Source organism: Castor canadensis, chromosome 11 (genome assembly GCF_047511655.1).
Source record: "Castor canadensis chromosome 11, mCasCan1.hap1v2, whole genome shotgun sequence".
Classification (NCBI taxonomy): domain Eukaryota; kingdom Metazoa; phylum Chordata; class Mammalia; order Rodentia; family Castoridae; genus Castor; species Castor canadensis.
Window position 1 is genome coordinate 56,319,194 of NC_133396.1, and position 121,896 is coordinate 56,441,089.

The following is a 121,896-nucleotide window of genomic DNA, read 5'->3' on the forward strand; positions in this document are numbered from 1 at the left end:
TGAGTGGGTAGATGAGTGGATGGCTGGCTGGCTGGATAGATGGATAGATGGATAGATGGATAGATGGATAGATGGAGCATCTCCTTTCTTTACCAATTTTGCATTCTACCAAACCACGTCTTTTTTTGTCACGTAAGCATTTTAAAATTATCTCTACCAAACCACCAAATTTGATTTCTCTATCACATTTGTCTTTTTCTTTGAGGGTAAATATTAATTGCAATACCTGAAATTGATAGATATTTAGATTTTAAAATAAACAAACTTAATTTTGTTTATTTTGTGGTACATCTACTTCTGTTTTGTCTGTGCAGACTCTGGAGTGGCAAAAGTAGAAAAATGTTCATTCTGTACGTGGGCCTGGTTCAGCTCCTGGGAGTCCCTTTGATGGCAGCTGTTTCATGCTTGGCACGTCCATAGGAAAAAAACAATGGCAAGTCTTATGCACCACTTTTCACAAGTTGCTTTTTGCTGGTAGCTACTTTATGTGGCTCTCTATCGATTGTCTATCTCCATCCTCAACAGTAATGAGATTTGAAAAACAGTCCATTTGGTTCCTCTCAGGACTTTACTAAGTTTTAACTGTGCCGTGCTGACTTGCGTGTTTTAAGTTTACATAGCTCTACGTGGTCTCTCCAGAGCTTGTGTGCCTTCTCCTCCACGTTGGGGGAAGGACAGGGGGAGGAAAGAGTTACTGTCTCACAGTCTGCGAGTTTGTGACGTTTTGGATGAGGCTCATTATTTGTGGAAATGGTGTGTTCCGTAGGCAAAAATAACTTTTTAAAAAAAGGAACATTTCTGTACCCTCCTAAAGTCATCTCAAAACAAATACAAGATTTCTCAGGAAACAGAAAAACCTTTATAATGGCCTGAACAGTTCCTTGTGTACCAGGCCATCCCACACTAAGTCTAATCTGGGTAATGTTAGGGCCCAGGAAAAGCTAATAGGGGCTTAATGATGAGGTAAGAAGAACAGAGGTCAAGGGTAGGAAACAGGTTTTCTATTTGGAGTCATGCAGTCATGGGAAAAATCTCACTTGAGGAATATAAACAAGCAAAGAGAAACAATTCAAAGAGAAGATTATAGGACTCTTCCCTGACCTGATTAGAAATTAAACACAATGGACTCTACACTTTAAATTATAAATGAAGACATATATGTCAGCTTTATATGAGACTCCATTAAGCAAATGATAACAAGAAACAAAGAGGGAAAACTATAAAGGGAAGAGATAAACAGGGAGGAGGGCAGGAAAGGAGAGCAGAGGCTCCATCTAGAAGAAACAACCAGCATTTTCTTTGTGCCTGGCACTGCTCTGTGCACTTCCCACATAGCAATCTTTTAATCACTGTAACAATACACAAAGCCTGTATCATTACCTTCTCTGAAGAAATGATGCACCGAGAGGTTAAACAACTCACCCAGGCTCTAAAAGTCTGTACCCTCAAGGACAGGTTGACTGTAGGTTTGGAAAAGCAGTGGGTTTGGGAAAGTGGACTTCTCCTTTCCACAGAACCATCCCAAATCCCATTCCAAGTCCAGCCTCTTGCCTCAGATCCACCCCAATCACATCCCTGTTCTGTATTGTTCATCCCTTGCTTCTGCTGGTGGGCACTTGATGGCACATTTGTGAATGATCAGCTCAGGCAGTCACCCCTCACTCAAATAGGACCCCTACCTAAATATCGTGATCAACAGGCTCTTGTGGAACATCAATCCCTTAGGACTGATGATGCAGTCTCCTGTAGTCCAACCACAGAGTCCTCATTTCACAGGCCATGCCACCTGTTGAGAACACTGGGGCCTGTATCTGACCAGTTAATCTCCACAGTTTTGTTCTCACCTGAGCAGTCCCAGGCAAGATGCAGCAAGAGGAGTATGTCTGGACTTTGGATGTTAGCATCCAGGAGCTCGGCAGAAACCTACTATGAGAGGTCATGGAGAAAATGCTGTGAATTTGAGTTGGTTACCAGTGGGGATATGTGTGGCGGCTGATGCTGACTGGATTCAGACACTTTTGATCTCATCGCTGTTGAAAACTGGAAGTTTCAGCCTAAGCCAGGAAACTCTCTAGGGCTTAAGCTCCAGCCTTATTAGTGGTGACCTTTGCAGAAGGAAAAAACAGCCTATAGTAACTTCTTAAATCCATGCATGAATATTTCCAACACTCAACATCTTCCTTTGCAGAATCAGATGATATTGGGAATTTGTGTTTTGTAGACCAGACACTCCACACAGATTTCGTTCCATAGGAGTTCTGATCTAATAAGACAAGTGTGCCTCTGGTTCATAGGAGAGTATGGGAGGCAATGCCCTGGATTTGAGGTTTGTCTGTTGGGGAATGTCCTGGATATAGTGTTACAACACCCAAGACCCCAGCTGCTGCAAGTGTTGGGGGCTCCTGGCTCTGAGCTCAGTCTCATCCAGGGATTTGCTTTTAGCTACAGAATTAGTCATCCAAGCTTGCATTCCTTCCCCAGGGACCTGTATAGCCAGTGTCTTGGGGAGCAGGAAATAAAAAGGGCCAGCCTCACTGCCTCAAGGCAGAACAACTCTTAAGCTCCCTCCCAGCTCCAAAGCTCCCTGGTGTTTGGCATCAAGACTGGGGGAGGCCAGCAAAACATGTGCTTAGGTGCAAAATTTAAGTGGGCACTGAGAATCTCAATCAATAAAATCATTAAATTTCAATGCAAAAATTTAAAAACATTAATGCAAAAACTCCATAATGAAATATCAAAATGTTATATAAAGACAGCCCCAGACAGGTCCAGGATTAGAGTGAGGTGAGTGAGTTGTACAAATATAGCAGTGGGTTTAGTTTTACATGTTTACACGTTTACATTTGGTATTTTGTTTAGCATGGATTCTTTTTACATCAGTTTACATTTTTAAGTGTTACATTAAAGTATGTATTTTGATTGCGGAGTTTTATGGCATCCCTTAAATTCTGCCCCACAGCAAGTGCCTCCCACTGCTGTCTTTTGTCTACCTGAGATCTGCAAGGCCTCTACTGGGATCACACCACAGATGAATTCCCCCAATTCAATCCTGTTTTTCTCACCCCCTTCTAGGAATTACCCCAGCTATTCCCGGTAAGCCTCTTATACCCCAACCCAACATCAGAGACTTTCTTTGTGATACCAACCAAAAATAGGGAGACAATGGGGTGATTACAAAGCTTATGTAATAGGCAAACCTGAGAGTGACGCTCAGCCCCACAACTTATCTGAAAGGATGATTCTGAGCAAGACACGTAGCTTCTAAGTTTCTGTGTCATTCCCTGATGTAAAACAACAACAGCACTGCTCTCTCATTTCATCCTGGGTTGATGTGAAGAACAAATGAGCTAATGGGACAAGCTTTGCCCATGGTTCAGGGAAGGATATGGGAGGCAAAGTCCTGGACTTCAGTCAGTCTGTTGGGAGTACTGTAGGTAAAGAGCTCATTTTCATGGTCAGTAGGCAGCAGGTATTCAATAAATGTTCTAATTCTTCCCTCTGTCTCAGCCTTTCCTTGGTTCTCCTTGGTTTCACTGAATCAGTGAAGGTCCATCTCTTTCAGCTAAATCAACACTCTTTATCCTTCAGCTGGTGATAATCCAACTAACCACTTCCTGGAAAGATCTGTAACATGTGAGGTCTTCTTTCTTCGTTGTGCTAAACATCTGTGATTAGGGACAATTAGGGACAGGGTGCCTGCCATTCTTCTCCTTTCAGCTAAGGAGGAAGTCCTGAGGTACTGTTATCAAGAGCCAGACATCATCTGTCATCCGTAGTTGCAGGACTCCCCAGTTCACTCAGACTCAACACCAATCTCATTACCTTTATCTGTGGTCCCCAAATGCCTCTGACTGTGTGAGTCCCACTGATAGGAAGAATCTGGCATCTCATTTTCTCAATGTACAGACAAGGATTCCTAAATAGTAAGGAACTAAGATAGGCATTATGGAATGTGGGGAAATCAGGAAAACCAAATAAAAGTTTCAAGCCCCTCCTTTGTGAAGTTTCCAACATTCCAATAGGAAAGAGAATAAACGTACATGTAAGGGACAAGAAAACCCACAACCATAACTTATGATGTGATGTACCCATCTCTCCTGTCACCACCTGTCAAATCCCAGAAAGGGTTCAGATGACACCTTTGCCATTAATCTTCGTGTCCCTGGTACAAGCTCCTGCCCACCCCAGTCAGAAGCAACTCCTTTACTCTATATTTCCAATGCCAGAAATGCTATTCCACTTCCTGGATGCTTTAAATTTGGATACATGCTTCTGAACTATTATATTTTTCCATTTCTGCCTCTCCTACAGTGTTTTGTGCAAAATAGGTGCTTTACAAATGTTTACGTGCAAGGAAAGACCAGATGCTATGAGCAAAGAAAAAAGGACAGATCTCCAACAGAGGAGATTAAAAAAAAAAAAAAAGAAAAAACAGCTTTTCAAAGAACTAAGAAACAGGATCCTCTGAAACAGGCATTCCAGGGGCTGCATGCTGCCTTTCCATACACATTTGCTAGGCTGGTGTTTTGAAATTTTTAAAACACAGAGTGCCTATGTCTACCATATGCCTTCTGCACTAAGCTGCATTTCCATTACTTCTTGGCTGCTCTCTACAACTGTGGTACACATGTACTAAAACTGGAATGACACAGAGAAGATTAGCGTGGCCCCTGCACAAGGATGACACACAAGTTTGTGAAACATTCCATATTTTTCACATATACAGCTATGGTACAGCTCTGCAACTGTCCATAGCTACTTTCTTCTCTGGAGTTAGTTGTCTCTGAACAAAACATGTTGAGGATTGAGATGAATATGTGTTTTCCTCCATTCTCTAGTCACCTCCCCAAAAATAAACTAAGTACTTTGTCTTTCGGGGCCAAAAATGGGTCTGGAAAAAGAAGGGACACAGCCATATTGAATGTCCTCCAATTAACAAGGATTTATCCTATTTAGTACTAACAACCACCTTAAAATTGTTACTTACCTCAATTATTTCATAAAAGCAACCTGAGGCTTACTGAAGTTAAATAACTTACCCAATGCTATAGAGCTGGTAAACATGAGAGCCAGAATTCAGATCTAGATCTGAGTGAGTCCCCCAGTCTTAATCTTTTCATAATCTGGGTTTGCCAGGGAAGAGCAGATATACAGAATTCTGGGGTGAGACGTGACCTGTGTTCTGAGCAGCACATGGGTGTGCACACAAGTAATTCCTATTTATCCACAGTAAGGCAGGCAAGTCATATGCAGATAATCCAAAAATAGTTTCTAATTTTTCTTAGGATAAATATAAATTTTTGGCAACAGGCACCCCTTTCAAAGTGTGTTTGGATTAGAGTTACACGGAAAGGCGTTTTTATTCTCTGAGGATTTGCCAACTAATAGGCAAAAGGGAACTAAGAAGAGTGCCAGCCTAACTCCTCTCCTCCCCCGCAACAAAAAGACAGTGTCAATCTTCAGAGCTGCCAATGAGAGCATGCTGGGTGCCGTGGCATGCTTGGGCTCCTCTGAGTCTCTGCCCCTCCTGAATGTGGAGCCTACTTAACCCTCCTCACTTCACAGAGAAGGAAACTAAGAGAAGGTTGGGAAGCCTTTTGGCCAAGGTCACAAGGCAAGTTAGTAGAGAATTGGAATAGGAATCTAGATCCCTAAATCTCATCTTTTTCTAATATCAACCGTCCTCTCTGATTCTGACAGACTGCTCCAGAGACAAAGAGATGTTGACATTTGATTCTAAGTACGGACCCAAAGTCTCAGGGACAGAAGACAGTAGGTGGGAAAAACTCAATTCTAGGTCCAGAAACTGGGCTTCCTAATGAGGAACCCAGAGACATTAGTGAGGCAACATAAGCAGAATGAGCAGAACTGAACTGTATGGTTTGGGATCCATTATTTCACCGCTCTTGGCTTTTCTTCAACTGCAAAATTCAGTTACTGTGAGAACTCATGGGGTTTCTCACAGAAGCGTCTGGCATACACAAAAGCCAAGGCTTGTGTATGGTCTTGTGGAGGCAAACAGGACCCTCCTGCTCCAATCTCCATGGGCTAATCTGTTCTCTTGAGGGACTCATTGATTAAATTTATTTGATGATTTTCAAGGTGGGTCTATGTATTAGTGAGCTTCCTGTTACTATAATGAAATATGTCTGGGATAACTTACAAAGAAGAAGTTTTATTTTAGCTCGTGGTTTTGGAGGTTCCAGTCCATGGTCAAGTGACCTCTGGTTTTGGGTATCTGATAAGGCAGCAAAGGATAGTGGGAGAGTATGATAGAGCAAAACCTCTTACCTCATGACCAGGAAGCAAAAGGAAGAAGGATAGATTCCACAATCCCCTTCAAGGGCATGCCCCTCAATGACCTAATGACCTCCCCCAAGAACCAACCTCTCAAAAGTTCCACCACCTCCCTTTACTATGTGAACCTTTGGAGACATTCAACATTCAAACTATAGCAATTTCTGCAATGTCTTTATTCCAAACATCTGCAGTAAATGAAATGTCTAATAAATTCATGTACAAAGACAAACAAGATCTATTCTCCCTGCCTCTAAGACTCAATTACATGTAGAAGGCAGAAGTTGTGATACATCTGGGAAGAAAGGTAGAGAAGGGAAGAAACTGAAAATGAAACATTCCTAGGGTTTCATCTTCTGGGCACTGTGTTAAGACAGACCAAAGCTGACCCAAGTTGCTCAGTGCAAAGGGAAGAGTCATTCTGGCTGGACGAGCCAAACCAAGAGACACCCATGTTTCTGTCTTTAAGATGAGACCTGCACATGTTTTCTCTTATATGTGAAAGTTAGACCTGTATGTTAAATGTATATATAGAAACATATGATCTCATATATATATATGTATATATATAGTGACAGAGAACAAAATTGTATTAGTGAGTCTGTCTGAGGGGGATATGGGAGGAAGAAATTCATCTACATATGAATATAATAAAATGTACTGTACAGTTAACTGTTGAATATTAGGGGAGAATGGTGATAGAGAGTAAGTAAGTAATGGAGGGGAGGGGTAATTTGATAAAAGTACAATATATACTGACCTGAAGTACCAAGGCAAACCACTCTTGGACTATCAATGTACACTTAATTTTTAAAAAATGAAGGGCAGAAGGAAAAAGTAGATCTATTCTGGGGGTGGGTACCAGAGGCAGGGGGTGGGCACAAGGAAAGGGGGAATGAGGGTGTATATGGTGAATGTGTTTATAGAAGAATGAAAACTGTTGAAATTGTTCCCAAAAGGGGGGGAAGAGGGAAGAAGAGAGAGAATGATGGAAGGGATAAATCTAACTAAGATATACTGTAAGCACATATGTAAATATCACAATGTATCCCTCTGTACAACTAATATATGATAATAATAAAAAAAATTGAAAGAAGGGGGGAAAAGGTGAGACCTGACAGAGCTTTACCACTAGCATGCTCTTTAACTTTCATTTACTTGATCTTAGCTGAGACTTAGCAATGGTCTGTGAGGGATTACTAATCCTGTTTCATAGATAAGGAGACTGAGGCTCAGGAAAGTAAAAGAACTTCTCCCAGCATACATAGCAGGTCATGGCAGAGCTGTTATTAGGACCATCTTATTGTAAGGCCTGTTGATGGATGTGCCTTGTAACTACTTGAGGACAGAGGTGTGTCTCATTCATCTTTGCATCCCCAATGCCTAGCTGACACAGTACAGCTTCAGTAAGCATCTATTGAAGGAATATTTGATGCTACCATGCATGGATGTGAATAAGCCCAGTATTATGAATCACCTTCTTATCTCACACAGCATGACCTCAGAAAATCTCTGTGATCACAAACTGAGCCAAGCATAGTTAGTGAGACAAATATTTATTTAGCCATATTAAAGACTGTCTTTTTGTACAAATGTTCTTGCATAACTATAATTCATCAACCACTTAGAAATCAATTGTTTGCCCAATTTTAAACATAATCAAGAGGCCTGCTTGAATTATAATTTGTCTTGGGAAATTGAAGTAACACTACCCAGTGACTTTTTTTGTTTAGTGAGATAAGGTTGCTGTAACTAGGTGGGAACAGAATGAGAAGTGGAACAAACTGGGGATATCTTTGGAATTAAAGATGCTACTTGCAGAATTGCATCTGTGAACAGTCCATCATTTCATACTTGATTAGGGTCTTGATAAAATTATCTTAATCACCACCTTTTAATCTAATCGCTTTTTAATCACCTATTGCACCCAACAATCACATTCTGAGGTACTGGAACACCTCATATGAAGCTGGGAGGACACAGTTATGTCCACAACAAGGCAGAATTGTACAAAACACCAAAATCAGACTTTATCTTTATCAAAAATTTTTTCAGAACAAGTTTGACATTGACCTCAGGAACATGGACAGCCAAGAAGTTTGTCTAAGGGCAGTCATAAATGTTTAATGACCATGAGGCAATAGGGGAAAAGCCATAACTTACAGTGCTTGCCTATTTCTATGGTACAACTGTTCCTACTCCTCTATTTCAATATATTTCAATACAGCAATGTGGTGTCACTAAATGCAGGGTTGGAAAGACATTCACATGCCTTCAAGTCGGCACACATGGCAATAAATAAAAAGTGTAGTGATGCTGTAGTATCCTAGACAGCCCCTTCCCCCACCGTAGTTGCCTGTAGTTTGAAGATTCTCTCTGGAAGCTACTGGATCTCTAATATGGCAAATTAAATTTCCACAAATCTCTATATTCCCCTTTTTCTTTTATTGGGATCTGAGTAGTAAGTACAATACTCAAAACTCCTCAAAGAACTTGCTATGGTTTTGATATGGATTTGTTCCCAAAGGTTCATGTTTGAAGGCTTGGTCCTCAGTTTGGTGGCAAAGAGCTGGTGGGGAACCTTTGAGAGGCAGGGTCTAAGGAGAGGCCATTTGTCAATTGTGGGTACTACCCTTGGAAGGGCTTATGGGACCCCAGTCTCTCTCTGGCTTCTTTGGGCAATGTGATCTCTCCTTCTTGCATGTGCTCCTGTCATCTTCCATGAGGTCCTCACCTGAGCCGAAGTAATGCTCTTGAATCTTCAGAACTGTGAGCTAAATAAATCTCTTTTCTTAATAATGTTAGTCTGTCTCAGATATTTCATTACAGTAATGAAAAATGGACTAACTAAGAACCCATCTCATCTCTTAGTCCTAGACAATAATTATCTATAAGAATGATAATGGATGAAGCAGTAAATGTATGAAAATATTCACTCATTTTCATCAGTTCACTTGATTGAACTGATATATTCAATCAAAGGAAATGCCCCATTTCAACAATATTTATCGTGGCAATCACAGGCAACATTTATAAAACCGATCCTATAAAGGACCCACTGTGAATTAAGAAGACATTGATTAGCAACTAAAAATAACAAATGCCTTTTAACATGCATTGAATGTAGTACAGAGCAAATGGATTCTATATTAAAATGGAATCATTTAATTACAGTATAAGTTCAAGGAGCTTTCCCATAACTTGGAGTATAAGAGACAAATATGACAAGGTTTAAAAAGATGAGAACACAGATTGATCCAGAAGATGAAACAATTGTGTGCAACAAGAATATTCAAGAGAACAATACCCAAAGAAATAGAAGAAAACCATTCCTGAAATTAAAAAAGACTTGAGTCTTTGGTTTGAAAGCACACACCAAATGCTATATACTGCCTAAACTGAGACCATCAAGACATTTCTTGTTTGCTATTTAAAATTCAACTTTTAGGGGGTGGAAATTCCGTGAGCATCAGGTATTTTCGAATTTTATCTGCAAAAGAAAAAGCCAATTTCACATCAAATTTCTCTTCTACAACACTGAAAGTCCAGAAATCCTACAAATTTTAGATAAAAATACAGTGACAAAGGAAGATGTTTTAGACATGCCAAGACTAAGTCTGCTCCAGTACAGCTGCTAGATAGACCAGAGGGAAAGCTTTAACAAAACAAATAAGTGAATAAAATCTGAAAAGACAATGCAAGCTTGAAGAAGAAAAAGCCTAAACAAAGGGTGGTAAGCTGTAAGAAAGTGATACTTAGACTAAAGTGAAGTTTCACATTTCCAAAAAAAATTTTTGAAAACAAATGCAAATGTAAGAACAATTCTTGACAAAAAAAAAAAAAAAAACAAGCCCCTTATAATGGAAAAATTAACTTTAAGCCTAACTATTTTCTTCTGGATTTAATACTCCTGATTATTTCAACAAAATCTTAAGGGACATCATTAAACAATTCCTCCAAAATTTCTCTCATATCTCACTTTCCTCTATACTCCCCTTTCTACCACCCAGGTTTAGTCCCTCGTTATGCTTCTGCTAGATTACAAATAAAACTTCCTGACTGCTCTCCCTGCTCCATTTTTATACACTTCAATCTTCTCTGCACCGATGAATCTCAGAGCACTATTTTTAGCATGTCATCCGTTGGTAGTGTGTATATACAAGCTGAAATCCAAACCTGCCAGCTTGTTATTCCAAACTTTCTGAAATCTGCCTTGATCCTACCTTTATTTATAGGCTTATAGTGTGCTGCTCCTCAAAATGAACTCTTCATTCTGATATCATCTACCTTTTCACCAGTCTTGAAACATATTTTAATCATTTCTGCCTCTGTCTTTCTCTGTTCACACTTGAAACCCCCTTCCACCTATTTCCATCCTTTCTTCCCAGGCCTGCTCCAATGACCAGTTCCAACAACACATTGCTTTTGCCTCTTAAATGTAGTCTAGTTAGTCCACAAAGAAACTTTCTCATCTAAATGTCCAAGGGATCGGTGCTGTATACCAAAACTTAATAAATAAATCTTACCTTGAATTACTTACCATGTAGCATCCAATTCAACACTATTGATTATAACATAAACCATTGTTTTATGTACTGCTAAGAAAGAAAAAACTTCACCAATTACAATTTGGCATGCCATTGATTTTAGGAGGCATTACTTCTCCAGTAATAGTAAAAGATGAGAAAACACAAGTCAGGCTTCTTAGATACAGTTAGTGTCACATCCATCCAAGCACTCACTCATTCATTAATTTGGTGCTTCCTTATTACCTCCCAAATGCTCAGCAATGTGCAGACTATACTAGTGGATGAGAGCAGAGCTCAAGTTTGTGCTCTGCTGCACACACTTTAAGGTCTTCAAGAACCTTTCTCTCCTACAGTATTTCTCCTGCAGCATTTCTCCATTTTGCATGTAGTAGGCTCTCTAAATATTTAGGGAGTGAGGCAATGAATGGAAAATGTGTGCACATGATATAGTGTACTCAGTTCTAAATTCAGGCACAAGAGAATTTACAATCTATTAAAATTAATTAGATTAGCAACCTCTCACGATCATGAATGCTTTTATGCTGCTTCATAAAACAGGAAGAAAGAAAAAGATTTGAATGGTAGGAGATAACCAATTCCGTTGTGTAGGTAGGACTGAGGGCTGCCTGAAGTGGTCTCTGAGTGAAGCAAGTAGACACAGAGGATTAGAATTAATGCATTATTCACACTGTTCTATGAAATGACTTTCTTCCTGATTAAAGTAGCAACTCAGCAAGTCCTCATCATTGGTTAATTTAAAATTTGGGGGTTTTGCCATTTCTGAGTCCAGAGTTCATGATGGCTAGAAATGTGACTTTTTCCTGGAAATTCTATTACCTGGGAGGTTGACCTGTAAAAGATGAACCACCAAGCCAGGAGGGATCACCTAACAGTACCACTTCAATAGTCTCCTCTTTGCAATATTCAGGAACTGGGAGATTCTTGAACCCCCAGCATACATACACCCTCAAGGAAAAGAAGTTAATAAAATAAGAAATAAGGATCCATTGTAAATTCAATCAGATGAGACTCTTCACTATGGAAGCTCATCCCTTTGACTGAGTATGATCCTTAGAGACTGCAGAAAGGAGAGACTCTTAGGTTGCCTTGGAGGCTCATTCATTCAGTTGAGAAACTTAAAAGAGACTTAAAATGTGCTGGGTTGCTTAAAATGTGCTAGATATCTGAGCATGTTCAAAAAGATATGAAGTCTTTGCAGTGTTCCCTTAAATTAGGACTTCTGTCCTTTTAATTGTCCTACCTGATTTTCCATTTTGATCTCTATGACCACCCAGGGTGATAGCTAGGGCAAATCTTTGTGTGGATGTATATATTTTTAACTTGCCATTTTTAAAGTTCACAAGAATTTACACATTATTTCCACATTATGCACCTTTTTCTTTTTTGTGGTCCTAGAATTTGAACTCAGGGCCTTATGCTTGCAAGGCAGACCCTTCACCACTTGAGCCACTCCTCCAGCCCATCTTTTCTTAATGGAATTCTAATCGATGCAATAAAAAAAGAAAGATTGTATTTGCCTTATTTCTTCCTGTTATTTAAAAGGAGTCATCCCACGTGATGCTGTCAGGTCAGTTTTCACCTTCACACATCTTTGCAGATGTTATTCTAGTCGAGACCATCAAAGGCTGCAGGCATCTGTACTTTACCATTCTCATCAGAAAAACCTGCCACACCACAGAGGTCCGAAAGCCATCTTTCCAAGGGTCTCACACATTGATATCTAGGCTGCTGAATGTGACTAGTGTGGAAACTGCCCTAAGGGGTCAGCCGTGTGTGACATGTGTTACAAATGTCCTCATCTTTCACCTCACCACAATCACTTCTGGAGACTGGGAGGTACAACATCGAGGCACCAGCAGAGTTTGTGTTGGGTGAGCATTTCTTCCTCACAGATGGCACTCTCCCATGTGTCTTCACGTGGCCAAAGGTTACGGAGCATTTTATTATGTTAGTTTCATTTTACAGATGATAAAATTGAGGCCCAAAGTAATGAGGAGAAATTCCCAAATTCAAATAGGAAAAAAAAAAAAAAAAAGCTCAAGCTTCTTGAATGTATATTCAGTCTTTTCTTTGCCAGATCAAACGTGAAAGGGAAGGGGTACAGTGGGCGAGATGGAATCCACAGATGTCCTGCATGGTGTTCTAGAAACACCACGCATACCCTCCACTCCAAATACAAAAATCAAGGAATCATGTCAAAAAATACTAAGGGATTCAAGCACCAGAAGGTTCAAACTTACAGGACACATGGAACCTTTTGTGCAAATCAAACAAACAAGGGAAACTGACAAGGAAAATTGCTATGTCCCCAAGAATTCCATTGAACCCTCTACTCTCGTCTGTGGCTAGATTCTGACCAAAGAGCTCCAGATGGGATGGATGAGGTGTCTGGGGTTGGCCGTGGCAGTTGTGTTGTGATAGGAAGCTGGCCTTCTGCCAAGTTGGGCCTTCCCTCTGTCCTCCTGCATGACCTCAGCCCACTTCTGCTGGCTGAGTTATTTAAATGTTGTACATTACTAGTTAATAGACACAACACATTGAAAGTTTTACAATCAAATATTTATGCTGCTAGAAAACATTTTATATTATCTTTAAACAGCCATGTCATCTATTTATTTTTATTCTCTGATCTTACTGTTTTGTATCAGAATTGGAGAATTCAGCCTATTTACCCAGAAGTAAATATTATGATGAAAACATTGGGCAGCTCAAAAGTAGACTTAGGAAAATGCAGAAGTATTTTTTGTTAGTGTCAACTGCACAACAACCCCTGTGTGGTAATATTTCTTTGGGATGCTTGCAGTATGGAGAGTAAACCCTTCATAGCTAGACACTATCTCTACCTGCCTGGCATCCTGATAGGGCAGCCAGACACTTTTTCTGAGTTCTTTCCTACAATGGAGATAAATGCCCATGACAAAGATGTGGCCTGTGCAGGTGACAGCAGTCAGGGAAATACATTTAGTACTAACCCCTAGGCTTCAGGTAAAGTTAGCATTTGATAATTTAAAGTATCCTGGATGGCAGTGAATGGTCACCAAACCATCAGTGTGGCTTCTTCCTTTTATGCCAAACATTCCTGCCTTCTGAATGCTTCTCCAGAAGTCTGTCCTGTGTCACTGATTTATTGGTCTGTGCATCAGGACAAGTTATCTCTGCTCCACAGAGGGTCCAGTCAATCTCTATCACTGAGTCAAGGAGAAAGATCCTCTTTGCTTATCAAGTGTTTTTCTCTAAATCATTTCTGATGAAGACTCAAAGACACAGAGAAGGGAGCCAGAAAATATAATCTTTGGGGTGAACTTTGGCCCCAATCTCTGACTTAAGGTGCTTGGTATGGCTTGGATATTGTTTGTCCCCAAAGTAATAGAAGCTTGGTGTTCAAGTGTGGTGATGGGGAGATGATAGAGGTCTATACAGAGGGCCTGGTGTCCTCTGAAGGCATTGTGGCACTCCAGTCTCTCTCTAGCTTCCTATTTGGCAATGTGATCACTTGTCCCATACAGATTCCCACCACTGCCATCTACCATGAGGTCCTTCTCAGAGCTGACCCAATATTGGTGCCATGTCCTTGAATCTCCAGCATGGTGAACTAAATAAACTTTTTTCTTTATAAAGTTAGCCTGCCTCTGGTACTTCATTGTAATAATGAAGAGCTGACTAATTCAGAACACAAGACCTAGTTTCTGCCCCTAAGCCTTAAATTGGTTCTTTTATGGTCTCTATTTCATAGGCTCCTTTCCCCCACCCATATGCAATTTTCCAAACCCCAGATGGACAACTAATTGATCTGTTTTTTGTTTCACCCCTCACTTTGAAGGCTGGATAACTTGCAGATCCAAGTGTTTACTCACCAGAGGCTCCAACAGATTTGAGAAAAGAGGTGGGTGAGTTTATGGTGACACCTATGTTGGAATCTATGCCACCTTCTCAGTGGCTTTAGGTAATCTCCTATCTTCTGTGAATGTCAGCTCTTTCCTCTACAATAGGAGGATGACCTCATAAGGTTGCTGAGAGGAATATACCAGAATTACTCACTAATCAAGTAGTGTTAGCCATTATCATTGCTATTCCTGGGACAGATGCCTTGACTTTCTTGAACCCTTTCCCCACCTCCCGCACCCAGAGTGATTTCCTTCATTTCTTTCAATCAGTGAACACTTGCTCTTAGTCAGTGGCTTATAACTATGAGAAGACATGGGAGATGGATGTATGAAAGAAAAAACAGAGAAGATAAAGAGAGATCAGGGGAGATGCAGGTTAGAAAACCTATGCTATAGCTGATATTATTCATTATAATAAGATACATACTCAGTAATAGAAAATAAAGAAGAGAGGGCCAGGGATGGTGGTGCATACCAACAATCACAGAATTCAGGAGGTAGAGATTAGGAGGATCAAGGTTAAAAAGCCAGCATGGGCAAAAGTTAGAGGCTCCAATATCAACAAACAGGCCAGGCACACCTGTGATTCCAGCTATGCAAGAGGCATAGGTAGGTGGAGTGCAGTCCAAGGAGGGCCTGGGCAAAAATTGAGAGACCTTATCTGAAAAATAACTAAGAAATAAAGGACTGGAGGTGTGTCTCAAGTGGTAAATCACCTGCCTAGCAAGCACAAGGCCCTGAGTGCAAACTCCAATAATGACAAAAAAAAAGTAGAGAGATTTCTTTCTATAGAAAAGACACAAATGAGACAGGAACTTGCAAATTAGGAAGCACTGGTTGCAGTGCCCATGAGAACACCTGGGAAAATCAATCCAGTTTTATAGATCTCAGGTTCCCTACCTGAGATGAAATAGTCCAACCAGATTTACTCAACACACACTTAGCAACCTTTTATTGAGTACCTGCTATGTGCAAAGCACAGTTCTAAGCACCAAGGTTACAAAGGCATATAAGAAAAACAAGGTTTTTCTCACAGTCCAGCTGTGGAGCCAGAAAAACAAAACTCAAGTAGATAACTAAAGAAGATAGTTAATGATAACAGGCTGGAAGGAAACCAAACAGAGATGCAATGGAAAGTGTTGGGGAGGGGTAAGTGAGCCACCTAAGATAGGAAGGTCAAAGAAGGCCTTTCTGCCAAGCTGATACTTAGATGAATGGAGACCAGGCCTGGGGAGGCTCTGCCACCAGTGAGGACAGTAAGTGGTCACAGGTATGTGTGACAGAAGAAGAGGCCACAATGACTGGAGGACAATAGATAATGCAAGCTTATGGTGAGGTAGACAGATGCCATGTCGGGGGCACTTTAAGGTCAGCAAGGAGCAGAGGTCATGTGAAAATTGGGCAAATGGAGGTGATTTGGATAAAAGGAATATTTACAAAGATGTGGGTGGGGTAGGGACCCCACAAAGCACAGTATAGTACTAGCAGGACTAGGACACTGACCACTCCTAGTATGGGAGGAAGAAGAGGTGTGGTCACCAGGCCCACAGGAAGATGAGAAAGGGACCAGGTTGGGGACACAATACTGGGAAGCAGTGCTCTGCCCTCACTGCCCACCTCCTTCCAATCCTGCCAGACCTCCCCAGGAGCTGGACACATCCAGAATTCAAAAGAAAAAGGAGCCTGCTAATGGGCTTACACTGGTCACCTTCCTCCAGCAGCATGGAGGAAGAGGAGAAAGAGCTGGAGGGGGCAAGAGAAACTGTCGGAAGGTGGCTGGATCAGCCATGATATGGTGCCTATTTTCATTCCAAGGACATCAGGAAGCCATAGGAGGATTCTAAGCAAGGAAGCACAACCTTTAATCTGAAAGGTCATTCTGGCTGCTGTGCAGAGAACAGAGGGCAAGGCCAGAAGTCGGGAGACCAGGAAGTGGCTACTCCAGCTGAGAAATGCATGTGGTCCAGCGTGGTGGCCAAAGAGAAAGAGAAATGAATGGATTTAGGATCTGCATCAGAAAAAAAAATTTTGAAAACCAAATTCTACTGTTCTATGAGAACCCTAATGAAAAGCAAGAAGGTACATGTACCGTCCATGCTGCAGACTCAGGAACCTCTGGGCCAAGGCCAAGTATGGCAGACTTTACAGTGCAAAGTGTATTCAGATACATTTATCAGCTTTATGCTATTTTTATTTATAAGAAGGAGACAGAAAATAAAAGAATTTTCCAAGCCTGGCATGGAGAAAAATGATTTCTCCAGTTGACTCAATAAATAACCAAGAGTAAAGTCTTGTAGTTTTATTGTTGGCGTTATCATAAAGAACATGCTGTGCCTATTATCTGGTTAGAGGACTTTCATTTTGTGTGATGATGAAGTGAGTTATGATCTTTCATAAACAAATAACATCAGTACTTTTTAATTCCATAGTCATGAATGTTTGTAGAATTCTGTCTCTGTCTCTCTCCTCTCTGTCTCTCTCTTCTCTCTGTCTCTATCTCTCTGTCTCTGTCTCTCTGTCTCTCTCTCTCTCTCTCTCTCTCTCTGCTTTTGTCAGACTCAGCAATGCCTCTGCTATGTCCCCAGATGTAATGTCATTTCTAACTAAAGACTTGTGAGGCTATTTCTAAATTCCGTCAACGTCTCTTTAAGGATCAGGTTAATGGCTGGTGTCATAACACCAATCCTGAGTTATTCATTTGCTCCTGGGAAGGTCCAATGACCCATAAATAAACCTGTGTAGATTTCTTTTGTTTTGTTTTTTTTAAAACAGTATTTGGGATTGAATTTAGGACCTCATACTTGGTAAGCAAGTGCTGTACACTTGAGCCCTTTTGTTTTTAGTTTGTTTCTCAGATAGGGTCTCACATTTTTGCCTGGGCTGACCTTGGACTATAATTCTTCTACCTCTGTCTCCCAAATAACTGAGATTACAGTAATGTACCACCATGCCTGGCCAAATGTTTGTAGACTACTGGAACACAGACACAAACCACAGAAAATTATGAAAGGACTGTTTGGTGACCTTGCACATAACAGACTTAATAAGTATTATTGAGGGGATGGATCATTTTTGCAAGATTTACATATAAAGACCACAACTCATAGTATCTTTAGAAATGGAGAAAAAAAATGGGCCTAGGCGTGGTTGACCACACTTATAATTCCATCTATTTGGGAGGTGGAGATAGGAGGATCAAAGTTCAAGACCAGCCCAGGTCAAAAGTTAGGCAGACCCTATCTCAAAAACAAGCCAGACATGCTAGTTCATGCTTGTAATTCCAGCCACAAAGGAGACATAGGTAGAAGGATCACAGTCCAAGGTCAGCCTGGACAAAAAGAATGAGACCCTATATGAAAAATAACTAAAGAAAAAGAGCCTAGAAAGTGTGAGGCTCCAAGCCCAAGCCAGGGAAAACGGAAAAGAATATATGTGAGCATAAGGCCAAATGGCAGCCCTGTCACTTACCAGCTGGATGACCATGCTCAGATCTGTTCATCTCTCCAAGCAGGGCTACCCCTAGAAGGTACAAGGGCTTTGGATAAGTCATTTCTGTAATGCTCCTGACTAAATGAACAGTTAAGAGTCACTGAACCTTGTGACAACCCGCAAAATAAATAACACACCAGCCAGAGGAAGTTATCGGCAAATAGTCCACCTTCCTGAAACCAAGCCTGGTCATGGAGCCCTAGGACAACTCATTAGGCTCAAATTCTGGAGCTCCTTAGGGGATTTGGTTGATCCCACTACAGGCAAGAAGAGTGGCGAGCACCCCAATGGTGAAAGACAGAAACCAAAGAACAGAGCCCATCCTATTCAACTGGACTCAGAGCCCTGTACCAAACACCACTTCTGTCCTCACAGATCCAAGGCACCACAAGAAAGTTTCAGGAAGGCACCTCCAAAGTACAGGGGTGTCCCTGAGATGTGGCATCTGGGGTCAAGGTTCAGCTTGCCTTTGTCTAAGGTCTAGGATGGTTTCTGTCAGATAAGAGTAAAAATTGTACTTACTTCTTGGGTTGTGAGTATGAAATGATATACTATAACTATTTGGCTCCCTAGCATACAGTAAGCATCCACTTAATGTCAGCTAATGCTTGCTGCACACACAGTTGTCTACATGAATATGTAGACACATGTAGACCAGATTCAGAAAACCTGTTGAGGAAAGCTGCATCTATCAGCATTTAACATGTGGTATGATGATATTACTAGGAAGCCCAAACAGAAAAAAAAGACAGAGAGAAAACACAAAACCTTTAGAATTACTAATTCTAGCTTCACAAAGTTCTACCCCAGCAAATATCCAAAGTCTAAATGCCTCATTGCCTCAATTGTTATACTTAATGTAAGCATAGCTCGCCACACATTTATATTTCCACTGGGATCTTCAGAAAAGTCTCAGATGTCAGCTGAGGTGCACCTGTCACTCAGGAAGCCTGGGTACAGCAATGGGCGCAATGCCCCCAACCCTGCAGTAGCCATGAGGTGGCCTGATGTCACACAAGGCTGCTTAAAGTCTTATGACTCTTCCACTGGTCTGAAATTGTACTGGTTATTTTACCACTGAAAGTAGTTATTTCCCAAAGGATCACCATTCACAGACTTTAATCTATAATATTTGGAGAGCATGTTACCATGGGTGGGCTGCTTCTCTGCACACAGCTTCACCTGTCAATGAGTTGGTCAACAAAGATGAATTCTGGAATTATATATCATTGCCATCATATTTACGGCTCTCATTTGAGGGAATTTATCACGTGCCGGCCTCCACACTGAGTCCCTTCTATATGTTTACCCAGTGAATTCTCCCATAACCTATGAGCTACACATATCCATGTCTTACAGGTGAGGAAACAAAGGCACAAAGAACAGAGAGGTTGAGAGAGTTGTTCAAGCTCACACAAGTAACAGAAAATGGAGCCAGGAATTGCATTCATGCCTCCTGGCTCCAGTATGTACCAGATGAAGAGCTCCACCACCAAAGGCTCCATTTCTCAATCACACTCCTTCCTAGCCCAGCCCGACTGCAGTCATGTAAATTTTATTGAACCTTCTAGCATTCCCCTTTGGTCATTTTAAACAAGTTCTCTGTCAAACACACTGGAAGATATCCTAGCCTCCTGTCTTGAAAGCCTTAGACACACACTTACTGTTCTTTAGTTTTAAATGATAATGTAACAAAATCTTGGTCTTTTCATTGAATAGGTCAGTACCAAGGTCAGTTCATAATAAAGAATTTTCAAAGAAAAAAAAAAAGAGCAGGAATTGGCAATGAAGTCTAAGAAAGGCTCCTTGAGCCAGGAAACAACTTAGAATTGTTTAATTTTTCCTGACATGAATGCTGACCACACAGGAGAATAAATAGAACACCTGTCTGGAGGCAGTGATTCCTCAGGCATGTGGATAACCCAAAGAGGGATACCTGAGGGGGTGTCTCAGTCACCTGCCAAACTAGAGGCCACATGACCCGGTGGCAAGAACAGTCACACAACAGGCCTCCAACGAGAAGAGACACTTTTGGTGTCAATTTCTTCAGTGGTCAAAATCACCTTAAATTCCTCACAAGACAACAGTGAGAATCACAAAGGAAACTATACATAAAGGACTTGTACCATAATGAAAAATAGTAATTAATTAAATTAGTAATTAATTAAAAACAAACAAGTTTTTTTTTAAAGGTCAGGCATGATAGAGCTTGCCTGTAATCCCAGCTACACAGGAGCCAGAGGTAGAAGGATCTTGGCCCCAAAATGGCCTGGGGAAAAGCTCTGAGACCTAATCTGAAAAACAAACTGAAAGTAAAAGGACTAGGGGTTTGGCTCTAGTGGTAGAGCAAATGGGAAAATCTCAGTTCAGTCCCTACTACTGCACTTCCAAAAAGTGACAAGTATATATGATGTGGAAAGGAATCCTGAAAATAATGTAATTCTAAGACACAGAGAAAGGCAGATGGCCACAGAGAGTCGCCAGGCTACCTGAGCACCATGCAGGATTCAGTGTGAGGGAGACCTGGGTTCATTTCTATCAACCTAGCGAATCTGCTCAAATCACATTCTTAACACGCCAAATTGCTGCAGAAGCATGCAGCCCAACCCAACACCCCTCTGCTGTTTACTGAATTAAATGACTTTTTTTAAAAGTTTCCTTCAACTGAACAACAGGTTCCTGTGACCAGCTTTTTGGGGTAACATGGTAAACAAGTCTGCCACCATGAATTTTCTTTACTGTTTTCATAGCAGGTTTTAAGAGCTCTTGGAATTTTTCCTTTGCAGCCAGTCTCACTTGGAATGTACCAATTTTCAATAGTCAGATGTAGGTTTTAGCTCTTCAGTTTTAACTCCCTGAGTGGGCCATGTTGTTTTCAGGGAGAGACAAGTACCCTTCCCAGACAGGGTCCCCTGGAACTAAAGGCTGGCCTCCTTGACTCCCATGCCTGGAAGTGGAGGGGCTAGCCTATAAAAGGGTCTTGAGTGCTTGCGACCCACTGGACAGTCCTGCAGGCCTCCCCGCCTCCCCTCAGTTCCCGCTGCACTCTGGGCGTTGCTTCGCCATTCCTTAGCCATAATAGGCATCCCGGATTAATGAGATGAGGCTTGATGATTTGTAAGGTCACCTGAAGCAGGTCAGGGATTTATGGGCCTCCATTCTGTTTTCTGGGGAGCGGGGGAGATGGCAGGCAAACTGAGCGAAGGGAGGAGTCAGGAGACAGAATGTGACCGGTTACACACACACACACACACACACACACACACACACACACACACGAAGTTTAAAAGAGAAAGCAAACTCCCAGGTCACACTTAATGAACCAGAGTGGTTTCATCATTTGTGGAAAACTTAGAGTACTGTAGCAGGCCCAAACGGAGTGCATCGCAACAAAATAGTCCCTGCTGCCAGCATCAGCCCACAGCATCCTGTGGACCACTGCTCTTCCAAAACAAGCCACCACCTGAGATGACTGGGTAGATTCAAAGAATAGTAGTGGCAGCCTTCAGAAGCCTCAATTTTAGAAATCTATTTGCAGGGGGAAAAGATAAAAGCCAAGAAACACTATTCTACTGTACATATCATAATTAAAATCCAAATCTGTCAGAGCACAGTTTATTATGAGTAATACAGAAAATTAAAACAAAACAAGATTAAAGGGAAAAATAGATGAGTTACAGTCATAAGTGTAAATAATATTCCTATCCCCCTGTAGTCCATAAAAACATGGTGAAATTTTCATGCTGAAAAGTAATTAATGTAGCTGGGTGTAGCTGTGCATGTCTGGGAGGCTGAGGCAGGAGGTTTGCTGGTTTGAGACCACCCTGAGCTATATAGTAAGACCTTGACTCAAAAAAAAATCCTAAATAATTGATAATACTATTTGACAGATGCAATAATACCAATTCATACAAGATAATAAAGAAGTAGCAAAGCAAGGAGAGTCTAATTAACTCTGCCTGGCCTGTCAGGGTAGGATACCTGACCAAGATAAATCCTGAGATGTTTTTTGAAGCCTATGTGGAATGACTCCAGACAGGGCAAGAAAGACATTTCAGGCAAACAAAATACCTTAATGAAAGAAGAAATAGAAAGAAAAACCCCAGTAGCATTTTTTAAAACTATTCGTTATTGATACTATGTAAAACAAGAGGTTGGGAAGAAAAGGAAGGAGATAAAGTAGAGATTGACAGGGGCTAAATTATAGGTGGCTTTGTCTGTCACACTCAGTATATTTATTATCCATTGGCACTAGGAAACCAAAGAAAGGGATAGGCAGGAAGCCAGGTGATGTGGCTTAGGATTTAGAAGTATGGCTTTGGTGAAAACATGGAAGATGGATTGGGGCTGAGAAGGACTAGGAGGATGCACAGCACAGAGACCCTTGTACATCAAGAAAAAGCCAATAAAGATTTGAGGTATAAAAAAAGCATCGAGAGTAAATAAAAGGTGGTTTATTGAAGAGGTATTTGGGGAAGAGAATTAATATGGCATTGTAATGTATTAGTGATGGAGAGAATTAGGACTGGGGACTGAGGATCGTCTCATAAAACAGAAATTATGCAGATACTTTTTCCATCCATGGGAAAGGGCAGGAAGTGGGAAGGGAGGAAAGTCAGGAAAAGAGTTTGGAGGAAAACTTAGTGATAAATTTGGTTTTGTACCTGTGGTCTCCAAAGAGTACTTGGGAAGTTCAAGTGGGAAAGGCATTTTAATGTATGCATCTAGAGTACACATAAAAATTTTCAGGTGGACATAGATCTTTGGATGGAGTTTTGAGAGGAAGAAAGCAATCAACAATACTCACTCCCCAAGAGAATCTAGGAAAAAATGGACACTCATAAGTGTCCACTGGACAACAGGCAATCTTTAGTTATGTTGGTACTCTCAAAGTACAGGGAAAAAAAAACAGAGTTGAAACTTTTGTGCAATGCAAATCATACCTACCCAATATTAAATGGCAGCTGTAGTTCATCTCTGCAATTCACTTTTTCATCTTCTATATCCTCTGGAGCAAGTGAGCCACAGCAATGGCAGTTCTACTGGATATACCTTGTATCTCAACGACACTCTCGGTACATGAATCCAGTACACACTGGCTTGGCCAATATCTCTATGCCTTGTCATCTAAAAGTAAGAATGGGGCTGGAAGCCAGGTACAGTTCTCTGATAATCCTAGCTTCTTAGGAAGCAGAGACCAGTAAGATCATGGTTCAAAGCCAGCCTGGGCAAAATGTTAGTGAGATCCCATCTCAACCAATAAAAGTTGGATGTGGTGGTATACACCTGTCATTCCAGGGGAAATGTAAATGTCTCAAGTGGTAGAGTACCTATCTAGTAAGTGCAAGGCCCTGAGTTCAAGCCCCAGTACTGTCAAAAAAAAAAAAAAAGATGGAGCTGGAATAATTGTTGGGATTGATTGATAGGCTGCCAGAAAAATCTTCTGGCTTCTGCTCTATGCCCTTCTCTAACCTCATTTTGTTATTGCCTTTGCTGGCATTTTTGTTTGTTTGATGCGACAGGGCTTTGAACTTGCAAACAACCATACCTCCAGTCCCTCTCTCACCTCTTAAATTGATAGCAGAAAGGACACAGAAAGACAGAGAAGGCAACATACAAGAGTTTTCAACCTCATGACTTCCCTCCAAGTCAATGGCTTCAAATCTGAATTATTCAATTTCATTACCTTTTCTTGGTCAGGGCTAGGATGGAAAATCCTGAGGTGACAGAAAGGGTGAAAAGTGTTTCTAGCAAGCAGAGAAAGAAAGGTTTGTGACAGATATTTTCAACTGAAAGGTTTCTTTTTTTTTACATTTGTTTAAATTTAAGTCTTTGTTTAAATTAGGGAAAAGCCCTTTTATATTCACTTTCATGAAAGAAAGCAGGTTACATTAATAGTGTGACTGACATGACTTCCATATGAAATTTCATGACATTAGCCAGTAGTGTGTAAAGGTGACACCACATTTTGGTCTGTTGGAGTTTGTGATAACCCTCACTGTATGCTTAGCTCACAAAGGTCCCAGCCCGTATCTGCTGCATCTTTATACCATCTACAGTGTTCCAACACAGCCTGTGCTTCGTAAATATTTATGGAATTGAAATAATTTGATAACTGAAGCTGCGTTCTTTAAATAGGTAACTTGATACATAGTCCACCCTCCCTCCTACGGTCCAGGTTGAGCCTCTTGGAGATCAGAGGTAAAAGTTCTCAACAGAGACTACAAACCCTGCCAAGTGAGACTCACTCAACTTGAAGACGTAAAGAATGTGTCTCCATGTTCTATTGGTCCCAGAGATGGATTTGCCATGAATTTTGTGTCACTCAATCATCTAGACTCCTGGGAGTCATGGGAGCTTCAGAGAGTTCTCAACAGAAAAGAGAAGCCAGGATGCAAAAGGAATCCTACATTCCCATTTCTGCCCCACTGACTGAGGATCACAGGATAAAGGAACTGAATCTTCCATGCTGCAGTTGTCTTGCACTAAACACCATATTTATAATTTTGCATTCATTTCCCACCCCCAAGGTTGACCAATAGTGCTTTAAAACATTTTATTGCTGTTTCTGATAGTTTGTTTGCATTTTTTAAAACCAACCTGGATTTTTAAGTTCTTCAAGCAGTTGAACAAGTATGGAAACTGGATCTATATTTTCTCCCTCACGGCTACAGATACCTGGAGCCAGGCATGGCCATCCCATTTGGACAAGCAATCTGCTGTTCAATTTGTCATGTGCCACCCCTTACCCTACATTTTCTCTTATCTCTGCCCCACTCAACTCGTTTGGGTTTGCAAATCTGTCTCTGTACTCTGAGCCTAGAAGGATATTTACCAAAGTGAATTGTACTTGTTCCTAAATACATTTGCTTTTTATTTAGTCATTTATTTTGAGCTGTACTGGGGTTTGAACTCAGGGCCTCATACTCGCTAGGCAGGTGCTCTACCACTTGAGCCACTCCACCTGTTTTGTGTTGGGTCTCCTGAACTATTTTGCCCAGGCTGGTCTTGAGCCTCGATCCTCCTGATCGCTGGACTTCCTAAATGCATTTTCAATGAATGGATTGAAGAGGAACAAATACCTTCCCCTGAAGGTGCTTATCTATCAGAATTGTGAAAGGAAAGAGAAAGCTAGGGGGAGCTGATGCCAGGGATGGGCACTGGGATCAAGAAGGCCAGGAAACCTGTGAAGACAGTTTCATGGGCGTGATGAGGAGATTGTGCTAGTCAGGGGACTGTGCTCAGGGGCAAGCTGGAGGTCCTGAGGACAAACATAGGTGAGCTGGCCTTGTGCTCACCACCCTGTGCCTTGTCTGTGACCCAGCAGCTGACCTTATGCTATGCCTAAGAAAGGAGAATCATAAGGGGTCAGAGTTCAAGCTGACTTCCCTGAGTTGTGCCTTGGACTCAGGCCTACAGACATAATCACACCCATGTTGGCTGCAGGGTGAGAATACTAGCTATGGTAGTCAAATTCTAAGGTGACCCCAATGAATTATATATTCCTATGTATAATCCTCGTCCCTTCAGCATGGGAGGGACTGGTGAATGTAACAGATGGCACTGCTCCAGTTTGGTCCTGTTATTTGATGGAGATGATGGGTTTCACAGATGTAAAGTTGCTGGTAAATATGACTTCTAATTAAATCAAAAGGGATATCATGGCTGGGCAAAGTGACTCACACCTGTAATCCCAGCTACTGAGAAGAATATCTGTAATCCCAGCTATGCAAGAGGTGTAGGTAGAAGAACTGAGGTTTAGGAGAACTGAGGTTTGAGGGTGGCCCTGGGTAAAAAATGGTGAGACCCTACCTGAAAAATAGCCAAAGCAAAAATGTCTGGAGGCATGGCTCAAGTGGTAGAGGGCTTGCCCAGCAGGCAAAAAGACCTGAGTTCAAACCCCAATACTAACAACAACAACAAAAACATGTAAGTGTTCTTGGGTTGGCCTGACTTAGTGGGGTGAGCCCTTTATAGGAGGGCTTTGCTCTTCCCAGGAGAGAGCCACTGTTCTGCTGGCCTTGAAAAGGCAAGCCACTTAGAGTTATAGATTTGAGGAACTGAACACTATCGACAGAGTTTGGAAAAGGACACTGATCCTCTCATGAGACCCCAGCCCCAGCCAGCATTCTGACTGCAGTCCTGTGAGACCCTAAGCACATAATCCAGACCAGATATGCTAGGACTCCAGGGAAACCTGGGAGATAAGCACCCACGTCATATCATGTACATAGACAGATCTAGTTGGTGTAGGTCAGTCTCTCAACATGGCCTCTTCATGGAAGCAAGAGAAACAGAAAACGTGAGATGTATGAGGCCGCTGCTTGAGTTACGCCGCAAGCTATTTTACAGTAGATAAACCTTTTTGAAGAAGGGGCACACTCTAAAGTAATGATTAAAAGGATACTAAATAAATAAGCCAGTCATAGAGTCACTTATTGTTATTACCACACGTTCTGCAGTGGGCTTGTCTCCATCAGCATCACCACAAACACGTGACTAATGTGTGCTCTATAACCTAACGAGGGCCAACACATCAGTAAACAGCAGGAATAGTTCAGCTCCATTGTAATGGAGCTTAAGGGCCACTGTCTCATATGCCGTCCATTGGTCATTATGTGGTGTGTGACTGTCATCTGTTATACAGCCGTGGATGTCTAGGAGCAAAGTAAAACAAAACAAAACAAGCCATCACAAAGGGGAGGATAGAAGAGGTCGCATCACAGCAAGGCACAGGGAAAGCACTACCGACATGACATGGTCACTTGCAGGACAGAGGATGTGGTGGCTTCCTGTTGCTGCATTAGCCTGCAGCTCCCACAGCATAGATAGCATTTGAGAGCTCTGTTCTCCTGGGGAACATCCTCTCCAAATTCCAGCAAAAAATCATAAACCATGCTTGACTAGAGAGGGCAGAGGATGAGGCGTCTATATGAGCATACTTATATCCATAGATAGCACAAACCACAAGGAGTGAAAATCCCAGAAGACAGATGTCAGCCACTCACTCCACAGTATGATGGGAAACTTGCACAGGCTATGGTTACCATCATTTCCCAAACTCACTCACAAAAAAAGAAACTGTGCTCCCCTCCCCACACATACAGCTTTTCTAGGTCATGCAGACCCTTCCATGCAATGCCGGCTTCCACCGATTTCATCACAATTTTCACTGAAAAAAATAATTCTCTGGCATGTATCTCTTCTTAGCAGCAAATCCCTCAGGATAAAAATCTGTTTCTCTCTCTCTCTCTCTCTCTCTCTCTCTCTCTCTCTCTCTCTCTCTCTCTCTCTCTCTCTCCATCTCTTTCCTCTCTCACAAGGCTTATCAGAGTCCTTTCCAGTTCCTTGGCATCCCCACTCCCTCTTCTTTACCTTTTTTCAGAAGACCAGGAAGCTGAGGTTTGACTGAGGGCAAGGAGATGGTGGCAAGAAAGATGAGTGTGTCTGTGTGACACACAGAATTACACCTTGTAACCACATTCACATCCTAATTCCAGGCATCTGTGATCATGTCACATTACATGGTAGGGGAAAGGATCGAGGTAGCAGATGGAATTAAGGTTGATAATCACTGATCTGACTATGGTGTTTCCCCTTAAGATAAGGTTAACATGGACAGAGGTGCAGAAGGTAAGGAGAAGGTGTTGGAAAGATAAGTCATGAAAAGAACTAGACTCACAATTGCTGGCTCTGAAGAGGAAAGAAGGTGCCAGGAGCCCAAGAACATGTGTGGCCTCTGGTAAGTAGAAAGGAAAGGAAGTGGACCCTCCCAGAAAGGAACAAGGCCCTGGCCACACCTTGATTGTAACTCAATGAGCCCCATTTCTGACTTCTGCCCTCCAGAACTGTAAGATAATAACTTCGTGCTGTTCTAGGCACTAAATTGGTGGTGACTTGTTAGAAGAGGAGTAGGTAAGTCATACACTGTGTGTGGGAACGTTGCACAATCGCTGTGGTGCTTCTGCACACGCAGGCAGTCCATAAGTGGGCCTCCACCAGCCAGGACACTTCTCCAGAAGAGCCAGGATAGGATGGTTTCACCTCCCCTCGCCCCACGCACACACATCTGGAAGGAATTTGCCTGTCCTGGAAAGACATTTACACCAACAACCTGGGGAGACCCAAAGTGGACTGTTGAGAGAGACATACCAGTGTGTCTTCAATGTAGGAGCAAAAGCCCCAGTTCACTGCATAGGGATTGTCTCCAGGAGCTACTGTCACGGTATGCCTCCATCCGTCACACCCACCGACTGATGTGAGGCATACGCAGGCAGGTAGACCTGGGAGCCCAAGTGCGTGCAAAGTTGCAAATAAACTCAAATTATGTATGCATTCAGTTTGATTTGGAGTTTCTGTTCTACCGACTGCTAAGCCTGCTTCTGGAGACCAGAGCTTTATTTATTTTTTGGTGAGCGCATACCACCTGGACATTCTAGGTGCGCATGGTCTCGGTGCTGGACGCGCAACGGGTTTCCCTCTAAGGAGGGACTCATTCGCAAGAAAAGCCTGGGAGCCTTTCCAAGCTAAGCCCGGCCGAGCACTGACATGCCCCCAAGACCAGAGGCCGTCCCTCCTCCAGTCCCACCCTATTTACATTCAACGCTTCTATTCCCCATCCCGCAGATGGGGCAGCGAGCATTGTGTCCTGGCTGGATCTTCAGACACAGAATCTTATTTGTTCCCTAAAAACGCATAACCCAGAGAAACGAAAGTCTTTCTTATTGTCTCCATGGAAATGGATCCATAGAAGCTGCGAGGTCTCTCCCTGCGCACGGAGCCGCTGGATCGGAGCAGAGAGAATGCAGGCTCTCTGGTCCGCTGCGAGCTTTGCGTCTTTTCAAGGGATGCGGCTTATTCCCAAAGCTCCCCAAGTGCGAGTCCCGCGGGCACTCACATCCTTTCCCAGCCTTTTCAGCGGGCGGGCAGGAGATCCCCGCGGCGTCCCCGCAGGCAGAAGCCCGGCGCGGGAAGCGCGGGCTGCGCACACCCATCCCAAGTCCCCAGGTCCCCAAGCCAGGGGAGCTCCTGCCGCAGTAGCGCCGGGCACCACCTGCAGGCCCCGCGGCGTCGCAGGCCTCCTTTCCTTCCTGGGGGGGACTTCGCTCCTTGGCCCTGCCCGGGCTGGGATTCCCGATTCCCAGGGCCTGACTCCCGCCCTCTGCGCGCCGTGGCTGCTTAGGCCGCTGCAAAGAGTTAAGACCCGGCTGCCGCCGCTGCCCTGGCGGCTCCAGGTCCCCAGGCCCCGCTTGTCGCTCCTGATTGGCTGGGCGCCTGTCAGTAGTAAAGAGTATCAGATAGCAAACTTGGGCCCTTCATAAAGGCGTGGTAGTGATACTCCGCAATCGCGGGCAGCCTATGACATCAGCCAGGAACGCCCGGGATGCCGCTGCTCCTGGCCAACCTCAGAGGAGGAGGAGGGTCCTTGCCCGCTAAGAGTTAATTAGCCCCGCACAGCGAGGGGGGAGGCGCCAGTTTTCTGGGGACACTGGCTGCCACTGTGCGTACTCCTGCCCAGGGGAGCTCACAGAGACTTGGATGAGTTCTGGGTTGTTAGCTGCCGTCAGCTGGGCTCCTGGGAGCCTGTTCCTGGGGCGTCTGGCAAAGGGACCAGCGGCTTCCTGAGACTCAACATGACACTTCTGGGGTCTGAGCACTCTTTGTTGATTAGAAGCAAGTTCAGATCAGGTAGGGTAAGGCATTTAGCATTCTTTCTTAAACTTTCCTCTTCTGTCATTCTCAGTTCTACAACTGCTTTCCAATAAATGCCTCAAAGCCTGCCGTGGCTGCTTCAGCTCTGTTCCCCAAAAGCACACTGTGGAAGTGGAGAATTGGATTTGACTTTGGGGGCCGTTTAATGTCTTCTGTTCCCAATGCTCTGAGTTGTTGAGTGCGATTTTTGCTTATAAGTAGGCCAATCCTCTTATTTTACTATCTTTTGCCCTCTGTATCTGTGAATAGAAATTTTAGACGGGAACATCCAAAAGGAGCAAGTTTGAAAATGAACAAATTGGGGATCTGAAGTCTAGGAACTGCGTTATCAGTTGTAATTGCTGAGAAGGCGAACTGATACCATGTACTAGGTACAGGGGTCACTTAAAATGTAGCTAATCCAAACAAATATATTTCCCAAAAAAGTCACTTGGGGGAAGTAAAAATAGCAAATTTGGAGCACACCAAGAATTTAAAATGACATCACTGTAGGAAAAAAAAAAAAGCCCAGTGCCACAAATATTTTTCCCAAACCATCTGATATTTATAAATGGAGAATTTTCCCCAAAATTTGTGTGTTAGTGGCGCATAGAGAAGCTTCTCCAAAGGCCGAGTAGAGGTGAGTGGAAGGGAGAGAGGGGAACTCTAATGCTCCTTACGAAGAAAGGGTTTGTGCACAGGCCCTTCCAAGGTGTTTGCATATGTGGGTTCTCATGTTTAGACATGGCGATACTTGATTACTTAGGTTATTCTTCAGTAGCTCTGTGTATATTATTGGTTTTAGAACAGGGGTAACAACCCACTTGATGAAGGTAGAACACCTTCTTAGAAGACGGATTGCTTTTATGAGAGCTCTGATGAGAACACTGAATGTAACAGGTGTGGCTTGTGAACAGGTCATTTCCTTAGCCCTTCTAGGTGATTGGACAATTATTACACTTGGAACGAATGGTTCAGAAGGGAGAAAAGTGGGTGCTGGGAGATAGGACCATCTGTATCTTCCTTAGCTCCTCCTGGCTTCTAGATGCCTGTGGGAACAGCTGGGAATCTGTTCTGTTGAAGCAAGTTGCTTGCAGGCAGCCACAAGCCACAGTGCCCCTGAGCTCTGGGCAAGTCTCCCAGTCACTAGGGTCAGCAGTGGATTAAATCTTTACTTCCCTTTCCATGTTGAGGTAAGGCAGTTGGTTTGCTAATCAGAGTCCTCACCACTGCTTGGTAATTTGTACAAAACCGCAAGGCAACACTGCCACCTTTCTGAAGAAGAGAGGATGTGGATTTGTTTTGTAGGAAGCTGCATTCATTTCAAATTCTCCCTTGCCTGGCTAATGTGGGGGCAGGGAGGGGCTGGTTTGTCTCTAAAAGGATTTGGTGATGTTCTTGATAATAGACTTACAAAACAGACATAGCACAGGAACCCTGCTGCTGAAGGGCAGTGGAGAGGAAAGCCAAGTTTTGCATCATTTTCTGTCCCCATCTCAGTGGATTTGGGGAGGCCTGGGGTCTTCCACTGAGAGACCCTGTTCAGCCTGATTCCACTGGAGCTTTGGGAAATTCCATTCTCACTTTTTTTAAAGCTTGTTCAGGCCTTTGTGTCATAAGGAAGGATAGGTAGCCTTGGGAAAACATGTTCTAGAAGAAGCAGCTGTGCTTAATCCTCTGTCTTTGATGAACAGGAGTCTGGAAGTGGGCAGAGCGTCTTGATCATCTAAGATATGAGAGCTGATAATCTCATGAAGGATAGAGAAGAAAAATAAGCAACATATAAAACTTATAAAATGTAACATTGAGAATGGTGATTTTTCTTTCTGAATATAATTATAGCAATGGCTGTACCAGTCCTGGGGGTTGGCTGGCAGCACGCTATTATAAGACAGCCTCTGTCTAACAGAGCTTGGCTTATTTTGTGGCTAACAATGAAAGAAGAGGAGCTATTCCTTTTGGTTTCTCTCTGGGTCTTCCTCCTCCTGCTTCTTCTCTTCCTCCTCCTCTTCTCTCATGAGAAAACATAAACTCACAAAACTTGTTCTATCCAACTGAATATTTGCTTCAAGAGTAGATCCTGGTATTTTATATTTTATTGAAAACTTTTTCTAAAATGCAACTAAATTATTTTCTGATTATGGCAATGGATTCCTCTGATAGGGCTGGTTTACAAGTGAGCAGAAAATTCCTTTCACTCTGAAATTCATATGGATGGCAACAGCGTTCTACCAACTTTGCACGAGCTATATTCTAGTTACCTTGTGATTAAGTACAAAACCATGCTACAGAAGAATAGACTATGAAAGTTTACATTTACAAAGATGTTTAGTGACACAAACTCATCTTACTGAGAGGCAGCAAGGTGTCAGGGTTGAGTGTAAGGGTCTTGGGCCCAACTAGATAGGTTTTTAGCAGTCACCTCCACTTACTAGCTGTCTGACCTTGAATCTTAGGAAAGTGACACCAATTCCCTGTGCTTTAACTTGCCTTGTCTGAATAGTGAAGATGATTACATGACTGCTGTGAGAATGAAATGTGATAACATGAACAGAGCACTTAGAGCGATGCCCAGTGCTTACTAAATGCCAACAAAAAAGTATTCTGTTATTACTACTCACAGGCAGCCAGGTCCTCTGTGGGTCACTTCCTCTCTCTGGGTCTTGGTATCTTCATTTTGTAAAGGTCCAAGTTGGACTGGGTGATTTCTTAGACTCCTTATTACCATCGAATGGTTCCTTGAAGGCACATAAAGATTGCATGGGAACATGCAAAATTTCAAATGTGCTTGTGTCAAAGTTGGGCATAGGATCTGATAATGAGAGCTGTTTTCAACTGACCACATTTTACAGCTTTTAATCTTCTCCTTGCTATTAATTCAACATTTATAATCCAGGTCACTGTCAGCAGCTTTCCTTAATATCACTCTTTGTGTCCTACAAAACACAGGGCATATGCATATGTATAACACACACACAGATAAAAAGCAGGAATAGAGGTCCGGGATAGATTTTACTTTTAAAAACTGTTGCGTTCTTTTTCTGTTTTCCCATATATTTTCCTCTTGCCCATCTCAAAAGCCTAAATGAAGGCAAACTCCAGTACCTGTCATTCCCTCCCCCTCAACCCCTACAAAGGCAGGCTTGTCAGATTCAGCAAATAAAAATGAGGGATGTCCCTTTCAATATGAATTTTAGACAAATAATGACTAATTTTTAGTATCTATATCATCAGCCTGTTAAGATTCAGGTCCCTAAAATTACAAACTCATATTTTGTATGAGAAATGAGAAGGGGGGGTTACCACGAGAATGAACGTGGGTTCTCTGGAGTAGTACAGCACATGGAGTAAGGGAGAACAGGGGAGCAATGCTGGCTTCCTGGCAAGGGGGAGGATAAGGTCAGCAGGCAGCCAGTGCTCAGGTCGCAGGGGCTCCAGAGGTTGGAGCTATAGTTGAAAGAAGCCAGAGTACAGCCAAGGGGGCAATCAAAATGCAGTGGTGGAACTCAGCTGAATGTCAGGTAATGGGATATACCAGCGATCTGTTCTACCCCAGCATTGCCTGGGGTCAAGCCTCCAGTGTCTGCAAGTGGTTGTGTGTGCTAAAGAAAGCCAGGGACATCCATCAGGATCCTGAAGTCAGCCCTCTCTGTCCTTTCACGAATTCCTACTTTAAGCCAGTCTCTTTACATCTCTGGAACTGACTTTTCTGTCTCGAGAATTGAGGCTCTTAGGCCAAGAAGTTGGCTCCCTGATTTTTACCATATGGACATTATTAAAGAAATTTTCACCATAAACTAAAAGAAACCAGGCCTTGGTATTACCTTTACCATTAATTAGTTTTATAACATAGGACAAATAATTTAACCTAGAATAATGCCTTTTCCATAATTTGTAGTATGTATGTATATGTATCTATTTTAAGCAACCTCCTTTTTGGATTTCATTTTGTCATCTACAAAATAGAGGCTTTGACTGATTTATCTCTGAAGTTGCCCTAAGATTTCATATTTTTGTAAAGTTTTAAATACTATAACTTTGATAAAGCATTACCATATGAGAACACAATTAGTTAGAACTTTAAAAGATGAATTATATTTTAATTCCTAAATTGGAATTTTAAATCTTTTTTTAATGCAAAGAAACATTTAGAATCTGGCTCCTGTCACCTCCTTGGAACTATTGCTCTGTCCTTGAGTCTCACAGCACAAATTTACTCATAGACAATGCCCTCTTCCCTCACCATCTAAGTTACTGTGACAAGAGTTCTCTCCCTCCCTGCCCTATTTTTATCCATTGCACTTATCACTACTAGGTAGACTAAACATTTTACTTATTTATTGGTTTATTATTTGTCCATGAGTGCAGGAAGAAATTTTTACTTGTTTGTGTTTTCTTCACTGCTTTTATTCTCCAGCACCCAGAACAGGGCTTGGCATAAGAAGTCACACACTAAATATGTGTTAAGGTCTGGGGGTGTAGCTCAGTGGAACAGTGTGTGCTTAGCATGTGTGAGGGCCAGGGTTTGAACTCCAGCACTGCAAAAAAAAAAAGTTTAATAAATACCTCTTATTCATCTCCCCAAAAAACTATTCAAAAGCAATAAAAGTAAAGAGTGTGTGTGTGTGTGTGTGTGTGTGTGTGTGTGTTAAAACTAGAAAAAGGAGGGATAAGTGAATAGAATATTCAGGACAGTAGTTACCTCTTACCTTTGTGTGTAAGCAGCAATTCCATCTAAAACCTCAGAGCAGCAGCCAAGTGAGAGAGGCTAGATGAGAAGACTGGCATAGCCCAAAGGTGAGAAGAAGGTTCTGTTCTCAGGTTTGACCTAGCTGCATGCATATTTTTTTATTAAGCAAATTAATTAAACAGGGAAGGGGAGCCATTTTATGGCCCAATGATAATGGTATAACATCATGGACCAGAGACTATGATTAATCTAATTCTCTTACTTTAGTTCCTTTAAAAAAAAAAAAGCAGACGTTCTTTAAGATCAGAAAAAAATGGCATTCATTTTTTATCTACTGTGGTATGTGACAGAAACAGTCAGACAAGCCTTGTTAAAATGGATTGAGTCAGGTTGGATGATAGCTAATCTAATTGAGTTAAAGGAAAACAGAAATACATGGCAGAAGCAAAATGCTTAGCTCTAGAGTTAGAATTTTGCATGCCTCAGAGTAGTCCAACCTCACAGGAGTTGCTAGAGCACAACCAACAAGACTTCACTAGTCACATCCTGGATGGTGAACAGGTATCTTGCATCCAGATGGAGAAGAAAGAGCCACAGTTGCCTTGCACAAGTATTTTCCTTCTCAGTGCTATTCCTCCTATTTCCATGTGCAGAACCATGGTGGAAGCCATCACACCCTATCTGACCTTGTGATTTTGGGGAAGTCAGCACAGCTCACTAGGCCTTCATTTTCTATATGCAAAGTGATTCATGGTCTTTGCAGTCCAGGCTCTAAGAAAGAAAGAGCTCTGTAGAATTATAAGGGCTTCTTTTACTAAAAGAAACCCTATTCTATTCATGCTGTGGGAATATATCACTTGAGCTGGTATGCATGTAAATTGCACAACAGAGAAGCATAGAGTAGTTAAAAGATTTTGATGCACGTAAGTAGTATTAATAACAGTAATGACAACCATTAGCCAAACTGTTTTGCAACCTTTTGCTTTTAGTACTTGGACTTTCAATTTTATTAAGCAGCTAGTGCTTTTTTTTTCCCCTCCAAAAATGCTAGTAAATCAAGCTTTACTTATCCAGATTTGGATCACTACTCTTAAATAAAATAGAAAGAGGTCTCCATATTTTTTTGAAACAAGATGTATCATTCATTCCAGGTATTTACAATAAATAAGGCTGATTCCTGCCTTCTATTCTTTCAGAGAACAGCAAAGGAGAATAATATCTTTCTTTTATCCACTAGTGAGGGAAGATAAATTCTCTCATTCCCTTATTGGAGAACTTCTATTATCAGTGCAGTCACTATGATTGATGTTTGTCATATTCGGTCACCAAAGATCACTAGAGAAGAGATAGAATTTGAAGTGAATTAAGCCACTGTAATATAGTAAAATATATTTATTGTGTGATGTTATGTACAGGAACTTGCCTCTCAGTCTATGTATGTCAATTATGACTGGAAGAAAATTCCAAAACATTACTTTTTCTTCACCAGCACCTCTTGTCTGGTGCCCAATAAATTAACACTAAGTTTTCCACCCCCTAACCTATACCTCCTTCTCCTTGATCTTTTTAAGTGCTACAAAGGCATCAATTATTTCTCATAAAATATAGTCAAGTATAGCCTCGGGGAATAGCTCCATTTCATAGATGAAGTGAAAGGCCTAGAAAAATCCCCATAAACTTGTCTGCCTTTCCTATTTCCAGAAATGCCCTCTCTTAAGAAAGCTGGTCACCTTCGGCTGGTAGGGCTGGTTTTTTGATCTGAGGTTAAGTTTCACATGGAACATGTTGATTTTCAAGCTTCAAAAAGGGCACTAAAACTCCAAAAAAGATTAAATCCAGAAAATGCCGTTCAACATTAACTAGACAATCATGCCCTCAATGCTTTATATTTCTTTATTATTTGTGTTCTCTTCCTGTCCTTAACAAGATATGAAAAGGTTTTTGTGAAGTTATGGTCAGACTGTATGCAAAAGTTTATACATAGTCTTTTTATTATTCAGAATAATTTAAGTAATTTTTCCAGGATGCCCCAAAGCAGTGTAATTCTTGTTTTTTAAGACTGCTCATATTTCAACAAATGAATGTATTAGTAATTTACTAGACCTTTCATACTTGTATTCAAAATTTAAGCCAATTACAACTTTTAGAGTACAGGTAATACTGCTGTGAAAATATTATGCATAACTCTATGAAATCCTTTATGCAAAGGAAGAGATTGTCTTCCTTTGGATGGTCTGATAGATGCTCATCAGAGTAAATACCTAAGTGTAGGAACAATGGACTTGAATCTTAAAATTCATATGCTAGCTAGCAATTCTGGAAGAATTACACTGTACCAGGCATGCCTCCCTCTACCTAGACCTAACTCAGAGTTACCTTGTTTACTTTTCCAATTCTGACTGGCATCCATGAGCCTTTTGTATCTTCTCAGTGGAAAATGAACATCATGAACATCCATGTTATCTGCTATTTGGGGACCACCTATTAGCAAATGTGACCAATGCCTCATTAAAGGAGAAGATGACTAGAAATTATGGAACCGATTATCTGTGGGCTTTTCTCTTATGTCTCTTTTTGTTAATTTTAATATTTTGGTTTTTTGAAGTGAGGTCTCACTAAGTAGTCCAGGCTGGCCTGGAAATCACAATGTAGCAAAGCTGCCCTCAAACATAAGATTCTCCTGCCAAGTGTTGAAATTATAAGCATGTGCTCCACGCCCAGACTATTCGATCCTTACAAAAATGCTATGGGAGAGGAATGACTATCCCCATGATATAGATAAGAAACTGAGGCTCAAAGATGTCAAATGACTTGGAGACCAGACATGCACTTGTTTGTTCCACATAGAGGAAAACCATTTTATCATCTTGGAGTGGAATAAGTTTTCCTATGCATAAGGCCAGAGTAGACATAAAGATGGATAAGAATTTAAAACTTGGGGTGGGAGAAGAGGGGATGAAGGAGAACTACAGAGGAGATGAACCTAATTAAGATATACTATAAACACATCAGTAACTGTCACAATATATATTCCCCATGTTCAAATATTATATGTTAATTTTAAAAAAAAATTTAAAACTTTAAATGAAAGAAATAACCCAAAGAAACTTAAAAGTCAAATAGTAGATTGAAATAAAATTCTTGAAAGTGTCTGTGAGACACAATTACTTAAAGGTCTTCTATAAACAGTAAAATTAAAAGCAAACCTAAGAGAAAGACAATTCCAGGAGAGGAAATAGTCCAGAGCATATGAAATACTCTCAAGTTACTAACATACAAGAAAATGCAAATGGAAAGACCAAAATTTTTTTCACATGTCAGATGATCTAACTTAAAATACTGGTAACATCAAGTATTAAATTAATGTGGAGACATGGACACACATGTACTATGGTGAACAACATACCTGTAAAGTCTTAGGACACAATCTGGACATTTCAGCTGACTTTTACAAAAACCTCACCATCAACCAAGATACTTCAGGTATCTACAGAAGTGTGTATGTGTACAAGTGTCTTCACTGCACTATAGTTTACAATGGCTAAATTTAAAAAGATGGAACACCATAAATGTCTACCTAAAAAGACACATTAACTAATTTTGATACAGTCACACTAGGAAATGCAATAACGTGCAAGCAAGGCACAAAAGAAATGACAAGATACCGTATGGATTGACATGGAAAGTTCCCCAAGACACACAATGAACTTCTGAAAGCAGATTAGAAACAATTGGGCAACATATTTTCATCTACATTATTTTTAATTAATAAATTTTATAAAACAGAAAAATTGCCAAAGGATGTATGTTAAACTGTTCAGAATGATGCCCAGGGTAGATAGCCAGTACCTTCTCCTTTCCATTTGTCCTTTAAGATAAGACTGTATTTGCATTTGTGGGATTTTTTTGTTTGCTTGTTTGTTTGGTTTTGGTGGTGCTTGAACCATGTCCCCAGTCCTTTTCTTTTTGCTTTAGCTTGTTTTTCAGATAGTGTCTCATGATTTTGCTTGGACCAGCCATGGACTCATCTTGGATTGCAATCCTCATACTTCCTTCCACTTCCCAAGTAGCTAGGATTATAGGCATGTACCATCAGGCCTGGCTATATTTGTGTAATTTTTAAAAATTCCTGAAATATAAGGAGAAATTCCTATCACACTAGTGTTGGAAAGTAACATTTCTGTAAGTCTTTAATTGTGTAGATAAAATTTGTATGTGAATTTAAAGAACACAAATACTAAAGTTATTTTGACTATGTATTTTAAACTTCTGATCTAACACAGACTATTAGGTTACATAGATATTTGAATACAGGTTACACATTTAATACCTCCCCCTCAACACACACACACACACATACACATATACACATACACACACATTCTGTTAAATGACTCTTTCATTACCATCATAAATATTACTTGATCTCTGTGTGTTACTGTTTTAGTAGACTACTGAATTCCATCTGCTAATATTTAAGATTGGTTGATCACACATACACACACACAAATGCCAATAAATTCTAAACATCAGATTCCTTTCTTGACTATAAGGTATTAAAAGAGAAAAGAAAATTATCTTAAAGTTGAAATATTTAAAATCCAACAAACTGGAAATCAAAACACCCTGCAAACAAACATATCAACATAATTTTTAATGTTATTTTTGATTATTTATCTAGAGTCCCTGATATCTTCTGGAATATACAAGAATAAATAGAAATAAATCAATCAGCCATGAGTGCTATCTGTTGATTTATTTTTAGGTCCATGCAGGGGGTTGAGGAGGGAGAACAGATCATGTCCAAGAAGCAGCTGGATAAGGAATTGGCTGGGTGCTTGTGAGGTTCAAGTTGTTCAATCCTAGAGTATGTTCACCCTCACCCTACAACCAAGAAAGCCTCTCCTCAGACAGGAGACTGAAAACCCACAAGTAATTTGCAGTGCTCTCCCCTTACGTGAAGTCCCACTTTCTACAGCTTAAGTTGCCTGTGGTCAACCAGAGTTTGAAATACTAAATGGAAAACTCCAGAAATAAACAGCTCATATATTTTAAATAACTGTTATTAAAGTATATTGTTATGATTGTCCTATTTTACTATGAGTTGTTGTTAGTCTCTTACTGGACCTAGTTTATAAATTAAATTTTATATGTTTATATGGGAAAAAACAGTATATGCAAGGTTTAACGTGGTGCAAAGTTTCAGGAATGCACTTGGGGTCTTGGAAAGGATCATCCATAGATAAAGGGAGGCTACTGTATGTGGAAATTTTTTAATTTAAACTTTAAATGCGAATCAGCCTGGCAGTTTGGCTGACTTAGATTAGACTAGCTCACCTCTTCCTGCTTGTATGAACTTGGGCGTGTGTCTTAAGCTCTTGAACCTTTACATCTCCACTTGTAAATGTGGGTACACAAATGACCCCCTCATTGGGAATCTTGGGAGGTTTAGTTTCAAAAAAAAAACCATGTGAAAAGTGCTTGGCAGAGTGAGGAGTGTGCTTTCGTACTCCACCAATGGGAGCTCTTTCGTTCGCACATGAGTATCAATTATATATTATCTTGAGTTGTATCAATGTTTATATGACTATGCTATGGCATGTTAGCTTATCATACTTTAAAATTATTTATATGTCATTGTAAAGTATTATACTGATTCTAAATTAATAAGTGACCTCTGTGAACATCTCTCAAAATTTCTTTCCTCTCCATTCTCATTTCTTTTTACTCTATGTCATGTGTCAAAGTAATGAATATAATTATTATCATTGTAGGATTTATATTGTGTTTTACAAAGTGCTTCATGTACAGATCATTTCTTCATCTCTCCCTTCCAAAAAAAGTTTGAGGAAAGCATTATTGTTATTATTATTATTATTATTATTATTATTCTCATTCTCCAGGGAGAAGTGGTTTTTATGCTAGACCTAGTCTTCTTGCTTCTGAAGCAAGTGCCAGAGCTGGTTTGGGCTCCAGCAAGTTTACACTGGCTCTCAGGATTACCAAAGGCTGTTTTTCAGGCATTACTGAGAGTCAAAACCTCTTCTCTTATAATTGAAAATACTGTTCTGTCTGTAAATGATGCCACAGAGAAGAGCTCTTTCCCAAGAGAATCAAGTTTTGGGAATTGCCAGCTGAGAGCAGTCTGCTACATTGTCACACCTTGTATCTCTATGGTGCATTCACCAAAACTAAGTCAGGTCAGTTAATATGGTTTTATTAGCCTACCAACCCTGTGAGTTTACAAAGTTGGTTGTCCAGATGAAGAAACAGAAGTCCAGAGACCTGAAGACATTGATCCACCCAGTAGATTGAGAACTAGAACCGTATTCTCTGGACTTCCAGAGTCAAGTTTACCACGTGCTCTCCCAGAGAAATGGGCAACCCAGGTGAAACACAGACAGTGCCTTGAGTCAGGCAAATGCCTGTATTTCACCCACTTTCTATCCACAAAAATGGTCCCTTTGCTTAAAGCTTTCTTCTCACAGGGTGGACATCCACAATGACTTTGAGCTTGAAGAAAGTGGATTGAAAGGTGAGGTGGAGATTCTGTAATGACTGGAGAGGAGAACAGAATGAGGCATCAAGGTAGTGAAGGAACCCTTGGCTTAGTAAAATTGCCAGCCTTTGCAGAGATCCTGCCCTTAATACGTGAATTCGAACCTAACGCTACAGACTGTTCTAGAGACAGAAATTGTTCTGAAGTGTTTCGTTGCTTCAAAACCTTTCATGTTACTGTAGGGCTGAGATTATTTTCTTAACTAAAAACATTATTGTTATACATTATAATTTTCTATATTAAAATTTAATATGCCTATATCTATATGTGTGCATGCTTATGCATATATAACATGTATGTGATATGTGCATATTATAGCTATGTAACATGAAAGGGTTAAAGATTTATGTTTGAGAGTTATTGTTCTTTGCAATATCATATATGTTAAAGAAAAATTGAGAGGAAAATTTTGAGTTGTCTACCAAAAGGAAAAATGGTTAAATCCACAAAATGGGATATAATACACACATTAAATATGGTGTTTCGAAGAATAGTGAGATACAAAGATGTTTATCAAGCAAGATGAAGGTTTCAAAGTAGCATATGTAATGCAATCCCACTTCTTGAGAATTGTGAGAAATTGTGAGGTAGATCCTCTTTATATATGTGTGCCTGCGTGTGACCTGGAAGGAAGAAGGCAAAACATTACCTATCCATGCAGATGTGAATTACCATTTATTTTACTTTCCATCTTGAAAATTTTATACATTTTTCAAATTTTCCATAATGAACATGCCTTTGTTTTATAATCAGGAAAAACGAATATGTGCTCTAAGTGCTAGGACAGAATGTACCACAAGCATAAGTTACAATTTTAATTTTTTTTTTAATGACACTGGGCTTTGAACGCAGAGCTTCACACTTGCTAGGCAGTCACTCCACCACCCCTATAAAGTTAGGATTTTAAAAAAACTAACATTTATATTCAAAGACCACAGCCATGTGAAATAAAAAAATCTTTTAATTTGAGGAGAGTCTCTGGGGGCATGGCTCAAGTGATAGAGCACCTGCCTACCAAGTTTAAGGCCCAAGTTCAAACCCCAGGTCTATCCCCCCAAAAAAATTGTTGCCAATTTGAAGAGAATGTCTTTGTCCTCATATCCCCAACCTTTGATCCAAACTCTATTTCCTTTTTGTCATGAGTTTTCACTCAGTTATTCAGTTAGTACCCATGTTGACCTCATTAATATTTGTATAGTGACATATCAATGCTTACGATGTCTCTGATCATTGTTTTTATGTATAGGGTGAATATAATGATGTCTTCCTTTGAAAGATGAGAAGGGGAAGTCAGAAGGGTTAATGATCTGCCCAAATTCACACACTCAGAACATGGTGCAACAGGATTTGAACTCTTATTTCCTGGCACTGGATCTTGTTTCCTTCCCATGAACGAATGGGTACAATGGAGACACAAATCAGAGTCCCTTTTGCTTAAGGACTTCCCGCAGCAATATCCTTCAAGGAAAGCAAGTCAAATGGCAGGTCCTCCCCCGCCCCCAGTCCCTGCCTGCCATCCCTGTCCCTGGGCGCACGCATGCTGTCTGCTTAATTCACTCATGGCTCAACACCACAGAATACATAAACAAGTGGGGAAAGCCTCTGAGAGGAATCTTGCTGCCCAAATGGAGCAATTTATCTTCTGAAATTATTGTTTGAAATTGTTTATGTCAGTTGCCGAGTTTCTGTTCTGTACTTCGGGGACCTGTTTGGGATGGAAGAAAAAAATCCTCTGCAGCTGAACAGCTCTCCACACTGGACAGTCAGATGCTAGTGGTCCTGCTGCCTGCGTGTCCCCCACCCACACAGAGGGGCATTCAATGATGTTCTTTGCAGCCCCAATGGAGCACCCAAGATATCTCTGGTGGGCACTGCCCTAAATCTTCAACACATGCTAACTAATGAATCCTCACAGCAATCCTGTCAGCAGCTACTGACATTACACCCCCTAGCCATAGGGGAAACTGAGTGCCAAGCAGTTAAGGGGTCAGAACGACATCCCTTGACCAGTAGATGGAAAGGCTGAGGCTTGAACCTGCACGTTCTCAGCTTCAGAACCCATTCTTGCCACTACTGTCTTGGGTGGCTTCCCCTCAGGCCTCTAAACTGGCTAGAGCTGGCTGAAGCCATCTGACTTTGCCCTCCATCCTTGCAGAGAACATGTAAATGGTGGATTCTGCCCTCTTAGTGACATGGGAGCCCCACTACATCTCCACTGAGGTTCTCCTTCCTCCTCCCTCTAGTGTCTTGAGATATTTTAACATGAAAGCCTTAAGCTCACAAACCTGGCAGCTTTGTGAGTGAGAGAGAATTCCTTTTGAGGCATGAATTAGTCTTCTTCAAATGTTTTGACAAACTGAGAGTGTGGTGCTTAGGGAAAGAATAGCTTCACAGTGTTTGTGTGAACAGACATCTTTCTAAAACAGCTTGAGCTGGTGGTGAAGCGAGACCATTGAAGTAACCATGTGGTAATTCTGAGTTCCAACTCTTTTAGTGTTTGCCACGCTTTGGCCTTCCAAATGCCCAATGCTACACGCTGGCTTAAATTAGTATCGCCTGATCTCTGTAAAGGAAGCAGAGTCAGAACTCCCTAACATGAAGAAAGATCATTGTGAATCTGGTCTCTTGCTCTCTGCATATGGGCTTGTCTGTGTGGGTCACTCAGGCCAACCCAGCACTCTCTGGCTCTCCTTTGTCCTTGAAACTACCGAGGGCTATATCGGTGACCTGATCATCTTTTTCTCCTCCTTCTCTGTGAGCACTCCCAGTGATAAACAGGTGGACAGTCAGACCTGGGTCATTCCTGGTCAGTGAGACAGCTGGGCCAAACAATAGCAGGCAAGACAGCATTTGGCAGGGAGCAGTAATTATTGGTAACTAGAGTCAGAAAGCAAGGAGTAGAGTATGCTCTTGGGTAGTCCATCCTTGATATCTCTAGTGTTTTGTGCTCTATACAAAAACAATCTCTTGCTCTCAGCTGCAGGAATGGCCCAGGTAGCCTGGCCCATCATTCTATCTTATTTCAGCTTGATATCAGCCACCCTATTAGAATGTCTCTGCACTCCAAGGAAGAACATGTGAGACTCACAACTGACATAGTAGCTTTGTCCTAGAGTGAGATAATACTGGGCAAAGGGAAATACTTGGTTGGGTGAGTGGCGTGAGAAGAGGAAAGCATGTTCCACATATCTGCTTTCAGCTCTGGAAGGGACCTGAAACCTCCAATGGTGATCATGCTTCTTCCCTTCCAGGGACTCATCCATCCATCAGCTTTCCCAAAGGTCTGAGCCTGACACTGCCTGGGATGGCCAAATGTCAAGGTCAGAAGTTGTATATGAAGGTGCCTCCAGTGGAACCCAGGGTAGGATTAGCAAACTGGGGAAGGTCAAGGACTGAATTACAGACAGGTACTGCTGTTCTTTACAAGGAGAGTCTTCAGTGGGCCAATGCTGTATTATGTTCCAGATTTGTGATCTTTCTCTGGCACAGAACACAGAGGATGCACCATAAATAGCCATCCAGGCTGACTTCCGTGACTCACCTAATCCAAGTTCCTAATTGTGACAATGCTCTTTGTGTTGTTGCAGGAGGGCTGAGACAGAGACTGAGAGGGCACCAAAGCTTTCAGGAAGCAAGTTTATTAGGCAAGCCAGCAACAACTCAATGGACTCATGTCCAAAGGCTGAGCCCTGAGAACAAAGGGGGCTTTACTTACATACCACTGAGAGTAGGTTGCAGAAATGTTGGGTACAACTTGTCCCATACATAGTCACATGTTATTTCATTGACTGTTTTAACCTCTGGGGCGAGGTGACACTCCTCTGGTCTCCAGATAACATTCCCCAACTCTGGTTTTCCTTTGTTTCACTGTAGCACTCATTAATCTCCCTTCCCCCTCCACCCCATGCCTTTGGTCATCTTTACAAACTACACTCCCTCCGACACACTGCAGTCTTTGACTGGGGGAACAGAATTTAAAAGATCTCAGCCTGTATAATAATACATCCCTATAATACCAGCACTTGAGAGGTTGAAACAGGAGGATTTTTAGCTCAAGGCCAGCCTGGGCTAAGAAGCAAGACCTTGTAAAAAAAAACCAAAAAAATTGATTGATTAAATAAAAGTAGATCTCCAAGCTTTCCTTGGTTCTACAGATAGCTTTCTGCCACCACCGGATGCCTCTCTTCAACACTAATCCTAGAGATTCTCTTTGTTTGCAAACAATAAAAGAATCAAATAATAGAAATCTTGAACATGCTTAAGCAAAAGGAATGCATATTGTAAAGATAAAAAGAGAGTGTCTTGTAGAACCCAGCAACAGGGATGTGGCTGGGACTTGGACAAAAATAAGCTGGAAGTGGAGATTGAACACTCCCAGGACACTGTGTGACTCTCATCCATTCTGTGCTCCAGCTTCTCCCTCAACAGCTACCAGTTCAACCACTTCTCACTTCACGTGGTTGAATGGCTACCCCAACAGTTATCAAGAAGAGAATAATAATAGAGAGGTACCGTTACTGACTTCTTTTTCTTTCTCTTCTTCCTCTTTCTGCCCCTTAATTTTACTGTCATTCTCTCTCTCTCTCTTTCATTCTCTCCTTCTCTCTCTCTCTCTCACTCTCTCTCTCTCTCTCTCTCTCTGTCTCTCTCTCTCTCTCTCACACACACACACACACACATACACACAACACACACACACACACACACACACACACACACACATGCTGTTGTTAAGTGGAACTGGAAGAAAGCAAGTTGTGTGTTTTATTTGTTCATTTGTTTATTTGTTGAAATTCCCTGGAAGAAAAGGCCAGCCTTCCAGAGTCAAACATGGCATGGCGCTTGGCACTCCCATGCTTGTGAACTCTAATTTAGTGTTTCTCTCCCTCCCTAGACTGTAATGGTTATATAAGCAGAGCTTGTGGCATCTGTATGCACAACTGGATCCCTCAGTTCTAAAAGTACTTGGATGTGTAGTAGGAGGTCAGTAAACACTGAATGAATGAAGTGAACACACCAATGGTGGTGACATGTTCTCTTCATTGTCAAGTTCTCAGATAAAAGCATTACTTCAAAAGTATCTGGCTGCCTTACCAATTTTGCTACTAATAATCACAGTCATAGTGCTTTATTGTTTTCAAAATTCTAATCAAGGAGGCTCAGTTTTTCTCTCCTCCTCCTCCTCTTCTCCTCTCCTCTCCTCTTCTCTTTCCTTAACTTTTCATCAAGACATAGTAATACTTCTTTTCCTCTTTTTCTTCAAATCTGCCTCCTCTTTTCCATTCTCAAGTGGACTTTCTTGATTTACCTATAGATCATGATATCAGTCTCTACATCAGCCCCATCATATTAAGATCAGATAAGTCATTCTAAACTGTTAATATTACCATAGTATTCTGTGGAGCAAAAAATATTCATTCTGCCCTCTTTGTGCAGGATAAATTGCAAATACTCTGGTGTAGCATTCAAAGCCTTCTGGATCCAAATCCCCACCTCTTCCCCAGTACCATCTGTCACTACTACCTATAGAACTTTTTCCAGAAACAAGACACCTGGAGATGGGTTACATACTTTGTCATTATTTGCAAAATAACAATACAGGTTTGTTCAAAAATGTTAAGAATTTTAAGCAGGGTGCTGGTGGCTCATGCCTGTAATCCTAGCTACTCAGAAGGCAGAGATCAGGAGGTTCGAGGTTCAAAGCCAGCACAGGCAAATAGTTTGCGAGACACTATCTTGAAAATACCCAACACAAAAACAGGACTGGTGGAGTGGCTCAAGTTGGTAGAGCACCTGCCTAGAAAGTGTGAGGCCCTAAGTTCAAACCCCAGTATCATACAAAAAAAAAAGTTAAGAATTTTAAGATGCCCATAGCTCAGCATTAAAGTAAGCACTAGGCCCTTGTAAAAGATGGAGTACTGTGACAGCATGGGTCCCCTCTGGCCAGGATAGTCATGTTTATTCCAAATTTGAGGTTTTATGCATGTTATTCCACTGGTCAAGAATTCCCTTTATCATGATACCCATAAATTCTCTCTTGAAAGTTTTAAGGTCCTGTTCCCCTGTCCTTATAAGAGGTCCATGTATGTGACCTAATACTTTCTTGATATTATTGATTATCTATGTCTTCTGTTCCCCATTGGAGTATCCATGCCTTAAATCATTTTCCATCACTCTCAGCATCTAGAAATGCCTCTATGATAGCAAGGAAGTATTAAATACTCTTTTAGGAGCTGAACTGGTAGGGTAAGTACAGAAAGCCATATCACCAGGTTGGCCTGGTGATTCCCCAAAATTTCTGTGGCATCCATAAAAGTATGTGCTGTTCTATTTCATATTTTCCTCAGGAGGGTCACTTTGGAACCCTGCTTCTCATTCTTGACCCCTTGGTGGGGCACTGCATTACAACCTTGCAGCCCTTTCTTACACTTTGAAAATAATACTAAGAACTATTATAAAAATATTATAATCTCATGTGAGAAAATGCTGGAAATTAAGAGAAATCTCAGAACTCTGAATTTGGAGTCTCGTAAAGAAAGACCCTGGTCAAACATGAAGCCAAGTGTCATGAAATATTAGCCCTCTAAGGAGTCTTGGAGGTCACCAGATCATCCTACTTGTTCTATAGAGGAGGAAACTGAAGCTGGAGTGGGCCCAGGCACATTATGCTGATATATTGGGGAAGATAAAACTTTGGGAGTCTGATTACTGCTTATAGGTATTTTGCCTATGCACAAAGCAGAAATTCAAAGTGTATGCAGCTTATTTAAAAAAATATGTAACATTTGCTTTGATTTTTGACAAAAATCAGGAATTTGGCATTTAACTGTCCAACATACAAATTATAAAAAGAGTTTACACTTAGACATAAAACTTCTATGTGTAGAACATGGAAAAAGTAAAGAACATGATAGGTTTGATGGAGTGAGATTTATATGGTTGCCAAGGGGTGCTGGTTGCTAGGTAGGAAATGGAAGATTCTACCAGTAGCCAAGAGTACATTGTAAAAAGGTAGGGGAAGCCCACCTGCATCTGCTACTAAAAGTCATGGATTCTCCTGGGAGTAGAAGCTTTCCAGTGCTTTGGAGCTGTCACTGTCCTTCATGGAATGTTCAAGAGGCATGGTGGGGTTGGGGAAGAGGGTCATGCTGATGCAGTAATGATGTAGTGATCTACCCCCATTCTTTGCTCCCGGACAAAACCACTCAACTGTTCCTAAGCAGTATCTTATAAGAGGTTTGAGATGTTTAGAAGCAAATAATAAAATGTTGGAAGAGATTTAGGGGTCATTCAACCCAAAGGTTTTTAAACTCTGCTTCACACAGCCCTGACTTTTCATGAGAAGTTCTGCTATTGTCACTCACCTCTGTGCTATTTTTTTTTCCTTCCATGTAAGATTTCAATTAGAAAAACATTTTCAGGGCTGGGGTTTAGCCCAAATAATAGAGTGCCTACCTAGCAAATGCAAGGCTTTGAGTTCAAATCCCAGTACCACCACTAAAATATATTTGTATCTTCAGTGTTTTCACAAAAATGTCTGAAGGCCCCTAATTCTAACCTAATCATTCCCTTCATGTGGAAATATCTTTTATTATCAGGGAGGTAAATATCTTTTATTATTTTTTTTGAGGTTTTCAATTTTTTTATCTTTTCATCTCTTTTTTTATTATTGTTGTACTGGTGATACGTTGTGATAGTTACAAAAGCTCTTAAAATATATCATAGTTGAAATCACCCCCTCTGTCATTCTTCTGTATTATTATTTTAAAATATTGTTTGAAGAAGACATTCATTTGGGTTTATTCATTAAAATTTGGAGAGGTATTTTCACCTTGCCACATAGCTAAGGAAGAGCCATTCCTTGGTGTCCTAGAATTTGTGAAACATTTAGAAGAAAGACAGAAAAGTGGTTCTGTGGATGATGGGTGTATGATTGGTATACTAAGTTTATGTATTCTATTTATCAGTGACCTTGTTATTTTCTTTCCCTATGAGATGACTTACTAAGTAGATGATAAATATAAATTATTTTATGATCTTGGTAAAATTTAAACAAGTTAATTTACAAGTCAGAAAAAAATATCTTGTGAGACCATTCATTCTGGTGTTTCTTTAGAAAATCCAGCCATTTTGAGAGGCCTTAGTAGTTATGACAGTAGGTTGCAAGAAGCAGGCCAAGCAAGGCTAAGGAGAATTTATTACAGACATGTGGAGGAATTGGGGGAAGAAAAACAGCTGAGTGGAGAAAAGATGTAAAAAATCAATCAGATATGAAAAATGTGGTGGTGTTAAGAAAGCAGTGTATCCATGGCAACATGGAGAAAGATTGAGTAAGGATGATGTTCTTAGCAATAATGGGTATTTGGATGGATAAAACAGTAGCTTAACACACAGATTCCACCTAACCTTTGTGACTATTTGAATGATGAAATATTATGGGTCCATGTAGTACTAGAGGGAAAATGAACAACCATTAACAATTGTCACAGAACTGGGAATCATTGAGATACCTTGTTTTATTATTTGGGGAGCACAAGGCTGCTGAAAGCCATGGAAGGGCTCACAAGCACAGTGGAGGAAGGCAACTGCCTCTTCTTTGAATGACAACAGGGGAGACTTTCAGAACTGTTAGACCTCCTGACTTTATCAGTGCTGCCCACAGTAAGGCATGGATGGGTGATAACCCTGCCCTGACATGAATGACTGTGAGCCCAGTTTGCTGCCTGGATTGCCTAAACAGCTGAGCAAACAGCTAAATTCATTCTGAAATTCTTATAGCGAATTTTTCATGTAAAAGTAGACTTTTTGCTTCCTTTAGTTGAAAAGTTCCAACAAAGGAACTTCTCTCTGGGAATAAATAAAGAAGATGATTTCAATTTGGGACACACATGCACAGGCCCAGTTGGTCTCTGGAGTGGGTGGAGAGTAAAGGGGAGTTAGGGGTTACTAGCATAGAGAAATCTAGGCAGGTCATTTTGAATACAAGGTCACTGATACTTCTGTGCTTGGGGGAGCTGGCAAGCTCTGATTGGCCATCAGGGCAGTTACTATGTATCACTAATCATAAGATCACCTTGGCAATTCCATCATCAGTTGCTAAGTGAAAAAATAGTTATGTTGTGGGTATGTTGGGAATGATTCCATTTTGTATAATGAATTTTCATAGGTTCTTTCCCTCTCTCTTCTTTCCTTCCTTCCTCCCTCCCTTCCTCCTTCCCTTCTCCTCCCTCCCTCCCTCCTTCTCTCCCTCCTTCCCTTCTCCTCCCTCCCTCCCTCCTTCCCTTCTCCTCCCTCCCTCCCTCCTTCCCTTCTCCTCTCTCTCTCTCTCTCCTTCTCTCTTTAAGATCCAGGCATGGTGGCACACACCTGTAGTCCTAGGTACTGGAGAGGCGAGGTAGGAGGATTGCTTGAGTGCCAGGAATTCAGGGCAAGCCAGGCAACATAGTGAGAAAAAAAAAGCATGAGACTCAACTCTGCTGTTGGAGAGACAGTTCATGGTGTGAGTAAAAGTATTGCCTTACAAATCCAGAGTTCTGCCAGAACACTGGATCTATCTTTAATTTCCTTCCTGAGGTAGGACCTGGTGTGCCCCTAGCTTAACACACCATTTATTTTCTATTAAATACACATGAATTAAAGCCATTGCTGTAATGGATATACATACACACAAATACACACATACATATTGTTCCTATAATTTAAAAAATTAAATCTTTTCTTCATTCTCATTCTCTCTTACCTTTCCCCATCCTTGCCTTCTCTTATTTTGTCTGCTTCTTTTTTTTCTAGTATTCTCAGAACATTCATAACTAATTCATACAGATTTAACCAGAATAAGGTTCCCCTACCTGTCACAGGTAAACATTTACATGAATATATAACCCTATTGTCTTAATCAATCTTGCTACTGTTGCTAGTATGAAATAAGCCACTTTCTACTTTTTGGTCCCTGTTATTACTTGGAATCCATCTTGAAACCTTGGTTTTTGGATATCTAAAGTAGGATTGCGTAACTGGGGGCAGGCAATCCCAAATTAGACTGCCACACGCTGTGAAGCATATATTTAAGTCAGGTACAAGCCCAAACAAAGTATAAAGGTTAGAATGTAAGGAAAGAGTGGAAGCAAGTTCAGCACACAGAAGTATTATTAAATGATAAATATGACCTCTAAAATTCAGTTGATGGAGAAATAAATATAAAAACAGCAATTTGGAAAAATAACTAAAACTTCTTGTTTTGCTATATACAAAAATGAATTTCAAATGCACTGAAAGCCAAATGCAAAATATGAAATTGATAAAAATATAAGAACATTGAAACTAGATGCAGTGGCTCCAGCCTGTGACCCTAGCTGCTTAGGAGGAAAACATGAGGAAGATCATGGTTCAAGGCCATCCAGGGCAAAAACATTAGTAAGACTCAATGGCTTAACCAATGGCTAGATGCAGTTGCATGCATCTGTCACCCTAACTATGTGAGGAAGCAACAATAGGAGGATCATGTCCAGGCTGGTCCAGGCATAAATCAAGACCTTATCTCAAAATAACCAACACAAAAAGGGCTGGCAGAATGGCTCAAGTGGTAGAGGCCTGTCTAGTCAGTGCAAAGTCCTGAGTTCAAACCCCATAACCACCAAATAGATAGACAGATAAATAGATGTGTGCATGTATATATATATATATATATATATATATATATATGGATATTTAAGTGACATACGATCTGAAGGTTGAGATGATCTTTCTAAGTCTGCACCAAATATTGAAATCACAAAAAGATTTTTAAAGGATTGCATATAGAACTGTTAAATGCTCCAAATCATCACAAAATTGAAAAGCAAACTAAAAACCAGGGAAATTTAAAACATAGATGACTGTGCTTAATGTGCTTCAAATACAAATAGCTTTCCCAAATCTATAAGAAAAACATTCCCTAGGGAACATTTGCCAAAGAACATTACCAGTATATCAAATTCTTTGACAAGAATTTGCCAAAAAAAAGATACTCATGGCCATAAATCTGTGAAAACATGCTTGACTCATTAGAAAGCACTACAATGAGATGCCATTGTTGCTTATCAAATTAGCAAGGCATTTCTCTTCTTTAACAGAATCATCCTTAGTTAATAAGGGTATGGCATAATGGGGACAATCCTGTAGTTCCTAGTGTAAGTACAAAATGATGCTGGAGAAAAAAATTAAATCTGTAATAACAAGATGTTGACTAAATAGCTATTGGAATATAATTAAATATGAAGTAGTCATTAAAAATGACAGACCACACATAGTACAAACTCATGCAAGAAGTAACAATACATTGCAAGTGAAAAAGCGAAGCTAAAGAGTGAAAATAGTCTCAGAATGGAGACTCCATAGTAGAGTACTTGCCTAGCATATTGGAGGCCCTGGGTGTGACTCCTAGCACCAAAAAAAGAAAAAACAGTCCCAGTTTTGCACCTAACATATTATTTCTATTTCTAAATCTACCATTCTCTCAAAATTCCCTGAAATGTTTGTGCAAATGTATTCCCTCTCAACCCCAGCCCTACTACACAATAGTCTACACAAAGGAAACCAGGGAAATTGGTAGTTTTTAAATCAAACACCCAGGTGATTCTTTTATCAGGTAAACTGGGGAAAATCCTGGTCTGAACTAATCTAATTTCTCCCATACATATGTGTGTGTGTGTGTGTGTGTGTGTGTGTGTGTGTGTGTGTGTGTGTGTGTGTATATATATATAGAGAGAGAGAGAGAGCAGGAGAGGGAAGGAGAGAGAGAGAGAGAGAGAGATGCAGAGATCCAGCAAAGCAGGGACCTGTCTAATGTAACAGCAAGGAAGGCTTCCAGAATCGCCATGTGTCATATTCCAGATGAGCGATCCCTTTTGAGAGCACCAAGTTTATTCAGACTGGTATTCTTATTAAACTCCCAACAACCTTCACTTACTTCTGTCAGTCAGGTAACCCAGCTTCTCCTCAACTCCATTGTTTTGCATTCAGTAATGGTCTTTCTATGTTGATAGCAAATGGAAAGTTTTCCATTTCCATGGTTCCCTAGCAATGTGACATTTTCAAACAGTAGCACAAAACTCTTTAAATAGAAAAGATCCATTTCCACTCTATCGTGACTCAGTAACAGCCACAGGATTCTTCTCAAACTTTCCTAAAAATGTCATCTTTGGGCTGGACTCAAGAGGAACATTTCAGCCAGGGAGGCACATTTTCCACTCTGTCAGGAATGAGCGAGCATGGAGTTGGAACATAAAGTGTTTTGCAATCCTCAGAAAAGCAACACTTCTCACCAAAACCATAGCAACAACTCTGTGTGATGCTGTCAGAGCCTGGAATCATCCATCCAAGAGCCTTGTTCTTATCAGAGACTTGGCTGGGGCCATCACCTGTATTGGTCAGAGCAGTCACCCAGATGCCTGTTGGCTCCAGAAAGAGAATGGCACCCTCCATAAGTATTGCCATGGAAACCCTATGGGCAGTGATTCTGAGCTGAGTGCCCTTTGTGCTGAGTTACTTAGGGGACAGGTAACATGAGACACACCTCATGTTCTAGGTGCTCCTCAGTCTTCCTTTTAGAAAGAGTCCTTCCCCTGCATTGGAAGACGCATTAAGACACAGGTATAGCATAGTAAGCATTGTTGTTCTCTCAGTCGAATAATTCCGTTTGGAACTTGCACCTGTGGAGCAGAACTTTGGCGTCTTAAATTACAGACTGGAAATTTGCCAGCCTCTGTTGTCATTGTATGGCCTTGGCTGAGCTGTTTATGTTCTCTGCGCCTTAAGGACCGTAACATGGGGGAATAATACATATTCCTACATGACTGTTAAGAGCTTTCAATGGGATAATTTATATAAAAACTTAGATGCCCCAAAACTGGCACTATTCAATTCTCCTAATAATTAGTCCCAGTCAACTTCCTCATCAGAAATTATCAACAGCAGAAAGACAGGGAGAAGTGAAAGGGATGAGGAAGACAAAAGAACTGATCCGCAAGGAGTTAATGACTAAAATTCTTTGCCCCATTGTCTGCCCTTCTCACCTCACTCTGTGTGCCAGGTTACCCTGTACCTTCAGTCCCCTCTTCCTACAAATGGTGTAACCACCTCCCAGGAGCTAGCAAGACTTAAAACACCAGCAGTATTTAAGACAGCAGGATGTTTTCAAAGGTACATGTTACCGTTCTCAATGCATCCTGAAGGTTTCTCTTCTTCAGATTCTGTAACCAGAATGAACAGACAGGCTTTGCCACAAAGCCATACTAGTAACCAAAAACACCTTGTAGAGTTTAGAAAAAGGTAAGCCCATTAACTCAGTCCCAGTAATCCTATAAACTTGGTAATTAATATTTCTTATTGATATTATTGCTATAAACTGATAGACTCATAGACACAGTGATTTGCCTGAGGAAGTCAGCTTTGTGAAATCAAAGATGAATCTGTTTTCTGTTCCCATTGCCTTTGCTCCATCATGCTGCTTCTCCCTGGCATTAAGAAAGTCCTGACCACCAACCAGCACTGGGTGCATGGCAGAGGTGACTGTCTATGTGATAAGAAAAATGTCACAATGTCCATCAGTCCTGGTATTTCCCTCATCCTCAGCCTGAAACACTCAAAAGACTGCCTAGCTATATCTGGTCCTGTCTCTTCTGGGTGGCTCTGCTTCCTCTTCTGGGAACAGGCAAGTGACATCTCTATGAGTATAACTCCACTGGTGTGTAGAGATATTTTAGCTCTCATTCTTGAGTTGAGACCCAGTCCCCTCCCCCAGCTGCATGCAGGGGACCTAGTCAGGGTCCTCTACTATGCTTGACCTCCTCATTTCTATACATTTTTCAGTAACTATCCATCAGGAAGCTGCTTCTCTAACTGAATAGGATTTATACCATTTCCTCAATTATAGAATATTAGAGAAATATGGTCCTTCTTCTTGGGGGAGGTAGAACTTACTACTCTGTTCTGAAGGTCATTTTGGAGAAAAAAAGTACAAGGTAAAGTTTTTTTAAAAAACAAGTATTTTTTAAAATGAATTAATATAAAATTCACCCTATCAGACATGAAAATATATGCCATTAGTCTAGAATAAACAGTATAGCACCAAGACAAGAATGTCCAGACAAATGTGAAAATCAGATTGGAGAGCCCCAGAATATTGAGGAAAAAAGCAATTTGAACACACACACACACACACCCACACACACACACACGATTCCCAATTCTAATGACAGAATACAAAAATAGGTAAATGGCTTTAGTTCTGGTAGCTGAGATGGACCAACACCCAAATGTCAGTCCCACAGAAGACATCTCTGCTATTGATAAAGCATTGAGATGACACAGAATAAAAACAAGAACTAACTTCCTCTCATCTCCCAAAGATACCAATATGGTCTCAAAGGAGATGAGGAAAGAACTCCATGAACACCTATCATTTGCAGGTGGTTAGAACACGGAGTAGGGAGAAGGCCTGGGCCAAAAAATAACCCTCTGTTCAGAGTATTTTTAGCTACAGTGGATCAGTGGAGAATTGCCAGGAACTCTGGGGATGCAAATGACCACAGCAACTAAAGTGATGAGGGAACACAAAAAGGCATCCAGGAAGGGGACCAGCAATAGCTGTGCCCAGAAGGAAAGGCAACCTTATGTAGCACAAGGCTGGTGGTGGCAGAGTTTCTGTCTGAAGCATCAGGGTGTTCTATCTGCAGTGGGAAACAATCATGGAGAGGGATGTGGTCACTCAACCTGACCTCTAGACTCCCTCTTAGCTCTGGCAAACCTGGAGAAGCCATCCAGGGACAAACCACTGGTAAGCTCATCCTGGATGTAGATCTCTGGCTGCCCCCTTTAGACTTGGAGCACTGAGCCAGAAACCAAGTCGTCAGCTTCATCAGTAAAGTCGTCATCCAGTAAAGGATGACAGTGGCTCCTATGTGATAAGAGGAGCAAAGTTAAGGGAAATGCAACCTAGCCATATTTTGGAAGTAAAAGAAAAGCAGCACAACCTTTCAGGAGAGCTCCTGGATGACACTTCTCAAGAGCCTTTAGATATGTATCAAAAGCCTTAAAATTGTGTATTTCCTGTAACCAAATCAATTCACTTCTAGGCTTACTCCTAGAAGTATATTAAAATAATACCAAAAATCTGATCAGGGGCTGGGTCAGCAGTAGAGTGTTTGCCTAGCCTGTGCAAGCAGGCTAGCACCACAAAAATGAGAAAAAAAAGTGATCAATGTACAAGTCCCTGGGTTTAATACCTGGTACCAAAAAAAAAAAAAATGGCCAAAATTTAACTACAAAGAATGTCCATTGCTATTTTTTAATGATAAAAACTTGGAAACTAGCTAAATATTGAATAATGGCCATTTGGGTCAATGACTTAGGAAATAAACAGGAAGCAAGCAAACAAGAAGGATATTAAATGGCATTAAATAACATGGAATATATCTGTAATGTATTACTAATTAAAAAAACAATGGAGAAGAACTTATAATGTTTGCAAGGTTTATCTCATATAAGCTTATAGAAAAAGAACCTCAACTTCATGAATCAAATATCAACAAGAAATTCTAGTTCAGAAATAATGTCTTAGTCTATTTGGACTGTTATAATAAAGTGCTATAGGCTAGCTAACTTATAAACCACAAAAACTTACATCTCATAGCTCTGGAGTCTGGAAAGTCCAAGATCAATGTGCAACACACTTGGTCTGGTAAGGGCTCCTTTCCTAGTTAATAGATGACACCTTCTCTTTGCTTCCTCACAAGGTGGAAAGGACCTCTTAGACCTCTTTTATATGGGCACCAATCCCAGTCATGAGAGCACCACACTTCTGTTCTAATCAAAAGGCCCCACTTCCTAATACCATCACCTTACAGGTTAGGATTTCAATAGCAGTGGGGTGAAGGGGGCACATACCTTCAGCCCTTACTGGATACTTTCCTGCCTGGAAAGTTTTCCATAGTTTGCAGTGTTTCTGCATTGAGTGCTTTTCACCCCTGTATTCCTTTGTATTGCCTTCCAATAAAATAAATAGTTCAAGTCAATCTTCTAGCTTACTGATTCACTCTTAGCTATAGTCATTCTCATATTCAGTCAGCCAGTTGAATGGGTTTTAATGAACTGAAATTCATGTTTCAGTTTGAATTTTTTAATTTGAATTTTTAAAAATTGTGATTAAGCTATGCAAAACACAAAATTCACTGTTTTAACACTGAATTCACAGTTCAGTGGCAATGTTGAACAACAATCCATCTCTAGAACTCTTTTCATCCAGTAAAACTGAAACTCTATATCCTTAATAACTCCCCATGTCACCACCCCGGCAACCACCATTCTACTGTATGTAAAATTCTAATCATCTATAAGTGAAATTAGGAGTACAGGACAGCATAGGGGTTGACCTCCTACTTTAATATCCCAAGTAACAACCCTGTTAGATTGAGACATGGTCTGTCCTGCTCATTGTCCTTGAGGATTCATGGCATAGCTTTTAATTACCCATTTGAGTATGTTGGGATGTAGTTTTTAATCCAGTCCCATATTCTCTTTGTGTCTCACAGATTACTTACAGTTTCAATTCACTGAGGAGTTCCCTTCTTTTCCAGTGTAGATACAGATTTTTTTCTATTATTTCTGTTACTTATAGGAATCAAGTGTGTGCTCAGTTTACCATCTAGAAACAGAAAACAGTACTTTTGCTCTTTCAAAAAGAGAAAAGGATGAAAAGTAGAAATTAGCTCCACTTAGAATTATCACCTACAAAATGATCACAGCTATATTAGAACTTTATAAATGAAGATGGCATTACAAATCAGTGAGCAAAGAAAAATTCTTAATAAATGGCAAGTACACATTGGAATACATTAGAGTTATAGCCTCGAATAACATAGCAAATTCCACATTTGGGACTATCATAAAGACAAAGGAGATGAGCACATGAGATGGGTATTGGGCTCAGAAGGAGACAAACTGAAGTAGAGAGTTTGTGTGGCAAATTAAACTTGTATATAAAAAGACCTTGGGTGCCAGAAAAAGGAGCCATGAAAACAGGGCTTTAGGGACATCCACCTGACAGTGCTTTCCAAGGTACATTGCAAAGAGACCGCATGTTGGCAAACAACATAATCTAGATCTGAACTGATGATTCATAATTGTTATAGATCCCAAAGTCTCCCTAAAATTGAATGGAAGTCACAAATCAATTCACAGAAATACACATTTACACACATGCAAATATCATTGCCATTTCAGCAAATTAACAGAGCTCTTGAACACCAGAGCCTGTGGGGGGAAACTTATTTCAAAAGAAGGATGGTACTTAGAGAATATGAGAGAGAGTAGAAACAGAGGACTAGAGAGACTGTGCTTTCAGGGAAAATCTCAACTGATATATTCTGGCCATGAGAGTAGTAACTGTCCTGTTTACCACCGTGTGCCAGCAGCAAGCAACTTCATCACATCATCACATCGTAGGTAATCAGATATTCATTGAATGATTAAGTGGATGCCAGGAATTACTGCCTTCAGTCTTTATAACTAAAAAACATACAAATGATTAACCATAAAAGGAGGGGTTAGGAGGAGGATGAGAAGGAGGAGAGGGAAATGGAAATGAATGATGCCAAATAGTATAATTTCTTTACATTAGATGCCCAGAATAAATTTTACCCTCTACCAACTCTTCTTTAATATCCTTCTTCTTCTATAATGTAATTTTATCACTGTTTCCTATTTATCTTCCTTTAGGAATTCTGCTAAAAGGTTTTTTTCATAGCCACCTATTTAAAGATGATACCCCAAATCAATATTCTACTCTCAACCTCTGAACATTTCTCCAGCCCAATATCTCAATCACCTATAAAGCACATTACTTATCATTCACCAGGACCCCCAAAATTCAGATTGCCTAAAATTAATCTTATTGGCTTTTTAGACTCCTTTGTCAACTTCATTATAACTTAACTATAATGCATGTTCTCAGAACTATAAAATTTTCAAACTTCTGGATTAGTGGTGCTTTAGTCCTATAGCATATTCAAACATTCCACCCTTTTGACAGAGAACAATGTATGTTTCTTTCTTTCTCTCCTCCAGTTCTTTGTGTTCAAAATTTTTTCTCAGATTTTTCTCTTTTCTTTCCATTTCTACTGTTCTCATCCATCTCAATGTGAGTCAAACTAGTTTAATGCCCAAATAACCAAAACAGTCTTGATTAATTCTAAAAAGAGAGACCTATACAAGCATTTTGCTTTGTTGGATTAAGATACATGGTGTTGAAAGACAAAACAACTGAAGATTCTTATGTACAATTGTCAGTAATGTATAGAACGTGGGGGTTATTTGAAACTTGGAAAAGAACTTATTCTCATCCCAACATTTTGATAGAATTCACCAGTAAAACCACTGAGGCCTGGAACTTTTTGTCAGTTTATATTTGGAGGGGGAAGGGTTTGATATTCAATGCAATTTATTCAGTCAATATAATGCTATTCAGACTTTATGGTTCTTTTATCAATTTTGGACAACTCTTCAAAAAATTTTTCCACTTATCTAAGTTGTTAAATTTATTGGCACAAGCATTGTCAATGATATTCTTTTATTTTTTTCATAAAAGCTCTTGAGAGTGGCTAGGGTTACAGCTCTCAGGCCAGGGTGTCTGACTCTCTGGGCCCTTAAAACAAGACTTGGCAACATTCTGGAACTCTTCCAGAGACCAGGGCTGGCAGCTCCTCTTCTCTGGCTATTTACAGACTCCTACCTTTCTCCAGTCTCGGCTCTCTGTCCTCGCTCACCTTCTCTCTACTTCTGCCATCTCTCATTGTTTCTGCCACCTCTGCTTATTGTCATTCTTGCCCTGATCACTCTCTGGAACTCTTCAGTTACCTCTTTTGCTATGGCCTCTGTCACCACTGGAGCTGAGGCTGCTGCTGCTTCCACTACTGCTGGTGCCTCTGTCACTGCCTTCCCCGCTGCTACCACTCTGCTAACACTTCTGCTTTGCGCACTTCCTCTCTTCACGTTACCGGCTCAGCCTGTTCTACTGATAAAGATCAAAAGTAAGCAAGAAAAGACCACTGGAGAGAAGCCTTTTATTGGGCCTATTGTTGCAACACTAGGGGGCAACATTGTATCTCCTGAGTGACTCATAAAGTGAGCCAAACAGCCTGTTTTAAGAGCCACAAAGGGTTGTGGCAAGGCTGTCTGTATGAATCATTGCAAACTGTGTTTGTACCAATCGTGACACAGTCAATCCCTCATACAAATAAAAGGCTGTGTTTGCACGAATCACAGGCCTTCTGCTGGGCCACAAGGAGATGTGCTCCTCTTTTAGCCATGGTGAAAATGACTTCAGGGTCATCTAGAGTTCACTAAGGCATTCAGTGGCAAAGTCCAGCACAAGGTGTTTTGCAATAGTCGTGGCTGGAAGAGTGTCTTCTTGAATGGGGAGCTGTATTTCAGCAGCAAACAGCCATTGCTGCAGTGTAGCTTCCTCAAGGCATCTGTGTAGAGAGTTCAAAGTAGCTGGGGCTGGCCTGAGGGCAGTCCTGCTGACTGCTTAACTCATAGTCCTTTACTGGAGGTAACCAGAAAAAGGTTTAACGGTTGCCAAATAGAGAGTCAATCGCAGCTCCCAATATCTTAGCTTATTTAAAGGAAAAATAAACATTAAAAGGGCTGCTTACAATAAAGACTTTATCAGTGATTTAACAGTATTTTAAAGAGCTGTAACAATGTTTAATTCCTACCTCAGTCCCCCAGGAAGAGGTGGGTCCTTCTAACCTGTCTCAAAATTTGTAGACTTCATATACAAAGTTAGGGGACTCCTTTCTCTCCAGCTCTTTCCTTTGCTTGATTTTCCCATCACTCTCTGGCAGTCAGCAATGGTTATTTACCCACTTTTCCTTCACCCCTCTAGCCAGAAAGATTTGCACTTTTGTTTTGATTTTTGGAGGTTTAGTTTCCTGTGACCTGCCACTCCATGACTATAGGCCACCCTTAAAACAAAGCCCTTCCCAAATGGAAAATTATCCCACTCAATTCAATTCTCCAAGTTTTGGTTTCCCTCTACTCTGTCTGATTTTGTTTACGATTTGAAGTCCTGAGGTAGTTTCTTTAAATACTTTGTTCAAAGTTTACAGTTCTTATTGGTGGGAGAATTGGTTTAAAGAGGTGCATAAACAACAACATTCTCTTATCATTTTTATTTATCCACAAGCTAAAATAGTTCAGTTTTCTTTGTTGTCCTGTCTTAACATGAACAAAACACACAGCGATACTTTTAAATTGCCGTTCTTGCTGGGTACCAGTGGTTCACACCTATATTCTTAGCTACTTAGGAAGTTGAGATCAGGAGAATGATATCTGAGGTCAGTCCAGGCAAAAAGTTTGCAATACTCCATCTCAATGGATAAAAGCTGGGCATGGAGGGGCATACCTGTCATTGCAGCAGTGGTAGGAAGCTTAAAGTAGGAGGATCGGGTCCAGGCAGACCTGGGCAAAAAGCAAGAACAGATCTTCAAATAACCAGAACAAAAAGACAAGCATGAAACCCTTAGTTCAAACCTCAATACTGCCCCCAAAATTGTCTTTTCTCCATTTCCCAAACTTTCATTTTATCTTATGACTGCATTTGCTTTGAAGCCTCACTTTGAAATACTACATAAACTAGTAGGTAGCCCACACATCCTCCTCACCCTTTCCTCTTCTCTATTTCCAATTTTCCTTTTGTAAAAGTTGTTCTTGTTCTCCCTTCTCCTAGTAGGCTGATAAAACTAATTCACTTTGCAACCTTTTGCCATGGTTTGAATATGAACTTTTCCCCTCAGGTCCATGTGTTGAAACTTAGGTCCCCAGTTGGTGGTACTATTTTGGGAGGCACTGGAAATTTTCAGAAGGTGGTGCTTTGCTGGAGGAAGTACATCACTGAGGGTGTGTCCTTGGGGCTACATCCTACCCTGGCCCCTTCCTACCTATCTCCTTTCTTCTTCCTGTCTGCCATGAGATAAGCTGCTTTGCTCTACCACATACACCCCACTGTAATATTCAGCTTCCCCTCAGACCCACAGCAATGAAACCAGACAACCATGGACTGAAACCTCTGAAACTGAGTCAAAATAAATCTGTCCTTTTAAGTTGTTTCTGACAGGTAATTTGACATGGCAATGAAACGTCTGACTAAGACAGAAAATTGGTACCAGAAAAGTGGGGTCGTTGCTTCAACTACCTAACAATATGGTTTAGAAGCCTTTGGAACTGTTTTGTGGTAGGAATTTTTGGAGATGTGAGCTAGAGAAGCACTAAAATGGTATAAACAAAGCTTAATGGGTGATTCTGGTGGGAGCTCAGAAGACCAGATGCCAATAGGAATGCAGACAGTGAAGACTGTGCTCATGAAGTTTCAAATGGGAACAAGGACTCTGTTGAAAATTAGAATGGAAGTCATTCCTGTTACCTTCTGGCAAAAAACTTGTCTGTATTTTTGATTGTGCTCTGAGACTTTGTGGGCAGCTGGATTTAAAGGTGATGAACAAATTAATCTGGCTGAGAAAATTTCAAGATAGCACAGCATTTAGGCAGTAGTGTAAATAGTACTAACTGTTTTTAGCATGCTTATTGTGAAAACTGGGAGCAATAAGCATTGGAAATGTTTGAAAAAATATGCAGTTTGATCAGAAAAAGAATGTGTTTAAATTTGTAGGTGTGGACAAGGAAGGTGTTGTTGCTAAAGAGATTAGTTCCCTCAGAAAGAAGCCATGTACTTTGTACTAGGACAGTAAGAAAGATGCTTTGAAGGCACCTCAGGAACCATTGAGACTCCCATTGCAGGGCCAAGGGGTAAATGTGGAAATTCACTTGAAAGACTATTCCTTGAGAAAGAGTTCTGGGGCATCTAGCTCACACAGATCACCCAGGGACGTGTTTCCCTGCTTTCAGTCATCTAGAAATTCAGAGGCTGCTGCAGCATTAGCCCAAGGGGTGGGGGCTGGCTACTGCTCAAGCTGGAAGCAGACCTTGGTGTCATCTACATGGTACTGATTTTGCAGACATGCAGAATGCAAGAGTTACAGAATTGTGAAGGCTTCCACCCAGATTTCAAAGGAAGGGCTGGGAGATCAGAAAATGTGTGTCAGGGTCTGGATAGCATCTCCTGATAGGGCAATGCATGAAGCTACGAGGATAAAACCTAAGCTGTAATGGAGATCCCAGGAAGATTGAGATGCCAGGAATGTAGAATGTCTGCTAAGGAAAGCTTCAGGCAGTAGGCAGAGCCAGCCCAAGAGAGATGTGGGTTGCAATTGACGAGTGGGGCTGCCTGAGCCCATTTGAGCTCACATCACAGCACCACATTTCCTGGATACCTGACATAGAGCTACAAGATTTAGTGTTTGCCCTGCTGGGCTTCGGTCTTGCTTTGATCCCTCCAGCCCTCCTTTCTATGCCCCCATCCCTCCTCTTCAGAATGGGAATGTTCACTCTGAGCCAGGTATATGGAAAGTATGTAACGTGCTTTTCTATTTTTACAGGAGCTCATAAGTAAAAGTTTGCCTTGAGTATTAGAGGAAACTCTGGACTTGAACTTTTGAAAAATGGTGGAACTGTTTAGACTTTGGGGAGTCTTGCAAAGAGACTAAATGCATTAGGCATTATGAGATGGCTGTGAGACTTTGGAGGCCCAAGGTGGAATGTTATTATTTGAATATGAAATGTCCCCTTAGGCTCGTGTGTTGAAGCCTGGACCTCCAGGCTCTTTTAGGAGGTATTGTGAGAGGTATCGGAAACTTTAGGAGATGGGGGCCACCTGAGAAGTAGGTCACTGGGAGTTTTCTATTCTTCCTGACCTCTTCCTGCTGATCTCTTTGCTTCCCAGAGCTTTGATCTAACACATGCCTCCCACCATGATGTTCAATCTCATCTCAGACCCACGACAATGGAGCCAGCTGGCCATGGTATAAAATCTCTGAAACCACAAGCCAAAATTAATCCTTCCTCCCTTAAGTTGTTTCTGTCACATATTTTGCCATAGCCATGGAAACTGACTAACATACATCTTTACTCTCAGCACCTTAAACCCAGGAATCAAGATGGCAGTTAGAATTTCCCTGAGAAAATGGAATACCCATGAAGGGAAGGTTAAATGTCCAAGGACAGAATTCAGGATGGGTGGGGGGGGGAATGGATTTGGGGGAGAAAAGGAGGTGAAAATTGTAAATACCACACTCATAATTTAACAATTCAGTCCTACTTAATGCTGACTATTGAAGCATTTATGATGTATTACATACATATAACTGTGCATTGGAAATATGATGTACATGGAATATATAGAGACAGAGTTTGAATAATTTTATAATGTTTTACCTTTCTAAGCAAAGCATAGCTCCAATAAGTCTTCAAATTTCTAAAAGAGTTACAGATTCTCATAATTCTGGCATTTTGTTGACATTACAAGTACCTGCTAAACTATGCATAATTTGTTTTATCAAACTTTATAGAAGAACTGAAAGGTAGGCGTTGTTTCTGTTTACAAGTGAGGATACTGAGGATCAAAGAGATTAAGCCATGTGTCCAGGGTTATACACCTCTTGGAGGGTATAGACAAGATTTGAACCCAGATGGGAATTCAAGCCATTTTCTTCACTCTGTCTCCCCTTTTGAAATCACAGGCTGCCACCCAAGCAGGATTTGATAACATTAATTGCTCAATGTGATGGAGGAAGGGGGCCATACTGCTGTGAAAACAGCATTCTCTTTGAAAAGGAGATCAATATTCTCATCCCACTTGCTTACAAACTCTACAACACCTCAACTTCTCTCACACTATCTATAAGAGAAGTTCTGTGTGTATGACAGAAATGAAAATGTACTTCACTGCAATTTCCAGAGCTGTTCTGGTAATAACATAAGAGCTAGGAATGTACATCAAAAATGTAAGTGTTTACAGTCTTATTTAGCCTAACTCACAAAGTAACACTTCTTTTTCTAAGTTTTACAGTTACGACTTCAACAGAGAAGGACCCAGGAGCAGCTGGCTAACCAAGGCATAATACCACGTGAGTACCTGCAGCTCTTACGCACTACCATTGGGCTATGTTATTTGGGAGTTGGAAAGTGCATCAAACGTCACTCAGCCTAAACCAATGTGTTGATACCCCAAGAGCCTTATAGAATCTGTGTCAGCAGAACCCCAGACTTTGTATGTTTTGTCACAACTACCACAACATATAGGGTGAGCCTAAAGTTCCAATATGGTGGGTTTGTTCATACAGTATGCACAACCACTATGGGCACCCTTCATGTTTCTCCTACTTTTAAAATTGAATATCATCACTACTGTTTCCATAGGTTCCAATCACATAATCCTTTTTCTTACCTTCTTGATTTCAGAAACTTAGGCATTTGAGTCCACAATTAATTGAATATTGTTAAGTACTTCGTTTCTAGAAGAATGGATAAAAACCTTCTAGAAAATAAATAAATGCAAATATGCAAATGTTATAATATTGAATTACCAGCTGTAATCTGAGTCAAAGAAGGAGTATCATCATAGGTTTTAGAAGATATGTTTGAAATTTCCTTCCAACTTAGCAACTGAAACTAATTCTTGAGTTACCTATAGAAATAAGGGAAAGGGTGGCCCAGATGAAAGGACTCACAGTTGAAACTGCTCTAAGTCATACTAACATCCTCCTAATAAGATTTGAAAATGAAGATTTGTAATGACACTTGCAGAAACTCAGGTTCTTATAAGCACTGTCATGACTATTGCTTCAACATCTAATATGCAACATGCAGAAGTTTGCCCTTGACAGGTTGTCCTATGGTTAGTGGGAGCCCTGTGACCCACAGTCCACAAATTTTATGTTTATTCTATGTGTCAGAGGTAGAACACACCTAAAAATGCTTTAAGCCTTTTCTTTTATAATTCAAAAGTGTCTCTTTTTTTAACTTTTGAGGTGGATAATTTTTCCCATGTTTTTTACTAGCACACGTTAATTGTACGATGTATGGAGGGTTGTCCCAAAAGTAACTCTTTCTAAATGGCCTTGCCCTAGGAACATTAAAGGGTAGATGACTTAATAGCAGAACAATTTCTTTAGAGGTTTGCTAAGCACAAAAGAAACAGCTCCCTTACAAATTCAAGGTTATTTCAGTCACATTTATAACCATGATGAGGAAGCAAAGAGCAAATATATGTGTGTCTGTTTGAGTTTAGTCAGCCTCCTGGGGAAGGGCTAAAGACAGGGAAAACACAGGTCTGCAGACTTCAAGTAATCACACATAGCCACTATCTGCACCCTCACTGATATGACTTTCTCCTTAATTCTGAAAGGCAAATGGAGTCAATAGACCCAGAACATTTCAGTCAGGCAAGTTCATAACTGATTTAAAGTTCAATTCAAGTGTCTACATCCTCAGAGCCTGAGTTTGCAACTGGCATTTGAATGAGAATAAACTGTTTTGTATTTTCGGTATATGGGGTTAAATCTGAGAAACAATAAAAATAACCAATAAAGACAGGAATTAACTTTACATTTTTAAATAACACCACTCATGTCAGTTGTGTCAATCAAACATGCATTTGTACCAGGCTACTTGGGAGGCTGAGATCAGAAAAATTGTAGTTGGAGACCAGCCCAGGCAAATACATCAAAAGACACCCCCCATATCCAAAATAACCAAAGCAAAATAGACTGGAGACATGGTTTAAGTGGTTGTACAAAACCCTGAGTTCAAACTCCAGTCCCACTGGAAAAAAAAAATCCACTGGTGTAGTGTTCAATGGAAATAAAACATTTTGTTTTCCAGGATTTTCAGAATCAAATAGCAAAGATGTTAACAAAATACTGCTTAATACAAAACTTGCCTCCATGTTCCATTGTACCATTAAGATAACTTCTGGGGGGAAAAAGTCCTGAAAAATAATTAATTTCCCTGGGGACTGAACCCAGGGCCTATTAGGCAAGTGTGTTACTACTTGACCCACACCCCAGCTTTTTCGTCTGTATTTTGTTTTTGAGATAGCATCTCCCTGGCCTGGACTGGCCTCAAACTTGCAAACTGGCAAACTCCTATTGCCTCTACCTCTTGAGTAACTGAGATTACAGGCATGTGCCACCATGCCCAGCTATGAATTTAAAAAAAACAATCAGTGAATGATACTGGTTTTCCAGTTTTCAGCCACCTGCTCTCAAACAGGCTTTTTAAAGTGTAGAGTCTTCTGAAGAAAAGTACATAAGCATGTCTGGAGGATATTGCAAGCCCTGCCTGGACAGACCTATTCTACTTAGCTCTTCTCAGAAAGCTAGAGTCAGAAAATGTCCTCATCTGATTATGGTCAATATCTTAAATCCCATTTTGAGGCCAAGCATGCACTCTCCATGCAGTGTGGGGCAGGAAGCTTCCTTCAGCACTAAGCCTACTGGTACAAATGCAAATGCTTGGGGGAAGGAAAGAAGACCCAAGAGCCTCAGGGTCTTTTCAATTCAATCAAATTCAACACATTTTTAATAAACTGGACTGTGTGCAGGGCACTGAGTCAAGCACTAGAGGTACAACAATGATGAGCAAAGTGATCCTTTGGAAAGACCCAAAAATGTTAAGGGAAAGGTGATAAGAAACACAGCTAAGAATAATTCAGTGAGGAACTAATGTTCCACAAGAGGACCATTTTTTATTTTTTCATTCTATTAATTAAATTTTTAAAGCAGAAAGGAAGAAAAAAGGAGAAAGAAAAAGAAGAGACTAGAAGGAAGAAAAACTAATTGTCCCCAGAGGTCATCTATTTCTGTGACTTTCTAATTTCTTATTGAGAACGAAAATATATGTATATATACATTCTTATATACATTCATACGTAATGGCTGAGAAAGTATTGGTGGCCTCTGCTTTATTTCCTAGGCCTCTCTTTATCCCTTCCAGAAGTCCCCTGAAAGCCTTCATTACAGTGCTGCTTCTCTTCAGAATAGAGCTGAAAATCTCCTGACCTAGTCAAATCTTTATTTGTCTTTAATGTCCATAGAACTGAAATTGAGGAGGCCTTAGAAAGTTTTCAAATGTCCCTAGGCCAAGTCCAATGTGGTCTCGTTTTCCATCATTTTAGTTTATGAGAATTTAAATATATGCAAAATAAGATTGTTCATAAAATCTCAGTTAACCCAAGAAATTTGAAATACTAGCAATCTTCCTCCAAATTTTAAAACATGCCATAAGTTGCCTAAATTCAAAGCTGATGAAGTGAATTAATTATTCTTAGGTTATTGCCATATAGCAATGCTGTTTTCACTGCTCAACAGGAACACTTGCCACCCTTTGGCAGAATTAATCTTGCATTTTAGATTAGGTTAAGTCTTCAGAGCTTGTCCTTTGCAGAAAATGCCAGCCCCTCCTATTGTGACAGAGCGGAGGCCAGGATCTGAGTCTCCTGGTCCTCACAAAGGCCCATTTTCTCAAATGTTCAAAAGGAATCATTTGACATTTAAAAGCACTTACTTACATTTTTTGTGACCAAAAAAATTCAATTGGAAATTTAGACATAGAAAAAAGATGTGTGACAATATCAAGGATGAAACACTGGTTATAATGGCTTCAGGCTCCATCTCATAATCTATGTTTCACTATGACCAGCATCGAATGGAAAACCCTACAGACTTATCTCTGACAGATCTGCACTCCAAATTGATATTAAACTGTAAGGCTTCTCTGCCACTGACTCTAATGAGCCAAAACATGTGTTCTTCCCAGTTGACAAATGCAGCTAGTCCAATATGACTGAATTTTCTTCCTTCCCTCTTCGTGGGGATGCATCCTGCAAGCTTTGAGGTTGTTGCTGAGTAACAGTCCATAACCACCAGCAACAAATTCTTTTCTGCAATTCCCCCAGTCACTTTTCTAAAGCATTCACTTTGTTCTTATTTTATGTATCATGAGTTTTACGATTTTCTCTTTTCCCATGCTTTGAATGAATTTAAAGTTATCATTGTTTTTTTCAGTGCTAGGCATGAAAACAGGGTGTTGTAAAGCGAGTCAAACTATGTCCCCAGCCCTAAAGGCATCATCTCTTGACTGCAAGCCAAGAAAAACAGAGTTCTGATGTAGTTTAGAACCCCTAGAACGACTTGAAACAGTAAGAAAAGGGTTCTTGGGTCAAGAGGGGGAGCCAAAGCCGTACCTTAAGAGGCCTTCACTTTGATAATATTAGTCGTGAAATTCACACATTTTCAAAAGAGTTCTGAAATCTTGGTGAACTATCTATCTCCTCAAAGTTAATTTAAGAATATTACTTTTGGAATTTGTTGTTTGGACTTACCTCCTAAACCCCATGTCTGATTCTCAAACTGGAGATTTTTGAATTGCCTAGTTTGCCATTATAACTAGGATTTAAAGGAATGGCTTCACTGTCCCTTCCTTTCAGGTTCGAAGGTACAGAGGACATCAAAGCTATGTACTCTCATGGCTTTAGAACAGAGCCAACCTCCTCCTCCATAAATTTCTGGGGTTTGTCTGTTCATCATTTTTCATGCATATTTTCTTTTCTTCTATCCTTTTCCCTGGGCACCACTCTCCTAGGTAGAATCCTAAATGACATCATTTAATTCCAACCATTTCCAAATGTAGAAGTATAAAAAGAGGATCAGCTGTATGGCTTAGACTCAATAAAACAGCTATAAAGCAATTCAGTACGTATGTATTAACTGTCTTTGAGCAAGGCTCTAAGGAGCACACACAAGAATCAGACAGGATCTCTGTGTCAAAGGCCTTCTGGTCTAGAAGGGGCCCCAAAGCACCCCCATTTAACTGTTCCTATTAACAAGTTCGGACAACTTGAGGCCCCTACATGAGAGAGGGTGTTGGGAGGGTTGAGAGATTACTTTTTCTGTCCCTCTGTTACTAAAGAAAATCTAATGGGGTTGAGCCCAGGGGAGATGGGAAGGAAAGTTTTTCCTTTCTCCTGGAATACAGGAGAGGAAAGTAGAGAATGAAAATAGGTTTTAGAGGACCTGGGGCCCAGAGAGCCTGCTTCTTGTCCTCAGATTCTCAGAGAAAGCTGCCACAGGCCAGAATGGAATATCTGGGCAGCGTGAGTCTATGATCAATGTACATGAGTTCCAAGATACAATGAGCGGTCTATGAATGGTGCTGCCTTTATTTTTTTTGCAGACTAATCCAAGCTACAGCAGCCATATACTTACTGCCAAGCCTGGGTAAATCCCTGAACTCTGTGACACTTCTGAGTAGTGAGAAGAATGATCGGGCCATTCCCGCACCCACACCCCATGCAGCTTCACCATAGTCTTGAGAAGTTGACTGGACAAAAGTCTCTCTTCTTTTTTCTCAGTGCATTCATGTGACTTGGCTTCTCCCTACAGCACCCACCCTACCTCACACCATTGGCTGTCTGAGCAGAACACAGCACAGGAGGATTAATCCATCTGCCTCTTTCCTTCTTTCTAACCTCTCAACTTCAGAGATAGGAAAAGGTGTTCTGGATTTTTCAAAACAAGCCCACCTGAGTCAACAATGTAACTCCCCACCTTCCTCCCCTCTGTCCTTCAATTTTTCAGTTCCCTGTTCTTAGAAGCTAGAAAAACAGCCATTACAGACACACTTTGAATTTGTCTTTGTATCCTTTTTCGGAGAAATTCCAAAGTGTTCACGTATGTTGCATCAAATTCTACAAGTGTGCAAGCCAGATCTTAAATACTACAGGCTACATTGGGAAAATACACTGTTCTCAGATTCCTAAGACTGTAATTTGGATACTGAATAAGCAATTTATTACCAACCTAAGAAAGAGAATATAATTTCCAAAAGTGTCATCACTTATCCATAGCATGTATCCTAATTGTTCAAGGAAAAAGTCTATCTTTAAGAGAAAGGCAAAGACAGTTCACACATTAGTAAGCCTATTTATATATATAAGTGGGAAGCTGAGAGTATAGGAAAACTATCACACTACTTCAAGTTATTCCAAAAACAAGGACAGAGTTCAAGTAGATGATTCCTAAATTTTGAATCACTCAGCACTTTAATCTTGCCTATTACTACCATGGATCTTATGTCTGAAACAGTTTTGTCTTCTCAAAGGACCCTATATGCATTAATTATTAATCCATATATCTTTTTAATTAAACAATGGCATACAAATTTACCAGCCAATACTTTTAGTTTAGAACAAACATTTCTAAATGGCATCACTATAATTCTGGGCAACTGCAATGAAAAATGAGTTTCATTACAGCATCCTTTCTCTGGGCTGACAATCCCTTTTTCTCCAGCTTTTTTAAATACTGGAAATCACTCCTTACAATCCACTGCTCCACTCTAAACTCATAGATTCCCAAGGATTGCAGATCAGGAGCCCCCTGGCCTTATAAATGACGCAATGGTTCTTAAACTATGGTATCAAAATCACCTGGAGGGCTTGTTCAAACACAGATCTCAGGCTGACAGAGTGGCTCCAGTGGTCTGCCTAGCAAGCATGAGGGCCTGAGTTCAAACCCCGGTACCACCAAAAAACAAAAGAAATAAAATAAAAATGTTTAAAATCCCACAACTCCCCATGTCCCATCTCCAGAGCTTCTGACGCTACAGTTCTGGGGTGGGGCTCAGGAACTAGAATTTCTAAGAAGTTCTCAATTAATGATGAGGATGCCATACTTTGAGAACCATGGCTCTAGTTCCTGACTCAGGTTTCTGGCTCTTTGATTCTGCCTCTCAGTTCTTACCCAATCCTGTACCAATGGAGTTGGATTTTCTCTGAGCCTGGCAGTGAGGGATCGATCCCCTTGAGGGAGGTGGAGCCCTGCAACAACCCAGCATCCTAGCTTGCCCCCCGCCCCCCCGGAAGAGTCAGCCCTCTGCCTTAAATGAGTTCTCAGTGGTCTGTCCCAACAGCCCGTTTTCTCCATGGTTTGGGATCCCATTGGAGGCATTAGGTCAAAGTTGAGCAAAGACTGCAGGAGGGCTGGCCTTATCTTGGGATCTTTCTCTGAGCTCTAAGTAAGCAAATGTTTATACACACAGCTGACCCAAATTAGTGAGAGCTGTGGGGACAGAAATAGGAATAGCCCACAACTAAACTCCAAGGCGAGAACATGAATTCCCCTGCGAGGAGCGATTAATCTTCCTCCAGGGGGAACGAGTCAGATGTGTGGCTGACTGGATTTATAACCATATTTTAATTTGAAATCGCATGGACTTATTTTTTTAATTTAGAAATCCAAATTCCTTTTCAATCTTAAATGTCAGTGTCCTTTAAATACAAAATTTTGCCATTTGATACTCCCCAAGCTGGCAGCAGAAGTTGTCCTTTGTGTATTTTCCAAAAAAAAATCAACTGGGAGTGGGGGCCGTTATGATTTTTGCAGGCCTGCAGGGAAAATGGCTACAACCCATGTTCTCTAGAGTCACAGAGAAAGCAAACCTCAACCCTAGGGCCACTGCAGGGGAGTTTTCCACAGTATGAGCTCAACCCAGTGCCCCACATAACTCGCATAAGTCCTGAGAAGAACATGTGGTAAAAGCAGCATGGGGACCTCTGGTATTCTTCCCAAGACCTTGCAATATGGACATAGTGTCCCACCCTATGGTAGAAGGTTCTAGAAGACCTTTGTGCTCTTGTCATCAGAGAATTGGACCATGTGAATCATTTCACAGGGGAGTAATTAACACAAGAAACGATGAATTGTAGCTTTACAAAGCTAAGGCAGAGGAAATGCAGTGTTTCTTAGCATAATTAATGAACTCTGCTGATAGAAATTGAAGTGCCTCAGGGAGGAAAGGATCAGATAAATTCCTCTGAAGTCCCTAGCCCAATTCAAACCAATTGTGTTTGGAATGTAAGAGATGTCTCTAGATGTAGTCATACCATTCATTCCCTTTGAGAAACTTCCTGAGGAAAGAGATGAGTTATTCTCTTTAACCACTTAGTAAAGATCAATTTGAAAATCAGTTCCTTTTCTGGATGATGAAAGAGATTAAGCCACACCAATGTGTAATATTTCATTAAATGTCTCTCAAGTCACAAGACAGAGGTAAAGGCCTGTTGGTGCAGGATACACAGGTTCACATGGGGCCGCTGTACTTCAAGCAGACTTTGTGTGACCTGGGGAAGATGGAGTCTCTTCTCAGACACCCTCAATACAAATTCCAACTGTGATCAAACACAAGAAAAGGCAAGCTTCCTTACTAAGGCTGTCCAGACCCAAACCAAAGAAAATGAATGAGCCACACAGTAGAGCTACACATTTATTTCTCAAAGTCACTGAGTGGGAAGAAAAGGGGGCATCTGCAGTGGCAGATATAGCAGAGAAACCCATTTTAGAAGTGAAAACAGAACCAAAGAGCAGCTAGAAAATCAGTTTCCAGACTAGTGGGAAATGTGATATTTAAGTAAAATATTCATGTTTTTTCCTAAAAGAAGGAAGCCTCTTCACCTCTAGTCAAAAGGAGAAGTATGCCTGTCAACTACTTTAGGCATAAGGAAGCAGCTGGGACGATTTTGCATGTTTCTTTGGCCAACATTGTCAATGTTGGGGTGAGGTGAGGAGACTGATAGAGAGCATCCCTTATTAACATCCCCAGCAGGACCGCCATAGACGATAATGTGGTCAGCCACTGTTATGGTATCCACCATGACTACAACCACATCTGCTTGATGTCCAGCAAGCTGAGCTGAAAACCATACTCAGATCTGGTGTGGTCTTAAGGGGTGAATGAGGCACACACCACACATACACACACAACCTGAAGTGCTGATCTGGCCAGAAACCTAATTTTTATGCTGACTGAAATTTGGAAGAATACATCATAGCCTGCACTTGAGTGGACATCTGTTAGAGTAGTTGTACAACTCTGGATCGTGTGATTCACAAATTGGCCAGACTTAGAATTTTTTTTAAATGCTATTCTGTGACCTCTGATCTCACTACTTACAATGAAAAGTGATTGTTTGTGGCTCCTAATTGAGATTATTGTAAGATATCAGGGAAACTAATACAAAATGTGGAATCTATTGCAGGATGCTGTACATCTTTACTACATCAAGTTTAATGAATCATCATGCAGAGATGCTCTGAATGAGTGATGGGGGTACACAGAGGAAAGAGTAGAGGTGGCATCTGGCCCAGGTGGTCTGAAGCTACTCTGTGTTATATATGATGGCCTAGTGCCTGTGTCTACTAATTGTTAATAAAATCACACCTTGAAAGAGGTAAGGGTATCAGAGGACTTAGGCCCCATGCCTTAACTGTATAACCCTGGACAAGTCAATCCAATGATCTCCAGGGTAGGAGTTGGACTTCAGTGTCTCTAAGGTCCCTTCCAACCCTCAAAGTCTAATCTCTGCTTCTCCACACCTAGGCAACACATACATAACCAACCAATCATCACGTTCTTTATCTAAAGTACTGAGCCTTCTACCATATTCCCCACCCACTCCAGACCTTAACCATTCATCCAGCTTTTTTAAGCCAAGGGCAGAGCCTAATCAAAGAGGGTGTTAGTTACCCACATACCCTCACTTAAAACAGTATTACTTCTGGTCCCTCTGTTTCCTCAGAATCTTGGAATGCCCTGCCTCCACTATTTCTCTTCTGTCACGCATTCTGCCTCTGCTGCAACTCCTGGTTTAGGCCTGAATTTCACCTTCCTCTGCCTCCTATGGCTTCCAGGCAGCTGGCATCCTCCAGGCTGTTCCTCTTTCATTGCTTGTAAGGTGATCACTTACCGACTGTGCATAGCTCAGCAAGCACACAGCAAACCCTGCCAGACTGACCAATGCCCTGAGGCTACACTCTACTCATGTCTTTATCTTTCTGTTTCAGCACTGAAAAGTCCAACGGAATTCCATGAGCAAAGAAAAAATTTGGATAGTGACAAGGTAATTTTTGCAAACTGCCTTTCCCAAACTAGGACTATAGGTTATAGACCCCTGAATGCTAAACTTCAGCTGAAGTATGTAGAATTTCTACAACAAATTCCATCAATTAGCTAATTCCCTGTCCTCACACCACATGCAATCTTACTCCTGTGAATGAAAAACTGTGGAAGTAGGATCAACTATGCTAACTTTGAAATTGCTAAATTTTTTTAGTTTTTAAAAAAATATACTCAATCTTTCTGATTTTGGGGAGAGAGGGGACAATTGCAGCAAGGATGCACAAAAGTTCAAAAAGACTTTTTAAAAAGGAAAGTATCATTGATTTGCAAGCTGCTTTACTTTTTGTTACAGTCTTTTCTTAGCAACAAGCAGATTTTTCTTAAATGTAATTTAATGGTAAGTCTAGGTCTATGGATGCATAGCTTATTTGCAACTACATAAAGGCAAAGGAAATTACGTTTACTTTCTTTTCTGAGTTTGTGGGGATTGTTCAGGGATTGGGTTTTTGTTTGGTTTGTTTTTGCATTTAAAGGGGGAAATTGATATATTCTGCACCTTCAAAAAAATCACTGTAACCTGAATTTATCAATCATAAATATTATTTAGGAACCATCAGCACTTTGAGTGAGAAAGGAAGAGCAGGTGGGTGTCTATCTCCTGGGATTTCTTTGCCTAACAGTTCTAGCCTTGCAACTTATCTGCAGCTCAACAGGAAGAGCAGGGCTCTGCAATTCATCAAAGTTGTTTCTGAGTGGTTGTGATTCCTACCTGGAGAATAGAAAAAGACAGCAAACTATTTTTATCAGAACTGGAGAAACCCCCAGACCCTTCAAGGGCCCAATAGGCGATGGCACATAGTGAGATAAAAGCCTAGAAATAGAAACCAGGAGTCCGGAGGCCTGTTTTAGCCCAAGCCCAGCCTACATCATCCCTACAGATAGATAGCTCCACCATCAAGAAGAAGATGAGACTCAGTAAGCAATCAACCTCTAGATGCCTTGCAAAGTCTGAACGTGCAAGCTTTACATTTCCCATGTCCTAAGAGAGAAGTCAAATCACAAGAGAGGGCCACACGTTGTGATGTTATACCAAATGGATTTCCACAGTGTTTTATCTCTGACCTTTGTTCTTTTTGTGACTGTTTTAAAAAGGCAACAGAATAGGACTGATTAGAATACAAGCAGCTCAGTATCATAACTGTCATATTAATATTTTATTAACATGAGTCTGCCTGGTCCCAAAAGACCTTTACATTTGTAGCCCTGATGTGGACCCAGCTTTTTATCTGTTTATCATATTTTCCCATCCTAAAATTCCTGGAGGGGCCTTTGAGTGCTTCTTCACAGATATTTCCATTTTCCATCTGTCATACAAAGAATGCTTCTTCCCTTTGAGACAAACTGAGGTTTTCTTTTTTATCAAGTTAAAACTTGGTTTTTCACCTGTTTGTATTCTACAGACTGAAAATTCCCTGAAGCGCAAAGGTAGAAACAGGTCTGACCCGGCCCACTTGGTTAATATGCACATACTCCAAGGTAAGTCTTCTTGAAATCAAAACTCAGGGATGTCCATTGAATGGTGGGCCATTTTTCCAGAGTTGTTTGTCTAAATGCACTTGCTAAGCCCCTTAAAACGTCTGTCCTGACATTACATTGGTGGTTTTGAGCAGTCATCTGGCATTACCCTAAGTCCCATTGAAAACCAACTTGGAAAGTTTCAGGGTAGGGAAGAGAGAAGGAGGAGAATGCAGAACAAAGGCTATGTGGGTTGTAAGGCTATGACCTGGATAAGGCAGCAAAGGGCTCTCAGGCAGAGGTGACAAAATTCTTTCCTCCTTTGCAATGACACAATTGCAAAGAAAGACGCTTGAAGCAGCTGCTGTATGGGCACAAAATTACAGCTGCAAAAATAATCCAAGAAATACCATTTCAAATGAGATACAGACTTTTCAGCGATCAAGTTAGCAAAACATACATATTGTAAGCCAGGCACCAGGAGCTCATGCCTATAATCCTATCTACTTGGGAGGCTAAGATCAGGATGATCGCAGTTCAAGACCAGCCAAGACAAATAGCTCATGAGACCCCATCTCAACCAACAGCTAGTGTGGTGGAGCACACCTGTCATCCCAAGCTACACAAGAGGCTGAGATTAAGAGAATCACAGTTCTAGGCCAGGTCAGACAAAAAAAGTTTGTGTGACCCCATCTCAATGGAAAAAAGCTGGGTGTGATGGCACATGCTTGTCATCCAGCAACTGTGGGGAGCCTAAAATAGGATTGTGGTCCAGACCCACCTACACAAAAAGCAGGAGCCTATCTCCAAAATAACCAGAGCAAAAAAGCTTGGTTCAAGTGGTTGAGCAACTGTCAGCAAACTGAAAGCCTTGAGCTCAAGTCCCAGTACTGCCCCCCACCAAAAAACCCAGACCATAGCAAGACTTTAGGAAATACCTGCATTCTTACACACTACTGGTGGGAGTACAAGCTGTTCACAGTTTCTACAAGGCAATTTGGTAATGTGCATCAAACTCCTTGAACATTTTTCTATTTTCTATCCTTTAACTTTGTACTATAATTTCTAGTATTTTATTTAATAAAATAATCAGAAATGCAAAAATGTAGGTACAATGATACTTATCACACAATTACTTTAGATGGCAAAACACTGAAAGTGGTAAAACATCCAACAATAGAGGATAAACCAAGTATACTGCTAGTCATCCATAAGATTGAATACTACGTGCCCACTACAAACAAGGTTTTCAAGGAATTAGGACTTATTGAGAAAAGCAGAAAACAAAACTACATTTGTAGGCAAATTCCGGAAAGAAAAATATACACATAAACACAAATTTCATTTGCAGTCAGATTCCCAGAGGAAAACTTACAGACCTAACAGTAAACACAAATAACCCAAGAATTGAAAGTAGTTGACTGTACATGGGGCATTTTCTGAGGCTTTCATTTTCTTTTGCATACTTTTTTGGGCACTATTCACATTTCTGGTAATGAGTTAATGGTAATGCCATAATCCAAAAAAGCATAAGAGGTCTGGGGCTGTAGCTCAGCAGTAGAACACTTGCCTAAAATGGATGAAGCCCTGGGTTCCATTGCAGCACCACACACACACACACACACACACACACACAAAGAAAAGTTACTTCTTGCATTATTGTAGTCTGCAATTAAAATATCACACTGTGGACCACAACAGATGTGGTTCTTGCATGTCCCTGGTGGCTTTCATGGACTCCTTTATTCCCTCCAACATAAATTAGGAATTAGTTCCCTAGAGCACCAAAGACATGATAGATGCAAAATGACCCTGCCCTCCTGGTGTTTCTCATCTAAATTCAGAGCAGCAATGTGAGATAAAGAGCCAACTGCCAGAGACAGGCAAAGCACAAGGGATCTGTATATGTAGGTAGAATTAGGAAGGCTTTCCACTGGGACTAAGAAGTAGGATGCTCATGGTGGGAAGTAGGAGAGAAGTATTTCGGAGTGGGGAAACTAAGAAAAGTAGTACAAAGGTGCACTCAGTAAGACATGGGGGGAGGGTGCAGAGGGGAAAAGGCCAAGCTCCCTGGGGTTGTAGGTTGAGATGGAATGTCACCAATCTTGAAGGAAGGTGGATTTAGTTTGTAGCAAATCCAACTGAGAAGTGTATTGGGACAGGACCGTCTTGTAGGGGGGATGCAAGAAGATAGGACTTCCTGAAGATGGTGTGGGTTATGTGGGGGGTTGATCAGAAAACCCTGAGACTGGGAGTCTAGCAAGGAGCCTTTAAGTGGTTTGGGAGGATTTAGGCCTAGGTATCCCCATTCACACATCCCCCATTTCATGGGAAGTGCTTCACACATATAACTTATAGAAGAGCTGCTGCAGCTGAGTGGACATCCCCAGACCTCTCCCGCCTGGAGAATGCAAGCTCTGCCACCAGATGCTAGGCCAGGATTAGTCGCTTGGTAATGACAAACTGATGAGCTGGGAGATGTGTCCAGAAACACCACATCTTCTAAAATTGGAACACTGACTGCAAAGCTATGGACTCCTATCTTACATTGTCTATCAGAACAACAGCTTGGCTGGATTTTATTCCACTTCTCCACAGAAATGAGTCAGGACCCACCCTACAAAGGATGCTTGGTGTCAGTCATACAGCCATGAGGTTAAGGCTCTGAAGCTGATCCTTGTCAACCTCCAAATGATGAGAAACTACTTGTTAGAAAAATTCCATTCTTAAAACCCCCTCCATTTAACCCCCTGTTTCAGTGGAATTTTTTTCTTTTATAAATATGTCATGAACATCTGACTCTCAGTCAGTATCACAGCACTGACAAATCTAAAACCCTAAAAACATCATACTACTCATACTACTAATAATAATCATTACAACGAGGAGATCATATTTCCTGCAGGCTCAGCCAGTGCCAGTCCCTATCCAAGTCCTGGAGCTTAGGGTCAGGCAAGCAACATCAACCCCATGGACTGCTTGCTCACAAATTGCCAGATTGCATTTTTGTTTTTAACAAATCCTCACAAAGCAAGTTTCTCTAACTTTTCTATGTGCCTCTCTATTTGCCTTTATTTGGAAGTGTCTAGTCTTTGGTGCTAATCCCTGTGAAGTGATGATGATTGCATTGAAAAATTATTAGGACAGTAGAGCACAGAGTGACACAATGTTTTGTAACCACCAAGCCAAAACACAAAGCAAAACAAAGACGAATTCTAAAACTGATCCTTTTCATTTCAACCTGCCAGCCTCCACTGCAGAGAGATCCATCCCAACTGCTCAAATGAAGCTGAAAAGAGCCCGCCTCGCAGATGATCTCAATGAAAAGATTGCTCTCCGCCCAGGGCCTCTGGAACTGGTGGAAAAGAACATACTCCCCGTGGATTCTGCTGTCAAACAAGCCATAAAAGGTAGTTAGCACCAATAGCATGCCTGTCCCTGGTGCTCAAGAGCTCCAAGGGCAGCCAGAGCTCCGACACACTAAGGACTTTGGGAGTGAGAGTCTCTCACTGCACAAGAACCATGTCATCAGTTGCTCTCCCAACATGATCTCCATAGCCATAGGTCCTGGGGGGAGGAAGAAACTCAGCCACAAACATTCCAAGGTCAACACAGGCCAGTTTTGCTGTACTCGGGCAGGTTGAGAACCTGACAGGACATAATCCTCAACACCTCCCCTACATGGTTCCATCACTTAGGAGTTATGGTCAGCCTTCTTCAGTTTGCTTTTAAAAAGAGGGGTAGATCAGTACAGAGAAAGGAGCACTGGGCCCTGAATCAGAACATCTGGACTCCAAGGCCAGCCTGGCTGCTGCGTGCTGGGGTTGAGCCAAGTCCTTTCATCTTGCCAGGTGGAGACTATGGTTCCTTCTCTGCCAGGCTCTCGGGTGTGAGGCTACTGTTACAGGATGCATGTGAAAACTCTTGATAACTGTACCAAACTCCATGAGGCCAAAGCACATATACTCAAGGAGGTGATATAAGTATTAATTCTGTCATAAGTTACATAAAATGTAGACTTTTTGAACAATTGATATCAAGTGGGCCCAAACATTCTGTGAGTACTGAACTTAATCATGAAGAGTTTGAGGTAGAATCTGGGGGGGGGGGGGGGGGGAAGGTAGAAGGGAGAGAAAGGGGAGCTTAAAATTCCCATAAGTAAACTGACTTTCTTCCAATTAGCCTCACAAGAACCACTGATAGGTATTACATAGCAATATGTATTTAAATATTTTGACATACTGTCAAAAAGTATATATAAGGGCATTTTATCCAAAACTAAATTTATTATGAAATAGATCATCTATCTGTTGTCATTCTAAATCTTGTTCTCACCCATCCATTCAGAGGCCGTGTGAACATTGTCCTTGGAACTGTAAATATGAAAATATCAATTCCAGGAGAGGCTATTTATTCACCTGTCAGTGCTCACCTTGACATCCTGTTGCGATTTTCTCTCTTCCTCACACTCCATCACTGGATCGCTTGTGCTTTGAACTTGGTCTAGAGTACTCGAGAGTGCACTCTCCACCATAACTCTAATATGATGTTAGACAAGAGAAAAGTCTCCATCGGGCATCTCTTATCATTTCTTAAAGCATCTATTCCATGCTGTGTAAGCGTATTATTTATTTCTATATGATAGGAAAAAGATCTTTCTTAATTTGCATTCTTTAGTTCAGAGTGAAGTTATATTTTTCCATGTGATTGTGCATCATTGCCAATTGGTGGCTTTTTCTCCTTTTTTCCTGCTGGGCATGTTTCTCCTTACTACTTTGTAAATGCTATTTATACAGGGGGAAAAAACCCTCCATCTGTCACAGGCATTGCCCATCCTTTGCCTTTGCATTTTGTACATAGCAATTTAACCTACAGCAGTTTTAATTCCACCTTTTTCTTTGTAGTATCTGAATTTGTTTTTATTAAAAAAAAATTGCTTAGATCAAGAACACAGAATTTATTCTCCTAGCTTATCTTCTAACATTTATGTCTAGTGTCTCATTTGTACAATTAAGCCCTGAGTACATCTGAAATTATTTAAGGACTGGTTTAAGATATAGGTCTGATTTTATTTTTTCACAATTTTCTGATGTATTTTGTAATTTATGTTAATATCTGTCTTCAAAAGCTTCTTCATATTGGTATGATTTTTCTGATGTTTCTTGGCTACTCTCAGAAGTGTATTATAAATGAAAAATTAGAATCAGTTTTTCATACACCAATTTCAGTCCCGTCAGAATTTTATTGGGGACTGCAATGAATTTATAGGTTAATTTATAGTGAATTTATATGCTTAAAATATACTAATTCTTCTAAGTTAGAAATATAATGTCCCTCTCCACTTATTCAAAGCTTCTTTTTATTTCCCTTAGCAACATTTTTGTTTGTTGTTTTTAAATAAAGTCACATGGATTACTAATGATATATTGGGAAACCTATTAATTTTACAGATTATTTTGAAACTGGGCATCTTTGAAGATTTCCTTAATAGTTCCAATAAGTTTTTCAGCTTAAGTTGTTCAAGCATAAAATCGTATAGCTACAAATAAAAAGTATATGTGAATATTAGTAACATATAAATGATATAAAATTTTCATGTATTTTATTTGTTATATAACATCTTTGAATTTGTGAACATGAATTTTATGTAAATTACACATGTAATATCCTATATTACATGAACCAAATATTTTATTAAGTATAAAATGTCTATATCATATATAAATATTTACCATATATAAAATTATGTGTATGGCACATAGAGCACATATAATTTATATATGTGAAATAAATAACATGTTAATATATAATATAATTTAATAACCATGGGTATAATATATAGAAGCATGCTATTATTATTGGTATGTTGACCATGATTCAAAAGAATCAGGAAAATAGAGAGCTTGAGGCCAGCCTGGACTACATGGTGAGACCCTGTCTTAAAACAAAAGGAAAAAAGTGATATTGCATTATGTTGTATTTTGTTATATTTTATGTTATATATTTTCATTTTGTTTCTCTTTTAAATGGAAATGTCTACTGTCACTCACCTCAACATCTGAGAAGAGCATTTGGAATAGGATAGATATTCTAAGGAAGTGTTTTCCTAGTCCTGTTCTAAGAGTCTTTGCTAGATGGATGCTGAGTATTTAAAATGTTTTCAAAATATGTGAAAAAGGTATGTGTCTGGAATTCCTTCTTTAACATAGTTATGTGTTATTCTTTCCTTTCCTAATTATGCTTAAATTTATGGAAACAATCTTTCATGAAATTTTTTTTTTTAGAAATCACTAGTATTTTATTTGGGATTTTACTTCAATCTTATTATTAGTTGGGATAACACTTACTGGAATAACACTAAGTTTATTTCTTGCTCCTAAACAGTCCAGGGAGGGTTTTCCTCCAAGTCCAGTCCTCCAAGGCAGGCTCCTTCAATCTCATTGCCCCACCATCCCCCACTTTTTCTTAAAGAACCAGATAGTAAATTCTTTAGGCTGTGTCTGTCACAACTGCCCAGCTCTGCCCTTGTAGTGTGAAAGTAACCATAGCAATAAGTAAATAAATGGGTATGGCTGTGTTCCAACAAAACTTTATTTAGAAACACAGGCAGCAGGCCTTTGAGCTTTGTCATGCTCTGAATCTAACTAGTGAAGGAGAAAAAAAGAATGAGAAGGCCCCACCCACTATGAAAACAGCCTTAACCTGAAAAGGAACACCACACTTCCACTCACACTTCATTGTGAAAGCAGTACACAGGCAGAGAAAGGTGTCCCCTGGCTCAGCAGCCATTTCCCAGCAAAAACTCTAAGCTTTGGAAGGAGGAGCACAAATTGATAAATAGCTAGTCCTGAGTATCACAATAGTCATAAATAATATTAGTCTGTGTTATTCTCATTTTATATAATGTCAGTAAAAGTTGGAAAAATTCTTAGTTGAAAATGTTTTCACTCCCCCTAACCTCCTGAGCATCTGTAGCCCAGTGACACTGCACTGTATAGACAGCGTGTCGGCTGTCTCCTCTCCCAGCTGTGTGGCTGACTGGAGCTGTGGCTTGCTACTGCTGTCCAGAATACAAGAGAGAATCACAGTGGTATTGTTAGCCTGGGAAAAAAAATTCCAAATTCAAAGTAAACTTTCTTCTGGATTCCTATTGCTTTTACATTATTGTAAAGTCGAAAAATCCTAAATTGGATCGTTGTAAGTCAAGGATGATATATCTGTACATGTTTCACAAAATAACTTATACTTAGCTTTTTATATTTTTCCATGTCCTGGAAACATTTAAGTATGATCTATCTTACTGATCGGTTACTTGAAAACATTGTTTATTAATGTCATAGGGGCCAGTACCTTTCTTGGAGTAGTTCTTCAAAAACTTTTCTAGAGTTTGGTCCATAGTTACTTGTGACTACACATTTTCCCCTTAAGTTAATTTGCATAACTTACCTTATTCTAGACATTATAATTGTGCCCTGATTTCAAAGTTAATTAGCCTCAAGTAGTATATAGTATTGGCTTACAGTGTTTCTAAATCTTACCGAAGCTGGGGTTAGACTCCAATTTCCATTCTAAATGCTCTGTGTGTTCTTTTTCTTCCTCTCTCTTTTCATAAAGCTAGAAGTCTTTCTAGTTGATTTTTGACATAGGAGCAGTTTATGATTTTATACTTGATTTCTGTTAGTTTTGTATCTTCTTTTTCTTTCTTTGGTTGGAGGGTGGTCCAAGAGTCTGAACTCAGGACCTTGCACCTTCTAGGTAGTGCTCTACCTCTTGAACCATGGCCCCAGCTTATTTCTTTTCTTGAATTCAATTTTGTTTTTAGTACATGTTGTGGGGAATTTGCAAGAAGAGGGCTTGAGCTTTGTTTCTGTTGTTTATTTGCTTTGGTTTTGGTGTTTCATTTGTTTGTCTGATTGTTCTTTTCATGCTGGGGATCAAACCCAGGACTTCCCACATGCCAAGCAAGTGCTCTACCTCTGAGCTGCATCCCCAGTCTCAACCTGGACCTTTGCAATCTGTAAGCCTGGTTTTTGAACCTGAACTCTGTGACTCTGGACCATGAGACCATAGAAAAGTGATTTAATCTCACTTTGCCTTGATTGCCTCAACTGTAAAGTTCCCAAAATAATAATTGCTATGTCCTGGGGAGTTCTTTTTCCTAGGTGGATTCCATTAGATAATTGTTATAACAAATTAGCTAGACAGTGAAGACACATTTATAAATTACTCTCCATTCTGACCTCAAGGAATTTGTGCTTTAGCAAGAAAAGAGACATGGGAAAAGAAAGCCATCATTCCTTGTGACAGTGCTTTAGAAGGGAGTAGTTAAAAGCTACAGTGGGGATACATATGTGTGTGCTTATCCAAGGCATCCTGGAAGAAATGACACCTTAGCTGAGCTGAGAGGGGAAGAGGGAACCATAAGAATGGAGAGGCAAGCATTGGCTGGGCAATAAATGTAGCTTAAATTGTATTTTAAGACAGAGGAGCGGTTCAAACATCAGAGAAGCTCTCATCGCTAAGGGAATTAACATAAATTTTTCTAATTCCCCAACAAGGCAAAACATAATTTTAAAGAATAATAACCAAGCAGTGGAGAGGCATAGGGAGGGTTTCCAGCGAGAGGCAGAGCTGAGTGTGAGTGTGAACAGGGTGGGGGTCTGTGCGTGCAGAAAGGTCTCTCTGACTACAGTGTGAAATGGACTCGTGAGAAGCAGAGAGAGTCAGAGCTCCAGGGGGAGGCCGTTTGACTTATTTGATGAGAGCTGATGAGAGCCAGAGCAAGAGTCTTGGCTATGAATCTGGGGGAAAAAAAAGAATCTGAGAGATAGTTGATTTTGCATGATTAGATCAGTAGACTATGTCAGTTTAGACAAAGTGACACCAGCTTTCTCCCTTGGGAAACTGGTTAAATGGTGCTGCCATTTATCAAGACTGGAGCATGAATGGAAGAGCAGATTTGGGGAGAGATGAAAATCCTTTTCTTGAAGTATCAAATTTGAGCTACCCGCTCACAACCCACAGGCAGAGATTAAATAGGCAATGAGTTCTATGGAACCAAAGTTTAGGAGGGAGGTTTGCTCTAGAGCTACAGACTTGGAAGTCTTCGATATACATAATTTAGGCTGATGGACTAGATAAGATATCCCTTTCATTCATTTATTTCTTCATCTAATATTTATGAAGGATCTTCTATATGGCAGGCCTATTCTTAATTCTTGGGATGTATCAGTCAGCAAAGTATATAAAGATTTCTGCTGACAGTCTAGTGGGAAAACATATTAAAGAAGTAAATTATATATTATAATAAAAGATGTTAACTGCTGAAAAACTAATAGTATAGGGTACAGAGACTCATAAGCACCCAGTGCAAGGGGATTGATGTGAAAAAGGGGAAGATGCATAAAAAAAGAAGAGGACTAAACATGAGGCTCTCAGATGCAGGGAGTCCATGCAGGATAAACAGAAAGAATGGCTAGAGAAAAGGGTAGGGCATATAATTTGTCTTCCTCCAAGAAAAATCCCAGAAGTGGACAGCAGTCATGGAGATTGACACCCATTCTCGGTCTCTGCATCCACCTCTTTAGCAATGATCTTTCTATGTGCATTGAGTTTTATGAGCAAGACATAATATGAGGCAGAAGGGGCTACTTACAGACCACCTGTAGAGACAGCATTTGTGGTCCTCTGAACAGCAAAGAGGACCCAGCCCACTCTTCCCTCCACCTGTCAGCTCTGGTGATCATATCCCCTCCATGGCGAGGTGGTGATGCCGGTTTGTGTTGCACTTTGAATCACTCTCTTGGCCTCTGTGTATTTTCTCCTCTCTATCCACGCGCCATTCCAGTTTTGTTTACATTTTCTAGCTCCTTCTCTCCAGCTGTGTGTCTGTGTTTCTGCCAAGCTCTGAGAAGTCCACTCTGTCATTGTCTCCCTCCCTCCAGACTTCATCAAAGACCAGCACTTCTCCAACCCTAAGATGGAATTATTTAGACCTTTTCCCAACACAAAAAGAGACATTTTTAACAGAAAAACCCCCACATTCAGGGATTTTTTTCTCATTTCCAGATGTCACCCCACTTTCATTTGGTTGAATGATCACACCAAGTCTTTTCCTTCCAAACTTTTCTGTCCCAAACTTTCCTCTCATGTAGGCTGCCCAGTGTTAATCCCACTTCCAACCTGAGAGTTTTCTATCTGAACCAGTAGAGTTTTCTAGACTCCACCTGGAGGAAACCCATGCCCATCACTGTAGAATGGCATGTTATGTAGGAATATGGAGCTTGAGCTTCCTGGTGGCCACCTCTCACAACACACACTTGATTGCCTGTCTCCCTTTTGTAGAAAACCACTTCTCAGGTGAGAACACTGAATACAACCATTGTGATGGTTCCATGAGAGTGATGGTTTATGAAGACAGAAATTATATACCAGAGTTTATCATGGCCATTTTCAGCATATAAGTGGTTATTATTATTTAAGTGTCCCTCAGTTGGGAGACCCCTGGGGTCTGCTCCGAGCTTGTTAATTAATTCTCTTTCTGGTCATCAGAGTATTTTCTCCACTTGGAATGAGCCTTCCTCAGCTTCCTGTGTATTGTCCAGATGGCTGACTTCTGGCTTGAGTGAAACAGAACCCAGTAGGGTTTCCCAGTTCTTTAGACAGTACAGAGTCCTGGTTATCAGCTGTGACTGACAAAAGTCCTCCTCCTAAAGTGTGCTCACCTTGTCCTTGGGCTGGACCTGATTTCCCACTAAGTCGCTTCACCTATGATTCAAAACCTAGAGCCCCATTGCCAAAGGTAATTTGGTTCTTTTTATCACCATAACCCTTTAATATGGAAAGTGACACCAGAGTTTTGGACCACAGGTCCAAACTCTTAGACCTCCATATGTCAGGTTCAATATGTGAAGGCAGAAAAAGGAGATTTATTACACGGTCTGGGACATGCTGTGGGAAGAGGCAAAGTAAGCGCTCAGACCTTCTTCAGCCATCTAAAGACAGAACAAAGAATCAGAGCAGGGGACAAAAGGTATGCATAAACAATCCCAGTCACAGGTGTGTTCCAGTGGTCCAGTGGGGCCTGGTTGACCATTATCTCAGTCTTTGTTCTTCTAGTTTTCCAAAAAAGTTGTTATTGTTGTCATCACTTAAGAGGAGCAATCTGTTTCCCAAGACATGATTACTCCAACTCTGGGGTGCAGCCTCAATATTACAAGAAATTATCCTAATTTGGGGGATGGTCTGTCCTGCAAATCTGCTATTCCCTAGAGGTAGTTTTGTTCCCTTGTTATAAAGATGTTATCAGTTCTGTCGTTCCTGGATTCCAAAGTAGCTGCAGGAAAGAATGGCTCAGAGCATAGGACAAAAGGTAAAAAATGGAGACAGTTGGCTAAGATTTTCTCCTACTTTTAGTTAATTCATGGGCCCAAGTAAGGGGCCAGTGCTTTTCAGCAAAATCAGTTTAAGCACTTCTTACAAAAGCAGCATGTCTGACCCCCCAGAGGTGGTACAAAAGCCATCCATTTCTAACTGCAATGTTCCTTTCTAAAAGATTCGGTATTAACCCACACTCACCCAAGTCCCCAAACTTTGACTTCATTACAAAGCCTTCCTCTTCACTTAGATTCCAGTCAATCTTCGGAGACCCTTGAAGTCTCCACACTCCCTGGTTGTCAGTTTTAAAGGCAGATATACAATAACCATGACCTACCCCAGATGGTAAGGTTGTTTGCTTTGGCATAACTTTCTCATGGACAAAATCTATAATTCCACAAGAAGAAATCACTTCCAAAATGCAAATGATCCTTGGGGGAAAGCAACATACTAAAGCACATGACAAATACTTTTCTGAGGGAAAGGCAGGTGGGATTAGAGAGTCAGAGAGCTGGTAACTTTTGGGCCTGTGGGAGCAGCAGGAGGAGAGGTGAGCACTGAGAGGAAAGCCTGGTGCCTTGAAAGGCTTTGGTCATTGCAGCATTGTGGAGAGGTGGAAGGAACACGTCCAAGGAGGGCTGGCCTTGGGGGAGGTGCCTGGATCCAGAGAGGCACTGGGGAGGGCTGTGTGGTATCCCATAAAAGAGGAAGGAGAGCCAGGGTTTAGCATCTCACACTCACTCAGGATGATATTCTTTGTCCTAGGATTTAACCTCTAGAGATGATGGAGTATAACTATTTACACTGGTTAGCTGTTTTTCCTGATTTGTGAGGACCTGGGATCTCATCAAAAGACTTAAAGGCAAATTTCTGAAGCACCAGGGATCTGAGGAAAAGGAATCCTTGCTCATCCAAACACTTACTTACACCCATTCTCATAACATATGCACCTGACCCCTTCCAGAGCAGTGGGCACCCAGTTTGGCTACACACACCCCCATCAGTCTGTGGAGCAAAGTGTGACCTCTCATCCATTCAAATATCTTTACAGAAGAGCCACATTTAAACAATAACTCTTTGCACACTTGTGGCATTCTCCCTTAGGACATGGGTTTTGCTTCCTTCTCTTAAGGATAACCAGTCTGTCCTGGAGTTAAAATAGCTCTCCTGGTGTGTGTGTGTGGGGGGGGGGTGCTGGTAGCTCTTAAGTAGATAAGCCAGGAAGGACATTTTCATATTCTACCCTTTGCTTCTCAGCCCCTTAGTTGGGGTCTCAGGAGAAAGGTAACTTGGACTTCAATTATTTCACTTTAATCTTGGAATTTAAAATGTTTATGCAGAGGAAAGTACAACTGATTCATTCAGCTAATCACTTCCAAGAAGGGGTGGGGGAGCTCAGAGTTGGTTGCTAGTCCAAGGTCCCCAAGGGGCCAGTGCCAGAGCCAGCCTTGTGGGCATAGCCCAAGGATGATGTCAGGGCTTTCCAAAGCAGGTCCTTGTCATCACACTGTCTGACGTGTCTGCGGGGACAATAGCCAGCACTCCATTCTGCAACAGCTCCCAGCCAGCCTTGCACTGTGGGAGATTGGAGCTGAGGCCCAGGTCACCAGGCAAAGCACAAAGCCATAGACATGGATATTCCAGAGGCAGTCAGATAAGGTGACCTTTGTCCCTGTCTGCAGGAGCCTGCCATGAACCAGGAAGGATAGGGAGTAATATGCCTGCCCTTTTCAGGGACACTCCTCCTACTTCGGGGGAACTCAGTCTTTACCAGAATGAACCTTTCAGAACAAACTGGATTTTCTGGCTCTGGACTTGTGCTGACCTTTGCAAAGCTGAACACAGAATAAACTGCCTCCGGGGTGGTCTTTTTATTTTCTGATAATGTTGAACTTGGGAGTAACAGATGCTCTCAAGAACAATCAGAGCAGCTAGAAATTATTGAACACTTTCAGGGGTGAGGCTCAATGTTTCACAAATGTTATTTTATCCTTGAAGCCTGCAGAAGTAGCTATTATTCTTATTCTTTTATAGATGGGAAAACTGAGATTTAGAGAGATTAAGTAAATTGTCAGTATTAACACTCCCACTAACACAGTAGGACCAAGAAAAAAAATTTTTAAAAAGGAACCCAACTGGATTTGACTTCAGAACCCAAGTCCTTATGGACCACACTGAACGCCACATGCATCCCATCAAAAGGAAGCCACTGGCATTGGTTCTCAGAGGCCCCTCTGCTGTCACAGCTCTTGTTATCAGCAGGAACTGAGTGAGTGTGTAGCTGTGTGTGTGGGCTCCCTGCCCTTTCCCTCATCTTCTGCCCTAGAACAGACAAATTCAAACACTTGTGGCCCTGAAGGAGGGGTGATTGTCAGGACCCACATGATGAGACAACCCTTGAGTGGTCCTCAATTCATCCATCAGGATATTCTGATCTGGCATGTTATATACCTTTTAGATTCCAGATAAGAGTCATATTTGGGGTCCTGGTATTCACCGTGTTTGGGTGGGAGTAAACAGCTACCCTGTATTTGGTTGCGTGTGTGCATAGCTTGCTGTTTGCGTGGATTTGAGCAAGGAATCCTCTTTAAATGTCTGACGTTAGTTGATGAAGTGGGTTCCTAGGGTTACAGACTCTCGAAGATTGGGTCCTAAGAAAATTCTCTGCCCTGGTTGGGAGAGTTTCCTCCTCACCCTCCCCACTCTACTAGTTAACACTGTATACTTTTTTTTCCCGTTCTCACCACCACCACCATTCAATGAACCCTTCCCCTTTCTCTATCCTGTCCACAGCTGACATTTCAGGCTGCATTCAGTCCCACCTCCTCCAGGAGACCACTTGGACAACTTCAGCATCACTATCTCCTCTGTCTAACTGCCACCAACACTCCCCAGGCAGCATTTCCTTGACAAATTCTCTGATTGTGCACACAGAGATACACAGATAACCTCTTTCTCATGCCTTTCCGTCTCTTCGCCATATCTTATCTGATTCTGCTTCAGCTTGTCTCTACTCTTAAAGTGAGAAGGGTGGAAATGAAGGAAGTAATTGAGAAATTCTCCCTTCAGCCTTGGGGGAAAGGGAGCTAATTGTTGATAGTAGTCTTTCAGGGATTGGTTTGAAGACTCCCCATGGATACCCAAATCTATGGCCACTCAAGTCTCCCATATAAAATGGCATAGTATTTGCATATAACCCACACATCCTTCCTTACACTTTCAGTCCTCTCTAGATTAACTTTAATTATAATGCCTAACCCTACGTAAATGCTATATAAAAAGTCGTTATACTTGTTGTTTAGGGAGTAATGACAAGAAGAAAAGCCTGTACAGATGGAACTTTTTTCCCTAATATTTCCAACCTGCAGTTGGCTCAAGCCTTGGATTTAGATATTGACAGCTGACTTTATCTACTCCTATATTCCAAATACTCTGCTTCTAGACTTTTCCATGTCATTCTAATGCTCCACCTGAGCTCCCCCTGCTGGGTGTCAGAGTGGAAGGGACATGTGATTTACTGGGGACCATTGCCAAGTCCAAGTAACATTCATCATGACCACCCTTCTCAGAATCTCCTACCTTTGCTTCTCACAACCAAGTTGTCACATACAGTCCCTCAAATCTCAGAAGCTCAGGTCAAAGATTTTGTAGAATACACCATGGACAGATAATGTTGATCTTCTATGCTGCACCCGCCCTTGCTACCCTCCAAACAATGGAGGAGAGTTTGACAATGCTCCCTAAGCAGCAGGTGGCTCCACTTGAGGGCTTGCAGAAAGAGTAATTGATTTTGCCACCCCCATTGCAGGATGCTCTGAGAGTCAAAAGGCTGGGACTTCAGTCTCAGTTCAGTCCCAAAATAGCTACATGGATGAACCTTGCAATGTCCTCATCTGGAAAATGAATGCCAGAAAATGCCCCTGCTCTGACTCCCTGGAACATTGCAGGGCCTTACAAATTCGACTGTTTTGCTGTTGCTGCCACTGCCAGGTTAGCTACTGAGACTGCTTACTATTTTGATCTCTCTCTCTCTCTCTCTCTCTCTCTCTCTCTCTCTCTCTCTCTCTCCATTTCTTGGGGGAGAAGAAGAGAAACCATTCTCTCTCCCCACTTCTTTTAACATTTCTACCCATGTGTCAGCATATGGGGCAACTTTGCAAGTTGGTTTGTTCTATTTTGCACAAGTGGAATGTTGTGCTCTGTGAGGAGTTGAATGGGAGTTTTTGTCACATGAAACATCAGACCACACAGAGAAGACCCATTCCATTTAGACAGAAGGATGTGGGAAATTTATAGAAGGCACTGAAGCTCTAAACCAGGTATGGTGACCCACTCTATAATACCAGCTTCTTGGGAGGCAGACAAAGGAGAATCAAGGTGTGAGGCCAGCCCAGGCAAAAGTGTGAGACCCCATCTGAAAAACAAACCAAAAGCAAAAGAACTAGAATGTGACACAAGTGGAAGAGCCCTTGCTTAGCAGCAGTGAGGCCATGAGTTCAATCCCCAGTACTGTGAAAGAAAAAGAAAGGAGGAGGAGGAGAGAAAGACAGAAAGAAAGAAAGAAAATAAGAAGCAGCAGCTTTCATACAGTGTCCTATTGGGCAGAGAAATCCAGCTTCCCTAAGGGATGACAAGGTCACATGCAGGATTCTCTGAGACTGTGAACAGTGTTGGCTCAAGGTAAATGCCAAGCAGGTTTCTGACCTAATTATGAAAAAATGCTAACATTTGTTTATTTCAGATTTTAGTGAAATAGATTTTTTCTATTATTCTCTGTATTCATCTTATTTCAACATTTCATAGTTTTAAAACGTGCAAGGATACATTGAAAATAAAAGTTTCCATCGGTACAATGGAACACTGTGTAGCAACTTTAGAAATGAGAAAGATCTGTATGTTCTCACAGGGAAAGATCTCCAAGAAACACTCTAGAATGCCTACAGGGAGAAAAGCAAGTTTCAGAACAGTTTCTTGTGCTTGTTTCAGTTTGCAGTGCTAGGGATAGAACACAGGGCTTCACTCATGCTAGGTAAATGCTGTGCCACTGAGCCCCATCCCACCCTTAAATTGTATATTTCACCCAGTCCTCTCCATATGAAGTACCTTTTAAATGTATGTATATGTATATATATATCTGTATGCATGGAGTTGAATCTAAAAGCAACAAATTGTTAATAAGAGGTAACTTGTATAGATTAGACATTTTCATCTGATATGAATTTTTCTCATGTGCATTATTGCTTTTATAACCACAACAAAGCAATAATGACTTTCATAATGACCTATGGAGCAGAAACATTGGTGCCAAGCACCTCCGGGTTAGTGGGCTGCTCTTTGGGCCAGCCACTAGAATTTCCACTTGCTCTGTCCTTGCCTGGCCTCTTTCCTGATTTGACACTTGAATGTCTGTGTGGGGGTCCATGACAGATGCCAGCAGTGGTGGTGATGACAAGCCCCAAGCCACATTTGTTCCATTACTTCCAGCTCCTTGTTGCCTTTCCATTCGCTGCCGTGAGAGCTCCTTTCTCTTATCTGCACCAAGCCAGAGTCAAAAGTTTTGTGAGTGTGATTGCAGAATACCGGACTGGAAAGCTTCCTGATAATGCCTAAATTCCTTTCGAAGAGCATGGCTTGCAATCGGGTCAGAAGAGCTATGTGGCTTCAGCACATTGTGTACTGTGCAGTTGGATAATAAACCAGAGGAAAGTTGGCAATACAAAATGTAAGGGACATATTAGGATGCCGTTATTGTCCCATCTGGTCCAATAATCTCTCTCCCCAAGACAATTTATCTGTTGCCCCAGAAAGACTATGAAGGGACCTGAGGAAGAATCTCTTCATGTGTGAGCCATTGAGAACTTGCAAAATAAATACAAAGATATTATAAGGAATTTAAAAAAAAAACTCCAAGTAATGAAACAAGAATCAGACAAGTTTCTCAGACACATTTATGGCTTTTATAAACAGTGATGCTTTGGTTAAGTGGCTCTTTGGGACACTCCAGTGACATTAGCTAGTTCTGACATTAGGAATTTAAACTTAGTAGCTAGCCTCTTACCCTAATTTGCAAAGCTTGCTAAACATTTTGTACTGCGTGCCTTGCTTTGTACTTGAAGATGATGCAACTGTATCTCAAGTCTATCTCTCATCGTAAAACCTCAGGGAGAGGACAGTCGTCTCCTACTGCATTCTCCTTTGGCCTCTTGTACACCCTGAGTGCCTTTGCTTTCCTCCACTTTCATTGCAAAAGGATTGGATTCTCATTGAGAATGAGTCCTGAAAGCAAAGTTTAACAAATGATGATAAACCTTTAATACATCATTTATTCTCCACTGCCCCACACACTACTCATAAACCCAAGTTCTCATGCAGGACATCTAATAATTTGAAATATATCTTCATTCCTACCTGAACTTGAAATAAACTGGGAGAGAGAAGTGGGTTTACAGCAGGGCAGATGCATAGAAGCATTTCCAAATCAGTCATCTGATGCCCCTACGCCACTGATGGATGTTGGGTTTCTCTCCTTCAGGCAACCAGGTGAGTTTCTCTAAGGCAGCAGATGCATTTGCCTTTGGAGAGGATAGCAGCAGCGATGGGCTTTCTCCAGACCACAATCGAAGCGAAGAGCCCCAGAGTTCTGCGGGATCCCCTCCAGATGCTAAAGCCACGGAAGCCCCTTTGGCAGGCCCTGTGGGGACAATCCAGGTAAAAATAAAAAACAACTCTATCTTAGTTTTGTCATTCTTCATAATCTTAAAATCAACACTCTACAGCTGGTGTTGCTTACAGATCCCAGAGCTGTCTTTTAAGGATGAGTCTTTTATTTCTGAGACATGATTTCACTCTGTAAGCCAGGTGGCCTCAAACTTTGCTATCATCCTGACTGAGCTGCCTCAGGAGTGCTGGGATTACAGGTGAGCACAACCACACCTGGCTTACTTGATGATCCATCTTCTTACTGTTCCTTCTCACCCTGGAGATCTGTGTGTCATGACAAAAACCTCCAGGAAACACTGAAAGAGAACCCCCAGAACTATACCCCCTGACTTATCTCATGAGCACCTACTCTGTCAAGTACATACGTTTTATCTCCATTTTATGCATAGGGTAACTGAGGCACAGAGTGATTAGGTGATTTTTCAACAGTCTGGCTCAAAGTGCCATAGCAAGACTGATTTCAAAGTCCACAGTCTTCCCTTATAATGAGGAGTGATTGTTGGGTCCCAGGGAATGGGACAAGGAAAGGCTGACAGTGGAAATTTCAGGGAGGCACATACTGGTTCTACAGTAACAGGTACTTAATTACCAAGCCACTACAAAGTCAGCTTCCAGCTCGCACCCAAGCAGAGCTCTCACCTCTTCCTGGACAATCCACAAATCTTCAAGAGTGAGGAATGAATATTGAAAGCATTACTAAAACACACTTTACAGGGTCAGAACTGTGCACTTTACAGCCATTTCTCATTTAAGACCAGGTTCCCTCCAGGTGGGTGTCATCAGTGGTGATGACTGAAGCTCGTGAGGCTGAGTAACCACATGGTCCAGGGTCACTGAAGAGGGACCCACCCCTGAGGAACGTACTCCAGACGCCACATGCAAGCTTAATGGGCATGATGATGCTTGTGGAGACCCTAAAAGGAGATATTGAGGGGCATGCATGAGGAGGGAAGGAGATATGCTTGTGTGCATATGAGGTGTGGAAGCGCCTCCCACCCTGGCTTTACCATGTACCAGCTCTGAACAGAACCCTCCAGAACATAATTTTCCCTTTCAGAAGAGCATATTCCCCCTAGCCTCAAAGGGTTTGTTCCATAGACTGAAATTAAATATATGGGTTGAGTGTCTCTTATTCAAACTGCTTAGGAGCTTAAGTGGTTCAGATTTGAGATTTTTTTTTCAGATTTTGGAATATTTGCATATATACACAAGGTACCTTGGAAACCGGACCAGAGAATAAACAAGAAATACATTTATGTCTATATACACTTCATGCACATAGCTTGAAGATCATTTTATACAGTACTTTAAATAATTTTGTTCATGAAACAAAGCCTCATGCTACAGAATTTTCCACTTTTGTCATCATACTGGCCTCAAAATGTTTTGAATTCTGGAGCATTTTAGATTTGAGGATTTTTGGTTAGGGATGCTCAACCTGTGTTTTGAAATTTTTTCCCATTGGCAAAAGCACCATGCAGATATGAGGAATAGTTGCAGTAATTATCCAGGGCCCTGTTTCCCGAAACCATGTTAGTCACTGGTCACTGTCATTCCTATCTTCACTCCATCAGAGCAAACTTAGGGCTGCCAAGAAGCAAATGTGGAATGGGAGGGGAAAGGGAGGCATAAGAAGCAGAGCTGAAATATTCATGCACTTCTTGTGCAAGAGTTTATAATCAAAGCATTTTTCCTTCCCCCACATGCCAGAGCTGGTCTTTGCAGCCAAACTTCTTTGATAACATCAAACGGTATATCAGACCACTTGCACGTATTATTCTGACAGTAAATTCTTCAGCTTCTGATTTAAGAATGACTTGAGAAGAAGACAAGTTCTTTTCTGCTTAACCAGGAGAGGGAAAGAAGGAAGTAAGCACTGAGCAATGCCAGGAAAATGCAAAAATCATTTTAGATCATTTCATCCAGCAACCACATTTGACAGATGAGGACACTGAGGCTCTGAGAGAAAAGCATCCCATGGGGCCCATGACAGGTGCCACAGCTCAGGGAGGAGGGGTGAGGGGGAGAGGCGGGAACTGAGAAGCTCAGTCCTAACCCCCTGTGGGGAGAGCCCCTACCCCTTTGTTTCAGAATCACAGCATAGGAATGTGGGAGAAGAAAAGAAGATAATTATTCCTTTTTTGGAGACAGAAATATGCCTCTCATAAAGGTTTGCATGACCCTACACACACACACACACATCCATGTGTGTACACACATATACATGCACACATACATATACACTTGGCAGACGCATATTTCTATACACATATATATACTCATGAATATACACAGGTATACATACCCAGCATTACACATACTTAGTCATACACTCATTCATACACACATACATTTCCACATGTCCATATATGCAAAGTACATGCGTATAATTGTACATTCACATATACACACTCAGACATGTACTCATACTAATTCATGCATACACACATATATGCCAAGATGTGTACACAAAGACACACGTGCACAAATACACACATGTACACATAACACACATACACATATATATGTACGTGTACACATATACCCAACACAGACATACACATAAAAATACATGTGCGTATATTCACACAAACACATACATGTATACACAGACACATATTCATATTCAGGCATAAACATAGGTCTGCATGTGAATCACACCCAGGCATGTATTCATACTTATTCACACACACATACACGCACATTTTTTTCTCTAACTACTAACACCTTTATCTTTCACTTTGCTTGTTGTTCTGCTTTTCCCAAGAATTCCTGCACCCACTCTTCCCTCTTCCTCTCTTTTTCAATCTCATTTTTAAGTCCAGGGGTAGAACTTGTCACAGATAGGCAAAGCTTCCCTTCAGGGTGACCAGATGTCCCAGTCTGTCCAGAACGAGCCAATCTCATACCTATTTGTCCTCCAGAATCAGTATTAAGATTGCCTCCTTTCTCTCACAGAAGTACCCTCCTTTGGATGGCAGATTTGGTGACATGCTCCTGGAGGGACTAGCGTGGCGTCTACTTAGATGAAAAGTTGGGGTGGAAGCACTAGCCTTCTGTGTAGAGGACTCTAAGAACTCTAATCACATGTCTTTTACTATTGTATCCTAATAATGTTAAAATCTGGGCTTTAGGATCTTGTTTCTGGCTCAGAAAATGACAAGAATGACTCAGTCTCCCAGCCCAGCAACCAGTCTGACTCGGGGAAGCAAGCGCTCAGCCCTCTCAGCACACCACTCCCTGTCCATGCTGCTGTAAAGGTACGAATGGGCCAGTCCTCCCATCCCTGCATGAGTGCCAGGCTCACAGAACCTGCTCAGAGCAGCACTTTCTAAGTCAGGTCTGACAACATGAAAGTCACACTGATCCAAGCATGGATTTGGTCCACTCGAATTGTCATAAAAAGGGAGTTGAGAAATGGGCCATCGGTGTTCATAGACCAGCACACATGGGTCTCTACAGTGGGGAAGCCTGGATGTTTGCATTTCTTTGGGAGCACAGCTCAGCCAATATGTTCCTAACTTAAAGGATTTCGTGAGCTCACTCTTGAGATGGACACAGTTTATACTAATGGACACAGGATTTGCAAGTGCTGTAAGATAGACAGTTGAATTTTCTGCAGGGAAAACAGCCCTGAAGATCTCACAGAATACAAAGCTTATCGTTCAAGGCAAAATCCCCTAGGGAAATAAGCATTGGGAGGGGGGTGGTTCATGGTAGGTGAATTATTGTAATGTATTCCTTATTTAATTTTTTTTTGCATTATATCTAGTAGTCCACAGAGTTCTCCCTTCTCAATTAGCTGCTTGGTCATCGTTGGTCCTTTATAATATTTTATATCACATACCTTCTATTTGATTCGGGAGCCTGTGTCTTTAGCTCTAGTACCACTCCTTAATCTGTGTTGAGATGAATCTTACAGGAGTTTTTTTTAAGGGTGGTGTAAATTAAATTAAGGAGCAGTGATGAAGTAAGAGTTTTATGTTTTAAATGAATGGCAGGCATTTTAGCTTCTCAGGAGAGGTGCTCACCAAGCCACAATAGTGCAAGTCACTCAGTTCAAGAGCTCTGAGATGATATGATTATTGATGAATTTTCTCCACACAGAGGAAGGAGGAGGAGATGGTTCATGTTACTTCTAAAGTTTCATATAAAGAGAATTGTAAACATTAATATTTCTACCAGAGCATTTAAATGTTTCATAGTTCAAATTAGTAAAGCTGTTAACCTCACTGTGCTAAAAAGATGTTAGAGGAGCCCAAAGGAAGGGCAGAGCTTTCAATGGAGAGCCATATCTTACCAAGACCCAGCTTTACCTGGAGGGCGTCTTATGTAGACATGAGCCACCATCCCTTCTGATTGGTCAGTGCCTGCATTCCAGTTGTTAAAGATCCATCATCATTACCTTAAGAAGTTGCTTACAGGGCTTCTCCACGGAGGAGGCAACTGAGCTGGGATAAAGGATCACTACCTTCCGCTTGATTAGATTCACTTGAGGCCAATGAGCTCTCAAGACCTCTGCACAGATCACTCTCTAAAACCATGAAAATCCTACAAAGGAAAAGGTCCTTTGCACTCTCTGAGAGACTGCATCTTAAAATGGAATAAATCATTCCTGCCCTTAAAGAGTCTACAGTGTAATTGGGCTATTAGGGTACCACTCACCCAAACAGTGTCTTGTGCAAGTAAGAAAGATGTTCTTGAAAGACTTGAGTAGATATTTCTCCAGAATACACAAATTGCTAACAAACTCACAAAAAGTTTCTCAACATCATTGTTCATTAGGGAAATGCAAATTAAAACCACAATGGAATACCATTTAGGATAGTTTTTACCCAAAATATGGCAATAACAAAAGTTGATGAAGATGTGGAAAAACTGAAACCCTCGTAAGCTGTTGGTGGAAAAGTCTGGTAGTTCTTCAACAAGTTAAAAAATAGATTTACCCTATAAAGTGACCTAGCATTTCCATTCCTAAACATATGCCCAAAAGAATTGAAAACAAGCATTCAAACAAAAACTTGTAGGTGAATAAATATCCATAGCAACACTCTTTGCAACAGTTGTAAGTTGGAACCAACCTAGATGTCCATCAACTGATGAATAAATAAAATAAAGTGTGGTATATCCACATTCATATACAATTAAATATTACTCATACATAAAAAGGAATGACTCTTTTTGGTGGTTCTGGGGTTTGAACTCAAGGCCTCATGCTTGTTAGGCAGATGTTCTACCACTTGAGCCATTCTGCCAGCCCAGGATACATTCTGCCAACCCATACTGATACTTGCTGCAACATGGATACACATTAAAAACATCATAACTGAGTGCAAGAAGCCAGACACAAAAGGCACATACAATATGATTCCGTGTATATGAAATGCCTAGAATGGGCAGATCTATCAAGACAGAAAGCAAGGTGATGGTTGTAGGGGTGTGGGAGAGGGGAAAATGGGAAGTGATGCTTAATGGGTAATGGGTTCCTTTTAGAATGATGGAAGTGTTCTAGAACTCGATAGGGTGATGGTTGCCCAATATAGTGAATGTACTAAAATGATTTACATAGTGATCTTTATGTTACTTGTATTTTAACAAAAGAGGTACTCCTTCCCAAGGCAGTCACAGCCTCCTACCAAGGCCAGTGGCCTAGGAAGAAGAATGGAGGTTGGATTTCAGTTTCCCTTGCCCCTTAGCAAGTAAAATGACCATTCCCTGGCAGCCTCAAAATGCCACATTGGGAGTGCAGACCAGGCACATCACTGTAACTTAGAAAAGGCTTGAGCCAGTCCTGAAGGATGAATGGCAGCCAGATAGCAAGGATGTGGCACATGGCAGGAAATTGCAAGGAAAAGAGGCAGGAGGCATACACGGCTGGAAAGGAGAGACTTGGGCACCTTGGTGAACTGTCTTCCATGGCAAACCACAGAGTCTGGGCTTCATCTTGCAGAGTGAGACCAGCACATTGACTGGGAGCTGCTGGAGTGTCTTGTTACTTGGCGGAGCTGAGTGTAGGAGTGTATGCGTGTTCAGGGTCGAATCAGTATGCGTCAGGAAGTCATCCACCTTCTAGCCACATGCTACATCACTCCTGCTCATTTTACACTAATCCAGTTCACACATCTGTCCCTGCATCTTTCAATGCCTCAGTGGATTTTCCTTTGATCAGTCTTTAGGAAAATGCTCCCCTACAACTACAAAGAGAAAAACAAACGAGCAACCAAACACAGCCTTAGAATCCCCTGAGCTCAAAAAAAGAATGAAACTATTCATTTGGATAGGTTCAACACTATTTGGAGAAAATGTTCTGATTTCAGTATTGTCTGGAATGCTCATAGTCCCTCTGCTGAGGCGACATGGAGAGGAAAAAATTTTCTCCCTGACCCCTGGCTTAGCTGCAAGACCCAGGACTGCAGCTCCTCACACTCTCTACAAGCAGCTGAGCTGAAGCAAGGCAGGGTAGAGTTGTTGGCAGAAGCCCTGCAGAAACTCTGCAAGTGCAGAAGACTGATTAATTAACTGGAATGCTAATCAATTAATGAGCAAGGGGAAATAAAGCCACCAAGCACACATATACTTGCACTCACTCATTATTCATTAGTCTCCGGGAAAAAGACTGTGAGATAACAAAAGAGACTTCTATGGTAGGATGCGCTGAGTCAGAGTAAAGCAAGTTGTAGGCTTCTCCATAAGGTCACGTTTGGATGTGTTATTTTGTTGGCTGAAATGGGAGGCTGCCAAATCGAGTGCACCTGCCAGCTATTCCGGAGTGCCCTCTACTGGACACTGCTGGTACCACACTTTTGCTCCAATTTTTCCTCATGCCCTCTATCATCTTGTCATGGCATCCATGTTCATTTCAACTCCTGCTTAAAAAAAAAACTCAAGATTTGAATTTTTACTTTGTAAATGAAAATATGGACTCAATTGCTTCCTGATATATGGAGGCCTTTTGGTGCCTTAATATATGTAGGTTATGGATAGAATCACCCAGTTTGTTGAGTACCTGTTATTAGGTCATTATTATCCTTTATAGTCTTTATATCGATTACTAAGATACAAAGTTGAGAATATCTTCCCCAATTTTTATGTGATGGAATTGAAATGTAGTAAGCCTAAATAATTGTACCATTTTCAATTTTTTTTCTTAATTTCCAAGCCTACACCCCTAACTTTCTTTACTGTATCCAAATCGTCTACAGTGGGCAACTTCTGGGAAGAGTTCCAGTGGGTAACTAACCCTCCCCAAATAAGTAGAGAATTTCTTTACGTTTCTGAGGGTGTCACTTCCTGATTATGTTTGATGGGGCAGTGGACGGTGGGTGAAGGCAATTGCAAAAGTCTATTTTATTTTCCACCCAAAGCAATGGAGAAGCACATTCTGGATTTATAAAGACAATCTCAACTTCTTAATTTAAGTCACTAATAAGACCATTTGCTATGTGCTTACCTAAAGGTGACTATAGTATAAATGTGAAAGCACTGTCTTAGGAATAATCCCCAAATTGGAATGCTAAACTATCCATTGGCTTTAGGTTAGGAGAAGGCACTCATTGAAACTCAGGCTTACATTCCCTGATTCTACTCCAGGGAAGAAAGACTCCTGGAGCCCTTTTAAGATGTAAGGTCCCAGGATTAAGGCAAATCCTTCCAGGGTGATGCTTTTGTAGTAGATTTCCCCATTGGATACATTAATGTTGTGGGAACTCTGTGCATTGCATCTTTGTTCTTGGATTTTAGGTGCATTAGAAAAAAATTCATTGTATGATGCCTAGCCATTCTCATCCATCCCCTAAAAGCACATGCCACTTCCTCATCCTCTTTGCAGTCCAAGTCCTTGGGTGACAGTAAGAACCGCCACAAAAAGCCCAAGGACCCCAAGCCAAAGGTGAAGAAGCTCAAATATCACCAGTACATTCCGCCAGACCAGAAGGCAGAAAAGTCCCCACCGCCCATGGATTCAGCCTACGCCCGGCTGCTCCAGCAGCAGCAGCTCTTCCTGCAGCTACAGATCCTCAGCCAGCAGCAACAGCAGCAGCACCGGTTCAGCTACCCTGGAATGCACCAAACACAGCTCAAGTGAGTCCAACAAGCCTGGGTTGGTATTGCCAGCACAGGTGGGGAATGCCTTTCTACTGACCAAAGTGTGCAAGGCAGGGGAGGGCGACAGCACCAGGGGACCCAGCCAGTGTTTTCTCATCTGTATGTTTGGACTGTGACTTTCTTTAGAAACCATGCACACCTTTTCAGGACCATAAAGCTGGGAGGAAACAAACAAATCAATGCTCTTTGGAGAAATGGAATCATGGAATATCTAAGAAGTATTATTGGCAATCTCACAATTTTAATACATTTTTACTTAGGGAAACAACAGAGCTGGATACCTGAGTGACAACCTCAGAAATTGACTGCTAAGCCCAGACTGTGTGACCACCCTGCTAGGCCACTTTGTAGATGGTCAACATTCTTACCTATAAAAAACCACCTGTCTCTGGTCACACTTAGGTCATACTTGCAATGAGGCTGAACACTGAACAGTCAAGCTTCAGAAGGCAGAGCAGTGTGTTAGCTAAATCATGGGTGGATACCTACATTCCCAGTGCCACAGTCTCCACCATTCTCTCAGGTCTCTCCAGAGGGAAGCTTGAGTGTCTTTTGTCACTTGCCCTCTAGCCTGTGCTGTTTCTCCTAACCCTATCCTCTTCTGCCAATTTGGATCCTGCTGGATTATTGCAGGCAATTACTCTGTGATCCCATCCAAATGTAAGCAACTCCATACATGTTTGATTGTATTTTAAGTGCCTCTTTGTTTGTTTTTTAGAGAACCAAATGAGCAGATGGTTAGAAATTCAAACTCTTCTTCAACACCACTGAGCAATACCTCTCTGTCCCCTGTCAAAAACAGTTTTTCTGGACAAACTGGTGTCTCTTCCCTCAAACCAGGCCCACTCCCACCTAACCTGGATGATCTCAAGGTATAAGATTTAATATGATTTTCTTTTCTTTTTTTAAACAAACATAGCAACATATTGTTACCGGCATCTTTGAAACTTGATTTCTTGAGTGAAACATAGGAAGTGGGAAAAGAGTAGGGGAGAGACTCTAGGAGGAGGGCAAAATTATGCTATGGTGGTCAGACATCCTGTAGAGCACAAAGCTATATCCAGCTCAGTTTTCCCAGGCAATAGGACCTTGGGCTAGTCTTTACCCTTTTCAGCAGTTGAGATTCCTCATTTGCATAAATGAGTTCATAAGAGTCTAATGGAATGCTGTAAATGACAGAGCGTAGCAGAATATAGGTGTGTGATCTACATAAGCTTCCAGAATGCTGTAAACCAGTGGCCAATTCCATGATGAATTCCTACTAATAGCTGGTGAAATGTGAAAAATTCGAACCATACAAAGCACTTTTCATACATTTAAGTGCAATCCACATTTATTCAAAGTATATATTTCTTCCCCATGTCTTTAAGTTTAAAATGTCCTTTCCATTAGAAAATGATGACAATAATGGATGGAAGTTGAGTGTGTTTGGTTGGGTTCTATTTGTTCCTTTTTATCAAATAAGGATATTATTAAATAAGGATCTAGTCCTTATTGAATATGATACAAGGTTGTAAACCCACCATCAATGATATAATTTTTAAAATGTCCTGTTCTATTAAATTTCCAAATCTGGGAATTTCTGCCCTGAAGCAACAACTTGCTAAATGACATGTGTACACCAGTAACTTTCTCCAAATCACAGACCATACGGATCTCAGTTCACTGAAATGACCTCAAACTTCAAGTTGAACCTGGTATGTTTCAAAGCAATTCCTCAGGAGTGCCATCTCTCCACCTATCCAGCAAAACTGGATGAGATGAATGCAACTCCTCCACTGTGTGAATACCCCTCAATTCCTCGCCTCATTTTCAGCGATTACATTTGTTGGCCTGCTTTCCACCCCACCTGTTACTCTCCACAAACCACCTCACACTTTTTCTTCGAAAGGCTGCATTCTCAGCAGTCCCCGACAGCCTTCATTGTCCCAGTCCATCTCCATCATCAATCCTAATGACCACCTTCATTTCCACACTCAGCACTCAGTCATCATTTTCTTGTGGGGGAAGGGGAGGAGAAGGTAGGATTGCTTTTTTTTTTTTTTTCAAATTAAAGGATAGTCCATGACTACCAAGTGCCAACATGGTACATAAAATTTATCATGGGTCCTGAAATCAAAGACTCATCTATTGCCTCCACTTAGATTAAAAATACTCTCATCTTGTTGAGTTTGTTTCAACTTGGCATCTACACACCTAGAAAAAGATGCTAAGAACCTTCCACTCCCCAATCGTAAATCCAAAGAGATAAAGGAGGCAATCGCACCTTGAAAGTAGTATGCTAAGTGAAACAAGCCAGACAGGATGAATGCCATATGAGTCCACTTGTAGGAGATAAGGCGAATAGGGAAATTCATGGAGACAGAAAGTAGAATAGAAGTTACCAGGGCCCGAGCCCAAAACAGGCCATGAGGAGCTGTTGTTTAATGGGAACAGAGTTTCATGTTGAGATGATAGAAAGGTTCTAGAGATGGATGTGGTGATGATTGAGCAGTGACACGAATGTACTAATGCCACTGAAAAATAGTTACATGAAAAACTTTATTCTACCACAATAAAAAAATTTAACTAGGTAACCTCTGGATGGAAGTGCTTGGTCAGGTAGGACTGGAGAGGCCTTAGCCTTAGGAAAAAACATAGTACAGACATGTTGATGGCATTGATGAGAGCAAAGTCTCCCTTTATGTGCACATTGGAATCATTGGCTGATGGCAATTACAGTAATTAGGATAGGTAAAGGAGATGGCAATGGTGATAGTAGCTGCCATTTTTTTTTAGCATAAGCTCTAAGCCAGCCCTTCTATATAGATTTACATCTTGTGGGATCAATTTTATCATCCCAAATTTAAAAATGAAAATGAAAATCAGAATTAATTTTCAGACACTCTACCACTTAAGCCACATCTCCAGCCCTTTTTGCTTTAGATTATTTTTCAGATAGGGACTTGTGTTTTGTACAGGCCAGCCTCAGATCACCTTTGTCCTGTCTATGTCTCCTGCATAGCTGAAATGACAGGCACTTGCCACTGTGTCAGTCTTGCTAGTTGAGTTGAGGTCTTGCTAACTTTTTGCCCCAACTTGCCTTGACTGTGATTCTCCCAATCTCCACTTCTTGAGTAGTTGGGATTACAGGCATGAACCACCATGTTCAGCTAAAGATCAGAATCTTAAAGAGGCTAAATTATAGGCAAATTAACAGCTTATAAATGACAAAACTGGGGCTCGAACTTATTTATGTGATAGACTTCAAGGGTTTTGAAATCTCATGAGAGTGGAGAATGGAAAGGGAGAGATAGAGTGGAGAGTGTGGCTGGGTTTGACTCCTCACTGTGAATGGACCTAAGTCCTGGGAGAGTTGTGCCAATGGCAGAATCAGGGAGGTTAGAATGAGAAGCTGGTTTAAAGTCCATTCAGTTGGGGAGAGTTGGGATGAGGGTAAGAGGAAGACTATGGAGAGAAAGTCTAGCTGGTTTCTATCAGTGAGAAATACTCCCACCTACTTCAGCCCAGCTGTGTTGTTGAAGGATGCAGACAGAAAGTTTAGAATGTGGAGAAGATGTGTAGTGTGGGGAAAGATGAAAACAGAAAAGTAAGTGAGATTGAGGGAGATAAAGAGGGAAAGAGCAAGAGAGAAGGGGAAGGGAATAGGAGTAAAGGAATTGCATGATGCAATCACATTGTGGGAAGGAAGAAAAAAAAGGAATTTATGAAACTGACCCTCAAAAAAGTAATCAGGAAGATTAGATAGTGAAGGTGATATTTTCGGGAAATGATCCTGTGTTGCTACATAAAAGTAAAGGAAAGAGCAAGAAAGTATGATTTCTTCTTATTAATGGTGATATCCTAGTACATGGATTTGAGTGGGGGGGAGGTATCCTATTTCTAAAAACCTGGAGTGAGGGAAAGCAAGAACTGGGAGCTCTGAAAATTGGCTAATAAGAAACAGCTGTCCATTTTTAAGGTGTGATATGGTATTGTATCTATGTTTGTTAAGAGTACTTATCTTTTAGAGATCGATACCAACATATTTAAAGGTGAAATGATATCATTTGTTTCAAAATAATTTAAGAAAGTTGGACAAAACAGTTTAGGATGTAAAAACAGCAAGATTGGTATAAGATGATAATTGTTGAAGTTACCTGATGAATATATGGGTTCATTATACTTTTTTATCTACTTTTGTGTGTTTGAATTTTTCCATAAATGAGTTTTTTAAAAAAAATCACAAATGATTAAAACACTATTGAATATAAGGAAGACCTGTGTACAAACCTTTGTCTCAAACAAGCCCACACAGCATAATATTCTGGAATTTAAGGTAAATTGAACTCAACAAGTATTCATTTTATTTTAGAGTATGAGCTGCATTATTTAACAATGCAGCTTAAATTATTCAGTGAGAGAACGGATCCTAAAAATAAGCAGAGAACTCATTAATTTTAAGTAACTCAAAATTAAAACAATAATGAGTTTCATCTTACCCTTCTTCAAAGTAGCAAATCTTGAGAGAGAGAGAAAAAAGATACATGACCAGGAAGACTATGGGAGAATATCATATTACTACTGATGTAATTTGGAGCATTGTTTTTTGATAACTGTTAGTTGATTATGAAGTCACATATTCACAGCTGAAACATGAGAGTATATAGAAAAGTAAACAGTATTTTAATAGACAAGACTCAGAAAGCATGAGATTATATTTCCTTTTAGACTTAAAATGCATATAAACATATTTTGTTTCACAATAACTATTTTAAATAACTGTGTACCCATAAATTTCTGACATGCTTTCTTTAACACATCACGAACATTTTTCAAAACTTGTAATATTCAATAAAAGTCTTATTTTTAATAGCAGTCACCTAGTTAGCATTCCATTCTTGGACATTTAGCTGTCTGCCAAATTTTTGTTATTCAAAATATGATTTCACTGACCTCTGTATATATACTTATTAATGTCACTGGTTACTTCTCCAGGCTAACTACATAGGTGTGACATTCCTGGGGTAAATACATTAATATTTTTAAATGTTCTTGATAGGTATTATGGAATTTCTGTCCTGAGCATCTGTTCCCATCTGTTGGAGGAGCAGCATGTTAAAGCACCTTTGCTCAGATACTAACATGAACATGAGTCACTTGGGCTCTTTATTTTTTTTATTCATTTATTCACATGTGCATACATTGTTTGGGTCATTTCTTCCCCCCAGTCCCCCACGCCCACGCTCTCCCCACTTGGGCTCTTTAAAGGGCGGACTCTGACTCAGTAGGTCTGGGGAAAGACTTGGGGGTCCACATTTCTAACCAGCTCCTAGATATGGTCTACGCTGCCAGTCCCAGGACCATACCTTGAGAAGGAAAGCAATAAAAAAGACCATAGCCTTTGTAACATTTTTATTTATTTTTGCTACTACTTCACTAACGCAAAGGGTTACTACTCATTTCTCAATCTAATGAAAACAGATTGATTACTTTATTTGCATTTCTTGAATTATTAGTGATGATACATTATTGGCCACTTAAAATATTTCATTTTTGTTTATGAAGAGCTGGATCATATCCCTCCCCAATTTATATGTGAGGTGTCAACATTTTTCTTTTTTATCAGTAAGCACATTTGATACATTCAAGTTTTTAACACTTTAGTATCTGTGCTGCAATTAGTTTTTTCCGGGATTGCTATTTGGACTTGGATTTCGTTTGTGGCTTTTTGTCTTAGAGTTTTTAAATTTTGGTTGTCTTTTGAGGGGTAGTACTGGGGTTTGAACTCAGAGCCTCATGCTTGCTAGGCAAGTACTCTACCACTTGAGCCATGCCCTCAGCTCTTTTTGCTCTTAGTTTTTTTTCATGTAGATTCTCACTTTTTGCCCAGGCCAGCCTCAGCCACAATCTTCCTGTTTGTGCCTTCCCATGTAGTTGGGATGACAGATGCACATTATAGCCCCCAATCATTGGTTGAAACAGGATCTCACAACCTTTTTGTCCATGCTAGCCTGGAACCACAATCTTCCTGAGCTCGGCTTCCCACGTAGCTAGGATTATAGGCATGAGCCACCATGCCTACCCTGTCAATACCTTTATGATTACTTCATTTGCCTTTATGCTAAAAAGATCTTTCCCTGCAGAGTTTCAAATGAACTCCCTACATATTGCTTTTTGGGGTTTTTGTTTGGTTGGTTTTTTGGTGGGATTGGGGTTTGAACTCAGGGCTTAGCATTTGCAAAGCAGGTGCTCTATAGCTTGATCCACACTTCCAGTCCATTTTGTTCTGGATATTTTGGAGATGGGGGGGGGGTCTCATGAACTATTTGCCCAGGCTGGCCTCAAACCACAATCTTCCTGATCTCAGCTTCCCAAATAGCTAAAAGTACAGGTGTTAGTTACTGGCACCCAGCTACATATTCTATTTCACAGAATTATTGAATCTTAAGTGTTTAATGTTTCCTGCTTTAATCATAAAAGTAATTTGGAATATTTAGAAACTAATGATAAGTAGAACCCTTGTCAACACTTTACCATCATTTATCTAGATATTTTCACATGCCAACATAGGTTCAGATATATATGCATATTACTTGTTTTAAAAATAGAATCAATTCAAGCTTTCATTCACTTAATAAAAAATTATTCATTATCCAATTTCAACAACTATGTACAGCATCTATCTTGATGGATTATTTGCATGCATAATTGTTTATTTAACCAGTTCCCATATTTGTGTGTATTTTAATTTCCAATCTATGACATAAGAAATGCAATGATGAATTAATGACATGCTAATCAATGTACTAATAATAGCAAGCCCTTGCATTGCACAACCATTTTCTAGACAGTATTCCAATTGCTTCACAAAGTTTAAGCCATGTGCACCCTTACAAAAATGCACTGTGCAGATATTATTATCCCATTGCACAGAAAATGCACAGAGGACCACACAGCTAGTAGCAGGCAGGGCCAGAGTTTGAACCTGATGCACTCATCACCACATAGTGTCTCTCAATACGTGACTGTTATCCAGTCAGTCATTGAAATTAAGGCCAAAATGTTAATGTAGAGCCATGGTTCTCAAAGTCTGGTCTGGGGACCAGTAGCATCAATATCTCTTGATATTTCTCTTGGAAACTCGTTAGAAACATGGGATCTGGGTCCCCACCCCAGACCTACTGAACCAGAACTCCAAAGTGGGGCATGATCTGTGGCCACACCCTCCAGGGGCTCAAATATGCATGCAGGTTTGAGAAAGAGGATGATTTGTTTGGGAATTGCTGCTGAAGGGCTTGTGTCTACGCAAGACAAGTTTCCTCATCTACAGAAAAGGACAGGGACCAGGGTGGGGGTTGGAGGGAAGCAGATTAGATGACTTCCACCATTCATGTACATGTAGGTTCCACATTGCATGACCCTAAAGCTATGAAAACGTGGTGCAAATGGTCCCCTACTTACAATGGTTTGACTTAATGATTTTTTACTTTATCATGGTACAAAATGATACAAAGCCAATAGAAATCATACTTTAAATTTTGAATTTTGCACTTCTGCTGGGCTAACAATGCACTTATCTGATCCTGATCAGTAAGAATGCTGGTCACTTATCTGATCCTCTTGTAAGAAAAATGATCTTTTCTATCAAAGTATTTGTTACCCTCTTAGATCACTTAAAAATCCCTCAGGTCACTGTCTTAGGTGACTTGCATGTTTAAAGGGTCATTGCTTCTTCTTCCGGATTCCTGTACAACTCCATTGCCCACAAAACTGTACGTCCTAAACCATCCCCCAAGCCTTTTAGCCAGTCAGGGAAGATTGTGAACCTTTGACCTGGACAAATCCCAGATGAGGAACAAGTACAACTGTGTCAGGTATATAAGGAGGAGCCACTGTCAGCCATTTTGTGCTTGCATGTTTGCTCAGCTGGAGTGAGCACATGCTTTCACCCTCTTGATCAAGAGAAATTGCCTTGTCAAGATTTTTTGTATCTTGTGTGTCTGTTTTAGGCACCAAAGGGTTATTAATTCCAACACTCTCTCACGATGCTGGTCAACAATGACCTGGCTCCCAGCCGACCCTGTGGTCACAAGCACAAGCCAACATTCTAAGGCACACTGTGCTCCTAAGCTAGCATTCTGGGTAGGTTAGGTGTGTGCCACGCATTTTCACCTTACATTGGGCTTATGGAGGAACATGATCCCATATGTTGAGAAGCATCTGTATAAGATGATGTTAAAAAAATGGATTGGTAAAATTGTGAAGAAATGATTATAATAGAGGTAGGAGAGGAAATTAGAAAAGTATTTTTAAAAAGAGAGAAGTGAATATTGTAAAATTCCATGTGATATGTTAAATTTAATATTAAAAACACAATTTAAAATATTGCCATTAGACAGCACACTAATCACATCCTGGTTTCCTTAGGTCTCTGAGTTAAGACAACAGCTTCGAATACGGGGCTTGCCTGTGTCAGGAACCAAGACTGCCCTCATGGACCGGCTTCGACCCTTCCAGGACTGTTCTGGCAATGCTGTGCCCAACTTTGGAGATATAACAACTGTCACTTTTCCTGTTACACCCAACACACTGCCCAATTACCAATCATCCCCTTCCACCAGTGCCTTATCCAATGGCTTCTACCACTTTGGCAGCACCAGCTCCAGCCCGCCTATATCCCCTGCCTCATCTGACCTGTCAGTGGCTGGGTCCCTGCCTGACACCTTCAATGATGCCTCCCCGTCCTTTGGCCTGCACCCATCCCCAGCACATGTGTGCACAGAGGAAAGTCTTATGAGCAGCCTAAATGGGGGCTCTGGTCCCTCTGAGCTGGATGGGCTGGACTCAGAGAAGGACAAGATGCTGGTGGAGAAGCAAAAAGTGATAAATGAGCTCACCTGGAAACTGCAGCAAGAGCAAAGGCAGGTGGAGGAACTGAGGATGCAGCTGCAGAAGCAGAAAAGCAGCAACTGTCCTGAGAAGAAGCCACTGCCTTTCCTGGCCACCCCCATCAAGCAGGAAGATGCTGTCTCTAGCTGTCCTTTTGCATCCCAGCAAATATCTGTGAAAGGACAAAGCAGCAACTCAGAGAGCCAACCAGTGGCCTGTGAAGATGCTCATCTCCTGCCCCTTGGGAACACTCACTGTGTGGAATCCTCAGATCAAACCAATGTACTCTCCTCCACATTTCTCAGTCCTCAGTGCTCCCCCCAGCATTCACCACTCGGGGCTGTGAAGAGCCCTCAGCACATCAGTCTGCCCCCGTCACCTAACAACCATTACTTCCTACCTTCATCTTCTGGGACCCAGGGGGAAGGGCACAGGGTCTCCTCACCCATCAACAGCCAGGTGTGCACCACAAAGGTAAGAACATCTTTGTACAACACCCAGGGTCTCTCTCTTTCAGGAAGTAGGAGGTGGTTTTCCAACCACTAGAGAGCTGATGTTAGAATTTGGGAGTTAAAGGATTTTCGAGAAGGCCAGGAGGAACTCCCAAACACTGCAACCCACAGACCTTCACAGTAGACCCAACTTGCTTATCTCCTAAGACAAGGTTCACAAACTTCTATCAAGTCCAGATGGGCTTTGCAGGTCACACAATCTATGTCGCAAGTACTCAGATTTGCTCTTGTATCATGTACACAGTCATCATCTTGTAAATGAATGCATATGGGTCCAATAAAGCTTTATTTGCAAAAACAGGCAGTGAACAAAATTTAGCTTGTGGGCTGTAGTTTGCTGACCACAGTTCTCCTCACTTATTGGTGACAACCCTTATAGCCCAAATCATTGTATCAAGAGAACAAAAAGCAAGCTGGCATAGAGGAACACATCTGTAATCCCAGCTACTAAGGAGGTTGAGGAAGGCTAGCCTGGGTAAAGGTATTAGCAACAGCCTGTCTCAAAAAAAACACTAAACAAAATAAAAATAAAAACAAAAGAGCTGGGGGGTTAGTCCAAGTAGTAGAGTACTTGACTACCATGTGCAAGACCCTAAATATAATTCCTAGCACCGAGAGAGAGAGAGAGAGAGAGAGGAAGAGAGAGAGAGAGAGAGAAAGAGAAAGAGTGAGAGAGAGAGAGAGAGAGAGAAAGGAAGAAGAAAGAGGAAGGGAGAGAAAGAGAGAGAGTCAAAAGGGAAATTACCACACCTTATTCTTCTCTTGTGTAATGGTCCACATATTGGAAATATTTAATTCTCATGGGAAGGTAGACAGTAAGCAAAATTTTAAAAATTAAATTATGTGATGTGTTAGAAGATGGTACATAATATAGAGAAAGAACAGAGAGGGGGTTTTGTTTGTTTGAGAGGTTTGGAAATGTGCAATCTTGAATAAAAGGACCAGGGACGTTTGAGGAGAAAGTCTTGCAAATATTTGGGGTGAAGGCATAGGAGGAACTGCAAGTGCAAGAGCCCTGAGGTAAGAGCACATGTGGAACATTCAAGGATCAGAAAGGCCAGTGTGGCTGGAGCAGAGTGAGAGAAGAGTTGCAGGAGATGACTTAGACTCATAATTCAAAAACAGACTAGACCAACTTGATCAGCAAAGACTTTCCTTTTGTCCATGAAGCTGAAGAATTATTAGGAAAGTCTATGAGTCTATTTGAAAAAGAAAATTATATTATCAAAAGCTTCTGAGATCTACATTATTAGAAAAATGATTGGAACAAAACCCACATTGATTGGATGCCTGCCACGTGCCAAGTATAAAGAAGCACGAGGATAAGTAATTTCATTCATTGTCACAACAACCCTATGAGCTCCTATGATTCCTTATTTGAGACTGAGGAAAATGAGGCCCAGGGAAGTTAAAGCCATTGCTCGGCATCACGTGAGCCCAGGGTTAATTGATACTGAGGTCCATGCCCTTTTCACATTGGATATTGCTACCCCGGGAGGATGAAGTGTGGTCAAAGGTAATTAGAGTATATTTTTACAAATCCACCAGACTAACACATTAAAAGAGTGATACTTACTTTCGAGGGGAGGCACTCTGGGAGGAATAGGAACAAAAATGTCTTATCATCATTGTTAATAAGCCTTATATTTCATGCATAGTGTCCTATGTAACAAAGGCAAAAATAGTTTTTGAGACACTTCTCTGGGCCATAATTTCCACTCTGATGAGACTCTGTATAAGATATTAACAATTTCATGATGAAAAGACAAAGAACGATATAGCTATCATGACTGATCTGTGGCTACGGTGTTAAATCATGCTGTACAACATAGGTGGGGAAGAGAAGATTGCTCACAAAGAGTTAGAAAAGTGCGGGAAGGTTTTGTGAAGGGATTGGACTTTATAGGAAGTGTAGCATTTAAAAGAAGAAGACTAGATGAAAGTGATCAGCAAAGACATGTCCTTTGTCCACGAAGCTGAAGAATTATTTGGAAAGTCTGAGGAGGAAAAGAACATTCCTTATAAACAAAGACAGGGAGGTAGAATGCATGGAGTGTGCTGTTCCTGGCAGGAAGTACAGGATCTAAGCCTGTAGAAGCAATAGCCCCAGACGATAGGGTCTTGAGCACTCATCCAGGGTAGACATGGAGATCCAACACTGTGGGTAAGTGAGAGTCACTGGACGTTTGTGAACAGTAGGTGGTAAGTACAAAGCCAGGTTTTACGCAAGTTCATTTGCTAATGGAATTTAGATCTTTGTAAAGATAAGACACCAGAGCCAGAGGACAGGAATCAGAAGTGTCAGCAAAAGCCACCCTCAATATGCTGCTAGCCATTTAATTTGTCACTTCTTCTTTCATACAGAACTCAGGGGCACATGATGGCCATCCTCCAAGCTTCTCCCCGCTTTCTTCTGGCCTCTATTCCTCTTTCTCTGGAGCCCAAGCAGACAGTAGTCATGGTGCTGGGAGCAACCCTTGTCCCAAAAGCCCAGTTGTACAGCCAAAGGTAAGTATCTGAAAAAAAGAAGTTTGAAACCTGGGATCCATATCACCTCCTCTCTAGTCTATGGTCTCCATTCTCTAAAGCAAGTGATGAGGCTCAAAGGCAGGGGAAAATTTCATTTCAGAGAGAAACAAATCCACTTGAAATGCCTTGCAATGGATATACAAATATGAGTGAGGGAGTATCCCAGGCTGTCATTTCTAGAGGTCATCCCAGAAACCATGATGACTAAAATGGCCATAGCATATTTGCAAAACACCAACACAGATGGGTTTCTATGGAATTGGAAATTGGAATTGAAGAAAGAGGGGGGTAAAAGGACTCTTGGAAAGAACTGGAGGGATGCAGGAATTTGGGATCCCAGTGCCATATCTCTGTGGGAAAAGGAAGAGATGATGCACTTTAGCTGGTGGATGAAATCTGAGATGGGAAGGGTCTAAGACATGAGGAGTTCTGAGGGCAAAGAAGGAGCAGTAGGAAGGACACAAGCATAAGCTAGTCATGACACTGGCAAAAGGAGAGAGACCCTGACATGGCCTGGCTCTCCATGGAAGAGCACACTCCTAGCAGCTAGTTCAGGAAGAGACAGCCCAGCAGTGTCTCTGACTTTGAAAATAGATCCAGTTTGGAATAAATTGACCTGAGAAATGAATTATTCTGCAAATTTCTGGGTTGGTGAACCACCTTGCATTGGACTGGGCTCTTATTTTATTTCCTTTTCTCATCTTGTTTTCTCCTAAGAGAACATCTTTGTATTGGAGTGGATTCTTGTTTTATTTTTTTTTCTTTTATTGTTTTCTCTAAGGTATCTCAGAGAAGGAAATGTATCAGTGAGGGTCCCACACTAAGTTGCAGCCAGCAATAAATCCACAGAGATACATACTATTTTTAGTGTAATAGAGACATTTGTTATTTTCTTATCTCTGGCTTTTATGATTATTATTTGGCTTCAGATCATTTTCTCTGAATGTAGCTAGTAATTTCTAGAACAGAAAGCAGTACCTCCTCTGACACATGAATTGAATACCTTTCTCTGTATTTTACCCACATGCAGATGGCTGGTTTACACTCTTCTGATAAGGTGGGGCCAAAGTTTTCAATTCCATCCCCAACCTTTTCTAAGTCAAGTTCAACAGTTTCAGAGATCACCCAACCTCCATCCTATGAAGATGCAGTAAAGCAGGTAACCATATTTATTCTTAATGGAAAAATAGATGGACTCAGCAGACATTTTTTATAGTATTAAGCTTCATACAGTTTATAAATTCCAATATTGAGTGTGTTGGGCACCTCCCCAACAGACTGAGCAAGGTATCTACACCCTAGCTATAGAAGATATTGCAACACAGATGGTTGTAACTTAGGATGGTTCAACTTACTACTTTTCAACTTCATGGTGGTATGAAATAATACGCATTTAGTCAAAGCTGCATTTTTGAACTGGGATCTTTTCTTGGGCTAGCAATATGCAATATAGTCCTCTAGATGCTGGGCAGCTGTGAAGAGCCACAGCTCCCAGTCAACCACACAATCAGGAGAGGAAGCAACCCAGACTTTATAGTGTACTGTGCTGTAGAGCTAGGATGCTCCATAGGTCAAGTGTACTCAATGTATTTTGACTTATGGTATTACTTGATATAACTCCAGTATAATCCAAGGAGCATCTGTGAAGTTGAGTGACACAAGGAAAAGGGGCTGGGCTGGCTTCCAGGAGGCCTGGCCTTAGTGCTGGCTCTGCCGCCTACAACTGCCACTGAGGTTAGGCACACACTTACCTTCCCTTCTATAAAATAGGAATGATATTTACTTTGTAAGGATTCTAGATAATCTAGCACCTATCACATTGTTTGGAATTTTGGTAAGTACTCAAATATGTTAGAACAGTTGTCAGGGAAATACTTTCTAAGGTTCTTCCTAGCTTTAAATTCAGTGGTCCCAGCTGATAGTTGTTGAATCCAAGTAATGACTGCAGTAGGATCATTGTCTCTTCTACTTTCATTTGCACTTGGAAAGTTTCAAGATAAAAAGTAAGAAAAAGATAACGAATGATCATATGGAGTCAGCCCTCTGTGTCTGGATTCAACCAGCTGTGCATGAAAAATGTTAAGAAAAATAATTCCAGAAAGTGCCAAAAAAGCAAAACTTGAATTTGCCACCCAACAAGCACATGCTGAATCCATGTGAATGAAGTGGTGGTCTCCTGACACTTTGCTGTTCTTCTGTCTCCCTCCAGCACTCCAGTAGTGTTTGAACACTACTTGCCTTATCTCCTGTTCATGTACTGTATTAGACCTATGATGGTTGTACTTGTACTGAAGATATACAGACTTTTCTCGTCATTATTCCCCCAAACAACCACACAGCATTTACACTGCATCAGATAACTTAAGTAATCTGCAGATGATTTAAAATATACGGGAAGATGTATACAGATTCTATGCAAATACCACATCCTTTCATTTAAGGGACCTGATCATCTAAGGATTTGGGTATTCAAGGGTGTATGTGTGTGCTAAAACCAATGCCCTGAAAGTAGTGATGAATGACTGTATTTCAAATGGCTTGATCTTAGATATGACATCAGATAACCCTGAACATGTTCTCAACCCAGAAAAGGGCATGTACAATAGTTGCTGCCTCCTGACTGGTATCCCAAGACCCAAACAAGTCAGAGTAAGATTTTCTTTGGTGTAAAGAGTGTGTTAAAGGTCAGTTGCTGTGCAAAGTGGGGTTTTCTCATTTCTGAAAAATTCGGGAATCCGGCAACAATGTGAACACCACTTTTCTGCCAAACAACAATTCTTCTCTTATCTGGCTCATTGATGTTATCTGCAAAACTCTTCAGGCACATGGTAGCTTCTGGACTGGCAAATGATTCATTCTTGAACGGAGTTCTCATCCATATCAATTATTGATACCCATGTACTTGGGCTTTGGACTTTCAGAGGAGTGAGAGGGACAGGTACCTTTGTTGTCCCTATCCTCCTTTCCCTGGCATCTGAAACAGCTGATCCTTCACTGTTTCAATAGGAAAAAAAGGCAAAGTGGACTTTCAGAGATAAGAGTCCACTTAACAGAGAGCAGAAAGGAGAAGGTGTACTCACGAGGGTCCACGGGTCATGCAAGCTTTTGAAAAGAGGAACCAAGGATATGCCAAGTTCCTCAGACATATCCACAGCAGCCAAACAACAGGCAGATTCAATTCACTTTAGAGTCAGAAAAGGGTATTCACTGTGTTTAAGATGCCCCACTCCTAGGATGGAAACTTCTCAAGCAACAAAGTACCTATTCTGTGCTGGAAAGCATTCTCCCTCCTTTTCTCCTTCTCTTGTTGAAGTGGATTATTTCATTCAATAGTTTGCCTGCCTAAAATGTATACTGAGATTTACTCAAACATAGTAAAAAAAAAACCTTGAGTCAGTATAACCAAGTTCATGACAGTATAATTCCCTATAGCCAAAAGATGGAAGTAGCCATTCATCTAGCAGATGAACAAATAAACAAAATCCACACTATGGAATATTATTCAGTCTTTTTTTTAGAAAGGGAAGATATGACACATGCTACAGCATACATGAACCTTAAAGACAGTGAAACAGATCACAAAAGGAAAAAACACTGTATGATTTCATTTCGATAAGAGAGATAGAATAGTGAAATTCACGGGCAGAAAGTAGAATGGTGGTTTCTGGGGTTGAGGAAAGGGCAGCTCAGGAGGTTATTGTTTAATGGGTTGCAGAGTTTTAGTTTTGCAGATAAAAAGAGCTCTGGTGATGGATGCACAAAAATGTGAATGTTCTCAGTGCTACTGAACTGTGCACTTAAAATGATTGAAGTGGTAAATTTTATGTTGCGTGTATTTTACTACAATTTGTAAAAAGAATCCTTAAACAAAAATAGTTCAAAAGTTTACAGACAAAAGAAACCACCTTTAATTTAAACTCTTTGCTCTCCTTTGGTTAATTTGCAACAGCAAATGACACGAAGTCAGCAGATGGATGAGCTCCTGGATGTCCTCATTGAAAGTGGAGGTAAGACTACCTTGCTTCATGCATGTTAGGATCCTCTGCACATGTACATACTCAAGAACATGATGTTTTAGACCAAGGTCAGGTGCACACTGAGTCAGGTGCACCAGGTGGTCTGCAGGCAGAAAGTTACTTCCTCAGAACTTGAGGCACACTTTGGGAGCATACAAAAGAAACACTGGGGATGCCTTCATGCTAGAAACACTTTTTGCCAATTATTTTTTATCCTAATCCCTGTTTTCTTAAATATTTTCCCTTGCTATATCATTTCTCTCTGCAGTTCAAATCTCAATGTCTCTGTCTTTTAATTATAAGTGAAAACAACCAGATAATGAAAATGCTGTGCTAGCTACTCAAACTGAAATTCAGTTGGTCATCTTCTACTGGATGGTCCATTCATGCTTAAATGTTATTCAACTTAGCAATAAAGAGTAATCAAGATATTCTTTTTTGTCCCCTTTTTTTAACTCATTCATTTATTTTGAAATACATTACATAGTATGTGCCTAGAATTTGAAAACCACAAATGAATGAGAGGATCTAAGGAGGGTACATATAGGTTTAAAAAAAAGAGACTTCAGGGCTGAACCCTTAAAGAAGGAGTTGGCCAAGGAGAAGGAGTGGCCAAGAATTATGCTAGAGTCTATTCTCCACCAGCCAACTCCCCACCTCTATGGAGTATATCTGGTAAGGGAGATGGACAATAGCAAGTAAATGAATACTTCCTATTATAACAAGAAGGAAGAAGAAAGAGATGTGTACAGGTGTATGTGTGTATATAAGCCTTGTGATGAAAAAGTGAGAATTTGTGTCAAAGGACCCTTCTTAAAATGAAGTATATGGCAAGGTCAGAGAATAGTGAGGGGCAAAGGAAAATGAAGGGGAGTCAAGGAGAGAACAGTTACAAGTTAATCATGAATGGGTCAAGTTTTCTAGGACGATTGTTGAACAATAGTCAATGCCAATGGTAAGCCTGATACCATGAATTTAAAGTGAAAACCATTAGCTTAGCTGTGTAATTTTTCCCATCCAACATCCAGATAACTTGGGTAGGTTCTAACAAAGCAGATGGTGAGGCTCATACAGATGCGAATCCTTGCTAGGCTGGTATAGCAAAAGGAAAGAAGGGCAAGAGAGCTGAGGGCATTTGCAAGACAGTAACTATAACAGTGGATTAGAAAACAAAGACTACACAAGGAAGAAGATGATATAGAAGTTGCTGGTGCACAGAGATAAAATAGTGAAGTCAGTGGATTGGAGTGACTCAAAGTGACTGAGAAATTATTGTCCCAGGTACTTAATACGGGAGCTGGAGAGATGGGGAGATGGACAGAGAGTGGGAAATTTTGTTTGAAATGGAGCTTTCAGAAGGAAGAAGTGTGCTGGGATAGATCTAAGGTTCCAGCAGAGAAGGAATTCAGGCAACCCTGGGGTTTAGGACAAGGCACTGAGAGGTCAGTGTGGACAATGGATGATTTTGAGAATTCTAAGTCACAGAGAATGAGAAAATGTGAAGGAACAAAAAGGCAGTGAAGTAGGGAATGGAGTCTTCATTGGATAAGGAGGTGTGACCAAGGCCTCCTTATCCCTCTGGGGATGGGAAGGAAGAGGGCAGCTCCCAAAACTGCTTAGGAGTGGTAAGAAGGAGGAAGGGTAACAATCAGAAAAGTGGCAGTGGGATTGCACCTGACCCCTCACCTTCTGGCCCCCACAGAGAGGATAAGGGAAGATGTACCATTCTCAGAGGACAGCCAATGGTGAGATGAGGAGGAGGCAAAGGATCTTTCAGAGAAGAGAGTTTGATCATCACAGAGTATAAGTTCCAGAGCAGAGGATTTGGGGAGATACCCAAGGGAAGGAGAAATGGAGACTTAGAGAGCGATTTAGGGAGGAGACTGGGAGGAGTGATAAGCAGGGAAGGATGCACTATCAATGTCTAAGTGCCACTCCTTCATCCAAGCACTCAGTTTGAAGTGATGTAACAATTTGCACTATGTTTTGCCAACAGAAATGCCAGCTGATGCCAGAGAAGATCATTCATGTCTTCAAAAAGTCCCAAAGATACCCGGGTCCTCCCGCAGCCCAACTGCAGTCCTCCCCAAGTCTTCAGCCTCCTTTGAACAGGCATCTTCAGGAGGCCAGCTCTCCTTTGATCACTATGCCACCGACAGTGATGAGCACCTGGAAGTCTTATTAAATTCCCACAGCCCCACTGGAAAGGTGAGCGAAGTTACCCTTCTCAAACTTGGGAGCGAGGAGCCTCCTTTCGAGGGGGTCATGGATGGCTTCTCAGGGAAGTCTGCAGAAGAGCTCTTTAACACACATGAGATCTTGCCAGGCCCCCTCTCCCCCATGCAGACCCAGTTTTCACCCTCTTCAGTGGACAGCAGTGGGCTGCAACTAAGCTTCACCGAGTCTCCTTGGGAAACCATGGAGTGGCTGGACCTCACTCCACCTAGTTCCACACCAGGCTTCAGCTCCCTGGCCACCAGTGGCCCCAGCATCTTCAACATTGATTTCCTGGATGTTACAGATCTCAATTTGAATTCCCCCATGGACCTTCACTTACAGCAGTGGTAAGATGCTGGGGGCACCAGTGCTAAGGAAGACCAATAGGAACACCACAGGAGAAGCGCACAACTGTAACTACTTATGTCATCCTAAGGAAGCAATGGAAACTTCTGTGACAATCGAGAAGTACAAGCAGGAGTCATTTAAAAAACATTTTATATATATATATATATATATATATATATATATATATATATATGAAATGTACTATTTACCAACATTCAGTAACTGTTAATAATTTCAGAAATGCATTTTAAAATGTGCTTTCTCAAATTAAGAATGCCAGAAAAAATTCTTTCACTGCCTTTTCTAATATCAATTTTTTTCCAGCCCATAGATTTTCTCAGGCGTTGTTGGGGCATAAGCTCACACTGTAAGCTTTTGATGTGAATTCACTAGGCATACTATGGAAAGAAAACATAGAAGACTTTGGGGAGTACAAAGAAGCCAGGCCCTCAAAGGTTATGGAAGACACATCCATGGTAGAGACCGCTTCCTGGCTCTCCATTATCTATCTTTCAAAAGAGCAGCCAGGCCCAGTTACAGTTACAGAGTCTATTTTCAATCTATTCCCAGTAAAGAAAAATCAACTCAGTGTCCCTCTATCTCCAAACCCTCCCACTGGAGTGGTTCCAACCCAGTGACTT

General features: G+C 41.0%; 1 protein-coding gene and 1 pseudogene across 2 annotated transcripts; both read left to right on the forward strand.

The window, feature by feature from the left end:
* The first annotated feature begins 4,618 nt into the window (after positions 1 to 4,618).
* LOC141414289 (U6 spliceosomal RNA) lies at positions 4,619 to 4,715 on the forward strand (annotated as a pseudogene).
* A 24,865-nt stretch (positions 4,716 to 29,580) lies between these two features.
* On the forward strand, positions 29,581 to 121,432 carry Myocd (myocardin). 2 transcript variants are annotated; one of them, XM_074046855.1, is made up of 15 exons: positions 29,836 to 29,908; positions 65,154 to 65,219; positions 70,327 to 70,370; positions 74,994 to 75,049; positions 76,509 to 76,584; positions 79,812 to 79,973; positions 94,472 to 94,647; positions 97,794 to 97,919; positions 102,488 to 102,738; positions 103,481 to 103,634; positions 111,172 to 112,107; positions 114,510 to 114,653; positions 115,705 to 115,833; positions 118,624 to 118,681; positions 120,687 to 121,432. In XM_074046855.1, the coding sequence occupies exons 5-15, from the start codon at positions 76,569 to 76,571 to the stop codon at positions 121,256 to 121,258; spliced, it is 2,724 nt and encodes a 907-aa protein (XP_073902956.1). In that variant the 5' UTR covers positions 29,836 to 29,908; positions 65,154 to 65,219; positions 70,327 to 70,370; positions 74,994 to 75,049; positions 76,509 to 76,568; the 3' UTR covers positions 121,259 to 121,432. The 2 variants fall into 2 exon arrangements, with proteins under 2 accessions (XP_073902955.1, XP_073902956.1); XM_074046854.1 differs by lacking the exon at positions 70,327 to 70,370 and having other exon boundaries at positions 29,581 to 29,908.
* The last annotated feature ends 464 nt before the right edge of the window (positions 121,433 to 121,896 follow it).

Coding starts and splice junctions, on each gene's coding strand:
- Myocd (XM_074046854.1), top strand. CDS start 29,854: ATGACACTTCTGGGGTCTGAGCACTCTTTGTTGATTAGAAGCAAGTTC. Junction 103,635..111,171: donor CTAACCTGGATGATCTCAAG/GTATAAGATTTA, acceptor TGGTTTCCTTAG/GTCTCTGAGTTAAGACAACA. Junction 114,654..115,704: donor GCCCAGTTGTACAGCCAAAG/GTAAGTATCTGA, acceptor ACCCACATGCAG/ATGGCTGGTTTACACTCTTC.